The sequence below is a fragment of the Rissa tridactyla genome, chromosome 2 (assembly GCF_028500815.1).
Source record: "Rissa tridactyla isolate bRisTri1 chromosome 2, bRisTri1.patW.cur.20221130, whole genome shotgun sequence".
In the NCBI taxonomy this organism is placed as follows: domain Eukaryota; kingdom Metazoa; phylum Chordata; class Aves; order Charadriiformes; family Laridae; genus Rissa; species Rissa tridactyla.
Genome location: NC_071467.1, coordinates 75884164 through 76005421, shown reverse-complemented (window position 1 = coordinate 76005421; position 121258 = coordinate 75884164). Strand labels below are relative to the sequence as shown.

The 121258-nt window shown below is 41.3% G+C and overlaps 1 protein-coding gene across 16 annotated transcripts; it reads left to right on the top strand.

The window, feature by feature from the left end:
• The first annotated feature begins 51594 nt into the window (after window positions 1-51594).
• On the top strand, window positions 51595-120720 carry IKZF1 (IKAROS family zinc finger 1). Of its 16 annotated transcripts, none has more exons than XM_054191014.1 (9): window positions 51595-51733; window positions 64966-65019; window positions 72218-72337; window positions 99601-99660; window positions 101763-102023; window positions 107742-107909; window positions 109873-109998; window positions 114502-114636; window positions 118880-120720. In XM_054191014.1, exons 2-9 carry the CDS (start codon window positions 64980-64982, stop codon window positions 119584-119586), a joined length of 1617 nt encoding a protein of 538 aa, XP_054046989.1. In that variant the 5' UTR covers window positions 51595-51733; window positions 64966-64979; the 3' UTR covers window positions 119587-120720. The 16 variants fall into 16 exon arrangements, with proteins under 16 accessions (XP_054046989.1, XP_054046990.1, XP_054046986.1 ...); XM_054191015.1 differs by lacking the exon at window positions 51595-51733 and adding an exon at window positions 52058-52076; XM_054191011.1 differs by lacking the exon at window positions 51595-51733 and adding an exon at window positions 52205-52308.
• The last annotated feature ends 538 nt before the right edge of the window (window positions 120721-121258 follow it).

The following is a 121258-nucleotide window of genomic DNA, read 5'->3' as shown; positions in this document are numbered from 1 at the left end:
AATGTAGGAAAAATGTCTTTGTGCAATGCAATGCTGCATCACAGGCTGTATCTTGAACAGAAACTTAAATTCCACTCAAATTAGCAGATGAAAACGGATTACATTTTAAACCAGCAGTGGGCTAAGAACACTGACTGCAAAGACGGATGCCATCGCTTCAGTAAGTTCAGATTGGATGCTTTATGTATAAAAACATGTAACACATGCCATAATTAAAGCACAATGATCTAAGGAAAAGGGAGCTACGTTTAAAGCAGGCCAGGTTCTCAGCTGGATAACAGCATAGTTTTCTCTGACTTTACAGATTGGTGAAGAGCCAGAATCTCTACATCTAATGAGTGAAAGCTGTGTGTTAGAAATCCTCTAAATAAATAAAAATTCTAAAAAACAAATAATTTGAAAGGATGATTTACACTTCTCCATACTGCTAGATCAAATTTATAAAAACATAAACAGCGGGGAGGAAAGGTATTTTTAAAGTCAGTTTGTAGTTACTTTCTGTTTCTCTGAAAACCTGAACAAAGAGCAACAAGCTCTTTGGCTTAAAGAGCAAATAGAAGGGAAGTGCTTGTATCCAAACTATAAAGTGCCTCCTTTCATTTAAAATAAACTAATTAAAACAACAAAAAAGCATGTTTCCAAACTGTTTTTCGCATTAAGAAGTACTTATGTTTTTAACAAATCTATACTGTTATCCTAAAATTATAAGATAGTATTCCTTGAAACCTCAAGGAGGGAAAGTTTTCATGTATTGCAACAGAAGAACTTACAAAAGTAATAATTAAAAAGCAGGTATGTGACACATTCAATACAAGGCCTATTCCTGTTTCTACTGGCTGCAGCAGCATTGCTCTTGGTAGTAGAGGGGACTCTTGCCATCATGTCAATCCTATAAATAGCACCGGTTGATCTAATCTGAACCCTTCTAGATGCATTGTGATTCATGGTATGGTGAACTGGTTATTGCTATTTTAAAATTGTCTGGCTCTTCCACACTGTCCTAAAGAGAAACAGAAAACCCCTAGCATACCCTTTCACTTGGTACTGTGGCATATGTGTGATATGATGTGGCATATGAAGTGTATGATATAAAGTACATGAAACTCAGCTTTGCCTCCAGTTGGAAACCAGTGAACAAATACTTCACTTCATGGGACAACTTCTGCTTTCCATCTGTTAAACGCCTTGCTGAATCATAGATGTTGTTAATCTATGCACGGTGTTCGTCAAGCAGTCAAATTTCAAGTCACTAAAAATCATTTTTGGATCTGTCCCTGTGAGTTATGGCATCGACACCTAGATGAACAGGAACAGAGTTGGCTTCCGGTGTGTAGTAAAACCACTGAAAAACAATGCTGCCGTGAGAGAAATGGTTTCCTGGGTAGAATTTAGCTGGTTTTCCTTCTACAGTCTTCTAAAGGCTTCTGAAAGTGTAGTCTTCTAAAGCAGAGCATTTACACCACGCAAAAAGGCACGACATTTGCAGCTTGTTTCGCGGAATTTCTCTTTATAAGCAGCAGGCTTTGATAGCTAAGTGATTTGAAGTCATTTTGCGTAAAGTAGCTGTTAGCACAGTGGCCGTGCTTTTAATATGATCACTTCAATGTACACAGTAAATAACCATGTCTTAAACAATTATAATTCTTTCTAAATATCTCTAAATAATATATATATATATTTTATATGCATAGCTACTAAACCCCTTCAAATACATTTTTGCATTATGTTGAATGGATTGATCATAAAGAAACATTTTGACATGGAAAAATAGGCTACAATAGAACAATTATCATAACTCTAGCTAAAGTTCATATTTTTTAAACTAGATTCTTTTCCCTCTTGCTCCTTTCAGAAAGACGCAGTTTAAAAAATTGGTTTCCTTTGGTTTGTTTGTTATTTTATTCCTAATGCTTCTCATCTGCCATCTAGTAAAGGTCATAGAAATATTAATGTACTTCCAAAGCAAGAGGACCAAAAAGCTTTGCTTTCAACATAGCTTAGAGTATGGGGATGCAAATTGCAAAAAATCAGTGGCCTGTATCTTCTCACAGAATTATTTAGTAATGAATATACCAAGTGAAAGAGAAATGTCTGTTGGGTAAACAATACACATAAACAACTTCATGGTAGAAAAATAATATGATATAAGAGGCTGTGGTGATCCTAGCCTGAAATCTTGAAAATGACTGGAGAAAATAAGGTACTTATAGAGGAGACAGAAACCAAAAGCATATAATAACTGGAAACTTTGTTTCATTTCACTGTAGATGGAAATATTTTTTAGTTAATAAAATACAATTAAAAATAGAAAAACATCATGACCAAGCAGGCAATTTGTGTTGCTTTCAGATATTATTTGAGAGATAAAGCATGATTTACTTGGAGAAGTTTGGCAGAGCAGAGGAGAAAAAGTTTAAGTGGGGTATTCCCTTCCACTGGTGGCTAAAAGCTCCTTGTTTTGGGTCTCAGCATCTCTCAGCCACTGACATCTTTTCTGTCCCCCCAGCTATGCGGGACTCGAGATCCTTCTCTCGCCCTTTAGGACTCTGTGTTTTCCCCAGTGTGTGGGGAATACAAAGCAGCCCTGCAAAGTGTGTATCGAGCCATCACAGAGGAGATTCCTCCCAAAATACTGACCTATCTTGTGCTGAGGCAGGACGGCTGCTCATCATCTCATCCATGGTCCATTTGTACTTAGAAAATATAATTGCTGGCTTTGTAGTAAGGAGTGAGGACACCCCTTCCCTTGCAAATGCTGTTGCGTGACATTTAATGACGGCAAGAAGTCATGACTGCCACATATCTTCTCTGAAAAACAGCAGCTCTGAGATCAGCCTGAGGAAGGGTGTCTCAGTAACGGTTGAGAAGGAAAATAGAAACCCAAATCATCCCCTCATTTACTAAGTTTGATTTTCATTGGGGGTTTCTCAGAAAAACAGGATTTAGGCCTAAGTGTCATTGTTTATGGGACCTGACAAAGCCGTTGCTGCTCCTGTGTGCTCATTACTTATTCTAGTAATGAGCATAAGTAGTATGTTTATGACATATACATGTTGGCCCTAAAAGTCAAAGGTCTTTAGGCACCCACATTCCATTTACTGGTAGTTTCATTTGCCTGAGCATGCAACTTTGGAACGTCACTAACTCAGCAGCTGGGTAACATTAGAGCACCATAAGTGATGTTCTTTTCACCGTGGCTTATACTGCAAACCTCTGACAGTGTCCTATCTCTGCTACTATTAAAAAGATAATAATCAGGTTCCATCTTTAGTTGAAAAGCATTGTGTCACTCTGTAGGAAACAAATCTGTAGGTGTAAATGATACGGACACTCATTAATTTAGGATTTTGCCACGAATTTCTTCAGCATCCTCACAATTGGAATACAAAAGGAAATTTCCAGGACTTCCTAATAAAGACGTAAACCACACAAGTAGCAGTATGAAGGAATTCAATGGAACTATTCACATGAATAAAATTACATTTGTGCAGCTTCTCTCACCTTTGATGTGGCCCTTTGATTCAAGAAATTACCCCTATATAACAAATTACATAGAGACAAAGCTGCACGCAAGTACATTGATAGCTCTTCCTTTTAGAACAGCATACACCTTGCTAAGTCCTGCGGTGTAAACCTTCTCGTTTGTAACAATGACCACTACAAACCCTATAGGTCACCCACTCAACACCACTGAAACTAGTTAACTGCTTCATTGCTGACAGGAAGTCTAACAGTATGCAAATATTGAAGTTATTCAGTAAAGCAAGGACGTATCTATTATATCCAGACATTTCCTTCGACAAAAACCTTTGAATATTTAGTGAGTTCATTACTTTTAGTTAAAAAAAAAAATTATTAGACTTCCTCCTTAAAAACTGGACTAAGTTTCTTACAGGACCTCTATGCTTTTTTGAAGAAAGAACGTCCAATGTATTCTGCACAGGGTAAAAGTAAAACTCTCAGCTGATAAAATTACTCATAGCTGTCTATCATGTGTAGTTCACCAGTGACTGCCAGTCAGTTCAGGATAAAAAGCCTATCCAAGACCGGAAAGAAGTCCAGTCCAGCTAACCAGGCACAGACCTGAGAGTTAGGCCTTTCCGATTTACCTAGATCGCGCTCTCAGTTCTCTTTACCTTCATCTCCTCCACACACATACTCTTTTAGTATGGGGATGAGAGCGCCTTACTTTGTAAAGAAGTAAGAAAATCAAGGAGGAAAAGGGACAGACAAGTGCTCTTACTATTATTCTCTATTGAAATTAAAATGCGAGCTAATTTGTTTTCCTGCAGGACCCATGTTGCTCTTGCTACTTCTCCATTTGTCTAATTCCAGCCCTAACCTGAAGAGCTGTTAGTGTGAAATCTCACAGAACTTCCTAGGCTCATTTCCATATTCTTTTGCTGGCAGCCTTGCGTGGGACAATTAAATAATTTGGGTAAGCAGTCACCCCAATCAAAATATTTTCCAGTTAATTAGCAGATCAGATATCAGTGAAAAAAGCATATAATTGTATTAGCCACCATCAGTTTGACACAGTAAATATGCTAGTATGTACACATCTCAAATAATGACACAGTCAGCAGGCTGTAAATCAAACTAATTTACACTTAAAATAATTAGAGAATAAAGGAGAAATGACTGGAATGACTGAAGATTTCATAGAAGGCAAGCCACATCACAAATGTAAGTGATTAAAAAGAAAAGTCTTAATGACAGCCTTGATAAAGCTGCCTAAATGCAAGGTAACTCAAACTATTTACTTCATCAGTAAGCTGGACAAGCTCCAAGCAAGAAAAATAAAATAAAAAAAAAAATGCAAAAGCATCCACTGAGTTCAGTGCTATGTAAATCAGGCTGCAGCTTTCTATTGGCTAAGGATTAGGTGCATGGAGGGCAATATGTGCCTAAAGCAGAAGTCAGGTGGGATTTGTTACTCAAACCAAAAACTGAGGTTGATTCTTCTGCCCACAATATACACCAAGCTGCACAACTGCCAACGCATCCTGAAGTTGACCCTTTGGCCTGAAAGTTCCCTAGACACTGAGGCTGTGTCCACACTGGGGAATTAAAACACATCAAGGGCCACTTGGTGGCACTTGGGTCAAGGAATAGCCAATATCCGTACTGTTAACTCGACAAGACTCCAAAACAAGGACACCACCAATAAGAAGAATTGGTAACTCCTGCCAATTTCCGAATTTATGTCTGAGATGGATTTGGGTGGATGGAGAAGAATGCTGTTCAGCGTGAACCAAGAATATGCCAGACGCCATGCTGAAAATCTAATAGTGTAGCTGGTCCAGTTGTACAGCCAGGAACAGTCCCCAGTGGTGTTTAATTTGCTCACACAGACACAGCTGCAGAAATTTGCTTCAGAGCTTGCACAGAATTACCTGACACAGTGCATACATAAGCCAGATCAATTCCAGAAACCAACAATAACAATAAAGAAACTATTTCTCCAAGCAGCCTGTCCCCTGTGAACTAGGATATAGCCTTGGGAAGAAGAGATATGGGTAGCATTCACAACTGCAAAGAGAATAAGATGGCCATAAGCCTCAGAAAAGAATCACGGAGTCATTAAAAAATCTAGTTTGGAATGGAGCTATGGGGGTCGTCTATATATGTCGTCTATTGACATGAGGCCAATGGTGAAGGCAAAGCGTGTTGCTCAGAGTCTTGCTTAGCTGGATTCTGAAAAATCTCCAAGAATGGAGACTCCACAGCCTCTCTGGGCAACACGTTCCAGTGCTTCCCAACTCTCCCTGTGAGCATCTTTTCCTTGTCTTTGCTACAGTTTGGGACCATTGCCTCACGCCACTTGGCTTTGCACCTCACAGAAACTCTGTCTCTTTTGTAACCTTTATTTGGTTAGTTGAAGACCGCAATTACACCCTCCCATCTGACTCCTTTTCTTCAGGCTAAAGTAACCCAGTTCTCTAGTCCTTAGGTGATGTGCTGCAGCCCCATAGCCATCTCTGTGGCCCTACTCTGGAGACACTCTACAATTTCTCAGTATTTATCTCTCCTGTCTCCAGGCAGCTTATGGTTTGTCCAGCCCTGTTGAATCCTTTGAGCCAGGAGACTAACAAACTTCCGTACCACATAAAGGAGATGTGGGAAAGAGGGAGGAAAGAAGGGAAAGTAGCTTCACCAGGTTGTTTTTGATTAGGAAGTCTCTTGTAGGCTTTGTTGTTGTTGCTCTTGTAAATGCTATACTCCTCAGTAAGCAATAGGGTTTTACACAGGCACAGTAAATATGCTAGAATGTGTGTACATGTGTGTGTATATGTGTGTGTGTTTATATATCTGGATACATATGTGTGTATCTCCCACTGGCTGGCTTTAAGTGGCTACACACCAAGCGTTTCAGACAGCCCAGCTGCAGGTTTCCACCTGCTCCTGCAGCTCCTGCCTCTCCTTAGGCACTCTTTCCCACATTCTCTTTGTCTAAATTAGGGATATGGTTTCCCCTAGGAGATGGGGATACCTCAAAATTTGACCCTGCACTACCTATAAGGCACTTGCGCTGTTATTCTGCTTTGGCCCTGAGTGACTGCTCATTATAAGAGAATTTAATTACATATTCATTTTTGCACTGCCCTGGAAGCAATATGTTGCCTTGCAACCCTAAACCCTCTTCCCAAGCGGTAGTTCTGTAGCATGGATGCTATTTTTCAGCCCAGGACAGGGTATCAATTGACTTGCAACAACTAACCTGCTCCTATACACTGCTCACTGGCAGCGTGCTATGAATTTCCTTTATATCAGCTACGCCTCACTCTAATTTACCTTTCAAGTGGGCTAATGAAATGCAGTGCTACAGTCTAGATGTATTTAAAAAAAAAAATACACCCCAATTCTGGAGTAGAGAATAGCAGCAAAAAAGAATCTAATATGACGGAGACAGGCTCCCATCGTATTTGTAAAATTTTCCCAGGAAGGAAATCCTGTCAACTTTCTAAAGTTCCTCATCTATCCAGACATTTCAGTTAGAGCTGTGTTTTTGTGTATAATAAATTGCTTCTAGTTGGCTGAAAATCATTTTTTAGCTCTTATCTCTGTGATCAGTTACCTCTGCTGTTCTTTAATGGCCTTCACCTCATTATGCAACTAGTCATTAAAAGCTTAGTATCCAGTACAATGGTAGCTTATGTAAAGTGATCTATGAGAGCTTTATATAGGCTTACCAGCCGCAGCCTTAATTTTACTCATTCGTCTTAATTTTTTGTAATCATTTTTTGTAAAGAGGGTATAATGTCAGGCATGCTTCCCTGCTACTGACAGATCCAATCTAGCAGATAATTACCATAAGGAAATTGATGCTTTAGTGTGCAGGGGAGAATTTAATTTACTCAGACATCCTACAGTACAATGCATTCCAAAAGATATGAGGATTTAAGTTTTTAAGAAATTAAATTTCACTATTTAACATGATTACTTATGTTGAACATCATTAACTAGCTTTTTTTTTTAACTGTTTGATATAATTACAAGAACAGTTATTTGGTCTAAAATGCAAAGTCGTCTTTAAATAAGGGTTAAGGATCCATGAAGTACAAAAAAGAAGGTTGCATTCTTTCTCTCCCCCTCTCCAACACCAGCCTTCCAGCAACAGCATTAAAAAATCTATAGAGATTAACTGAGCCAATGCATGAACTATAGAGCTTTTTCCAATGATGTTTTAATAGATCCTTTGTTATCAGCCCATTCCACCTCAACTCCATTGGTCAGGAAAGCCTCTTTAGTCCTATTCACAAATATAAATTGCTTATAATGTTTCAAAAATGATAGAATCATGAAGGAGTTGCTGAGATCCCAATTAAGCAAGATGATTAACTTATGTTTAATTTTGGGCTTTTGATTACTTCAAGAGAAATCCATGGGATTTAGAATTAGATTAATTTAATTAATCTCTATAAAACTGGTTACTCTCCATGAGAAAGCATTCTTTCTAACCTACAGCATATACACTTTGCAAGCAGAACACACAGAGAACAACCAGGAAGGCTGAAAAGGTCGGGTCTTTCAAAGAATAAAATTCTTAAATCCTGAACAGCCTTCCTCTACGAAGTCCAGAAGCTTTGCTTAGATCGCTGAACTTGCTTATTCATAATACTTCAACCAGAGAATTAGAGCAACAGAATTTTGTAAGTCTGCTCTTTTTTCTTTGTTTGTTTGAAGTTTTGCTAAATATTTTAAGACAACTTTTCCTTCTTTCCATTTGTCATGAGGTTTTACAGTCAGAGAACAAAAAATACAAAACTGTCAAGAGCGCATGACAAGTATCTGTGAGTTGCAGGATCTATCAACACAATTTGAATAGCATCTGCAGCTACCTCATCCTCGTAACTGTTGCATAAACAGAGCTAATGCTGATTTAAAATATTCTCTTAGGAGACCTTTTTCATTCTGGATTAAAGTGCCATCTCCAAGGATAGGAAGCCCCTATCACATGACACTCTAGAAATGATGCTGGCCAGAACTTTGACTGACACCCCATTAGGAGCACTGTCAGGACAGGGGGGTCTTTGCTTTAGTCTGGGACTGGAGAAAGCCCAGGGACTCCTGACCTGCCACAGCCTGACAAGCATTTCTAGATGGTACAGAGGATTTCTGATCAGACAGTGTTTTCTCTTATTCTTTATTATTTAAATAAAATACATTAAAAATAAAGAAAGAATCATTTCAGCATGAATGAATAAGGCCAGAATGAATAAGGCCAACCATTGGCACCTCAGATAATCTACTCGAAAATAGCTTCTGTCTGTCTTTTCTTAAAACAGCTTTGTCAAAGGCACACTTTCGATATTTGCAGAAGAGAAGCTAAGAAGCTGTAAATAGGAGGAAGGAATTATATGACTCAGTATTATTTCTAAAATAAAAGGTAAAACCATGCCATTTTTAGTTACAGCCATAGATACATGATGTAAAATGGAAAGAGCATAATGTCAGCAATGACATCAGTGCTCACTTCAAAGTAGTTGTTTTTAAGAGCTACACTTGTAAGGGTACCCCAATACGCAGAAAAGGGCCAGTCGATAACAGTGGAAGCACAGAGGATATGAGAATGTGCTCTTACACAGTCTGAAGGGACTGCACGTCACTGGAATCAACATCTCTCCCAGGTCACGGCTTACCTGGGGGGACGGCTGACAAGGATGGAAGAAGCAAGAGGGAGCGTCAGTGGCTATAGCAGATATTGCCTTCTGCAGTGCTCTACTCGGGTTACTTCTCTTCCACGTCAGTAGATACACTTACTCTGGAAAATGTTTTCTCAGTTTTTAATCATGATCAAGCTTCTGTTAGCAAAACTCTTCTACAGAATGTCTAAGGAAATTAAAAAAATAAAAAAATACAGAAAAGCAATAGTTTAAAAGGAACTATTTCACTTTCTGAAGCTTGCCAAAAGTTCACCAGCTTACATAAAAATCCCTTGCTCTGAGAAGAGATCCTGCCCGGTAGATATTTGACTAAAACACTGAGTTTGGCTTGTCTGTGATTCAGAAAGGGGGGTCTTGGCAGCTGAGGAGAGGAGCAGTTGGGGGAGGTACATTTATTATCTGTGCGAACACACCAAGGCCTCTCTCCCACAGATGTCTGCAGTCTTTAAGAAATCACAGTCCTAAAACTTTCAAAATAAAGAGGAAAAACTATAAAATTCAATGGGCCCTCAATCAGTATCCCTAATTGTACTTTCTGAATTATTTTCTAGCTTAGACAGTTTGGATGGGAACTTGGTTACTGCTGGGCACTGCATCGCCTGCTCTCAAACATGTGATTCTCTACAAGCGCTTTTCAAACGTACATATACAGTATCTGTATGGAGCGCAGTGCACACTTATACATACTTATACACATTTTTACTATATGTATATATGTATACACATATATATAAAAGTATACATAGTGTAAAAAATATATACTTTATACACTATACATATAAAAAGGTATATAAACACACACTTCAGCTGTTTACTAAGGCATGCACAGATGCATGTTGCTGTCAAGTCCAACCCAGCAACAGTCAAGCCTAGGAAATATTCTGCTCTTTTACAAGACTCGTCTTACAATGATTTTTTTTTTTTTTTTTATCTTACACCATACACAGAGCTGCGAAAAAGCAGTGAGATTTTTTTAATTCAGTTTTTGGGTTTTTTTGACACAGAGAAGTGTGCTTTCCTTTCCCCTCATACTCAGAAGAGTTTTGTCTCACATTTCCAAAAAGCTGTAGCTTCACACAGAGGCCAGACACGGAAATTTTTAACCTGAAGGGTGAAAGTTTGAGCAAGCGGTTTAGGTGGGTGACTGAGAAGAGTGGGTTACGATGGAAATTATTGCACAACATTAACAGAGACACGTAGGGGGATACCACTCCCTGGACTGGTTTATTAATGAAAATACGTAAAGGGGTATGCTGTACCCTTTCAGCATCTAACAAAGCCCCTAACTTCCACCAAAAGATAATCAGAGACCATATTTTAACTTGGTGGGTGCCCTTCTCTTCTTTCTTACTTTTTTTTTTTTTGGCTAAAAGAACAAGCAGTTCAATGTCACTTTTTTTAGTCAGAGAAGGAAAGATGACATCTCCCCTGAGCAGAGCCAGGACTGGACTCCAAGGCATTTCCCTGGGAGAGCCAAGTCCCACCTCTCTGCCTTTGGGCTTCTGGTGTTCAGAAGACATCAGGTATCATTCATGAAAAAATCCAACAACATAAAAACCTGTGGTCCAGGATACTTTTTGGCTAGACCCACATGAGGCAGAGCCTCTTGCTGCACACTGTGGGCAGCCAGGGCATGTCTGGAGGGAGCATTATTTTGGGTGGAATATGGATTTGAAAGGCACATTTAGAAACTATGAGAAAGAGAGCAGCCTCTTGCTGAGGGGAGAAGGGCAGACAGCTTCTCGTCTTGGAGAAGGAGACAGCAAATATGCTGGCTCTAGGATGAGCTCTCTCCCTCAGTGGAAATGGCAAACCTCTCTCCTGCCTGTTTCCTATGCTGCAGCCGTACAACTCACCCTGCAGGGCCCTTACTCCCGGGGAGGTGTTGGGACAAGCGCACAGCCACGACAGTGGCAGTTCACCGCCACTGCTTCTGGGGCAGTACACCTGCGCTCCCCCACTGCCCCAGGGAGCGGCCGTTTTGCATCAGTTACAAATCCCATGCCGATATTCACCCCTTACAGGAGTCCCTGTAAAATGATGTCAGGGCCCCCCTGAGAGTACTAATCATAGAATCAGAGAGTCATAGAATGTGTCGGGTTGGAAGGGACCTCTAAAGATCATCTAGTCCAACCCCCCTGCAGTAAGCAGGGACATCTTTAACTAGATCAGGTTGCTCAGAGCCTCATCAATCCTGGCCTTGAATGTCTCCAGGGATGGGGCCTCCACCACCTCTCTGGGCAACCTGTTCCCGTGTCTCACCACCCTCATTGTAAATGACTTCTTCCTAATGTCTAATCTAAACCTACCCTGCTCTAGTTTAAAACCATTGCCCCTCATCCTATCGCTACATGCCCTTGCAAACAGCCCCTCCCCAGCTTGCCTCACCTGGGGCATTCACCCGCCCGTATGCCTACAGGCCGGGGCTCCATCGTGGGCCTGGCCCATTGCACCCAGCCTGGCCTCCCTCTCTACCAGGCCCCAGCAGGGCTGCCCCGCTGAGGTCTGTGCCCGGTGGCTGTGTCGGGCATGGCTGCCACCAGGCCCTGGGTGTCCTCATCCTCCGCAGCTGTGCAAAGCCAAGGGGGAGTTTGTGGGGTCAGCAGGTGAGTCCCTGCCCTCCCTCGCTCAGGTGTGGTGGCACTGGAAAGCAGAGGGCGGGGAGGCTTCATCCCAAGCAGCACAGATCTTCGAACTGTCCAAAGGTATGTGCTTTATATTGCGTTAGGTTTTTTTTTTTTAAAGCTGTGAAAAGGTTGCTTAAAAGTTAATATTAAGTTAGTCTTAAAAAAAAATAAAAATAAATTACCCTATAACAGGTTTTTCCTTAAGGCTTTCTCTGAGTTAATTCATTTCAATTCTGGTTATCTTGTCATTAAGTAAATGAGTTTGTGGCTTTTGATTTAATAATTGTGTTTGATTATAGCTCAGGCTGTCTAATATAATAGAGGATGGGTTGGGGTTTTTTCCTTCAGTTGTGAACCCTGTTTTCCCTGGAGCCTCCCTCAGCGGTTGTGCCAGGGAGGCGCAGGGCAGCGCCGCCATTTTCCAAAGAGGATTCTACAAACAATTACACGTCTGCTTACCTTCATCAGCTTAGAGGTTTCTGTTAATTGCAATAATGTTGCTCGTTCCAGTACATATGCACATAAGCAGGCCCAGCAAATCCCCTTTTCTGATATTTTGGCTTTGCTGGAGAGAAGAAGAGGTATGGGAGAGGGGTGGCCCCAGTGGGGCTGTCAGGGTTGCCTGAGGGAAGGGAGCTTTCCCAAGTGAGACTGGGACCTGTTGCTGCTTTCCTCCATGACATTATCAGCACAGCCAGGCTGGCAAGTCTTCCCATGCCATATGGTTTCTCCAGGAAAAAAAATCCCAGACTGGAAAATTCAGTTGTGCCCCACATTTGACATAGGCTTCGTCCCTGAATCATAATTACTTGTCTGCAAGTTCCCTACTCAAGGAAGAAGCAGTAAGGGAAGACCGAGGTTTGGGGAAGGATAGGAAATGAGCACGCTGACAGTGTGGGAAAGATTGCAACCAAAGCGGCAAATCTTGACAACTTTGAGGAGGAGGGAGACGTGGTTGGAAAAGCCAATGACTGGAGGAAGAAGTGGAGATGAGGATAAAACGGCTGGTGATGGCAGGGGAGTGGTAAAGGGAAAGGGTGTAGAGGTGCACATGAGTTAAGGGACAGAGCAGAAATAACTATTTGTCAAAGAAGAAAAGCAAGTGCCTAGCTGTGTAAACAGGTAGGAAAGCATAGTCTTTCCAAGCATAGCTTGAGGGTATTAGGTAAAAGTTTTTTTCTACTAAGGGCAAAGCCAAAATTCCTATGGCTTTATAAATAGATGGTCTTGGGGTTGCAAAAAAAATAAGAAAAGCTATGGAAAAACTTTGCTACTACTGAATTCATTGATAACCATTGAGTGTAGAGTTGGGCAAATACTAACCACCTGAAAACCCTCCACATGTTATCTAGAGACAACTCCACTGAAAAATTTAAGAGTCACTCGCCCCCACCCCCCAAACCAAATCAGAAAAAAAACCAAACCCAAACCCCACCCTCACTAAGCTGTCTGAAATGTCATGAAGCTAGACACAGGAACTGGTTTGGGGTTTTTGTTTTGTTTTCTACTTTGGACCTTAGCCCCAGGAGGTGGAGAAAAAGAACACCATACATCTAGGAACTAAAACTGGAAAACACTCTGCTTCTGTCGCAGTAACCACCACACCGTTTGGTATGAACAGCTGTAGTAACTTGTATGCTTACAGTTCTGAACTCCACTTGCTGGTATGAGCAGTGGGTTGTTTGATCATCACCTTGCTATTTTTAATTATTCTTTTTCATTAATCAAAACAAAGGCTATTAAGGACTGAGTAGTCTTTTCTTCAGGCATGCACTGTAGTTAGGAGCCAGAAAAAGAATTGTTCAGATAAACTGTATGAGTAATACTTGGATGTAAGGTAGACTTACATTGTTGTGGTCTAAAGACTTATCTTCTTCCAAAGACATGACTTTAAAATGATGATAAACAGGCCTTATCAAGGGAGGTCTGTCCTTATTTAACATTCTTATGTCCAGTTAAATATTCTGTTTTATTTGCGTTAGAACTTGCTTTAATTGAGATGTGGCCAACCGGCAAAAAGGTTGTTGCTGATTTCAGTGGGCTTGGAACAGGCCCATTTGCTGGCAGGTAGATCAGATACTTGAACCGTGTCTGCATTGAAATCAGATCCCAAGGTATAATATCACACTATGATACCAATTGATAAAGAAGGCTCCCCAGCCAGTTTCTCACTAAAGTCACAGAATTCAGGCAGTGAAAGCCCTGGCGCGGTCAGTCTGCTGCAAGCTGTGTAAGTGCATGCTGTGGTTTGATATTAAGCAGGTGAAAAAGAATCTAGTGGATTGGTAGCTAGGTACTAGAGAGTAGATAGATAACTGCTTAGGATAGTTCTTCCGTGTAAAACTCAGTTATTTTTAAAGTAAATCCATCTTTGTAGCCAAATAAAGGAAAAGATTTAAAAAAGTACCAACATTCTCCTGCTTTCTGGTTCTCCTACTACTTCCCTTTTATATGGGAATTCACTCACATTCACATTCACTTTCTTCCTCTTCTATAAGCAATTTGATATCCCAGTGATTTGTTCTTAGATGTCTTATTTTCAAAGAAATTTCCTGCGAGGAAATTAAAATGAATCATCATAGTCTTCAGTTTTCAGATACCTAAAAGCACACAGAAATGTTTCTTGTGTGAACTCAGGCCGATAATTTAGAGCTTGATAAGAAAGGATGTAGTAAATAAATGTTTAATTATTTTATATTTAGTAGCCATTGAGATTTCTCCCCAGCTTGGACATGGAGGCTCCAAGTTGGGGAGACATCTTTTGACCCACAAATATTTCCCTAATCCATTGAAAATGGAACATGGGATTAAGACAGTTTTAGATAAAAACTGACTTATGGTCTGATCAATAAGAGACTTTCACCAGAGAAGCAGGTTCAAGTCCTCACAGATGAAGAAAACTTCCACATTCTGAAAGAGTCCTGTAAGTGTTTAGTTACGAGCAAGGTTGCTCACCTTCTGCAGAGATGCTTGGTTTAGACCCCCAATTCACAACTAGGGAGTGTATTCTCTGGGCAGAGGGAGAGATTTCTCCTTGTAGGAAAAATGCCTCATGGTCTCCTAGCTGGGGCTATAGCTGCACTCCCCTCCTTGGCAGTTTTTGTGTGCTCTAGACAGTTCTTGTGGCGTCCCGTGCTTGAGCACTTAACTTCTCTGCATGTATTGCGTAGGGATGTTGAGTGCCCAAATCAGAGCAATAAGCTCTGCTACATTGCAAGGTGTATGTGTCAGTGCCATTGTTCTGCAAATCTAGCCTTTTGTCTATATGACCTAACTCTCCATCGAGGGACAGACGTACTTTCTGGTATTGGGTATTTTTTGGAGGGATCCTGATTCCTTTCTGGGGGCTTTCAAATAAAAACTAGATACAGATGTGGGATGAATGTCCCAGATAGTGACTCATTCCAGTTAGGTACACAATGAGGAGCAGCATGCAGTTTTAAATATCAGTCATTTGTATCTAGTAATGAATATTTCTAGTTTCAGGATGACTAGCATAAGGGCATCTGTGTTTCATTCTAGAGCAAAGAGAATCAAAGGAATATAAAAGAACAAAGAGAAAAAAAAGATGTATTTAGCAATAACTCCTTCGCGTTCATTTGACTATGAAAAAAATTACATATTTATGCAAAGCACAAATGCCCAAGGCCACCCAGCTTCACAACTGACGTAAACTGGCAGGGCTTCCCGTGAAGCTGTTTTGATAAGCACCTTGCCTTCACGTGAGATGCAAGAAGGGATCATATGGGATCGAGCTCGTTTGCATCCCTCTGCACCAGAGTGCCAAAGAAAGCCTGCAACTCAGCAGTTCCCTTCACATCAGAGGAATCCTAGGTTGGAGTGGAGCCAGCGGAGTAGCTCTGTCGTGCTTGTTGTCCGGCAAAAGAGGGGCCATGGCCAGAGAAGTGCTGCATAAAGAAGATTTCTTCCTACTAGCAGAATCAGTCAGGCCCAGAACAAGCTGTACGGACAGCGTGCACTGCACTTGGGACATGCTGTGCGTGATCACAGCGCTAGCTCTTCCTTGAGTCAGTCGAGCTTGAGTACCCAATGCCACTGTAACCAAGTCAGCAAAACATCAATCAACGTGGGCTGTACAGATCTGCTTGGAGTCCCAGGGGCAGCCAGAGCCAGTCCCGCGCTGGCGGCTGTGCTGTTGTTGCAGCACTGCTAGGCTGAAGCTCTCTTGGTCAGATCAGTCCATGCTAGAGGGCTGTATCTCCACCTGCAAATGCAAACATGCCCTGCGAGTTGTTAGACGGGCTGACGAGCTCTCTCATACCAGCAGATCTGGCTTAATGTCAGTTTTTCCTCCCAGCCATACTCTAGTATGATCTGACCAAAGGCCACAGCCTGCACTGGAAAATCTCAGGTGTGCTGGAAAAATATTGCTGTATCAGAATGAACTGTACTCTTTATGTTTTCTTCTATTACCTCAATTTCAGCGTTGAAGAAATCTAAAATGTTAGATTTATCTTTGAGATATGCCTTTCTTCTTCGTCATTGTGTTTGTTCTTGGTAAATCATAGGCATAGAAGCTCTTGATGATGAACTTGTTCTTCCTAGCTTTTAAATACAAGTTTCCTCAAACTGATTCTGTTTTTAAGATTGACTTAACATAAGTTCAGAGCTCATAGCGAACAGTTTAGTGTTTTCTCTCTGTTTATATTGAACAGGAGAGAATTAATGAGGAAAAGCATAGCTAAAAGGCTCGCTGGGACTTTTATCGGAACCCTATCTAAATTTTAATAGTAGAAATCTTTCAAAATCCTGCTACCTACTGGGATTCTCACTGCTTCCTCTTTCAAACAGCTTGATATATTTCCAGAAAAATTTTCACCCTCTTTATTTTTTTACATACACTTCCTACTCCAAACCAAAAAGAATACGGCACAGATTTCTTCTCAATAAGCGTGTGCACAGGCCTTCCATTTCAGGGAAATCTCAACTTTTGTTTAAAAGCACATGTTCTCTAAGCAGATAGTCATTTACATTTTCAGGTTGACATCTGTGCTTTAACTTGTAATTCCAGGAAGGGATGAGGTACACTTAAACGTTTGTGTTAAACTTTCAAAACTTTAACATATAAGAGTGTCAGGCTGTTCTGTCAATGAAAATTTGAGATTTTTCCACTTACAGAAACTGATCAAACTGCATTTTATCCTAGGGGTCTGTAATCAAGTTTGATTTTTTTCATTATGTAGATAAGTATTAATGATAACCAGAAGTAGAACCGAACAAAGAAATAGATTGATATCTCGGCACTGAGAGTACTTGATCTGAATCTAGCAGATTCAAACACTGTGGTCAAGCCTTTTCCGTGTTTAGACTTACATTTCATCCAGAGTTTCTTGGTCCTCTGTATTTATAATAGAAGGATGATAAGAACCTCTGCCTCTGATACTGACTGACCTCTGCAAAACAGCTGTTTAAAATAGTTTCTCTCACAGCACGTGATTTTGGGTGAAAAAAAAAAAACACACCAAAAATGGAATCTTATCAGTTAAGATTTTGATTTCTTCTACTTAAAAAAGGCTTTGCTGTTGTTGTACCTGTATATGCTTACATAAATACAATTTCACAGCACTTCAGACAATGCATTCATTGGCTTTAATGCATTGAAAAAATGTGATTTAATTCAAAAGGTTTTTCTTCTTATGAAATGAAATCATATTTCCCTCTTCTGTGTTTTTTAGCATCCACCCTTTGCAGCACAGACACAGTTTTCAATATTATGATTTTCTTATTGTTAGCTCTCTCACTCAATAAAACTACTGTATGTGAGAACACTTACAGTAAAATAGAGGTTACTGAGCGTCATCATATTCAAGAATTAGGCATGCCTATATAACGAATGTCTTTTAGTGATCTGATGATCATTACTGTTGCAATGGAGGAAATTACTATATTCCTTACTCAAAACATCCCTATGAAGTCAAGCATGACTATCAACCGTACATTTATTTGTGCAAAAGAAGCCTACAAAATGTAGGTGTTCCCCTTACATCAGCTTATATCCTGTTGACAACTCAAATGACACTAGGCCCATTTATTAGTTTCTAGTGGTTTAACTGACAACTTTTGGTCTCATAAAATGTACTATAAATACTATCTGTAGCACAGCTTTACTGTTCAGTGGTACACCAAGTGTTCAGATGGTTGAGAATGCTGTTTCCCAATGGGAAATGTGGCATTTGGCAATCGTTTATTCCAGTTTCCTTTGAGGATATGAAGGAAAGTTTTTATCAAAGTAATTCCTGAGTGAAAAACAAGCAACAAAATGATTAATACAAAAGCACTGGACTATGGAATGGATGCTAAAGTGCAAACTTTATTATACCTTAAAAGTAGATAGGGTGATTGCATACTTCTACCTCTACAGGGAAATACATGTTTGTTCTTTCCACACATGAGGTTGGTGGGAAAATTGCATGGGATTGATTTCATGAGTTTGGAAATGAGCCCTGGTGTTGAGAATGACTTCACAGCCCCAACTCTGAACTTACTTGGCAGCGTGGATGTAGGAACCCCTTGCTCCCAGCGAAGTCAGTCCTGCCAATGGTTTCAACACAAAGAGGGTTTGGCTCAGAAAGGACAAGTTGTGATATAACGAAGTCCCACCATGGGGTGAAAAAACCTGGATTTGTTTTCATCTGGAACAGGACAGTTTGTAGAGAGGGAGGAAAAAACAGCCTATGCACTTATTCCTCTTGGTTCCTCTAGAGCTATGCTGCTCCTATCTTGTCAGGAAAAGCAAAGAAATGAAGAAAAGACTGTAAAGTGCAGGTTTAGCCAATATAAGATTAACACATTTGCTGAACTATAATCTCAATTTTACAGTACCTAAGTTTACCGTGTTCCTCATCTGCAGAGAGTTTATAGTTTATCTTTTCTTCTTCTTTGCCTCCTTCTTAAGGATTGAGGGTTATGGGGCTGTGCTCTTATACCACCTTAGGCAGCAGGCAAACTGGTTGGTGACTTTCAGCTAAATTTGACATGATGTAGGGATCACAAGCATATTAAGTTCCTACCGGCCTTTCTAGAGAATTTGTGTCTGTATGGGGAAAAGAGCCTGGACGGAGAGAAAGCAAAGACAAGTTGCCCCCTGCCCAACCTAACAGCAGAGGGCAGGTGACCAGATGCCTGGTGACCAGGCTGTCGACTCGTGTGTCACCCGGAGGCAGCCACCGAGCACACCGCCTCCCCCTCAGTTAAGTGTGCAAGGGATGTGGGAAGAGGGCAGGGGGAGAGGAGAGTGACAGAGAAGCACGCAGGAAGGTCAAGGAGGCATGGGGAGCGGGGGATGGGGGCTGGGTTTTTTAGGAGCAGGGCATGTGAAGAATGGGGTGTTGCATTCCAGAGGAAACAATGCTTCATACTCAAAGAAGTTTTGGGGTTTTTTTAAAATCTAAACGAAGTATTCTGATTCTTTTTCACAGTTTCTTTTTTACATGACTTTTCCCTGCCCACACTAACCCACATTAACAAAGCCTGTGACAACATGGAGTTAGCAGTTTGGGTGGGCTCTACATTTTCCTCAGGAAGATTTTAACCATCACTTAGAAAAATGAATTAAAACTCTCAAGTGAAGGTGTGGATGCAATGAACTGAAACAGTTAAATGCTGATATCAGAATAAGACATGAGACCACAAAACCATTTTTTTCAGCCTCAGAATAATAGCCTCCCTGCTGAAGCAAACAGAAAATGTGTTGCCTGTGCAGATAAGAGAACCTTAGAGTACCTTGAAACTGTGATTCAGCACACTGAAGTTACTACTGCGCTTTACAAGAAGGTGCTGACTCATTTACTAGCTGCACGGTGATAGCAAAACAATCAAAAAGTGTCACTCTCTTCTCCAGAAAAATTTAGACATTATTATCAATAGTGATCACGAGCAAAGAAGGGCTAGAAAAGGCTTTTCAGAAGGCAAATGATTTTGCGCTCTCCAAAGCTGACCGGCCCATGTTGGGAATTACAGACAACTTTGAGTAACAAATCTGATCACTGGTAACAAGTGAGGTGCTTGTTCTTCTCTGGTTCTAGATGCTTGGTCTCTTGTAATGTGATGAGGAAGGTCTTAATTTGAAGGGGATCGATCAAACTTTGAATATCATCCTGAGGAACCATTAGAGACACAGAGAGAAGGCAGTCAGAGACAGGTTTAACGTTATTTTTTCAGCTGTTTCATGCTTTTTAAGGCAAACTGACAGGTTAGATCAATGACTGGCTTTTTTTTTTCCTTCTTCACAGCAGTGGAGAAATAATGTCTGTCCCTGCAGAGATCTACTGAATTCTGTAAATGTCTATAACAAGGTATTTGATAAGGTTTTATATGTGAGTCTAATACTTATCCATCAAAAATAACATGCTAACTGAGAGTTAATGTTGTTCAGATTTCCTAACAGTAGATGCACTAAAATTCAAGCAAATACCAGTTAAGCAGTCATTAGTATCTGGACAGTCAGTCCCAGTTGATGTAACATACAGCATTGCACTCTGATTTTATCCAGGACAAGTGGTACTGCACTTCCAGCATATGACCACCCATACTGCAAACCTCCAGTCACTTCCACACACGCCCAAATTGACTCCAGCTTCAGTAATGTGAGATGTCGTATGGAAACATGGGCTTAATGCTGCCTGAACACACAGTGTACCTGGAAGTTTTGAGCTCAGTGTTCAAATTGGAAGGCAGTGCTATGGAGTCCTCCATCACATATGCCTTGCTTCTTGATTTCATACCTCCTCACAGGTTAAATACCTGTTCAGTAATTTTGGAGCCCTCCTGTGGCCTCCTTGTCTCTTACTAGAGAATTTAGTGGAATGGATGCCAGAGCAGCACTGTAGAGATATGCTGGCTATACATATCTGGGTTTGTAGGGTTGGTAAGGGCACTTTCTCGAAACTGACATTGTGTCCATGTGAGACATCGATGATTCGGTTTGTGTACAGGGATGTGGCCCTAAATAACTCCAAAAATGCTTTGGAGAGGGATGAGATTGCTTTTATAAATAGCTTATGGGTGAACCGCTTCAGGAATCTGAAAGCAAAGACACAGGTTAAACTAGTATTGATATAACCTTCTCAAATCTCTCGAGATGGGAACAGATGGTGAAACTGCCCCATGCCCCTTCTCCAAGAGTTAAAGATTTACATCAAAACCACTTCTCTTTCTTGTAAATTAAACCAAGGCAGGGCAGGTATGGAAACCGTGAGCAGTGACCAATTTGCAAACATCGCTCTCATTCTTCCTCTAGACCAATGTATGTGCCTCACACCCAGGGAAACTGTCTCCTCAGCAGACCTGGGCAGTAGATTCAAAGTGCTTGCTCTGCATCTCTCAGAGTAGGGCCCAAACTTGCATTTTCTGTATTATATCTGAGCAATTTATTTAATATGTGCAAAATGATCCTACTACTGCCATTTGTTCTTTTGTATAGGACTCACTGTACTAAGACCTGGTGACCTAGAAATAATATAAATCCCACCACGGCTTGGCAGGAAGAAAGTGCTTAGCTGCTCAGAGGAATCAGGACTTCAGCAGTTGTATGGTGTGCCTGGAGATCAGGGATTTGCCTGGAAGAAACAAAAGTACCTGTAGGGTTAGGCAGCTGTTGAGTGGAATGGATACCAGTAATGCATAACGTGCTGGATTCATGTGGCCCAGTACCTCTTATGAATCTAGCCCAAAGCTTTCCTACGTAGCACTGCCAAAGTGCCTCAAGTCTAACCAAATGAGAGATGAGAAGCTAGATCACTTTTTATGCTTTTTGCTTACTGTTCCCTGAAGGGTTAATTAGTATATAGCAATAATAGCTCCTAGGTCTATTTATAGTACTTTTCATCAATAGAGCCCAACATTGGTTTTCGGGAAACTAAGTCAAAAAGCAGATATTTGCCCAAATTCACACATCTAGTAAGGCTTAACACTAAAGACAGCTTTGCTTTGTGTATTGACTTTTCTTTCCACGTGCCCCCAAAGTCTGACTTTGGAACTCAACACTTAAAATTCGCCTGTATTGCACATTCCTGAAGACTTGTACTAGCTAAAAATGCGAAATACCACAAAATATTGCAGAAAAAAATAAATCTCTCAATTGAAATTAGAAGGAACTTGGACAGCAAATTCATTGGAGCAAGATTTTAATAAAAAAAAAATAATTCATACTTTCCCATGAGTATGTATATGACACATAATTGTAGTTATATCATTCATTGTATGGCATTACGCAGCCACATGATACAGTGTATAATCACCTAATCCACTATAGGAAACACATAAGCAGAGGACAGCCTACACTCGAAGTATTTTACACTCAGGTATTTGGTAATACAGACATAGCAGCGCGCACACTCTCCTCTGCGTTTGGTTTTCATGGGGTCTGTTGAGAGACAAGTCAATGGGTAATTGTAGCCCTCCTCCATGTGCTCAGGAGAGTCACAGAAATATGAATCTAGTATTAAATCTGTAGCACAGTGACTTAATTTTTAATTTTTAATTTTATTTTTTTTTGGGGGGGTGAGGTTGATTTGGGGGTGCACCGGTGTCTTCTTGCCATAATTTCTTTTGAGAAAACTTATTACGAATCTGACCTGTAGCTAATTCCTCAGGTGTATGGCTATAATGAAGCTTACTGCATCATGCCCTTGGTCATCTCATCCTATAGCAAATTTCCCTTTTTTATTTTGTTCTTTGCCCATCATGTAGCATTTCAATATTGTCTCTTTAAGTATGTGAGTCTGTTGTGGTTCTTACGATGCTTTTAATTCTGCTACTGCCAGGAACTGCTCTAAGCAGCAGCTAAAGCCTTATATTTTTTTTTGCCTCTGTCTTGAAAACAGTTAGTTACAGCTGTGTGGCTTCTGCACATTGTTTTTGTCATATAAAGACCTAAAGGTACAGGGTATTTTCTCCTCTAGTGATCTGCTACCTTTCCTTTTCATTCTCTCTTCCTTTGAAAAGCTTCTGCCTCTGCTTCTCCCTGAAGATGCTTCCTCCCCACGTCCCTGGCACATAGTTTCCCACTATGTCTTGTAGTATTCGGTCCAGCACAGGAGCAGTAAAGCTCCTGTACAAACAGGAGAAGCTGCTGCCAGCTTCCTGGCTGTGGAGGATCCCTGCGGAGAGGAGGATTCTCTGGGGAGAAAACTCAAGCTCTCATGACTTCCTCTGTGACACACAAGCAGTAGCAAAGCATGTAACTGGATGGAGAACCAAGTTAATTTTTATCTTGTTGGAGGAATATCTGTGTGAAGAATAATGTGGTGGTAATTCAGAACGTACGTCACCCTATTGAGCTGCTTTGGCTGATGTCTTACTGTTGAGTTTTGCTTTCCCTACTGTTTCACATGGTCTCTATGTGACATTTACACAGGCAAAAATGAGGTGTTGCTCACAAAGAGTTTCCAGAGCAAGAGTAATGGGGGATTTTGTTTCCTGGAGATTAGTTTATAGTTGGTGTGACTCAACCCTGATAACATCATCTTATAAGAGGATAGCTGATCATGATTTCTAGTTGTTTTTTTAATTTATTTGTTTTTTAATAAGGTCTATTTGTGACCCAGAGTGCTATTTTATGGCTTGCATTTGTTCCTAGAGAAGCCAGAAAGCTATTGCAGTCAACAGCTGAAGGGTTAGATTTTAAAGGATGAGTCTTCGTAATCTGTGTATTGCCTTTTCTTTGTCACATGGCTCACTGAGGTGATACTGCCAATGTGCTCGTATACGTACTGTATCTATGCTTCAGGGAAAGTTTGTGCCTGAATGTCTTTAGCCTGCAGGTCACTGGATAGGCGTTTGCTTTTTACCTCAAGTAAAAGAGTTGCATTCAGAGACAAGGGTGTAGTCTCAGGCTATGTAGGACCAATAGCCGGGTAATCTCAAAATCTAGGCTAGGGCTCCTTCTTCCTCAGTGTCACTTCACGTAAGGCTGTATGTATGAAGTAGAGGTGTTAAAGGTCCATGTGTAATGCTGAGAGGAGGACTCTCAGACTGAGAAAAGATTCAGTGAAGTTAGTGCAGAACTCTGTTTGTTTTAATGGGAGCGCTTTTGGGCCGAGAGAACCATCATTGCCAAATTTTGCTGGTATTGCTGCATTAGTTAAGGGTGAGAAACTAACCACAGCACTGCCACACATATATGCCAGGGTGCTGCAAACACCTACCACAATCCTTTTTCTGGCAATGTATGTGGTGTATGAGGAAGGCAGTTTAGGAGTGCTAGCATAAGGGCTCTGTCAGCAGAGGCTGTTTCTAGTGCGGCCAGAGGATTTACAAAATGATCAAAAGAATTTTGGAGAAAGTGGTTAAAAAAAGAAAAAATGTGGAGTTCTGTTGCTAGAAGGAAATATTTATGTGCAAAATGTGTATTTCTGGTAAATATTTGGAGCATGGAGTAGGTGAGCGAGAATGGCTGAAAAATGAAAAACACGACATATGAAAATTTCCAAATTTTGAAATATGTTATTAAAAAGCTTTTGGTTTGCGGTGTGTCTTTTTTTGGTTGGTTGGTTTGGGGTTTTTTATTAGTTCCTCAGGAGGAAAATGGTTTTCCCAGCAAGGTCTGTTGTTGAGTGGTCTGTGAGAACTGGCATTAGTTATCTGATAAGTATAGTAAATGATGTTTAAGATTTGCTCCAAAAAGCAGCTTCAAATTTAGAGCAATAGGTAGTTTTTGTTATAACTACCTTTTCCCTTTGGTGATAACAAAACATTGCATTCATAATTAAAAGACCATTCAGAGATGCATAATGGTTCAAGTTTAAGAGTCGCTCAGTAGATGAGAGTATACTCCGAAGTATTTACACTAAAACTGTTGATGCTTATGAAGAGCAACTTTTTCTGAGGCAAGTCTGAGTGTGCTCCCTGCCTAGCAGGGTGCAGTGCTCAATGCTCTCTTCTCCCACCTGCTACCCACCCAGATTCTGTGAGAAATGTTTGAGCACCTTACTATATATAGTCAAGACTTTATTCTCTCCTGCCGAGGTCAGTGGGAGGTGCTGAAACCGAGATGGGGGAGGAAATGAGCCGAGTGGGAGTGAGCTGGTGCATCCTGAATCTGGGAGGCACTGGGAAGAGATGGGTCAGCTTCGACCGTCACATGCAGCAAACCTGTCAGTGGGAGTGCAAGAGTCAGTGGTGGTGCAAAAATAAGTGTCACTAATACTTATGTGGAGGTGGAGTGAGGCGTTTTCTTTAAATGAGAAGCTTGAGCTGTATGAATGAAGCTGCAGAGGAAAGGAGGGACTGAAAGACACGGGTTAGAGGAAATTATGAATATGCTTGCAGCTCCCCTTTGTGAGCTGGCAGAGTGTGTGCTGGGACAATCTCCATATGGGTTGTGCAGGAATGATATAGAGTGTCATATATCCCAGTAGCCATATGTGATAGGAAAGTTCCCGTGTCTGAAAGCTGTGTCATGGCTGGGTTAATCTGTCACTTGTAATAGGCATTATTGTTATACTCTCTGTAGTAGACTAGACAATAATCCTCAACTCTGTGAACTGTCCTCCCCTCAAGTTGAAATTTGATAATGGAGAAAACACAAATTTCAAGTGAATTTTTTTGGGGTTTTTTTAATAGTTTTTTTGTTTGGGGTTTTGTTGATTTTTTTTTAACAAAGTAAGTTTTTTTTTAATTGAAAGTTTCTACATGCACTAATGATTGATTCTTACATGCACTGAAATCTCTTAGCTTGAAGAACTGAGTGCTTCACAAACAGGTGCAAAGAAGGAGTTGATGAGTCCCTGCTCAGAGCATCTCTCAGCATTGGAGTCTCAGAGACAAATGGTGCATCTACTTTGGGAGGAAATGAGTGGTGTGTTGATATCTTTTTAAATAAGGAGTTTAAATTTAAGACATATTAAACAGTGAAATTGCAGGGGAAAGCTAACACGGCTTTGAATGGGAACAGCAATTTTTTCTCCCTGTAGATGGTAAGTTTGATGGCTAACCATTACCACTGAACAAGGATTAAAGCAACTTCTACATAACTTGGCATGTGCTTTTCAAAAATAAATTCTTTTTCTCAGGTAGATGAGATTCCATCTGTGACGAAGGAATGTGCATCATCTTAATTTTACAATGAGAAAATGCTTGTGGTCACAGAAGAAAAGCTAAGTAAGGAATTGGGCATGGGTTTTCTTAGCCGAAACCTTTCTTTGCTGGTTTCTCTTAGAACTCAAGGAATATTTGTGAGTTTATATATGAACCAGGCTCCACTGATAGTACCCACTTCCAGCTGAAGGAATCTTAAGCAGCTTTAGGATGTCAAACAGGCAAAAATTACATATCATTCATATTTCAGAATACCTGTGACTAGTATATTCATTGGGTGAAATTTTTTTTCAAACCCAATGGATGAAAAAAGAGTTGATGTATTGGACAAAACACTATGTTTTGGAATTAGAAAAGAAAAAAGGAAAAGTAGAGTGGAAAAGAGGAACTATTTTATTAGGCTGCAACTTGCATTCTTTATTTGGCATCTGTTTCATTATCTCCTATTTCCTGATGATAGCGTAATGTCCTCTCTTTTCCTGTTACTCAAGCACTTTACAGAACATGTGTTGCATGTCTATTGGCAATCATGGACAATTTAACATTCTCAGCTTCTTTTTACATGACTCGACATCAGTTCTTTTTCAAAATACCCACCACCACCACCAGAAGAATGCATTTTCACCTTTTCATCGCTGCATTACACGCTGAAGAACCGTAGATGTCGTCTGCAACAAATTTTAAGATCCATTTGTGTGCATTTGGACTGAGCTACCATCCTTGACTGTTACCCTTTTGGAAGTCAGGGAGTGCTCTTGGTGGTCCTGGGGCATGGGACAGCCTGCACCTTTCCAGGAATTACGAGGAAATGACCCTGTTCCAACCTCTTTCCAGGGTGGGTTTTAAACAGCAAGTTTAGACAAGCTGTAAGATCTTTTGAAATCGCTGTGGGTGTCTCACAGTGTTTCATGGGCAGTCTGAACAGGTTCTTTGTGTGAGACCAAGAGACATGTTCCCTAGCTCGTGCAAGGCATATTTCCATATGTAAATATAAAGCTGAGCAGACATCTACTATTAAACCTGCTGAGATGTGTTCCTCATCACCCTGGAGACCCGATTATCTCCCAAGCACAGGTCTACCCCAGCTGGGCAGCAGGCAGCTCCCTCCGTTCAGCAGACGAGGATCTTGGAAACATCACCTGCTCTGAACTGCCCTGACTCTTCTCTCCCACCTGGTCCTTGGTCACGCTGTCTATCCTGGGCCCTCAGTGAGAGACAGATATGTTGTTGCAAGGTAATATACCCATTTTCCTTTTCCACAGCCATCTGTTTCTTCACTGGGAAAGCATGGCCTGCTCAGAGCATCTGTCATCACTGCTGGCTTGGCTTGTCTTGGCCTTACACCTGCATGACAGCATTTTTGTTTCAAATGTGTGAATTGTAGCTGCGTGGATTCACACCACAGGGACTTCCTTATGACACTTTCTCATAGGTAGTGACCCAACCGAATCATCACTTCTGAGGTCAAAGGCAGGAATACTGAAACTATTACCTGAATCTGTCCCTTCCCTATCTTTTTTTCGGAGTGTCATCAAGCAAATGTTTAGTATCTCATCTTCTCATCTCGTCATCTCCTTTGATGTAACAGGGAAGATACAAGTATCTTATCATCAGTGATGATCAGTGACTTATCTTTAATAATCGGTGGGTTTGGGTCAATGCAGGTCCACAGTAAATGTCATTTTTTTTCTGACTGATGCAGGTTCTCTGAGTTCAGTGGTGCATTTTCTTGTCAGGTTTGACAGTTCATTCTGTGGGGACTCCAGTACAGGCTGTGAAGTGGTTGGATTTCCTTTGTCATTTCCATTCCTGCCTTATGTCTGGGCATTTTTCTTTCAATTTTTCATTATCTGTTTCACAATGTATATACTGGATTGGGATTGTTGCACATGTGTTCTTTGCTGGTATGTGTTTGCCCTGCTACCAGGGCTTCTTTTCTGGTCTGCACTGAACTAGTAGCTATTAGGGTTTGTTTTGCAACTTCTTCCCTGGCAGAAAAGGACCTGGGGGTTCTAGCGTCTGAATATGAGCCAGCAGTGTGCCCAGGTGGACAAGAAAGCCAATGGCATCCTGGCTTTTATTAGAAATAGTGTGACCAGCAGAAGTAGGGAGGTGATTGTCCCCCTGTACTCAGCACTGGTGAGGCCACACCTTGAGAATTGTGTCCAGTTTTGGGCACCTCAATACAAGAGAGATATCGAGGTGCTGGAGGGAGTGCAGAGGAGGGCAATGAAGCTGGTGAAGGGCCTGGACAATAAATCTTATGAGGAGTGATTGAAGGAGCTGGGACTGTTTAGTTTGAGGAAGAGGAGGCTGAGGGGAGACCTCATCGCTCTCTACAACTACTTGAAAGGACATTGTAGAGAGGTTGGTGCTGGTCTCTTCTCACAGGTAATTAGCAATAGAACAAGAGGGGATGGCTTCAAGCTGCAAAAGGATAGGTTTAGGCTGCACATTAGGAAAAAATTCTTCACAGAAAGAGTGGTCAGACACTGGAATACACTGCCCAGGGAGGTGGTGGAGTCACCATCCCTGAATGTGTTTAAGAGTCGTTTAGATGTAGCGTTAGGGGACATGGCGTAGGGGAGAACTTTGTAGAGTGGGGTTGATGGTTGGACTCAATGATCCCAAGGGTCTTTTCCAACCTAAATGATTCTGATTCTTGATCAGTAAAGATGAACTTGTTACCTGGAGTTTATACAGAGTAAGGCTTGTTTCTTGTATGACTCTTCATTTTGAGTCTTTCTGATGTCTCCAATGATGTGGAGTGGGGATCTGTGAATGCTAGTGTCTTCTGGTACCTAACGTAAGTATCTAGTCTGCTTTTTTTACTTTGGTTTTCAGGTTAAAATAACAAACCCAAAATCCTTTATTTGCCAGATGTCTAATTCTGCCAGTGGTCACTGTAGTGGTCAAAAACAGCTACCAGGATTTCCTGCTTTTCAGGCACCAGTTCACTACAAAACTGCTATGGTGGTTATTTAACTAACTGCCAGTAGGCCCTGAGCTGCTGAAGACCACACTTCCTGTAAAAATGTTTTAAAAAATTAATATATGGCTATCAGATATTGCTACATAGAGCAGGAAGCTGATGTACCCATAGCCAGAGAAAAATGATATTTTATCTGTGATGTATAGAACATCTATTAATCAGCAATGGTTCCTGAATTGCTAGTAGGCAGAATTTAAATATAATTTAACATACAGTGATCTACTAAATCCCCCATATTCTCCTTCTTTTAAGCTTCTTCTGGGAGGAACTGTAGTATGCACTTACTTGGGTAAGTCCATACTTTTATTTCATTTATGTAGATATTAATACATACCTTCTCACTTATGTTTCTTGTTAAAGGAAGTGATTAGAAGTGAGAAACACTTGGCGTGGGAATGTGGAGAATAATTTATGATCTTGACTGTTTTCCAAGCAGAATCCTAGGGAAAAAAATTGTTATATTCCATAGATGGTATCATATTACAGTATCACATTATGTATCAGTTAGTTAAACTAGCAAACCCCTCTTTAAAGTGCCTTACATGCATATGCTTTTTTTATATTAAACACCAACTTGGATATACAAGTTGGAAAGAAATAATTTTTCTGCCTTACGATAGTACAGTTTGTAGGATTCCTCTCATAATCTTGCTACCCATGAAATCTGCAGCATTTCAAGACAGGGGCCCTAGCTGAGGGATATTAATGTCATGACAGTAAGGGTGATAGAAATAGCCCTCTAAGAGTACATCCAGCCCTTGCAGCCAAGGCAGCTTTCATGCGTGAATCCTCCGTTGGTTCCTAAAGCAGCAAGTGGGCGTGAGTTTGGACAATCTGGTCTAAGAATATAGACTGAAGAACAAGAAATTCCAGTTCATCGGAGTTTTCTGTCTCATCTGGAACATCTAGTGCTTCAGAGGGGGGGGAAATACTATGGCAATAAGGGGGTGGAGGAGGAGGGCTCTAGCTGCCTACGCTTTTCCCTGTAAAAGTACACCAGCCGAGTGCAATGATAGGAACGCAGGAGACCTGAATAAAAGAACCTCTCTTGTCCCTTTTGAACTGTGTAAGCATGGATCTTTGGCTAGAGAACCTATTGTATTGAACGGTGAGCAGCTGCTGCTGATATGCAATTGAGACCTGAAGTCTATTTAGAGAAATAATTGCTTTAGTTTCCAAGATGCTCCTGGAAATAAGATCTAAATTTCTCATTATAGTCTTACCTGGCAAAATACAGTATGTTCTGAACAATAATTAAAAATTCTGAAATTAAAAATTCTTAAAGAAGACAAGTTAGTCTTCCAGGTTTGTAAGGGAGAAAAAAATAGGAACAAACAATCCTCTTGTAAAGGGGAGAATACTAATTGTGTCCTGTTCTCTCATCGGAGTGAGAAATGGAACACCTGCGCTCGTCCTCTCCGGAGTAGTGCTTGGGACCGCATTTTTCACCTGGAGTATTTTTCCTTCGAAAGAAAAAAGAAAAAGCTAAAAGCAAAGAGAAAGAATCTGGATATCTTCGTTTTGCCAGCCCATCCCACAGGTTATGATGTAGAGAGCTTTATTTTCTAAATTTATTCCAGACTACCTAGTGCATTTGGGTAATTCTTTTTTAATTTGTCCCTTCATAGACTGCTTTTAAAGGATAGCGCTTTTAAAATGAACCCAAAATTATGAGTAACTTTTAAAAGTGTAGGCAGCTACTGTATTTCTTGCATTTTGCTGTTAAATGCCCTTGTTCCTTTCTTATACTGATGGTCTTCATGATACTTTTTAAGAATGACAGAACTGACAGTGCATGGTGGAGGAACACAGGTAAGGCCCTAAATACACAAAAAATTGTTCATATAAACATCATTTTAGAGTCACTTCCTACATACTATCTAATACTGGGAATCAGGACATTGGTTAAGAGGTTGCTAATTCTGAGAATTCATCTCCTGCATTTTATAGTTAAGAATTTCTTCCCTTTTTTTTGTACTTCACAACAAAGATTGTAAAACTTGCAATCTACCTTCTAAGTGTGGCAGCAGGACTAATAATCTTCTCTAAAGTAGTTCAGTTGAAAAACAAACTTTCCTTGCATGGCACCCAAGTTCTGAACCAAACTTATATTTGGTATCATTTGTATATCAAATAGAAATATGTGGCTTAGCACTTTAGGGCTTCACCTCCTACCTTTTTGTTTTCTTCCCCTACCCCTGGCCCCGTTTCTACCAGCCCAGACGGGTAAGAACTGAGAACTGCAGGATTAAACCATTAACGAAAGAAGACTTGTTTCCAGAATTTTAATTTTGTTTCCACAGCTCTCCTTTAAAAGTTTTCATTTTTAAATGAAAATCCTACAGTGACTTCCTGACAATCCTATCTTACATGGAGTGTTTACCTGACTTTTTCCAGAAGTATGGATCACTCACAGGTCTTATGGTTCTCAGCTGAAATGAAGTCTTATGAATGATTTTTAAAAACTACTGGTTTTGCCGAGTGAGATAATAAATGTTCAGCCTTTATCTCTTAATCCACTGGCTGATGCCATGCAAAGATGTGAATATCGAGGGAGAGAGCCAACTGAGCTTCTGCCTCACGAAGTGCTATCGTTTCCCTTGCTGTTTATCACACAAGAGTAGCAGGAACCACTGTACCATCTTCCTCTATGTGGTGAGCCTCTTGATGTGCTACCAGCTGAACACTGGTGCTGGCAGGGGCTTTTGGGGACTCCTGTACCAAAAAGACTAACTGTGGAGAAAGCGTTAACATCTACTGTCTGAATTCAAACATTGCTCTGAGATTCCTTCAAGTGCAAGAGGACTAATCCTTCAACCTTGTTTCAAATGAACCACAACTTCTGAAGGCAAGAAAAGTGCAGATAATCTCCAAGTAGACTAGGTAAGCTAAATATATGCCCTACTGATGACACTGGAAAAATAGCCTCCCACTACAACACATCTTGTTCCTAGGACACTGTCTTGGGGAAGGACAGTGACCGTTCCTCTTTAGTAATACAGCATCAATGTTGAGTGTCAGTGGAGATGAAGAGTTGTTGCTCACCTGTGTTATATCACAAAGCATAATTAAATTATTGGAAAAATAAGGGGAAACATGGAGAATAATTGATAGCACATTGTTAGGGGCTATCTCTGTTATGAAATCAGTTTTCATGGCTTACGTGGTTTCCACCAATGTACACAGATGAGACGGATGGCTTACAGCCTGTTTTGAAAATTGCTAGGGAAGCACGTCCTTCTGTGAGTGAAATTAGTCTTCTCAATGACTGAGCAAGTCCAAGTCTAGATAGGACAAACAAGGCAGAAAACGGTTTGGAGGCCTGATCAGTTTCCCACTGTAGTAGTACCCAGGTCTCCTTTGCCTGAAAGAGCTGAAAAGGAAAAATGTGCAGACAGTTATGAGGGGCTTGTCCTGAACAGGGAAAATTGAAGGCAAACAGGGTCTTAAACTAGTGACAGGGAGGTAACCTGCCAGCCCCCTGATCTCTGGTTAGGTTGAAAATCTGTTAGTTTACCAGGTGTTAAACCTGCTATGAAATTTTTTATTATTCCCTCCAAGTTTTTCATCTCTCAAACTGTTGGAGTGTAGTGCAGGGGTGCCTGCAGGGATGGTGAGTTACATCAGCTAACAGTGAGAAGGGTGGGCGATCAGCATCTTGTAGGTTTGGGCCCTTTTACCAAGACTTTAGTGACTGGAGGCAGAGAGCAGGCGGAAACAACTTTCACCACAACCTGACTCGGAGTGCTGACTGCTTTGAGTGATGCTGTTAGGGGGCAGAAGGCTATAAATCCACCCTGCACCTCACAACCCTAGTAGCAAAATTGCATCCATTCACCTGTAAGCTAAGGAAGACTCAAGAGCAGTTAATGTATAAGCAAGCCGATCTATAATTGCCCTAAGAACTAGCTTGAGAGCATTATTACTGTTACAAAATGTAATAGCAGTATTACATAAGCACAGTAACAATAGTATATCTCTAAATGATTGCAGACTGCCTCTTTTGACAGCTGTGGTAGAAAATGGATCACTGGATGGTCATGAAATGAATATTTTCCCTAATCAGAATGGAGAGCTTTATTACCCTTGTAATTACTTGTTTAGCAGTCACTTATTAATTTTTTTTTTTTTAGTCCATGAGTAATAAAATGGGCCTGTTTATTAAATAACATTTTAATTAGGAATCATTTTTAACACATGCCAAGTTCTTAATGTTTTCTCCTACGCAATTACTTAGATAAATGCTTGTATTTCTGATAACTCCATTGACATCATCAGGCAAACTAAACCTTCCCTGGTGTACAGCTTATATAAAATAACAGGCTCCAGATGCCTTAGCTTCCCCAAACAGCTAATTTTTAACATATTGCAATAGAATATTGCTTATTTTACTAAATAGCTTTTACAGACTCCTGCTAGATACTGTGTATTTACAGCTCATTTGAATTCAAATGTACTATTTTTGCTCAGCTAAATTTCTTATTGACTGCACTGGAAAGCTTGCATTTAAACATTTTTTAATGAAATTTCACATTTTCGTTAAAACACACCTCAGAAGCAATGTTGACAAATTGTTTTGCAAATGTCTACATACTATTTGGCCACGCATAAAACTTGCTTAAAACATTATGAATGTTGATGTAATGTTGAGTAAATATTTTAAGTGGTGATCTCAAAGTGAAATAGTCATGATCGTTTTGATGAAATGAAAATGTATTATTTCTTTTGTCTCTTTCACAAAAGCTGAACTTATTTTTGCTCTTTGCTTCTATTTTTTGAATGAGGATCAGCATCATCAGAGTCCCTGCTTGTTTACAGATGAGATTTTGGCACAGGTTCTTCTCTTGTCCCGAGACTGAAACTGTTGCTTAGGTCAAGAAGAAAAATGGCTGTCTTTTCGCTAACACAGAGCATAAGTAGATCAAGCACCTTTTGCCCTATTTAGTCAGGTAGTGTGCCTAATTTTGGTATAGGTATTAAGCTAATGAAGTATGCATTCTAGTAATAGCATGGGATCTGCAGATTCCTTGCACAGTGCTAACTGATTTTAGTAAGCCTTTGGTGATTTATGGTTACCAACAATTTTGCTCTCTAAATACATAGTTTCCACATGCTTATCTGTTGCTTCCCTGGCTCTTCTGTACAGGTTTAAGGCTAAAACTGGCCATCATAGATAGCAATACAGACTGTCTTATGAGACTCAATTTCAAACATGGGCTTGTATTTCAGTCCTTTGTCATTTTTAGGAGTTTCAACCTGGTGTCCCAGAGCTATCTGGAATACTAGCCTTGCAAAAGTCAGTGCAATTTCACCAGGACAATTTAGCCACTGTGAGGCATCCCTATATAAGGAATGCCATGTGTTCCCTGCTTTTCCATTAAAACCTTTTCTTTGGAGTTATTCTAGTATGCTACTTACCATTTTTAGTAAACACTGGGTGCATAAATTCTTGTTTATAAGTTTAAACCCAGTTTTGAAGGAGGATTGAAGTGGACTAATGGTTCAAGCTGACTGTAAATAAGAAGCGCATTCTGTTCTGAAATGAACATTTCTATTCATGCACAGAAACAAAGGAAAGAAAAGTAAAAATTGTCCTTTCCTTGGTAAAATTTCTACAGTATTTTTCACCATATGACATTATCAGGGATAAGAACATAAATCTATGAAAGATCTAAATTTTATTTATTTATTTATTTATGGTTTTTGGAGAGAGCAGTCTTAGCTCATATGTGTACCTCAAATTCTACACGTCAGTTACTATGAGAACAGGACTTTACATTTTAAAAAAATGTTTTAAAAAAGAGTCCACGATCACTTCTCCATGTAGCAAAGAGACTTTGGAGAATGAAGGTTCCCAAAAATGTAAGAACTAGGTGAATTTGGCTGAAAACTGGTTTGCAGACCAAACTGATGGCTTGTCTGCACATCAGATAGATGAAGCATTTTGCAAAAATGGAGTGGGTTTCCTTGACTTTGTGATGCAGATCCTTATTCCTGGCTTGTTTCTTCTCTGTTTTTGCTTGGGTTGGGTTCTAGCCAGTCTTAGGTGGTCAGTCTTACCATCCCAAATGATCTTTCTCAAGTTTTCTCTGTTTACAGTTGTACACTGTACCTGGTAATAGAAGCTCTGGATACAATAGAACTATCTTTGATTCTCACAAAAGGATAATCCTTTGACTGGCATCACTTACAAATGAAACCTTGATTATATTGACATTTCTGTGTAGTTTCTCCTAGTTTATCTCATGCTAAAAGATGGTGGAATTGAATGCACAGTTTTCATGTAGTTAGAAATGGGATTTGAGGTCCATATCTGGATCCTGGGCCTTCTTTGGCCTCATTGGAAATTCTTTCCAACACAAAGATGTTGCAGTGTTGAATTAAAATGACAGTTCAGAAGTTCCCTAGACTGCTGTCAGGTAGGGCAAATATTCCTCTCTGCATCATGCTGCCTAATTCCCAAGAGTAAGGAAAACACCATCATGTTCTGGTCCAGGGCTCTCCGAAGGCTAAGTTGACTGAGGTTAATCAACCTTAGCTTTAGGGGAGAGCTGTGGTATCACTTCAGTGCAAAAGTCACAGACAACTTGGGCAGTGTTGCTAAACTTCTCAGAACAGGATCCACCCGGGTCAGTGCACGAGGAGGGAAGCACCTCAGCTCTGTTCGTGTTGACTAGCGTACGGTCCTTCCCTTAATTAATCAAATATATAACTGTAGCCTGCTGCGAAACACAAACTGGTACTTGATAGTCACAGCCCTGAAATTTCCTTTGATAGTTTAGTTTTACCCTACGGTGTCTGCTTTTTTTCTGACAAAACACAGAAGTTCCTCCTCTCACCCTGCTTCCTGCTCTCCCCACGCAAATTTTTATCTGATAGTCCTTGTTACAGATAAAGCAGACCTGGGTTCAAGTTCCCCATCTGCCTGTAGGAAGGAGCCTATATTTGCCATAAGAGAACATTGTCAGTTGATTGAACTGCTGAGGTATTGACCATTCGGGGTAATGCTGTCTCTGTCTTGCCTGTTAAATCCCAACAGCTTTATGCAAGTGGGGAAGAGGCTTGAAACTAGGTCCTGTAGCTGAGTGCTTTTCATGACTCTACAGGAGTGACTGGGAGTTGCAGGGATTCAACCAGCAGGGTGCACAAGTAAATCTGAGTTTGCTCAGGCAGAGGAGAGGTGTCTATGTGAGTGCAGAATCTGTGTGCATGGTCTAACTGCTGGCTTGTGGGGTAAAAGCAGGGTGCTGACTTCACTGGGGAAACACAAACTGAGGGGGTGCCAGATTGAGGTGACAGATGAGTCTTGGTTTGAGTCTGAATTGTTCTACCTAACATAAATGTCCGTTTAAGACCTTTTGTGCATCAGCTTCCTTGACAGTTGGATCTGAGGCTTGGACCCTGCCTGTATCTGAGCTTCTTCTTCCTCTCTGAAAAAGCCTCCTGATGTGAAGATTGCCTTATCATGACAACCTCAACTTGACTGAGTGTTTGGAAACGTTCTTTAGACAAGATAAGTTTCCTTTTTACAAGAAAAAAAAAAAGAAGAAAGAAAAATGAGGAACACTGGTGCACTAACGATTAATTCAAGCTTTTCTACTTAATCAGTTATAAAGTCTAAGAGGCTGCTACCATGTCTACCTATTCTCGTTTCAAGGAGAGAAGCAAACAATGCTTGTCAAACTTGACTCTGAAAAGACACTAGCTTTTTCTGTGGTGGTACCCCTCAGTTTCCATTGCACTGGCTTGTCCTATTTTAAATTTGTAATGAAAGAAAAAATTCTAAAGCTGGTAATCATGCGCCTTCCTTGTATAAAAACACATCTTGTTTTTATCATCAGTAACCTGTACTACACAAGAGCTCTGACACATACATTTCAGGATAGATTAGGAATTGCCTGCTGCATTTACATAACATTAAAATCACTGTCTAGATACACAAAATAAAATGAATACCTTCCTGATTCTCTAGTATGGGCTTGCATGACAACGATTTTACCTTGCTTTTTTTTTTTTTCATGAATTCAAGAGCCCATCTCTTTATTTAGTAGGTTGGAAAAGAAGGATTTGATAGCTGAATGAGGGGACACCTATGTAATTCATTTTTCTGGCAGACTTGGACAGCATGCTTACTGCATTTAAAAAAACTGGGCGGGGGGGGGGGAAAGTGTTGCAAAAAAGCATATGGAGTGTGTGACAGCCTGGCCCTATCTGACTCCCCATCATTCCTTGCAGCTGCCGGAAGCCAACCGCTCGTCTTTCCAAACCACAGGCTCATGTGGGTAATGATATGATTTCCTCTGTCTTGTGTTTTGTGTGTGTGCTTCAAGAAAAGTAACCCCCCCAAAAAAAACTCTACACACCCAGTTAATCAAGACAGTATTGGCTTCTCTCATTCTACTGAAGTGATTCTTGCAATGCTGGGACAAGCAGCTGGAGGCTTCATCTTCTGTCACAAGCAGAGTGTTCATCATCATTCACAGGTTTTTTTGATTGCTTTGGGCTTTATCCTTCATCTCACTACTAAATAATGCCCTCGCCAATTGAAAAAAAGGAAGTGGAGTTCATATAATCTGGTTTCAGACTAGTATAAAATCTCTAGTATTTCACTTTCTTGGGAAAATCATTCACATTTTGCAAGAAAAAAATGCAAAATCACAACTTTTTTCTTTGATTTATCGTCACTGTTCTCTACTGAGGACCTTTAAAATCCTGTCTGTATGTCTGTAAATGTTGGACATAATAGATGTTTTGCCAAGAGAAGTAAGGCTACCCTAAAGTTGGAAGTATCCATATAGCAATTTCTTATGATTGGAATTACCTTACAGTTTGTTCTTCAACCAACCACCTTGTAGTCCACATGAAGCCTTTCCCACTACATTATAACTATAAATTTCAGTGTTTTTATGACTATTAAAAGCAGGCTGTTGGTTTTAAGAAACAGTAATTCTTGTTTCCCACAAGGCCATAGGTGAGAACTTCAAAACAGTGAAGGAAAGCATAGAATCTGGAGCCATTCTCAGTGAGAGGCAGCATGGAAGAGGGAACAAAGGTTCTTGTTTGAAAAATAAATTGCTGGGTGGTGGAGGCAATTTTCAAAGCCCTGAATGTCAGGGCTTACATTTTGATAGGCAATGAGAGATTACAGTCTAGAAAGTACTCAAGAAAAACCCAGATTCCTTCCTTTTCTAAGTGATAGGATGAATAGCGGATGGAGGCATCTAGGAAAAGATTTAATATGGTTAAAAGGGCAGGCAAGCATAAAGATCTCTGTAGCCATATTCTGAATGAACATGACTGCGGGTAGATGATTTTTGTCATGATTACAAGAAAGAATATTGCGGTAATCAAGATATAAGGGGATGAGAACTTGTAGTTAGCTGTTATAATTGTTGGATGTGTAGCGGAAATAATTTTTAGAAATGTTCTAAAATAGTTTTCAAGTATTGGCAATAGTATGAATGTGAAAAACATGAGAGAGTTCTGAGTTCAGGATGAGGTTTTTGGGTGACGGTCTGAGTAAAGAGGCAGGATGCTGATTTGGTGCACTATGATTCAGAGGAGGTCACGGTCAGAACTCAAGGGAGAGAAATGACACCTGTTTTGGCACTGTTGAACTTGGGGTTTAGAGAAATATTCACAAAGACATGTTAGAGAAGGCTGAAATTTCAGTTTGGACAGAAAATAACAGAAACCAGACAGGAAAGTCGGGTTGATAAGTCTGTCAATAATCAACATGGATTGTTAGCTGAAATTGTAATTGCAAAAGCACCTTGCATCTTATTTTGGAGGGGGAGGGGAGAGAGAAGAGGTCCAGCACAGAGCCCAGAAGCCTCCAGAGAAAAAGTGATTAGAGAACAAGAGGGATTTCCAAAATGCATGATGAAGGTAGGAGGAGAACCAAAAATCAGCACTGGTTTTAAAGTCATCAAGAAAATGGAGTCCATGTGAAAACATGCAGACAGGACAAGAAGGAAAAGAGTGCATAAGTTCTGGCTCTGTAACTTGGTTGGAAAGTGATCATTAGAGATTTTGACCAGAGCAGCTGGAGGTAGTGGGGAGAATATCACTATATCTTTGCCCATACTGATAACACTTCACAGGCATCTGGTTTCAGCCACTGCGTAAGACAGAAGATTGGGTTAGGTGGTCCTCTGGTCTGACCAAGTTCAGCTGTTCTTAATTTCACTGGAGTAAAAGGTGCAGAAACTAGATTAGACACTCTAGGGTGGAAATGGGATACAGAAAATCTTATCGTTGCTTGCAGACAGTACACTCAGTGTGTTCAGATATGAAGGGGAAATGTAGGAGGTAACTGGACAGGCGAGGGAAGTCAAGGATGGGAGAGACTGCTGCAGAACTGGCATGGGAACAGGGAGATGGATTATACAAAAAAATAACGGAGGCAGTGAGAATGGGTGTGAGAGACATTGAGGGATGATAGGGTGGATAGGGTTACTGGGGAAACTGGAAGAATTAAAGGAAAATAATTGCAAAATTCCTATGCCTGTGGGAGTGGTGAAGGAAAGTTGCAGGACATGAAGTAGGCAGAGTGGCGCTATTGGGAATGTAGAGGTCATACTGGGCCAATTTGCAATTGTTACCTTTGCAAATTGTGAACAGAAATAGCCCAGTGAAGTCATCTGTTAGGGTTCACCGTTTTTATTAATAACAATGAAATTATGCATGCAACATAAGGAATGTTACAACTTGCAGTGCTTTGGTTGAACAGCCATACACAGAGGTGACCAATTGCTGCAGTGTCCTCAAAATAGGTAAAAAAAGTGTGATTCCCTCAATGCTTTCCCACTCACCCTGGGGGCTGCCGGATGGGTTCCTCTTCCTACACCCCCGCAGCAGCAGGAGCTGCTCACCCTCCACTCAGTCTCCACCTGCCTTGCTGGGTGCGTAGATCGCTTAGTCCTGCGCGCTCTCATTCAGCGCTCATAAATCCGGGGCATTAAAAAGGATTGGCAAGTGCTGGAAGGTGTGTATTATACTTAGCAATTCCAATGGAAACAATGTTTTGGAGCACTATTTCCCCTGAAATGGCCTAAGGGATTTAGGAAGCCTGTGCCACCATACACTAGCCTTGTTTTAGGTGGTCTGAAGATTCCATCCTGGCAAAAAATGGCAGCCTAATGGCAAACTAGTCCTAACAAGAGCACCTTAATTTGCTACATAGCAGTCAATCAAAACCATCAAATCCATTAAGATCTCAACTCACTTGGGGAATACAAATGTCAATATAGTGGCATAAACATATCAGGTGAATTCGGAGGTGGTTTCACCTGGCAGTACTAGAGATTGAAAATCAAGGTTTCCCCTCAAACACCAAACTCAGCAGACAGCTTCTGCCTTTGGTTTTGTATTATTGCAGTAGGAGAGAAATGAGAACCCTAACTGCGGTTCTTTAGAGGGTAAAAGTAGTATTTTGTTACTTTACCTGGTTATGCATTGATAAGATACATTAAAAGGTGTGTATGTTCATGAGTCTTTTTACTTCCCCTAACTTAATGTAGTTAATAATATTAAGTTACTTTATTTTTGTAAAGCATTTCTGTTCTTAAATTTTCAAAAAGTGACAATGCTTCTGATACTTCTTTCTTTTCCAAATTCTTCATGGGGGGAAAACAAAAAAAAAGGAGCTGCCAGAATAACCGTAAAGGGTTTTATTTAGTTTGTTGGTGGGGTTTTGTTGTTTGTTGGGTTTTTATATATATATATTTGAATAGTATTCTTAACTTTATTTCCTTATGCATTTTTCCTTGAAATATTAGTTTTCAGATTGAGATCTACTAGGCCAAATTCTCACTTAGGATAGATCAGACTAGCACTTTTGCAGCTGGCTAGTTTGCCTTACTGAAGTGTGGAATTTATTTATGTGATGGAGTATGGCAGTGGTGAGTTTGGGTTTTGTTTTTGTTTTTTTTTTTACTAATAATAACCTGTAGCAGCAACCACAAGAGCAACAAAGTGGCAGGAAAATCTTTTGTAGTAAAGGATTTCTGCGTGTATTTGGAATAGAGAAGAAAAAAGGTGAACATTTGCAGTTTCTGAAAATGATGATGTTCTGAAATAATGGCCAAATTCTCATCTCCTCTCTTACGTCAAAGTCAGGCTATCAGTTGCAACTGAACTAGAGCTTGAAGATATATAACCACAAAACAGGTCCCAGGGTTCCCTATTGTTCATACCTGTTTAAACATATACACAAAGAAATACTCCAAGAAGTTAAAATAACAAAAAGTAGACAGAGGTATGTGGAATATTGACTGATTCAGCTGAGTTCAGCAAGAACCATTGTTTTCTGATTAGAAAACTGGGTCATATATGTGGATGTTTATTATATTAGCTCAGCAGATGTGAGTGATAGTATTTTCTGAACCTCATATGCAGCATTCTACATGTTCGGTCTGACTGTTTTTTTTAAAACCCTGAGCCCCACAACTATTGGAGGTAAACAAGAAAAATGTTCTCATTTACTATATACCCACTTTTATCCAATTATGGGCCAAACGTTTCCTCTATGTAAGAATAAGTACTTATTGATTTAAGAAGAAACAGGCATATTGATCCAAAGAGAAAATACACTGTACATGTTGATCAATATTTACCTTGCAGGACAAAACATCCTGATATTCACTTCAAGGCATCAATATATACATATTACTGCATGTTTGTGTCATTAAGTCAGGTAACTGGGCTGGATTTCCATCTAGCAGTATAAACTTTCTTAATGATTATTTTTCTAGTCAAATATTAGTCTCTAAAGGGAAGAAGGAGTTAGAGAACCAGAAAAAGAATAATTGTTCACCTCTCTTGAGATAAATAATACTTTTCATTAAACACAGCTGATGCCTATCAAGAGCCGCTAGACTGATTATATAATATAAGCAGTGAGAAGTCCTCCAAATTCCTCCTAAAAGTATTTACCTGTAGCAAGGTAAAATTGGAAATCTAAGCATACTTGTCTGAAGATATTTAGGTGCCTAGCTTGTAATTAGTTCTATGTCAATGAACTTGTACAAGAAGGAGCTGTTTCCTTTTCATTTCCAAAGACGGAACGCGTCTGAGTTCCCCGAATACCTTTAAAAATTCTGCGCAATCCAGGCATCACTGGCTCCTCTCTTTCAGCCTCGCCGCAGGCCAGGGGTTTCTTCTTGCTGGAATTCATTGACATAGAGCTAACCATAAATTATAAAAAGATAAACTAATTATAGCATAATGGGGCAGTCATGGTACACATTTTTTTTCTCTGACATTTCTTTTCTGTCCCATAATAGCTCTAACACTGGGCTAATCATTTTTATTTAAATGTTTTCTTTATGGCTAATTTCACCCTAATATCACCAGTCTCCACCTTGAGTCTCCTGAGGCACTCGCTATGAAGGACACACCCAGGGAAGGGGCAGCCATGGGACAAAGAGAAGCTGTGACAGCTACACAGTTAATATATATTCTTGACATGATCAACTCCATAATAACAATGTATAATACATGTTGCGTCAGGCCAGAATAAATAACATGGTCCTCCCTTCAAACTGCCTGTATTGTCTCTCCTCTAAAGAATATGCCTGAAAGCTGTGGATCGTTTCTGCATGACTTTGCCCAGGTGGGGCCATCCCTAAGCCTGCCCGTAGCTGAAATTCATGTTTAATTTCTCATCACCTTGTGTCTTAGTTACCTCTCGCCTTGTCTCTCACCTTTGTCAGAGACAAGCTTATCCTGTCCTGTCCTGTTCATGTCCATTCAAAATGCTGGAAACATCAGTGCCTTAGCACATGGTTTGGGAGCTCGTGTCTACTCCTGGCCCTCCGTCCTCACTTTAGTCTAAGATTTTCTTTCTATATTTCTGGGAAGCTCTTGTATCACTGACCACTGTCCCCAGGCTGCTCATTCTCTTTTCAAATTGACACTTTCTCTGGTTACTTGTGAGGATAGGAAGGACGTGTCTTTATGTCCCATTCTGGCTACTCCATTTTGTCCCTTGAACCAGCTTGTAGCTGTTGTTCCTACAAAACTTGATAGCAACCACAACGATGTTGTGCTTCAAGCCCCAACCTATTGATTTGCCTGATAATATTTCACCGTTTCCTTGCATTCCCTGAGCTGTGTGTAGGTATTGGTTATTCGTTGTCTGATTAAATATAGGTCATGAGCTGTTTGCACACTGTCACACATGATGGAGTCCTAGTCCCTAAGTGGCATCTGCTTGTTTTCAGGTAATGCAAATAATAAAAACAATCTGAAGTATGGCCTTTTAGAAGCCTAGGTTGTAGAAGTCTGGTAACCTGACAAAGGGGCGTGCTTGCACCCGGATGAAGGGAAGGCCAGTTCCAGCCAGCTCTAAGATGGATCCGCTGCTGGCCAAAGCTGAGTCTATCAGCAATGCTGGTGGCATCTCTGTGATAACATATTTAAGAAGGGGTAGAAATTGCTGTGCAGCAGCTGTGAGCAAACATGAGAGAAACAGCCCTGCAGACACCAAGACTAGTGAAGACAGAGGAGGAGTTGCTCCAGGCTCCAGAGCAGACATGGCCCTGATGCCCATGGAGAAGACCATGGTGAAGCAGGTTGTCCCCTCAAGTCCATGGAGTACCTCAGTGGAGCAGATATGCATGCTGCAGACTGTGGAGGACCCTATGCCACAGCAGGTGGATGTGCCCTGAGGGAAGCTGCACTTCGTGGAAAGCCCATGCTAGAGCAGGCTCCTGGCAGAAACTGCAGACCACGGAGAGAACCCCCTGAAGGAGCAGTTTTTCTGGCAGGACCTGTGTCCCTGTGAGGGACACAAGCTGGAGCAGTCTGTTCCTGAAAGACTGCAGCCCGTGGATAGGACCTATGCTGGAGCAGTTCTTGAAGAACTGCAGTCCATGGGAAGGACCCATGTTGGAGCAGTACATGAAGGACTGCCCCATGGGAGGGCCCCCTCACTGGAGCAAGAGAACACAAGAGAACAAGAGGAAGGAGCAGCAGAGATGAAGTATTAAGAACCAATGACAACCCCCATTCCCCATTATTCTGTGCCACTTAGTGAGGAGGAGGTAGAAGAGTCAGAAGTGAAGCTGAGCCTAGGAAGAAGGGAAATGTAAGAAAGCTGGTTTTAGTATTATTTTTTTATTTCTCACTATCCTATTCTGTTATTAATTGGCAATAAAGTAAATTTATTTCCCCAAGTTGAGTCTATTTTGCACATCATGGTAGCTGGTAAGTGATCTCTGTGTCCTTATCTCAACCCATGAGCTTTTTCATCATATTTTCTCCCCCTGTCCTGCTGAGGAAGGAGAGTAAGGGAGCAGCTTGGTGGGCACCTGGTAGCCAGACAAGGTTAATCCACCACAAGCTCACAGCTGGCGTGTCATCTGACCAGCTCAACGTGAAGGCAGAGAAGCTTGAGTCTGCCCTGTAGACGTGCCCTTATAATGGATTCCTTTATCACACTTCCTGAAATTTTCAAAATGTATATGGTGTCCTCTGAATACTCTTGTGAAATAAAGAAGTATTAACATCGCCATTTTCTCCAGAGAATTATGGTACAAGGACACTAAATGGGTCATCCCAAACTGCACAGTGAATACTGTCTAAGCCTCTTGCTTGTAAACTGCAGCACTAATCTCCAGAGTTGCTTTATTGCTCTGTTTTTTATAGAAGAAAGCTCCACCTTTGATTCCTTAACAGAAAGTTTTAACTGCTATTAAACACCAAAGGTTTACAAGTGATAGAGATCACAACGGCACTCTGACCACAACGGCACTCTGACCACATACCTGTCATCATTAACTACAAATAAGACAATCCAGAAAGGAGATGTACACTCTCGGCTATATTGAAATACATTGGAATAGGAAGGCACAAAAATATGGAATTTAGTTACTTAAAATTGTTTTGTTTGTCCAGACTCAGGATATTTGGCACATGTGTGCGGCAAGTATCAGAAGTATCAGAATCACTAACTATATGCAGGGATCTTAATGGACAGTCTCCTGAGCAAGGTGAGACCTGTAGAAGATGGTAGACCTCATAGACACCAGTGTTGTTTTCTAGGGTGAAATAAGTATACTTGTTGTAAAGCTGAATTGAATTTTATTAGTAGAAATGTTCAGTGAAAGCAAATATCTCACAGAATGAATACTAGGTTCACTAGAATGTGGATATTCATGCCACTTTCTGGCAGTTCAGAAACAACATTATATGATTCACATAACTAAATAAAAGAATTTAATGTCGAACCACGACGCAAAGCAAGTGTTCAGAGATCTTCACTGAATAACTATGAGTAATAAATTAACTGCTCATTGCAGGGGGGTTGGACTAGATGACCTTTAAAGGTCCCTTCCAACCCAAACTATTCTATGATTCTATGAACTTGGAAAAATCAGGATTTGTTTTGAAGATTTCGCAAACAGGGAAGCTGGATCAATCCCTCGGGTATTAGCAGTACTATTAGTAGTTTACTCTTTCTGAAAATCAAGCGTAACACATTTCTGAATTTTTCTAATCTGACTTCATTAGGGCTTTGTGATTTAAAAAAAGACTTTAAGAGATGGATTTAAAAGAAAATGTAAAAGCAAACCTCTATGACACAACTTTCCATTGCTTTATGCTTCTTAGTAGAGAACATTGCAATGACAGCAGACGTGTTTCATTTCACCTTTGCCAGAGGAGCAGACAGATATCTACTTTCAAGTTTTTTAACCTGTCCACATGAAGTTTTAGGGAGTAATTATAACAGTATTTGAGGAAGAGGATGAACTATTCATTTGCCAGTCGAGTATCATTCTGAATTTCTAATGTCATCCTTATCTTATTAAGATTAAGGCCATACAAAAATGGACCTATGTCTTTTTCCTATTTCCAGCTACCTTCTCAGGTAGGATTAATTTTGGCTGCTCTTACACAACTCTGTTAGTGAAGAAATGCCTGATTAACAATGTGGATCTTGGAATAGATCCGGTATCTTACTAGACTCAGGGACATCTTCGTCTCTGCCTGGGTAGATTAGGTCCTATCCACTGTGATCTTCACCCTGTAGACATAAAAACATAGCACCCCCCTGATATAACGTGTGTGCAAAAAAACCCCTCAAAATTTAAATTCTTTGAACTTCAGATGCAATAGTAGCACAAAGGAAATGTGATAATCCCTCTTAGTTCAGCCTCTTTTGTATACATAGAAAAGTTTTACCCCTCTTTTTCAAAAGGAAGATGACTTCAGAAATTTTAACTGAAGTACAGCTATAGCTATACTTTATGAATTCACAAGTTTGGAAGGGATCAGTAACAGGACTAACATGATAGGGCATTTCTCTATTTAAATTCATATATAGATTTAATGATCTCTGAAAAACAGATGATTGCCTTTTTCTAATCACAGGCTCTTGAGATCATCTTGTCCAACCTCCCCCTAGCAGGGTCAGCCAGAGCTAGTTGCCCAGGACCACGTCCAGCTGGGTTTTTAATATCTCCACAACCTCTCTGGTAAACCTGTTCCAGTGTTTGAACATCCTCTCAGTAAAAAAAAAAGTATTTTCTTGTGTTCAGGTGAAGTTTCCTGTGCCTGTTGTCTCTTGCCATACCAGTGAGCACCAGTGAGGAGAGCCTGGCTCCCTCTTCTTAATTCCCTCCCTTCAAATATTTACACACATTGATAAGATCCCCTCGAGCTTTCTCTTCTCCAGGCTGAACAGTCACAGGTCTCCCAGCCTTTCCTCATAGGAAGAATGCTCCCATCCCTTCATCGTCTTCATTGCCCTGTGCTGAACTTGGCATGTTTTCCCTCATGTCTGATCAGAGTTCTGGAAACCTTATGGATATGTATTATTACAGAAATGATTGTGGTCCTGTTCTGAGGCATTTTAAGTAAGAGAAATAACAATTAATTCTAAATTTGTAACTCTGACTAAAGCATTTCTGTTCTGACTTTTAATATTGGAAAACTAGAGTAACTATTGGACTTCAGTAGCTGTCTCTAGATGTAACTGGAGGTTGAATTTTGTGTATATTCTATGTAAAACTAGCTACAGAAAAGAAGCATAAACTAGACCAAACATTTAAAATAGCTGAAGCAGCAAAACTTTTCTTACATAGGCCATAAGGGGCATTTCAGAACAGGGAGCCAGAAGTTTAGTTTCAGTTACATTAGACTAAATCCTTCATGCCGTGGTTTTATATGCAGAGTAATTGCTGGGCGGTCTTTGAAGCAAGAAGTGTGGTTCCTGCAGCTCTTTAGTTGTATCCCAGCTGAGGCTGCTGTTGCTGACAGTAGCGCCTTAGTCTTCTGTAGTGAGAACTTTCTTATTGTAGAAGGAAATCATGTCCTTCCCTCCTCCCCTGACACGCAGATATTACTGTACCAAGTCCCTGACAAGACTGATTAGCCTGTAATCAAGAATGCCCCATTCTGCTAGATAGGCTCAGCAATTCAAGGTGCCTGAGAAGTGAGAAGTTGCAAGTAAAAGCTCCTGGATTTGTCCTAGGTGTGCATTTAGCTTTGGTCCAGATGTGACTATGAGCAGCAAGTTTTAGAAGGGACGCTTTTCAGCCAGTGATACGATACAATGTGTGGGACTGATGATGTCTTTGGTACGCCCCTTCCCAAGTGTTTTGTGCCTGTGCATGTGTGTGCATGCATGTGTACACCCATAACCAGAGTGTTTATATCCACTAACATGGTAAATACATATAAACTTGAGATGTTCCTTGCTGAACAGCAAATGTAATTCAACTTGATGGTTCCACTCTAGTTGGTCAGTCACTGGTCGTACAATATGTACCTGTCCTTGATGCCAAAAAATATCTGCAGTCATATTCAGCCTATTACATCCCCTCACTGTAAAATATTTTTCTACCTTTTTTAAAAAACAAAAACCCTCTCTTTTCATTTACTTTTCCTAAAATGGAAAGAAGTTAACAAAGACACTGATGATAAACTGTTATTTTTTTTCTCCCCTTTCACTGGCAAACAGATTAAAATCTCACATATCTGATCAGCTGTCATCCACATTTCCATGCATTATCACAAAAATTATTTATCTTGTGTTTGTGAGTGTCCGTAAGGCCCTAAGAGTAAGGTAAGAAGCTCACAAAGAAAGAATCGAGAGGCTGAGGTACAGAAAACAACAAGGGAAGCTTTCTGACTGTACACAGGTGATTCAAAAATGGTAGCAGAGTAGAACTCAGTAGTAAATACACAGACTGGAGAGAGCAAGGGACTTGTAGTTGAGTTTAAGGAGGTCAGTAGAGAAAACTTATGTGGGAAAAAAGACTAGAGGCAATTCCCTGAAATGCTTATATGTAAATGAGAAACAAGAATGACAGGAGAGATTGAGTAAAGGACAGCAGGAAGCCAGTGCAAGATAAGTTAGGAGAGAGGTGAGTGATAAATGTGTTGCAACAGTGGCTGAGGAGTCAGCACAGCAATGCAAAGAGCAAAATGACGTGAACAGATTGATAGGAAAGAAAGATGATTTTGGTGGTGATATTTTGTATTTATATGTCAGTATTTCCCATAATGTGTAAGGAGAGGAAACCATGGACCATGGAGAGGTTTTTGAGGTAATAGCATTTGAGCTTTGCTAAAAGGTGATAGAGTTCTTTTCTGAAGTTAAAAATCTGACACTACAGTTCAATGGATCAAAACATATAAACAAAGGAAGATCTATTAAATGTTACACATGTGGAATGGGAACAGTGATCTGTGTTTCCTATGTTATATTCAAATAGCTGCCGGTCAACTGCGTAGTGTGAGGTCCATGACATTTTCTTAAGCACTTCTGGCATTGCCAAGTAGGAAGAGCCATCTGAGAGCAAAATAGCACTGTGAGGGGTTTCTCAGAGCAGAGGAACTAGGTGTGATAAGGATTTGTGAAACAAAGCTGGTCACACAGTATTATAGTAGAAATCATGGTTTGGGAGAGGTTTCTAGCTGTACAAAACAACAACTATTACCGTTTTTTGCTTCTGGAAATTTACCATGCTTCAGTTGATGAATCTTCACCATCCTCATCTTAAACAGAACTTCCATTTTCCAAACTGAATGAGAACTACTCACCCAATAAATTCACAGTCCTGTAAGCAAACCTTCTGGATGCTGTGCCCTGGCCATTCTCTGAAGAATTAGGACTACAGCATAAATCTTGTGGTGGAAAGGCAAGAGGAGCACCTGCCTGCTGCACTCCAGCTGATGTGGAGAATATGCATCCTCTGCACTTAAAACTTTTTTTGTTGATTCTCTATTTGCAAAACTTTTCTGTTGTATTTTTGTATTTTAAGATCATAGAATCATAGAATGGTTCAAATTAGAAGGGACTTTAAAGATCATCTAGTTCCAACCCCCCTGCCATGGGCAGGGACACCTCCCACTAGACCAGGCTGCTCAAAGCCCCATCCAGCCTGGCCTCAAACACTTCCAGGGATGGGGCATCCACAGCTTCCCTGGGCAACCTGTTCCAGTGCCTCACCACCCTCACACTAAAGAATTTCTTCCTAATATCTAATCTAAATCTACCCTCTTTCAGTCCAAAACCATTACCCCTCATCTTATTGCTCCACTCCCTGATAAGGAGTCCCTCCACATCTTTCCTGTAGGCCCCCTTTAGGTACTGGAAGGCCGCTATAAGATCTCCCCAGAGCCTTCTCTTCTCCAGCCCGAACAACCTCAACTCTCTCAGCCTGTCCTCATAGCATAGGTGCTCCAGCCCCCTGATCATCTTGGTGGCCCTCCACTGGACCTGTTCCAACAGGTCCATGTCCTTCTTGTGCTGAGGACTCCAGAGCTGGATGCAGCACTCCAGGTGGGGTCTCACCAGAGTGGAGTAGAGGGGGAGAATCACCTCTCTCGACCTGCTGGCCACACTTCTTTCTTTTTCACCTGCCTGGTAATGGACTAAAGCAGCGTGAATGTGGCATGCTGTCCATTTTGAGGATTCAGGTTGGTAAGACTGCTGTAGAAAACAACAAATGGGAAATGGTAACACACAGCAGTAGAAACATTGTACCTCCTGCGATAACAATTACTATTTGTATTTAAGAATGAACCTGAAAGAAACCATTCATTGTGCAGCCTTGTTAGATGCTTCCCACAATAAAACTGATAGCAATGGAAAAGTTTCTTTAGTAGATTTAGTCTGAGATAAGATTTAGCTAGCAATGAATTAGACAACTGTAAGGCCACTTGGGATTTTTTGCCATACATTGCGCTACCTTATATCCTTTACAACTCACTTTGGCTCATCCAAAATTCCCGGTGATGTCAGCGGAGATACTGCAAGAAAAGGATTCTAGAATCTGGCTCCTCAGGCAAGTGCCTAAGTGTGTATCTGCAGTTATACCTTAACGGATCTGCTCGAACTAGCACTAGCCTTGGTAGGCATCACTGGGACAGTGGACCTTTCTTCAGACCGCCCACTGCTGCTGTCCTGGCAAGACACTTGCCGCACACCAGAGCAGGCTGCCAGCAGTCCAGCAGTGGGTTCAGTGCTGCTGTGACTATACTGCTAGTAATTCTCAAGGGCGTCAGCCATAAAAGGATCTTCACAACATCTTTTAAATCCTAAGAGCTCCTATGAGCTGTTAACAAACCTCAGTGCAGCGACTTGCAGAAGATGCTTAACATCTCACAAGATTTTACTTCAGTGGGCTCAGCTCACACATGTCCAGCAACTTGATTCTGACCTTAAAATTCTCATCAAATGTTTAATGAGAAATCATGGCTTGCACAGTCTGAGTCTTAAATCTGTCTTTAAAAATACGTGCCAAATAAGCTCCCCCCAGTAGGCTGGAACACGCTCAGAGGCACTGGCCTGCGGGTCGTGCAGCAGCGGCAGCACAGGAGAGCAGCAAACAGCTCCTGAAAGCACCGTTCCTCGGTGGAGTGTCGGTCCTTTCACTTCAGAATATCTGGACGCACATATCTGTGGAAGGTTGAGTTCACCAGCTTCTGCTTTTCAAGAGGGTGGTGGGTGAAGCTCTCCCTGCCTGTATTTCCCCATCTTGCTGAGGCACAGCTCTTTGGGGTTATTTGGAAAAAGGTACTAACTGCTAAGCGTATGGTGGCACCTTTTTGTAGATTTTTTTCCCCCCTTTCTTTCTTTTTAAAGCCGGGATGTGATTCTACTGATCAAATGCTCTTGTTTCCCTGTATGCAAACCTGCTGGAAGACATGGGAGTATTCTGGAATAAATAAGAGGAATAAATAAGTCTCTGGCTTTCAACCCTATCAGATCCATAAAGTTTGCTTATAAGTTATAGTAAAAGCAGGGTTCTGCATCTCTGTCAAGATGCAGTGAGGGACATCAGAAAATTGAGAGGCACTGGGTATACGTGGTTCACCTTGAGCATACCCAGGGATTGTCCTAGCTTGTAAAGCACACAGCAATCACATCTGCAGAGCTTCTCCAAGGGAAGCAGTGCCTGAAATAAATCCCCAGGTACAGTCTTACCATTTCTGTTTTAAAAGAAGCCCAGCTTAACATTGGAGACCTCATTTTGTTGTACAGTATAAACTTATAGTAAGTAGTAGACGACTTGTGTCCCAAAGAGCTTGCATTATAAGGCCCTGACCTTTCCAATACTTACATACTTGCTTAACTTTGTGTCTCTGAATTGTCTCTTTTAAGACAATGAGATTACTCACATGCATAAAGTTATGCCTAATTTTTTTTGTAATATGAGAGCACACAGAAAGATAGGATGTGAGAAAGGAAGTATCATTGTCCTCATCTTGCAAATGAGGAACTGAAGCACAGCAAAAATAAGATCCTGATCCTCCACAGCGTGTATGTGGGCTTAATTCTTAAGCATACAACTAATTTCCATCAGGTTCACCGTGCCCTCTGGACTGAAGTGTAAGGTCTGGATTTCAGCACCTGTCTCTGCCACTGATTTTAAGTAAGTTACTTAAGTTCTGATCCTGCGGCGTTAAATTCAAGTGCTTAAAAAGCGTGGGACGCATTTTGCATGGGAGGCGAATGACCAGGTTGAGGTAAAGGGGGATGATCTGACCCCTCCAACCTCAGCTCCGAGGCGTTACAGGTGGATGTCTGCACCCGACGGCGTGTGACACCCAGCCCTACCGCCGTGTCCGGCTGCTGCCTGCCGTGCCGGGAGACCTCGGAGCCCCGCCGCCGCACCAACCCGGGCCCGGCAGCTCCCGGCGGGGCGGGGGCGGCGCCGGAGCCCGGACCCTCTCCCGCCTCCCCCGGCTCGGCGTCCCGGTAAAACACCTCGCCAGGTAAAACCCCTCCGCGGAGGTCGCCCCCCGCCCGCCGCCGTCCCGGGCGGCGGTACCTGCGGGGCGGGGGCGCCGGCGTGCGCGGGTGCGGAGGGCGGGAACGGCGGGGGAGGGACCGGGCGCGGAGCCGCCGCCCGCGGGGCAGCGCCGGCACATGGAGCGGCGCCGAGCCGCGCCGCCACAGCTGCCGCCCGCCCCGGCCCCCACCCCGGTCCCGGTCCCGGCGTAGCAGGTACCGCGGGGCGGGGGGTTCCCGGGCGGGCACCTGCCCCAGCCCCCGGGGGCGGGCGGGGGAGGTCAGCCCTGAGCGGCTGCGGCGCGGGGGTGCGGAGGGGCTGCGCGGAGCCGGCGCTGCCGGGGAGAAGTTGCCGGGAGCTTAAAGTGGGAGACAGCGGGGCCCGTCAAGCAGGTCGTCCTGTCCCTTTCTTCCCCGTCCCACCCGCTTTTTATTTATTTTTTTTTTTTTTAATTGAAAACATTGCGCCGCAGTTGAGATGTGATCCAGGCGTTTTGGAGCGCTTCCTTAGAATTTCAGGGATGAGCAGCCGTAAGGAGCTGGTCGAGAAGGGGTGTTCATTGATTCAGAGGGGAGGGAAGCGGCGGGGCGGTGGGAGCGTTGCCCCCACGCAGGAGCGGGTGCGGACCGGTCTGTTTTCGTCTCCTCGAGTCGGCTACAGCACTTGGGTTCATTCAAAGCCTGACTTCACACTGCTTGCGCCTGTAATTTGCAGAGGGGAGGCAGGTATGGAGGTTGTAGTAGCCATTAGGAACTTGTAAAATTAGCAGCCCCGGTGTGCTTGAGGGGAACGGCGTTAGAGGAAAAGTTGCTGAGTTCCCAATAGCGGTGCCACCAGAAGTTTTTTCTCCTTGCGATACAGCCTGTCACAGCTGGAGGTTTTCTTTCACCCTGCTCCGCGAAGTTACCCTCTCTGGGAAGGGACGGTTTCACTCTGTAGTCGTCATTAAAGAAGATGCATGTAGTTAGAAACTGCGTGTGTGGAGAAACGACTTCCCACTGCATTAGTCGATTCTAAGGAAACTTTTAATTTTGTGCTTCGAGAAACCTGATTGCTGCTTGGATTACTTTTCTACCTTGGTCTAGAAGGTATGGTAATGCTGCCAGATGTTGTGAAAAGCATTCTGCTTCCAAAATTGTTAAAAGTTAATAATACTGCTTCAGAAAAAAATTGTAGGTTAGGATTGCAAATTATCTCCAAAAAGTGATGTTTTATGGAATGCAAGAATTTTTAGACTGGTATGGCCACTGGCTTAAACTATGTAAATCATTGTAGAGGAGTATAATGTTGTTTCTTTTTTCTTTTTCTCTTTTTTCTTTCTTCTCTTTCTTTTTTTTCCCCCCTTGCACTGAGTCTGCTTACGTATAAGTGCAAGTAGTGTTTTTAAGGGACTTTGTGTGATGATCAGAAGTTAGAATGAGAGCTTCCTGATGAGGCATTTTTCTTTTAAATGGCTAAATGATACCAAGGTTACATCCATATGTATTTACTGTCCAAAAAAACCTCAAATGAAATAAACCAGGTGTCTAATCCAGATTATATTTCATGCATTCACCTTAACAACTCATTTGCTAGACTTTAATAGCCTAGTTTTAAAATTGGAAGCTGTAATGCATTGTAAGGGCCAAATCCTTTAAAAGATGCACTCTGTTAGCTTCAGTGGCTGCTCACATCAATTGTGACTCATACACACGCTGGAGTACCCTGTAGTATGACTCTCTATTAAACATTATAAGCGATCATTGAAATGTAAAGAAAAAGTATAGTAATATATTGCATTTAGAAAAAAGTACTAAAATTCCTTCCAAATACTTGGAAAGACTTTATCTGAATCATCTAAGCAGGAGCATGTTCTGAGCAGCTTGGAGCACTGGTGTCTCACCTTGCTAGTGAATCACATAGTTTAAGATGTTCAGAGTCTTAGTGAAATAAAAAAATTAAGGATGGGTTGGCTTTCTTATATGAAAATGTAGTTGCTTCTGAATTTTTCCAAACAAAATTTTTGCCCTTAGATAACTTTGTTCGCTCCTCTTTCTCTTCTCTAATGAGGGACATTGTAAGTCAAAAAACTGCGAATGGATTTGTTCATGTTACCATGCAAATGCACAGTATTTCTCTTCATGGGTTAATATAACAGTAGCATACAGTAGTTCATACTATGTCCCTTTTCCAAAAGGTGTCATTGCTTGCCTGAAGAACCTTCTTTCTAATATTGAAATGCTCTGCTTTGATTTTAACTCATAAAAGTTTGTTTTAAAACAATAAAAAATACAGGATATACTCCTAAGACTGCCACATATTTCCGGCTTCGGCTCCCTCCCCAAAAAGATACCTCAATCCATAGCAAAGCTCTACCGAGTTTAGTTTGATAGCCGTATGCTTTATTGCTTTATCAAACCCTTTGAAATTGCTGTCTATGGACATGAGAAACTAAGTGTAGACCAAGTGCAAGACTAAGAACTCTTAAAATGATAGCTGTGCTTATGATAGCTGTCCTTAGCAGAACTGCGTGGGGGAAGTGTCCAAAATACTGCAGAGCCCTGCACTTTCCTTAGTTCATGTTTCTGTTATCCCAGACTCGCTTCCAACCTTAAAGATTTTCTCACAAATACTAATATTGGTGACTGTCCATGTGCTCCTTTTCTTTCTTCCTTTTTTTTTTTTTTTTTGAGTAAAGTAGCCTAAACTCGGAACTTGATATACTGCAAGTCTAAAAAAAAAAGAAAAATCATACCCCTAACAATAAAATAAATTTAAGATAAAGAATCAAGTAGAAACCAAATTTATCCATTGAGTGAGAAGACTGACCATACTGAAGTCAATGGAAGTCCAATGCTGGACATCCTCAGGAGCCAGGATTTCATACCTAATGCACTGATACCGGCAAGAGTCTCTACCTCCTGGGTACAGCTTCCAGGGAAAGTGACAGGAAGGCAGAGGCATAATGTAGAATTGTACTGACTGTCATAATTCAGTCAGGAAGGACTGCTGGATCCCAGTAATTAAACAGAGATCACTAATCTCTCTGGCCCAATGTGATGGGCAGACAGGGCAGAGGACTCTTCTCTCTTTGCCCTTCATGCTCCCAGTAATGGGAGAAGGTTTGATGCTGACCTTGTGTGCATCATTTATCTCAGCTGAGTATTTCTCAGGGTGCTTACCTACCTCCAAGTGAGCAAAGTGAGTTGATTGTATTTTTAGTAGGTCCTATACTCAGGAGTTGCAGTAGAGAGACAAACTTGTCGTACACCTGTGCCTTTCCACCTCAGCTCCTGGCTGCCACTGCTCACTCTGACAATGGTCTGGTTGCACGTTTTGTTACATGAGCGTGAATGACACCTTTGTCATTTGTGTTACATGCAGTGTACAATAAAAAATGCAATAGTCTCCATCTCAGTGTTACTGTAGCAGTTTTCCTTTCCCTTGTGGACCTTAATACCAAAAACCTGGTTTGCTTGCCACTTCCACTGCATAGCAATGCAGAAATGTAAGCGGAGAATCAATCCACAGAGTTTTACAACAATGCAAAACTTGTTTCTCATCATTAAAATTGGATAACTCCAAAATGAAGCCAAAACCATTTCCAGACATATTTTATTTGAGCTTAGGTACTTCTTACACTAATGCCACAATCTTGCAGAAAACAAGGAAACGTGTCCAGTCTGTATTTCAGCAACAGAAAACAAGGGCATAATGAATCGTATGCTGCTCTGGCAGATCATTTTTGGCAATGTTTTCTTAAAAAGTCCAGAGGATATCAAAAGTCATGGATCACAGCCTGATTGTGTGGCTCTTTGTCAGGAAAAACTTCCACTCAAGACTTGTGGGATTTTTTTTTTCTCCCATTTTATGTGCAAGAAGAGCTGGGTCCATAGTGAATTTTATTGTTTTTCAGTCAAGATTCACATATGTATTTGATTACATTTTGACCAGTCATTACTTTCTACTATTATTAAAAGTAATAGAATTAGACTAAAGAAAACACAGTAAAGTAGTAAAATGTAGTGTAGCAATAATGGGATCTTTGGAAAAAGTTGTCATCCTTATGAGTGTAGTAAGGCAGAATATGCTGCTGGCAGTCTAGTGGGCTCCCCTGGAATTCCCCTCCCAAGCGACATACCCCGCTTTTCTAGTAAGTATAAAATCACACAGAAAGAAAGGTTTGGGAACGATTTTTGCTTCTTAGAATCTTTCCCCAAAAAAAAGAAAGAGGAGGGGAGGAGGCTGTGCTGCTGGACAAGCGCCGTTGGCTTAAATACAGTTGCTAGATACCTTCAGAAGGATATCAGGAATACATTATGTCAGTTGAGGAGCGGAAGGTAAGGACTCTCGTCAGTTTTTCTGGTAGTATGATTCTTTGGGAAGTGTTTTTAAATGCTTGCAACTCAACGCAAGCATCAAAAGAGGAAAGACCTATTCCTTACTGGTATATTTTTCTGTAATCCAAAGATTATTTTTTTTTTTTCCCCTGCTGGAGGGGAACAGCATTTGGAGATGAGTGTGAACTCCATCTGAGGCAAAATAGGCAGCCTCGGTCTTGCCAGCTTTATGGCAATTTCTGAACAGGAGGCTACTTGAAATACCTTCCACTCATCCAAAGTAGCTGCAGGAGTTTTATCTCCCTAGTGGCTATCCAGCAAAACGGACTGACTTCAGCTGGGAAACTCCCTGCTTCCAAGGTCAACTGTGGTTTATTGTCCACGCGTCTGTAATCTGTACATAAACATAACTACAACTTGGAGTCAACAAGAGTTTTGTTTGCTTCCTAAATTTAAACAGAATTATGTTAGCCCCTGAAGGGTATCTTTATTAAAAAGCCCAAGAACCTCTGTCTCACCCTTCTCCTTTAAGACGCACCTTCCTCCATGCTTTAAACAGGTGAACAAGAAGAGATTGCAGATTTTTTTTTTCACTGAGCAGGTCACTACCAACACAGCGTGGTGACTGCAAAGGTAGGTCCTAGTTCTGAAAAAGATACGTGCCTGTTCTTAGCTTTACTCATACCATTGCAAATTCATGGCGATAGGACAGTGCAGGTTTGGGACCTGCATGGCACGCTCATGCTTCTTGTATAAATGCTTCAAAAGACCATTCAGACTGCAGTTTCTGAAGAGTAGTCACACTGAAATTGTCCTTTTTTTTAAGCAATGGGACCTGTCCACTTCTTTAGCTTATTTTGAAGCGTATTTCATGTGAAAGATGTTTCTTCTGATCCCAGTTGCTCTAGCTTTCTCAGTAAAAGAGAAACTTGCTCTGTAAGATACATCTGATTCCCCGCTGCATTGCTTCATTTTTCCGCTTGTGTCAACTCACAGAACAGTGGAGCAATTGCAATATAAAGCTGGAATTGTCCATAGTGGATTGGGTCCAAAATATTTGCAAAAGCAGAGTGAAACATGTAGTGTGGAGAAACTTGCTAATTCATTTCAATTATAGTAATTTTAGGAGTTATTTTTAGGTTTATTTAGGGGAAAAAAAAAAATCACACAGATCTCTAATATGCTTATTCAGGCTGATAATGTCCTTTAATAATCCGTAACAGCTTGAACAGTTTGAAGGGAAATTAGGAAGCAATTCTGTGATCATGAAGCAGAGTTATTGAAACCTCCTATAATTTGGACAAATCGACTACTGATATATTGTTGGGGATACTTGGCAATAACAATTCTAGACATAAAGGGATCCTTTTATGTTTTCTCTATTGCATATTTAAATATGCTGTACTAAGGATATCCTACGCTTTTTAAACCTTATAGATACGTATGGATACAAAAAGTAGAGTTTTGTATTTGCTGCTTGCCTTCTCTTGAGTGAGAGCCCTGGAAGAATATGCAGGAGCTCAATTTGGCCACATGAGAATGTGCTATGTTCTTAGATTGAGTGCCTTAATTTACACACCTCACCTTTTTTCAGTCAGTTTATTTATATGATGGAAATGTGTGCATTTTCTTTGTCATGGCGAATTTATTCCACTTTTCTGCTTGATTTTTAGTGAATAAAGGTGACAGAGTTTAATGAGTTAATAAAATGTGGCCTTAATTAGGAAAATTACCTTCATATTTTTCTCATATTGTGGAAACAATTTATAATGACTCTGGTCGCAATTCAAAAACTTGAAGGAAGAACCGTTTTCATATTTGTAATGATATCAAGTTCAGTAATTTGCACACAAAGTCAATAAAAGAACGGATTTTTTTTATTATCTCCTTCAATGATGAATTGTTACACGAATATAGATCAAACACAGTAGAATGCTAAGAAGAGTGCTTATAGAAAACACATTTGTGCATACAAGATGCACTTTTTATCATTTGTCAGTACTTTGACAAAGAATTCCCAAAGAACTGAGAATTATGTAGGATCTTTGAGACAACTTTTTTTACACCCTCACAATTGTTCACTAACATGGAAATTAATTTTACATGTGCCAGACACATAAATGTTTCATATCTGCACTGTTAGCAGAGTTCTTTTCTTAATCTTGTGTGTTGAATTACAGTGCTTCCTTCATTTTGCAGACAGGAGCTCTCCATTGAAATTTGACTGTATGCTCATAATTGTATTGTCAATTTGTGTAGTTAACCAGAATTTACACTAGGCAGGAATAGAGAAATGACTGAATAAACTAAACATCTGCCTAGACTTTGTAGAAAACGCTGAATGTGAAATTAGTGTAGAGGGAGAGAAATTGATCTGCTTACTTTTAACCTTTTTTCTGTTTTAATGCAGTCCTTTAAAAGACCTGGAGAGTTTTTTTAAAACATAAATGGAAGGACACTGAAGTGCTTATTATGACTCTCAGTTTTTAGTTTTCAGAAAGGACCACCTCTCGTCTTTGTAGTTATTATTTACATTGAGCTGTGTGATGAGGCGGAAATTAAAAATAGAATTAAAATGGTTCTAAAGTAGAGTCATTCACAGAGATTGTGAAGTCTAGCATATTAAATTACAATAATAAAGCTAATTATCAGCTGCTTGCTGAGATATTGGATGCTTTTAATTAAAATTAGTTTGTAGGATTCTAGCAATTTTCTTCAAGTATTTCCACTGGTTGTGCAATACATGCTACCTTTTACCCACATTTAACAGCCTTCCTGTTGTGTATTCAGTCGTATGTAGCACGTTTGCATGTGAAGTTAAAAATCTATTAAAAAAAAAAAATTAGGTCTTTTGTTTTAAAGGAAACTAATGTTAAATACTTTTACAGGAGCATCTTTATTCATCTCCTCCTTCGGTTGTTGGTTCAAACTCAATAACTTCAGTGGATGCAAGAGGCTTGGTTCTGCTAGGTTGAGACCCTCTGGTGCAATTAGAAATGCAGCTGTATTATCATTCTGCAGGTAGATGCAACTCCCAACTTACTTAAAAACAAAAAGACTGAGGACACATACGTGATGATACATATCACTCCTAACCTGTTGTTAGTGTGCAAATTCTCCTGTCAGGTATGGATGTTCAACAGTACTGTGTTTTTCAGGCTGCAGCCTGGTTTTACTTTATTAATTTACATATTAAGCTTCTCTTTATGTGTCGTGGGTGGTTGAATCTAGGACCCATCTTATGAGCTTTGCTTCAGTTTAGGTTGTAAAGTTGGGGTTTTATGCTCTTGGTCATTGGTTTGGATTTTTAGTTTGCTAAAGCTGCGGCCTATGTGATGAGGAGCCAATGAGACATATCAAAGACCACAAAGACGAGTGGCGCGCACACACGAGCGCTCTGTTAGGGCCAGCTGCTCCAATGACCTGTGCGAGCAGTCCCTTTTCCTGCCGTGGGGCTGCTTGCACAGGCGACAGTTGCAAAATCACCCTTTCCCCGCTGTGGCTGTGGAAGCAAGGCTGGGGTTTGCCTCTTCGCTTGTTTGTTTTATCGCAGTTAACCCAGAGCTGCCGCTGCTGAGGAATGCGTGTTCCCCTCTCTTTTCGTATTTGCAAAAGCACCTGCGGAACACCCGGTCCCTTGCAGAAGGTCTCTTCTCCCTCCAGACTTCTCGAGCGCTCATATTTTCTGCTCAGTGACTTCGTGTAAAAGTGTACCTGCCCTGGCAGGGTGCACTCAAGACAGAAGTGTTCCTTCAGGCACCCTTCTGTCTGCTTAGCAAGGCTACACCTACAAATAGTCAGGAAACGTGTCGCTGGACATGGTGTACATTTGTGGACTCCTTGCAGCACCAGAAGTCGAGCTATCTGTAGATGGAAGGCCAGCTCTGGGTTTAGGTGTGTTGGTGCAAGTCCAAAGTGGCTCCACAAATGTCAAAATTTGTGATTTCATTTCCACAGCGTAAGTGAGGTCCCATTGTGCTGAGTGTGAAGTATGTGTTGTCCCAGAGAAGTCAGTAACTGCGTAGCTAGGGAACAAAGAAGAAAACAAAGTAGCTCGTCTTCCACATTGGATTAGGTCATTCCATTGAATTATATCAATGGCCCAATCTTGCAATCTTTTAATATCCTAAGAGAGCAGGGTTTGTAGAAGGACTGACATGCTTACACCTTTGTTTGAATTGATAAAACACTGTATAAATGCTAAGCATTCATTTTCTTGACAAGGAGGTTTACTTTTGAATTTGCATTGTAAAACAGATGAAATAATAAACCAAGATTTGCAAATGATTAATTTGCTGTATTCTGAAAGATTGGAAAATCTTGACCTTGTGATGACTTCTTCCTATTTACACCCAGAATCCTAAAAGGTCCCAAATCCACTTCTGGATGTAACTGCCACCAGGTATAAACGGAGCAGAACCTCAGTGATTCATGGGGTGTATTTTGAAATATTCTTAAGATGTAGCACAAGTTGTATTGTAGACAGCGTTGCAAGGAGGGAAATCGGTTGCATGTGAATTGTCTTTGGGCTCAGGACGGTAACCTGGACAAATGCTAACTAACTTAACTCCAAAATTGTTTTGTGACTGTGGTCAGTTAGGTGCTTTCTTATTTAAAACAAAATCAACGTAGCCTTTCAGGGGGTTTGTGTGTTGATTATTAATTAGCTTGAGACTGTGACATTTGATTCTTTTTCCAAGGCATTATGGTAGCTTCATCTGTGAATCTGGTATTTGGAGTCTGAAGAGGAAAATGTACAGGTTAGAGTTCTGCCTCTGAAAAGACTTGAAGAAACAGTTTTGTCTATTTTGAAGGGAACTTTGTAGCCCTTTCAATAAGAGGACAAAGTTTGAAGCTATTTGGATTCCTAAATAGAAGAAATAGCTATTATCCCCTAGGTGCCGATCCCTTTCCTGTTATAAATGAGGGCTACGCATGTTCAGTATTGGAGAGTAAGATTCCTTCAGTCGGCTACCCACTCAGCTTTTGATTTCTAACTTCAGGCTCCTAAATTAGCACTTCTTATGCTGGTGATAAACTCGATTCTGTAGATAAAATTTACAATGAAAAATTCCAAAACAATTCTTTTTCTTGCCAAAACTGACAGTTATTTAGGGTTTCACGTCACAAATATTTCTAAAACAGTGTTCTTCTATCTAAATCTTTGTAAAGATCTATTAATTTACAAACTGATATCAAATAGCTACTTTGGTGCAAATCTTTATAATCGTACTTAGGGCTCTCTTGCTTTCTGGGAAGTCAGCAGCAATGTTTCTGCTGATTCTAGAGCAGAGGAGGAAAGGGAGGGGAAAAAAAGGGCATAGTTTCCTATTCATAGATTTACCATACCAAAGGAAAAGAGGTAAATTCTACTCTTAGCACTTAAAATTTAGCCAAAGACACATTATGCCCAAGTCCAGTGTGAAAAACCTTTTAACAGTCACAGAACCAAACCCGATGCACTGCTGTCATTGCAGAATTGGGGTGGGTGGGGGTCCTGTCCTGTATTCTTTGCTGATAAAGAGCCTAAACTCAAGTTAGCTGGGATTTCATTAGTATTTACCAGATACCACAGGATACTATAATGTTAGAGTATAATCTAAGTATAATATGTACTGTTAGAGTATAATTTAGAGTATAATAGAGGGATTCAAAATACCCTTTAGGATTTTTTAAAGTTGTTGGTTTGGATTTCTTTGCTTTTATCAATTTGCTTAGTGCTTGTGGATCCTGATCTGCATTTAGGAACCACGTTAATTGTTCTAAGTAATCCTTAGGGGAAAAATATCTTTCCCTCATCGCTTGTCCACCAGCTCTATTTTCTCACTGTGTTTCATCCCCAGGAAATAGATTAACTTTGCCAGATGTCCTAAAATCACCTAATTCAAGGATAAACCTTGAAGTCATCTCTTTGAGAAGTGAGGGCATCTGTTTCAGGACAGGCAGTCATCCAACCTCGCAGAAAGCAAGCCTTAGGAGTATTCTACTAAAAAAGAAATATAAAATAACTTGTACTCCAGTTTATCTCCATTAAAAAAATAATAAAACAATTTGTACTCTAGTTTACCTCTCCATTTAAGAACTGGGAAGTGTTTTCAAACTGAATTCTGCCTGATGCCAGCAAGAGGCTGGAAGGAGTACAGCTGAGAAGTGTGCTGCTTAAGTTATAGAAATGCTGATCGTGAGACTTGTCATGCCAAAGGCAGGTAAATTCAGGAATACAAAAATAGAAGGAACTTTCTCCTTTGCCACCTCCTCCCCTTGTCGCTCCCAGTCCTGCTGAAGCCCTAGCAATAGGGAGAAGGTAGGTGCAGTTGGAATAAAGTGCCCTTCGTGAGAGTGGCTCCCTTCTGCTGGGTATTTTCTTGGGATGTTTTCTTCAGGTGGTTGGGGTTCACTGTGCTCTCTGGAAAAATGTATAGTAATCAACTGATTAATAGTAGCTAGGTGACCCTCAAAGGCAGTAATAGACACACACGCATTTCTTTTTTCTTCCTTTGTGTTCAGTCATGCTTGCAGGAGAAATAAGGGACTATACCGAGCACTTGTACCATACCACCTGCCGTAAATGCGCCATATTTCCAGTAACTGAGCAGGCTCCCGTTATAGGGCTTTCCCTCCTGTAAGAGAAGCTGCATTTCCCACTGACTACTTCATTAAAAATGGACCTATTGAAAGCTCTTCAGTCCCATAGGAACTGATGCAAATTGTTCAGTGGTAGGTGACTTTTTGTGTTTTGCATGGCTATAGTAACTTCTGAGAATTATATATAGACCTTAAACAAATTGCTTGTCTGGAATTAAAGTTTAAGAGCAGAATAAAGCAAGACAGAGCATTATTGGATATTAAGCAGTGCTATGGTATGTGTGCAATGGGCAGAATGCTCTGCAGGAATACCAGACTGCTTTTTGCAAACTGCATAGACAAAAATCTGTTCCCCAACCTACCTGTCTGCAGTTCTGCAGTCTACACGCTCTCTTCTCACAAATCTAGCATGAACCTGGTGAGGGAAGCCAGCTTTTGCAGCGGGGAGGCAGCACTGTACTGGATCTCAGATGTACTGGTGACATTCAGAAGCAAGTGAGGCGACCGTAAAACTTATGAAATGAATAAAGATGACCACAGCTATTACGCTTTCCCACTGCAGCTTATTGATTAGCAGGTTGAAGATTTTTTGGGGAAAAAAATAATATGGAAGTTGGGCTAAAAAAGGTTAGGATAAGCTTTGAACTCTTTCTGTAGGAACTCAAGCCACATCGTCCTCCTCTTCCAACTCTCAAGAAAATGCATCTTCTGTAATTCCAGGAAACGGGGTTGATGAGGCAGGTATCTCAGTTATAAGGAACAGCAAGAAGCCCCCTCCTCTGCTTGGTAGGATGTGAAGCTAGCTACACCAGCTAAAGACGTGACCTAGCATAACATGACTGAACAAAGGGCTTGTAGGCTTTTTGTCCCCTCCCCACCTGAGACTACCTCAGCTGCCCATGCCATACTTCAAGGTGGGGACTGGGTTGTGCTGGGACTACCTGCTCTGGCAGCACATTTATAATCCAAGGGGCCACCAGCTGTCCGCAGCCTGTGCTCGAGCCCTGGGACCTGCAGGGTCCCCTTCTGACTGAAAACCTGAATTTTGTTTCTACCCCACTAACCCTCCACACGCTTCTCCCTGGTGCTTGTGGTCACTGGTCGCTGGCTCCTCGGAAGATGGTGTGTCGCAAGCGGAGGGCAGGAGCTTCCCGGTATCGCTCGCCACGCCGTGGAGCCAGCCATCTGTCAGCAAAACAGGAAGGCACGGGTTCCCTTTCCCTCCTGGGCTCGTTTTGCTATTTTCGGGAGCTGTACTTCTCCCCTGCGCTGGGCTGGTGCGGTCTGAAGGAAGGGCTCCCGGGCGAGCGAGGGGCCAAAGCCTGAAGCTGCTGCTCTGCCCATCTGCTGTGGCTGGAGGTGTATTCATTATTAATGGAGGTAGTGGCGGTTGCTGCTCAGATATGCAGCCCTGCCTGGGTAAATGAGACATTCTTCAGCAAATTGCTTCGTTTTTTGATTGCTGATTGTACGCGTGTCACCAAGCTGACTCAAGGTTCATCGATGCATGCTCAGTAAATTAGAAAGAACATAACTATGGATCAACCAAGAGAATGAATTCTGTGCCTACAATGACCCAGGGCCATTTAATTTTCTGCTTAATTTTGTTGCAGTCAGTTTGCATTTTGGGTTATTATGCAGTAGGAAATTAACAATAAATAACAAATTTGGTCCTCCTGTGCTTGTAATGATATTTTTATAAATCTTTGTAATGCTGTTTTTAAAAGGATCAAGGTCTGTGCCAGTCTGATACTCCAGCAAGTATGCAGGGAGGGAATAAAGAGAAAAATACATTATTCTTCCCAGATAATCTTATAGTTAAATAGCAAAGGTTTTTTTTTTTTTTCCTTTCCCCTTCTTTCTCCTTCTCTGTGTGTGTGGGTTTGGGGTTTTTTTTTTTTTTTCTTTTTCTGTGTGTGTATGTGTGTGTTATTTTGCATTAACAGAAGGTTCTTCCTCTCTTCTCAGATAACTTGAGGAAAATGGAAACAGATGAGGCTCAAGATATGTCCCAGGTTTCAGGTGAGGTCCTTAACGAATACTTCTACAAAGAAAATCCTAAATTCCTGCCCATCTTTCTAGCACAGTACAATGGTTTTCTTGTTGTCAATAAAATTGCTTTGGGTCTTTTTTAAAACCAGAGTGGGAATTGAGATATAATTAATGATATCACTTGATATCAAGCCCAACAGTGCATGGATTTTTTTTTTTTAAAAGGAACTGGGTAAATACAGAAGTCAAGGGAATATAGAAGCATAGATGTAATTTTGCATTAAACCTGTATCCCTGAAGCATGGTCAGCTGCACATTTACACTCTTTCATTTGGGAGCAAAATTCTGATTGTTACAAAATAAATATAGAACAAACAAAGTTCACCAGGTGGGAGGGGGCAAATACTAATTAAAAGCAAAGAAACCGTATTTACCACATAGGGTAGACAGAGCATTCCATTTTACTTATAAACATCTAAAAAAAAGGGGGGGGGGGGAAGTACTGCTTGACATGAGGCTTTACGCTTGTAACTGTTTTTGTCCAAAATGATAATATTTTGAAAAATTCTTAAAAGGTAGAGAAGTTAGGTTTCTAAAATTTGCCCTGTAGTGGCATGGATAGGATTTTGCAATCTTACCCCATATTGATATTCCTATGGGGGTTTTTATTCTTAAGTTCCTTGGAAATTGGTTCCATAAAAAATGGGTCTAGCAAGATAATACATGTTCATACCACTGCACCTCTGCAGTTGAAAAAGGACAAGTTAGTCTCTTTCCTAGTTTCCCTAATACGTTGGCAGCTGTAACGGTTAATGGCTTTCAGTTTTCACTTTTAGTGTTCAGCCTGGAGCTCGACAGCCCCATCACAGAGGCGGCTCCTGGCAGACACCTGGGCGTGGGGCTCCTTCTTGAGAGGCAGCTCTCGGGCACTGCCAGCTCAGGACCTGGAGGCCAGCTATAGGACATCAGGAAGGTCTGGCTACAGTGTGGGTGGCTAGGTCAGTGGGTTTTCCTGAAATATATGAACACAATTTTTTTTCTCTTTTTTTTTTTCTTCTTTTTTTTTTTTTTCTCCCTGCTTTCTAAAACTGTCAAGGAGTTTTGTCAAAAATTGGAAGCCAGAACTTTTAGTGTCATCTGAAAATGGAAAATCAAAGACATTTTCCATCTGAAAGAACAGCAATAGAATAATCCTTCACGCCAACAGAAGATTTTCAGTTATGTTTAGTGTAGGGAAGTCGTATCTAGTCAGCCCTGTGGAGGCATGTTGCACTCCCCTCCTCAGGTAACAATTTTAAAATTGTAACTGGATATACTTACACATCAGTGTTTTGTTGCATGCTGAAACAATTTGTAAATGAAATAAAACCTGTCCTATACATGCTGTGCATGGAGCACGTGTGGCCCTAGCAGAAAAAGCAGCAGGGTTTTAATCCTTTAGGCAGACAAAGCACTGTGGATCTGCTCCGAGTGGTGAGAGGTGCTGTGATTCCAGCCCAGGTCCTTTGCCTGCTGCAGGAGCCCTTTCCTGCTTGCGTGAGCTCCTGGGAGCAGGAGTGCTGACCTCCTCTTCCTCTGCAGCAGTACAGGCTCCCCTGGACACCCACACCTAACCTTTGTAGTATTTTTGACAACGGCATTAATCTGAGCTCCACACCTGCCACCTCTTACCAGGGCATTGCTTTTAATTCTTTCGACATGGGGAGGAGTAGTGTGCGAGGTGCTGCCTTGAGTCAAGGAGTGGGTTAGAAAGTCACACACTTTGCCTTTCTCATGGGCTGCCTATCCCCTTCAGAGGGAAGATTTGCAAGAAACTTTGCTGTTTTGAATGTTTGTGTATATGTAAATATATGTATGTAATATATGTATATGTAGGTATATCATTCGTAGCTCTGAAAGTTTTCCAGGATTTGAACAACTGTAGTACTTTCCTTTAGCTCTTCTAGCAAATCATGTGATGAGAATAGTACTATTCTGTGATAAGAGAGGGTTCTCTTAGAAAAAAAAAAAATATATATATATCAGTGTAAGAAAAATTTTACCTCTGACAAGAGGCAGACCTACATAAACAGAATACAGAAAAAAATAATCTGCTTTGAACTCTTCCTGCTGTTCCTGTCACTGAGCATCTGGTACTTTTTGTGAGCAGAGCCTGTGGATTGTATTGGGTTGTTAGCTGGATTTGTGAACAACCGGCCAACAAAAGAACTTGCTAATTTACTTTCATTTATGATCTGAGTTGTGTGTGAACTCAGCCTTCTGGAAACAGGAGTTTGTCAGATTAGGTTCCACAGATAATTGGCTTTTCATAAACTCTTGCTAGACCTGAAAAGTAGAGGATATGAAAGTACAGGGATGTTACCTACTTCTTTCTCATAGGCTGGCAAATCCAGAAAGGAGTTTTCCCCCTCTTCCCCTCCTTCTGGGGTTCTATGTGCTTCTAGGATGCTTTCTTGCATTATGATGGAGCTCTACTATATACTGGGAGCCAGTTAGACAATTGCACAGTTTCGGGAGCGTGAGATTGTCTTGTCAGCTTAAAAACACTTTTATTTATTTCTCCTGCTTTGTGATTAATGCTTGTCAGGTGTAGCTTATTCTCTGAGCCTATGGAATTAGGTGAGTTGGTTCACTAGCACTTGGCTGTATTTAAAAAAAATAAAAAAAAGAAAAAATAAAATTGGGGGTGTTGTTCCTTGGGTTTTTTTTGTTTTGTTTTTTGACCCAGAAATAAAATAGGTCTCTAGAAACAGTCTTCTCAATTCAAAAGCAGTGTTTAGTGGCCTTGTGCTTTACACAGCTGTGGCTGACTCAGGTGTGGCAGGGCCGAGCCAGGCCAAGAGAGTGTAAAACAAGTGTGAGCGAGCCAAACCCTGCGTGCGCGCAGGCATTCCCGCTTCTGGGAATCCAGGCATGGCTGGCTCCTAGAGGAACTGAAATACCGTGTGACTAGCGCAGAGTTCACACTTTTTATTTTCCTCTTGAAAGTGATATTTCATGAGGCAAGCAGTTGCAGTTCTGAAATGAGGAGAGAGCTGACATACATTTAACCAAACGGTATCCGGCACCCATACAAGAGAGTCAGAAAACACAGATAATATCTCACTTAACAAGCAGTATTTTTCCTGCCTTTTTTTTTCTTTTTTTTTTTTTTTTCTTCTTAGTTCTATGGCCTAACAGTTCAGGAAAGTGAAAAAACAATACAAATGTTTCCACATCTAACATAAAAAGATCCCCCTAGCACCAACCAGGCTGTGCCACGCTCTGCAAAAGCAGGAAGAAGAGTTTTGTATTTGATGTTCTTGCTAGGTCCTGGGAAGGTGGAAATGAGTGTATCCTGGGCTGGTATCTCCTACCTGCGAACCTGGCTCTTGTCCCAGAGCAACTCTGTTCTCATCACTGGAGGTTTGAGCTTCCACTAGTGAATTGGGTTGTAACCGTCATCCAGAAAAATGTGTATGTTGCTTTTCTTGCATAGCTTCTCCACCGGTTCTAGTGTTTCCATAAAAAACAACCCTCAGGTATTAAATACACCCAATATTAGTTTGTGAAAGGGTATAGAATGAGATTTCTGAAAGAAATCCTCCCCGGCTTTCTTTTTAGCAGTTGTAGTTCCAGCGGCACCATCCTGTCATGAACTGAGTTGTTCTCAAAACGCAATGGATATGTTAAAGAAACACCAGGCTTACCAACTTTGGTAGGAATAAAGGATGCATAAAACCTTACTGGGCTAGGCACTTTGTTCCCTTCCGCTCTTTCCTCGTGTCTTTAACTATATTGCTAGGGCAGAGATGAGGAAACTCAAGTAGAGAGAAGTTGAGGGTCTTACCAGGCACTGTTGATAGGTTAGCCATTTCTCTGACAGTTTTCATACAGAAATGGCAGTGTTTGGAAATCTGAGACCATCTTTCAGAGCTTCAGGATGAAATGGGGGAATGTATGATCCAGCCTGCCGTTAAGTTATCTCCGTTTATGACGTAACCAAGGGCACCATGGATCAGCGGCAGTGCCAGAAACAGAACTTCAACTCTACAGCTCCCTTGTCTTTTTCATTTGATACATCAGATGGGTCTTTATAAAAATTTAAAAAAGACACCCCCCCACCGCAAAATTAGATTGCATTGCTTATGCTTTGCTTCTTATTTTTGAGGAAAAATATAAAATAGGAATGGAATAAATCTATGGTACTTTGCTCTGTTATGTGACATTTTAGTAATTTACCCCTGTATTTGCCACTAGATGGATTTTTCTAGCTCCATCCCTTCAACTAGTTATTGTTCTGGACATGCCTGTTAGAAATTAAATGGGAAACTGTTCCCTCCTTTCCTCCACCCGCTTTCCATTTCTAAATTCATTGGCAAAAGGATGTTAGCGAGATTGCATATCTGTAAGATTACTATGCAGTAGTGAACTTATCATGGTGTAACAATTTAGATGTAGTTAAGGCATGAAATACAAATATCATGCTTTAGAATTCAAGACACAGAGCTCAACAAATACATCTAGTTTAAATCCACTATTTTTACCCTGCCTTTTTGCATGCAGGGATTTCTCGATCATGTGCAACAGGAAGAAATCAAATGATATGAAATGAGTCATTAAAGACAAGTTTACTAAGTTTTCTTAACTGCAGTCTCCTGCAAACAGGGAAGTGTACCAGATCTTCAGCTTCTGCTCCACCAAGTCTGTGAGGCTAGTCTGATTCAGGCCGCCTGGGCAAATGGCTATTAATTTAAGAAGTACAAGATTGATATTTGTTTGGTGAACCAAACAGTTCACCATAAACTGTGAAAGTACTGGTCTGCTAGCAGGTTTCTATTCCAAAAGACTGCTTTGACTTATCTTCAGAGCCTCCTACTTAGTCTGCTTACTGCAGGATGCCTAATTACACACTAAGAAAGTTTTGATTTTGTTTGCTATCTGTTATCTCATAGCTCTGATATTACATGTTTATATTGATTTGTAGCCAAAAAAGCCTTCAGGTTTTTAGGGTGTTCTTCTGAATTTAGACTAAGTGAAAGCATCCGTTTCCATTGTTGTAATTAGGAGCACAATTTGAACCTTGGAAGATGCAGGTGGCTTTTGATTACTATTACTTTTTAACAAATTTCCTTAACCTGCATGTAGCATCAAGAGAGCTGATTCTGACGGGGACTGCCTCTTGCCCCCGATTAAACTTCTGGGTTTTTGCTTTTGTTTTTTTTGGGGGGGAGAAGTGTTGAAAAAGCAGAAATATTTCATCTGTGTTTCCTCACCCTTACATTCTATCTGTTAGAGATACCTCAGCTTGGCAGGATGGGACTTGCATTGGAAAGTTGCTGGCAGTTCTTTAAGTTTCTTACATCCCATAAAAATACTGCAGAAAACGACAGGAATAACTAAATAAGGAGCTAAACAGTGAAAGGCAAAAACTGTTTTAATGAACTTCCTGCTTTTACTTTCCTCTGCTGTAAAATTCATAGTCCTTCTTTTCCATTTACGCAATCCACCTTCGCTCTTGCACTTGCATCCAGTGGGTGTGATTTTAAGAATAGCCCGCAGAAGCTGGAGACGGGAGGACCTTATGAAATCATCTAGTCGGTCCCTCTGCCACTGCAGGACTGTTGCTTCCTTACCCTTGAGTCCTCTGGCTGCAGTTTTAGATCGTTCACCTAATGCCACTCCCACCACTCCTGCTCAGAGGCTACTCCACAGGCTGATAGGCGCATCATTAAGAAATGCAATCACCCACTCATTTCGTTCATTTAAACCTAGATTTGTGCAAACAACCCAAGCCAGCTATTTTAGAAGATGACTTAAACCTACCTGTCATTTCCCCCCCTGTCATGATCAGTATAGATTGGGCAGCACAACGCTTTGCTTCATCCAGGAGGTTGGGAGGAAAACCTTTTCTTCTTTCAGGTCAAATCCATAACTGGCATTACCAGACTGTTGTCACTTAAGTAAGGTATATTTGTTTTAATTTTTCATTTTCTGTGAAGTGATTTCAGAGTTACTTAATGTTTGTTTGTTAATGAGGGAATCCTCATTAGAAAAAAAACACTAATTTGCTAGGCCTTTGTGCCATGAAATTACTGCCCCTGCTGGTGTGCTGATTACCACAGGCTGTCTAATAGATTGCATCAATGTAAATCGGTAACATCTCCATTTTGGAGACAAAGGTCTTATGTGAACATTACTGAGTTCAGATCCTGTTCTGGGCCTATTCCATTCTTTGCTATTAATGCAGAGACCAGTCTTTTAGTAATGGTCGATGAAACTAATCACTTAGATAATTCTTTTGGTAGTTGTTTCCAAGACTTGCTTTTGTCACAGAGTGTGAAGTAAACTTAAAAGAAGCCCTGCAAGACAGGGATAGTACTGTGGGCAGGACATGTATCCTGTGACTGAAAGCTAAACGAAGAAACTTCATTTCTGGAAGTGCAGTACTTAGCAAGGGAGTTATTTTCCTTATTGTATTGCATTCAGCACTAAACCAATTCCATAATACTTAAAACACACTAAAGCACCAGAGTGTTTTCTTCTTCAAAACCTTGTGTACACAAGATACTGGGGTTTGTTTCCTCTTTACAAATAAGATGCGATAAAACCCTTGAAGTCATTTTTTGGCTGCTAATTGTCTATGTTTTAGGAAGTCCCAGGTACTTAATTACCTGTAGGCACAAGGACAAGCCAAAGCTTGATCTGTGGGTGTTAGTGAAGCTTGCTGAAGATGTAGTTGAATGTTTTGTTGGAGAGAAAATTTCATTTTTTGGGTAGTACTGTTAGAGACCCAGGATACTTGTGGGTTAGACTTCACTATGTCATTGAAGCAAATCCAGATGTGCTCTGAAGGAGCATTTGTGCAAGAAAGAAGGGTTTTTACAAAAGGTGACCATTTGATAATCTTTGTAATCTGTCAGTCTACATGGACCAAACCTGATCTTCTGAGCATAGCAGCTGAAAAAATGTCCACGTGTGTTACAAATATCCAAAAGGGTAAGACTGATAACTGTGTATCCAGTAAATCTGGAAGAGACATGGGCCATGCATTCTTTCCACAAATATAATTCCCCTGTATTCAAAAGAAGCTTTCTCTGCAGGACGGCAGGTTTTGGTCCGAAGAATGTCGTGCTTTTAGTAGTGTTTAGGTTTTTTGTTAAGTTTTATTTGGTTTGTGGTTCCTCTTATAGTATTATTTGAAAATGAGGCTACCCTGATGACTCAATGATGCTTTCTTCACTACTAGGCAAGGAAAGTCCTCCAATTAGTGACGTCCCAGATGATGCAGATGAACCTATGCCTGTACCAGAGGACCTTTCAACTAGTACTGGAGGACAACAGAATGCTAAGAATGAGAGAGTCTTGGGTAAGATGACTAGTCCACTCTGATAAGAAATATTAGTATATAATATGCCAATAATGTTAAAGTACTATATAGCAAGCTGGTATACAAGCAGGTCCTGTGCCTTTTCATCTTGTTCAACACAGGATTACTCAGGTGCTTAGTGGGTTTTTTTGTACAACCTTCTCCTTTGGAAAGGCATTCTGAAGGACAGCAAGCCTTTTCATCCACAGAGAAGTTATAAAGATCCTACTATTGCTCTTATTTCTAAAGCATGACCAATTGCATGAAATTTTGCCCAAGAAAGATGGTTTTCATTCTGCATAGGAAATGGAATTAAATATGTGGTTCCAGGTCAAAATTATCTGAACTTAAATTTGATAAAGATTCAGTAAACTCTCAGGTATTTTTATTATTCTTTTTACTATTTATTTGAATGCTATCTTGAATGTTATCTGCTATTCAGATTTCTCCAGAAATGCCATATTAGAACACACATAGTATTCATATCTTTCAGATTCCAATATCTGATCTTCATTTATCCTTGATTTTTTTTTTAACTGAGACAACTTTAAAAAACACTTGAATTTTATTCTTCTAGGTAAAAGTCCACAATTGATAAAGTCTGTTGGATTAAAATAAATTATTGTCCAGACATGATTTTGCAAAATGCTGGTTCTTCTTAGGGATCCCAGACTCCGCACCAAGGAGCGGTAATGCTGCTGACCACTGCATGCATCAGCTCACATGTAGTCCCCTAAAAAAGACTAGGTGATATTACTTGAGCATGATGGTTGTTTAGTAGTAGGAAAAAATAAATAAGAAAAAAAATGCACAGAATGCTGTGATCAATGCCCTATATGATAAAAATATCTCAAGAGAGTAGTGACTATCAAAATATGTTTGTTTATCCACAAATAAAAGTATTACTTAGCATTTTTACATTCCTGTTGTAAGAATGAGGGTCAGGGTGGAAGACTGTCACCCTGAGATTGCAAGTGCCTTTAAATGTTATTGTCTAAGGAAGTCAAATAAAGGATGGTAGCTGGACATGAAGGCACAGAAGGCAAAATAATCAAGTCAAGGTAATACAGCAAGATGGCATCAGCATTAGGAACAGAGCCTACTCCCAAACTCCAGCACTAGCTAGTAGGGAATGGAGCATCTTCTGTATCTTCACTATATTTACAACTTGATCCCCTCTTACCAAAAATGTAAGTGTAAAGTTCAGCTCCTACATGCATATTGACCTACCTTATGAACAAATTAATTTTTAAAAATGTTTTTTAATAATCTGATCCCTTACCCTAGTGCTTTTTTTCTCAGTCCAAAGCTCTTTGGATAAAATCTTGCCTTTACTGCTTGTGTATCAACTCTGTAAAAGGAGTTAAGCCTTCTTTCTCCCGCAGTAACTAAACTCTACAAAATATTTAAACCTTGATTTAAAAAATAATAATAATTTTTAAAAATCCCCTGTTCAAACCCAAACAAACACACAGGATTTTTGATTGCATTGAATTTACTTCACCTCACAAATATCACAGAGAACCAGCAAAGATGAAATTTACATTTGCTGATGATATAACGATTCTCCCAATAGTTCAATTATTTATCAGTATAAACACATATTAAAAGTTTCTGTAATCAATGAAGGAGAAAATGTTATCTGTGGTCCCCTAAATATGATAAGTTCCATCTGTTGTTCTCATTAGTTTTACTTTGTGCACTCAGCAATAAATTAGGTGTTCCATGTCCTAACTTCAACGTTTTTTTCTACAGCCACTTTCTCTGCTCATAGCTCTTTGGTTTTGAAGGGTCACATCTTGTAGTGAGACATTTACCATAGTCAACAGAAACAAAGACAATTCACAGTACTTTGTTTTATGGATGATCTTAACTGTAGATATCAACTCCAGCTCTTGCAGTGTTTGTCTTTTCTGTAAAGCTGCATACACTCTTACCTCTTCTGCTGCTCCTTTTTCTAGCCCTAAACTAACTTTTTGAAAACAGTATACTGAAAAAATCAATTCTCCTTTTTTACAAAAAGGGTCTGAACACATGCCCAAACATATCAGGAGCCGTATGATTGCTATGCACATTCTGGATCATAATCAAAAGAAAATAAACTAGGGATAAACCGATGCCTTAGGTGTGGTGTTTGGCCTGTATGATCCCATAGATGAAGGGGACTGTCTTTCTACGTATGCAGTGGCATGGCAGTGTAGACAGGCTTGGTGTTCAGTGCAAGGCTCTCATCTCTAAGTCCTAAGATCTGTTTCTCATCTCTATTTTAATCACCAAAGTCAGGTAGAAAAGGATGTAGTAGCTGAAGTACTTTGAAGAATGATAGGCAGGAGAGTATTGTAGAGATTCACTGATATTATATATATATCTATATATATATCTATCTCATACCTGGGAGACTGTGGCCTATGATAACTGACAGGCGATGCACATGAGCAGATACGACCAGGCAACAATTTTTCTATTTATGACTTTCCTAATGTCCCATCTGCTTCCTTTGTCAAAAGGGAATCCCCTATGCACTTTGCTGCGCGTCAACATATGATTTACAGTGCATTCCACTTAATCTGTAAAACCTGAGAGATCAGCTGTCCATACGGCATGCACTGAAGAAGGATCATTTGAGTCAGACATTTATCGAAGAGGGCCACGAGGCTCTGGAGGACTTTTTTGTACATGTAGTGTTATAGAGGTAACAACAGAAATTGCAGTTTGTTAAATGAAAAGAGTAAGTATTTGCCTCATCTTACTAAAATTAGGTGAGAAATTTTAATCAGCCTGTGAGATAGAAATGTTCAAATGACCGTTTGCTTACTCAGATTTGTAGTAACACTTCATGAAACCTTTAACCCTGAAGTCAAAAGTTTAATTACCTTTTTCATCAATTTAGCATTTTGAAGGTCAAAGATTAGGGGAAATAAGCTATTTTTAGAAAAGAAAGATAGGCTGTAGCTCCTCTGCATATTTTCAAAAGAGGCTTTTCAAAAAAGACTGAGACTTGAACATGGTGCTATAGACCTCATAGAGCGAACCATTTGAAACATCTCTCCCACTCTGAGAATGAAGGTGCATTAGACTTCAGAAGCTAAAGTATGCGATTCACTTGACAGATTTTATTGAGTGCCTTCAGAGTTTGAATGTCTCACTTAAAATTACTAGAGAGGGTGCAAATTTCACAAGGGTGGCATCCAGAGGTTCATGAAATGTGTGCTTTGACTTGTATCCCCAGACAAAGGCACCCAAGACATGTGCTGCTTCTGACCCATGCAAAAACCATAAGCAGGTGTGAAAAGGTCATTTGTGGGAGTAAAGTCATCAACAGTTTCTAGTAATAACTCCAAGCACCACAGAAAAGCAGAAACATGTTAAAAGACGTGTTCTGGTCAATGCTATGTGTCTTAATTTCCTTGATAAGTTTGCTATGTTTTTAATGTTGTAACTCCCAGAATGCCACTATGTGTTGAGCAGCTTCCTCCTGCAAACTTCATTCCTGCTGCTTTGTCCACTAGGTCGTCCTTTGTTGTCCTCTTCTCCACCCTTAGTTTCCTTCTGAGGTTGATCTGGCACCTATAGCCTTTTTTTTTTTTTTTTTTTAACTCTACTCACCCACCTGCTCTACATTTCGTTTTTCTAGAAAACACAGGGGATGTTTTCAGACAACCAAAGAGCTAGTTTTTCATAGCTCCCTAAGGCACTAGAGACTCTGTTTTACCATCTCTGCTAAATATCCTTTTGAAATTTTGATCTAAGTTATTTAGAAATGCACATCCCACTGAAATTCCATTCCATTAAGAATTAGTGCTTTGCAGCCTATTTTGGACAGGCAGCCCTGTTTCCCATGCTAACCTATAACATAGGAGTGGATTTGAAATACCCTCTGCTGATTCTTGCTGTCTCCGTTCAAGTTTCAGGTTAAATGTTGCATGCACCTTTTGTGGATAATCAGTACTGAACATCCTGTATGTGGTAGACAGTTGCAATTTAGGGCTGGGACTGTATCCTAATTCAAGCCACGCGTGGGAAGCTAATGATTCAGTGGGCTGTAGGTCAGACCCTACTTCATGCAGAAAAAGCCATTTGCTGCAGTGGTAGCATTTGCCTAGAAAGGCATGCAGTACCTTCCTTTTTCCGTAACTGCCCATACCGTAGCTGGCCATCAATGGGTAAAAACCGAAAAGCCATCTAACAGTGTTATTGGCCTCAGGAAGAGGCTGTGGGCTCACCATTTCTGTGAAGGCAGCTGTATGATGCTGAAGATGAGCATTAGACTTCCAACGGAAGTCAAGGGTTTCTCACTGAAAGAAGTGATCACCACCGTAGTCACAGATTACAGTCTGGACCTGGAATATATAATGCGTACAGATACTCTTCTTTCTGAGAGAAAGAGGTGGGGAGAACTCATCTCACAAAATTGTGTTGAAACTGTTGGACAACTGACAGAAGGTTCCCAAAGTAACAAATCAAAGTGACCCTAGACATCAATGGGAGACAGATGAGATTTATATGAAGTTATAAACTCTCTATTTGTTTGAAATAAAGGACACTAGTATGGGAAGAGACGTTAAAAGCAAAGAGCTTTTTGACATTTTTCTCCTCCAGTGGGAAATGTCAAGTGACTGTTGTTACCTCCCTCGCACAACCCAGTTACCGAAGCAGAAACCCGTGTAGCTGCAGAGCCTCGGTGCCTGGCATCACTGGGAACCTGGCAGTGCCTTCGCATCTTGGGGTCTTCCCTCCCAGCCACGGGCATTAAGAGGTGGTAACCTGCACAAGTAGCTAGTTACTGGTGCAGGCAAGTGTCCTCCTCCTGAGCTGCTTCAGCGCTTTCTTTCCTTAAAAGGAGCTCAACCATTTGAGAGCACGGACACAAGCATTGCTGAGGGGCCACCAGGCCAACCACAACAGCTTCCCATTACATCAATCTGCTGCAACTCACACATAGCTGGGTGGAGGCAAAGTGTGGAAAGGCTGCAGACGGAGGGGAGAAGGGAGTAAAGCCAAAAGGGGAAGTGCCCCACCCTAGCTTGCAAAATCAGTCCTGTTGCTCGAGACAGGTCCAGCTCGCTGCTGTCCCAGCATTTCTGTAGGGCAGGGAAAGGGATGAGGAAAAAGACTGCCAAAGCTAAACATCTTTGTGTGCTCCTCCTGTAGCAGCTCAGTGGCTATGAAGGCAGTGCATTGTGTATGAGTAATCTAATGCACGTGTGGTATGTGTGCGCATGGACACGTAATCATTCAGAGAACTAAAGTAACCTGGAGGGCTGTGTAATGTGTTTTACTTGCTGGGGTTTCAGATGGACATCTCTGTTGCTCAAAGGTATGAAAGCATGCAGGAATTTTAAATAATTGCTGATGATTGCTGTCTCACCTGATGTAGCTCTACTGTCTCTGAGAGCAGAGAGAAAATTTGTTTCAAGATGGTTTGGGGGGCTTTAAGAATTGTCTTTAACCCTCCACAATGAAACAGGGCTTAAAAGTCCAACTGAGGAGGCATCTGAAGGAATTGAAAAACTTGTAACTAAAATATTTTAGGAACTTTTAAAAATAGGGAAGTTGGGAATCTCCCATCTTGTTTGGTCTGAAGCCCCTATTTCTATTCCCAAAGTATTAGTCCCCAGTATGGCCTGGCACTGCATGCTTGGAGGTCCTGCCAGTATGACTTACCTGTTTTTCCAGGGAACACAGGAGATATTTTTGACAGGATTATTTTCATTCTGTATGGAAAACCCTTCTGGGAATTTGTATAGAGAACGATGGCGGTGATTTAGTGGGAGACAGCATGTAACAAATTTCATGAATGACCTTATATATGCTGTATGGAATATACAGTATATACCAGGCTTCAAAGGTATGTTTTGCACGTGCATAGTGTGAAACAGTGTATACGGTATATACATCTAGCTATATGGGGCTGCTGGGAAGCTGAGGAATTGGCCACACTGCCAGAGGCAAGTTCTGCTCAATGTAATGACCTAGGACTTAGCAAAATATGCATGAATTTTCATAAGGCCAGTGAAAAACAGCCCTCTTACTGAAGGCAAATTCCTTTATCAAATTTAAAAATGCTTGCTGCAAGTGATGGAGGTTGAACGTTTTCAAAACAAACTTGCAAGTAGTTTCTCGAAGGGAGGGCAAGCCAGTTTGGAAAGGAGAGATGGGGCAGAGACACGGGGTAAGCAGGCACATAAAAATTTGTTCTCTCATGCAGACAGAGAGCATGATAAAATCAAATTCTTGAGAGGAGGATCCTAGTTGATCCTAGAAGTGAGCGGTGCTTTTCCAGCGATGTCTTATTCCATCTTGCAAGGAGTTTTAACTCTCCTCGCCCATTTGGTAGAAATATGGTTTCTGTTGCCACTATGTGGCAACACAACATTGCAGTGGGTGGTGAAGCTATGGGTTTTTTTTCCCTTATTTCTCCAGAGCTATGGAGCTGTGGCAAATTTCATGAGCACCTGCTGGGTACTGTTGTGTTTTCAGAGGGGAACATCAGTGCAAAAGCCAGGGAAAGCCTGGGAGCTGTGCAAGTTTTGTTGCTTCATCTCTGAGAAAGCGGCGAGCGTTGTTTGAACTGGAGAGATGCAGTGTGTTTAGCTGTGTGGCTTTTAGGTACGGATATGGAGCCTGCTGATCTAATCTGCAGTTAAAGGAAGTTGTCTTTATCTGAGCAGAAGAGATGTGCCTCAGAGATAAGCCCCATTCTAGCTCGGGAGTTAAAATTATCTAGCAGGATCTCAGCCGTGGCTGCAGCACAACTCAGAAATACAGGGCTCTGGCTGGAAGAGGGGCATATTTTAAACTGGGGAGGACCTCTATAACTGCAGCTTGCTAAACCTCAGATTATTTTAAGGGAATGACTCTGCATCAAAAGGTTGGAAGCACCTCCCAACACCAGCCATCCCTCTATTCTGTATAATTTCTTGCCTGCTCTTTGTTGTAGGCTTGCTTTTTCCCTTCAGCAAGTTCTCGTTCAATCCATGTGCTCTTCAGGAGTGCACCCTGAGTGAAAAGCTTAACCACTGGCCTGAGGCACAGCATAGGGACCACCTACCTCTACAGAGGCGCCTTTTTGGAGCAAGACGCTGTTTTGATTTTGTTCAGCCTCTCCTCGCATTTCTGTAATTTCAGCTCCCGCTATGGTGCTCCTTGGGAGACCATTTCTGGTTGCAGAGGACCCGCAGTGATGATCTCCTCTCAGGTGTGAGCTCCCTAGGCTCTGTCCCACTGCAAAATGTGCAAACACAGCGTCACTGTGGCAGCATCCCTGCATTAGAGATTTGCAGGGAAAGATTTACAGCATAGCCGTGCCACCACAGGTTTCCCCGTTGTAGAAGAAGCCCTTTATGGTAAAGAGCGGGGGATGCAGGGAGCTCCTTTTTGGAGCTGTAGTCCTAAAGCCAGGACCAAACACCACTTATTGCAGCAGGACAGAGATTTGTCCCCGAACCTTTCATATTCAGCTCATTATGCGAGGTTTCTTGAAGCCTACAAAGATGGTCTCTCTGGAAAAAGCTTTGCTCCACGTGCAGGAGGTGGGTATGCCATGGCAGCCAGCACAGGCTCACCCATTTATGGTGAAGAAGTGTGACCACAACAAGATGTTAACTTGATGGTGACGGTGGAACAGCCAGCACCCCAGGATTTTGGCCTCCAGAGAGAGATTGTTGGAAACTCTGTCCTGCCTCATCTAGCTGCCTCCCTGAAAAAGCGAGCTAGCGGAGCAGCAGCCCAAAAGCAGGTTAGACCTGCAGCCTGCAACGTGAGACACTTTCTGCTGCTCCCTCCCTCCCTCCGTCCCCAGCAAGTGAATTCTGCGTTATAGAGGTGCACGTGCAGGGAACATAATTCCTAGTAAAGTAACCCATTTGGGGTGTGCTTCTCTTTCTTTGATTTTCGCACATTTTTAAGTTCGGAATAGCGCCTAGTTCTTGTATCCATTGCAGTTTAGGGAGATGTTTCCCAGAAACATTTAGTTGTCTAAGTTATAGGCATAAGAAGAGATCGCAAGGAGGTACCTAATCTATTGTCAGCCATAGTAACGCTATAGGCACCAAATGGGATTTTTGTAAGTGGGTAACTCCTACTCCTTTGATGTAAATAAGTTTTCAACCCTAACGTGCCAATATCCATACTGAAAAATGGGATTAAGAACCCCATTGAAGGTTTGTAGAGAATTAGTAAATGCAGAGCAAACACAGAATTACTCTCCATTTCCATCAAAAACAAGGCTGATCCAAAAAGAAACACTAAGGTCCATGTTTTGCTTTTTGTTTTTCACCTTCCATTTCCCCGTTTCTCCTCCTCCAAAGATAGTCTAAAATTAAGTCATTTGAGAAGTGTAATAAATGTATCAAAAGTGGAGAAATGTGACAGAATGAATTGACTTCCACTCTTCCAAGCCACATATTGGAGATTAAAGGTGGGGGGGGGGGGGAGGAGGAGGGCGAAGAAAGGAAAAAAAAAAAAAAAAAAAAAAAGAGAAGAGACTGAAGAGTAAGGAGAACTTTCACGTAAGCCATTTTTTTTACCCTGGAAATGTTACTTCTGAGGAAGTGGCTCTTACCAGAGTTTTCAGTAACTTCTAGATTATTTTATGGAACAATGTAAGAACTTGCCTGCTGCCTGACCCCTTTTTTAAAAAAAAATAAAAAATAAAAATTGAGAGCTTTAAAAGGAATTGCTAATTCCTTCATATAACAGAGAGTATCTGCACATGATTTTGCCCTCCCCGACGATTAAGTAATGTAACAGAAAAGTTTAATGCAATGGAAAGGTGGGTTTTAGCTAAAGTTGGTGACACTTTCAGCTTGTGTTGCAATTAATAGAAGAGGAAATATTCATTCTCCATATTTCATCATTTAAAAGCATCCTGTATTTGTAAGAAGCTGTGATCAGCCAACATCCCCACTTATGGATTTGAACTTCCCAAATCTTTGGTGGTTTTTGTCTAAGCTAAGAGCTTTGCATTCTGATTTTTAATGATGGCTTAGGGTTTTTTGGAGGGAGATCGGTCCCTTCTCATTCACAGTACTGTGCACCTCAGCATTCTATGGACTGAATTATTGAGCCTGTTTTTTCCTTCTGTGAATATGTGTTGCAATGCTCGGAAGTGGTGGCAGTGGTTGGTGTTGAAGCAGGATGGTTTCATTAGCACAGAAATGGTGACTGCCAGCTAGGGAACACTGCTGCTTCTGCACCCCTCACGCTGCATCTGGGTTTTGGAGGTATCTTTCCATATGAGAATTTATCTTCAGGGGGGAATAACACACGCACATACAGAATTTACTATGAAAAACTAGTTTGCTTTATTGTAGGGTGGGCTGAGACTGACTGCTCAGGTTTTGTGCCCAAATTTGCAAAGGGAAAGAAATACCTATGTGGAAGTGTCGAATTGTCCATGATCCATCCCTACCCTGACCCTCAGCTGCTTCTATTCACAATTCAGGCTGTGAATGTTGCTGTCTGTCCTGAGCAGAGCACCCTTCCTGGTTTCCTCAGGCTGAAGCCATGAGCGAAGAGGTGAGAACATCCCTTCTGCACTGACATGCCGCCTTCCTTTCTGAGTCGGGGTTTATCCTTTTTCCTCACAGAATCCAAATGGTGTTGTACGCAGCACCTCCCGTGGCTGGACATGGGAGGGGAGGTGGGGAAGCCCTGATAGCCAGCGTGGTTGCTGGGACTTCGTCTGCTGCAGGTGTGGATCTACAACGACTTATCTAGAAGTCAAATGGGAACTATTTTTTCTTTTGGGGGGTAGGGAGGGGGAGTTGAGCTTCCTGCCCATTTGTCCACATAATGGCAAGTAGAAATAAAAACGAGAAACTATAATTGTGCTACCAAGGCTTTGGTGGACTTGAAGCCCGACACATTTAAAAAACAAGGAAGGAATAATGGTAATGAGTCATTACCTATGGTGTAGCCACATATTTGTTTAATCTTACCATCACGTTGCTAGTAGATCCTAGTAAAATTGGTATCCTATCATGGGCTTATTGCGGTGTTAAGTGGAATTTTTTTTCTTCCTTGCAAAACAGATTATTGTTTATTCTGTAATTGCACATTATTGAGTCTGTACATTCACTATGCAGTGTAACCATTGCTAATCTCTTTTGTGTGTGCCATGAAAGAGACTGATTTATAAAATGGTGTTAAGGAGGCAATGCAAAAATATTTTTCATTTCTAAAACTTTTTGTAATTCACTTCTTCTCTTTAATATTCCCTTTGAAGTTTGAAATGGCCGTGTGTTTTCCGGCCAACAGGAGCCATTTATTTCATTTTCTCTCTTTTACATGTGTAAATGCATACACATATACACATCTACGTAAAAATATATGTCTGTCAGCACACATAAAATTATATGCCTGCAAAGTCAAATTCCTCTGTGTGTGTGTATGTCTAGAAAAACTAAAAAACGGCATACATGCAAAAGAGCATTTATCTTGAAGGCTGAGCTTTTCATTCTCTTTAAGAGGGAAATAAAAGACCTATCAAGTATATGCTCTGCAAAATAAATGCATGTCATAAAAATTACTTTTTTTTCAAACCTAAAAGAGGAAAAGGTTAGTTCCTGCTAATTTGTCTGTATCCCTGTAAGAAACCTAAGTGTAAATTCCATTTGGGAAGTGGGCAGCAGCTGAGGAAGACCCACTTGTACCCGTTGTGGCTTTTACAGTCGGTGCAGAGCTGCCAGGCCGAGGCAGCTGTGAAAGCAGACGGGGTCATGGTGCTAAAAGGACCATGAGGGAGTTCATGAAGAACGAGCTGGGGAAAGGAGAGAGAGACCCTTTCAGTCCTTTCCACTGGTGTTCCTCATCCGAGGCGATGCCCTGGAGAGACTCTCCTGCCTGTCGCTGCTGGCTCAACAGTGAAGGGGTACATGGTCTCTCGGGATCTTCCCCCGCAGTTCATAAGTGCTGTTCATTCCTGCTTTCGGATGTTTTATTTGCTTAATTTCTTACAGTGTTATTCAGCTAATGTCTGTAATGGAGAGTGAGAGATACATTGATGAAATGCTTTTTACAGTCCGGTACCAAATTTAGGATTGCACTGTGAAATCTTGGAAGATGTCTGGTCCTCACAGCAGAGGGATAGATGGCTGACGTATTGAAATAATCTAATGGAAAATGCAGATACAATACCTTGTATCTCTCACTTGAGATACAGCTTTCCACTAAAAGCTAACTCGATAACTTTCTTGGAGATGTTTCAGTAGCTAACAGCTAACGAATACAAAAGCATGATTAAAGAAACCACTGTAACAGATGTAGTGATGAACCCTTCTGCTCTCCCATCCCGGAAAGCGACAGTGATATTCAAGGAATCTCCTTATGCAAGCGCCAGGGAGCTGCAGCTGGGTGCAAAATATAACCCTTCACAAAGGCCAGGCTAGTTGAGCAAAATGCAGACCCTGGCTTTCCTGTGTGAGGACTGGTGTTTGCTGTGCAATGATGGTTTTGTTAACCCCTCTTGTTTACCCTCAGTGAGAGAGAGCACAAATAGTTATATTAGTTGCATACTTCCTGAGAACACAGCGATCCACACATTCTGGGCTGTGGGTTGTGTTTTTCACATTCAGGCATAAGATGGGAGTTCATCAGATAGCAATGGGGAGCTCTAGCAAATGGCATATTTGCATCAGCAGAAAAAAATTTTACAAGACTTGCTGGGAAGGTTTGCCACAGCATGCCACGGTCCTGCACTACAAACAGCCACTGCACATTCATTCGATAAAAAAGATGACAACAGAAAATGAAACTTTTAACGTTCTCTTCTACAAACACTTGAGAAGCACGTTACCCTGAAGATGCGAGCCTGTGGCTTACATCAGCTTCACTGGGACTTCGTGGTGCCTTTGAGGTAACAGAATTTGAGGTTGTGGATGAGCCGTGCTTCATTTGCCCTGGTGGCAAGGAGAGCACTTGGCACTGCTCTGATGCAAGTGACAATCCTGAGGTCTGTTTCCAAGGGTAGAAAGGCCTACCAGTAGGATACTGGGATTTGAGTGCCTTATGTGCTCGGAAATATTCAGCCAGCATGACTTTGTCTTTTTGTGTTGGACAAGACAGAAGCAACTTTCCTTGAGATGCTGTCCTCCAAATGAACAAAGCATCATTTGTCAGTCCTATATTTTTGTGTCTGGTTGCTGACCAGTTTACCAGGTAAAGGTTGATTTTTCTGAAGACCAAATCTGCACACTTGCTGCAGCCTCTGACAAACTTGCCTGGCCGTGACCTGTTTCAGCACAGATAACCCAATAGCCCAAACTGTATTTCCAGATTTATGTGTGGTGGAGTGGAGTAGCAGGATTTCTTTTGCTTTCTTGACCTCACACTATACTCCACAGCGCAGCACGGGCATGGCACAGGTATCAAAGTTTGCCTTAGCTAATAAGAAACAGCAACTTCTGTAGAGCTGCTTCGCATTTTAATGGGGGAGATTTTTCACACTTTCCATTTGCTTCACTTTTAGTCCAGCCACACTGTCTGAGTGTTAGTATAAAATTTAGGTGCATTATGAACCCTGGATTGAGTAGTCCTGACACGCTCTCTCTGGCTTGGTAGCTACAAGAAGTTGCGGCTTGGTAGTTCATGGGAAAGAAGAAGGATTCCTAACGTGTAACAGCATATTAGGACACGCACTTGGGTGTTTCTACGCTTAGAGTCCTTTGGGTTTGGTAAAAATGCACACAATGTCTGTTTCTTTGCAATATTTGAAATGCACTTTAAACGTAAACGGGGCAGATGCTTTAGAATGTGACAAAAGGACTCCTCCAAGTAAAAGGCACTCACAGTGTCTAGGACACGCGACTAGAAGAGAGGAAGTTTGACAGAAACTTTGCCTGCTAGACATTTTCAAATATTCCATAAATGCTGAAAGGGCAGGAAATGCCAGGGATGATGGTCTGAACAGATCATCAACGCTTATGGGAAGCCAAGTTTTGATCACTCTCTGAATGCCTGGTGCCAGTTTTCACAGCACAGAACTTGTTCTAGTTGCGTCTAATTGCGTGTCCTTTGTCCATATTAGCTCTTACTGTTTACGTAAGACTGGGAAGGGGATTGATTTAAGCTTTGGGTGTTTCTACTACCATTTCTCTACAATTGTTTTGTTGTTTTTATCTACGAATTTGTGTTGTGGCACAGGGTTCTTGGAAAAGGAACAGAGCTCTGTTGCTCTAGACACTGCACAAACACCAACAGCACACCCCAAAGAGCTTACAATCTAATTAAGGCTATATATACATGATTGATTAATTAAGCCTTACAATTCCTAGCTGAGGTAAGTGTGAGGTAGGGCACAATGAGATGTAATCAATTGCACTGTGGAATCTAAACCATAAATTGTATTCTGGAGACGAGAGAGCAGATTTGGTTTTCTAATAGCGGCAACAAAATCATCGTGTGTGTTCTTCCAGGGTGCGGTGGGATTGGTTTGATTCAAAGTACTCAGCTTTGTTTTAAACGATGTGTATCTTTACCTTGAAAAGTGAGCTCCAAAAATATAGAACAGGTAAACATAAACAAACGAAGGATTTGGTGATGGTACATGAGGAAATAAAATAAATATCGGTAGCAAATGATTACATCATTTTGGGAATCAGGAAATAATGAATTTCCTGACTTACAATTAGTCTATATCTTAGTGCAGAGAGGCAATTCACTGTATTGCTTGGGCTTTTGGAAGAAGGGGAGGGCTGGTTTCCATCTACATGCTGTTTTGTACAGGCAGGAGTCCCAGATCGTGCCATTGCAATGAGTGCAATTACAGCCTGGTGCTGGTGTGACAGTGCAGTGAGTGAGGCTGGTCCCGGGAGGGTGGGCAGCTGAGGATGTAAGCCCAAATTTCAGGGGTCAAATCCATACTTCTGTCCAGGCTTTTTTTTTTTTTTTGCTGAAATGTTTCTGAAGATCTTTTGCATTACAAAAAAAAAAAATACTCTAGCAATTTGGTTTTGGAGTGAGATTTCACACCTCATAACTGAACACGTATGAGAAGCGCTACGAAGATGAACTGGAGATGACACAGTTTTCAGTACTTAGTCATTTCCTACAAAAATGGTACAGGCTGAGCCCCTCTCTTGTTTCCTTTCTCAGGACACTGACAGCTTCTGCCATGCTGCCTGCAGTGTCGTGGGAAATTAAAAACTGGTTTGGATATTTTAAGCAGTTTATGCTTTTTTCTTTTTCTTGAGGTGTTGCCTTTAGGATTTTTACATCTCTCTTGGAACAGCATGGTAGCATGGGAAAAGGCCATCTGAGGAAAAATGTCATTCCTTTCCTACTTCTGCATCATTAGTCTGAGGAAATAAAAGCCTACTTTTTGACCTTGAGCAATCCCAGAAAAGGGAGAGCTGGCTGAGTGGTCCAAGCACTTGATATCCAGTATTTTATGGGTGTAATCAAGTTTTATTATAATAATTTTGTTTATTATTATTTGTATAATTCTGTAGGACACATCACAGATCATGGGTAGCATTTTCACAAATACCGAAGTGGTGCAGCCTCTCGAGCTACAACTGCTGCCTGCACCATGGTCCCCAGTCACCTTCTGTGGGACACATGCCAGGAGGGTGACCATTGCATGGCCAGATTTCAGTCTCATGTGTTATGACACTTGACAGGCATGTACCCAGACGTAGGAATTGTTCTAGACAGCAACATAGCTTTTGAATTTACCCATTTAAAAAAAAAAAAAAAAAGGTCTTAGCCCCATTAAAAAAGAATTGAAAAATGTGCAGATAGGGAAGTAAGGGCACATGATGGATTAAGTGCCTTTCCCATGGCCACACAGGAAGTCTGTGGCTGAGCTAGGAATTAAACCTAGATTTCCTCAGTCTGCATCCAGTGCCCTGTCCCTCTTTGAGGCCATAAACTTGTGTTAGTTATCGAATTCTGTATAGACTGAAGCAGAAGGCTACTGTTTATGAGGAAGAGAATTATTAAAAGATAAGTACTATTTATAATTGGTGAGAAACTGAGAATCGTTCTGGACCACATATTGCCCATTTCTATTGCTATTTAATGTTCTCTTTTTTCCAAGTTTACATCAGCATAAAAATCCCCTTGTGGTATTGCTCCTTAACCAAGCAAGCTACTCATGCCTTTCCTTATGGCTAGGATTGCAGTAGAGGCCAAGGCTTAGCTATTTCCAGCTGTCCTAGTCTAACAGTAAGTAACATTATGACTGGCTTGACAGGAAAATGGTCATACTTCTGCCCCTTTTGCTTGACATTTCTCATCCAAAATCAAGTAGGAAAATTGCATCCATTTGCTCTGGAGACGTCCATAGCTGAGTTCTCTCTTACAATACTCCTTTGAGTGGACATGGCATTGTTTCTTGAACAGCTGCATGTAAGCTAAAAGGCGTCAGGTCATGGCCTTCAAACCCAAAATATACACCAGCCCTTCTCTGTAGTAGGTAGGACATGACAAGCTAGGCAAAACTTTTACAGTGGTCATGGTACCTCTCACGTAGGTGTACGTGGGTATTACACAGCTTGGTCACCCTGCCATCCCCAGAAAAATAATGCAGGGTATAAACTATGCCACTGTGAACTAGAGGTATTGGTGCTATATCAGTAGGGAAGTGGAAGAGCAGTGAGGGCTGCAGGACGGGACACGCAGTGCAGGTCTCCAACAGTCATAACGTCAAAGGGACTGTTTCCATTTGCAACAGAGGAAACTACTAACTCCTCCTTACACAGGTAAAGTCATCTCTCCTCTGTCCCACATGTCCCAAAATACATTAACTTTAGCCAAAAAAACTTCCCCCTGATCGAGTGGCCCAGAAGATATTTGCTAATTCACATAGACAAATGGTAAGGAAAATAGCTGAGCCTGTTGATACTCTCTGTGCAAGAGCGTTTCAAAGAAAGTGAAGCCTCACTAATACCCATTTCTTATCACCTCCTGACAGCCTCCTTTTGTGGGGGAATAGCCACAAATGGTTTTGAACGAGCTCTTCCAACAGGGTAGCTTTTGTGCAGCGATGAACAAATAATTATACCGCAGTACACCTTTGTGTAACACTCCTGTCTTCATTTACATGCAGGATTTCACCACTGTCTTCCTGAGAAACTACAAAATTCAGTTAGCCACCGGATAAGATAAAGACTGGAGCTTGACTCAAAAGGGATACGTAACTATTAGTGTTGTGATATTTATAGAGGGTCATTTCTCAAGTTTTTACTTTCTGCTCAGCCCTTTATCAGACAAATTCTTGCTGAAAAGTCCCTGAGAAATGAGAGACTAAAAAAACTGGGTCCCGCTCTGTTCTTAAAGAGGTTCATGTTCTGCTTTGTATCTCTTTTGCCTGCAAATGGAGAAGAGAAAATTCTTCATGCGAATTTCAAACGCTTTCTGCTCCAGCCAAGTTTCGTTCTGAACGAGCGGGACAGAACGGTACATGATCTCAGTGGAAGGACTTCCTAAGCTGTCTGTTCCATCCGCTGGCAGCCAGGCAGGATCACCCGGTTAAGCAATCCCTACTCTGCTTTAGCCAATTTCCTTCTGTACTCTTCCATCACTCTGTCCTCCGTGGCTGCCTTCAGCAAATAAGACCATTGCCTAATCAAGCCTTCTCACCCGGCGGCTAGGCATTTTGAGGCCTTTTCTTCATGTTTGATTTCCCTCTTTTCTTTCTCAGCGTGATTTGAGGAGTCCCTCCTCTTGGTTGATGTGAAGATAAGGAGGCGGGTGTAGTTGTTTCAGGTTCGATGCAGTCCAGCCGCACATAGAGCAGCACGGTTTGGTAACTGTTTTAAAGTAGGTGGGAAGGGGAATACAGGTCAAGTGGGTGAAAGTCAGAGAGGAATAGTAATCTAGAAGATTGCTGCGGAGGCAGAAAAGGCTAAGCCTATATATTTTTTGTTTGTTTTAATTTTTTTTTCTGCTAAGCCACCAAGTATAATTCCTGGTCTGTGCTTCCCTTTCTGTCACTTCTCCATAATTCTTAGCATTTCAGTTGGGCTGCTGTCTCTCGGCTGCTTCCTCTTTTCCTGCTTTCCTATATTTCATTATTTGCCCTTCTTCCTCTTCGAGCGCTTTTACAACAGAGTGAGGAGGATGTGGAAACCCTGTTACAATATGACACACAAACTGCAGTGTCACAACTGCAGCTCTTTGGTTTCACCTCCGGGAGCGTGCAGAAGCAGGTCAGGGTGGAGAGGCAGGAGTGGGGGGCTGAGGGAAAGAAGGGAGAGATTTATAAATAGGGAAATGACAGAAAGTCACAAGGTTTCCAGCTCGGGAACTTGGGATAATGGCTTTCCATATAGTTTAAGATAATCCTTGAATGCAAAGGAGAGATGGCAGTCTGTGCCAGTCTAAGGGTCTCCCACAATACTGCAACTACAGAGGAGATATCGCCCTGATGTGTTTCTGAACTTGCCTGTAGAGACATGAAAGCTGAGCAGACCTGTAGGCCTGTATTGTGCACAGCTCATAGCATTGCCCTTTCAAGAAAAACAAAAAAACAAACAAACAAACAAAAAGAAAAAAGAAAAAAAAACACAATAGAACCTCAAAGGAAAAAATGTTCTTACTGCCCACACCTGTGTGTGAAGTAAACTTTTGGAAGATGCTGTGGATGAAAATGAGGAGGTGCTGTAGCTTCCTTGAGGTATCAGGCAGCTGGGAAAACTCACTCCCACGGACTTTGCTCCAACTACTTGGAGCAAAGAGGTGCCTCTCCTCTCTCCTCTCCTCTCCTCTCCTCTCCTCTCCTCTCCTCTCCTCTCCTCTCCTCTCCTCTCCTCTCCTCTCCTCTCCTCTCCTCTCCTCTCCTCTCCTCTCCTCTCCTCTCCTCTCCTCTCCTCTCCTTTTTTGTCTGGGGTCTCTTAGAAGCCTTTCAACTCTGTTTTACATTGTAAATTTACGAGTAAATTTACATCATAGCAACTGGTGTAGGACTAGCTCCAAACTTCTAGGCCATGACAGATGCTAAGGAGATAAACAACTGTGGGTTGGGAGGAAATGGGTAATATGTCCAGACTGCTCTGTGTGTTTGTGGAAGGAGTTAGAGGAACAGTAGATAGAGGTTTCCTGTTAAGCCGGACAAGGGGGAAGCTGTGATGTTTCTCAGCTATGGCTGCGATTGGACTCAAGCTCAACAGCATTCTCAGTGTGGGTTTGCTGTTTCTCCATCCCCCATGAGAAGCTCAGGTTGTCTTAAAAACCTGGATATCACTAAAAGTCAGGGAGACTTAACGTCCCAAATCATTTAGATACTTCAAAATTGCTCTCCACTGGGTGCTACAGTGGAAAAAGGGTTTCATAGCCTCCCTCTGCTGCAGATTGGGAAGCAATGCCTGAACCAGCTCTGAGATTTGAAATTAGAATACGCCAATACATGTCCTTTCTGTTAAACACTTCTCCACTGATCAACTTATAGGTTATGGCAAACAGAGTTTGTGAGGAGCTAACAAATGTCTGCCTGCATGTGCATGCTAAACAGAGGGTGGTCCTGATTTTTAGAGGTGCCTGGATGCCCAGAATTCAGATACGGAGCTTGAGACAGTGGTCCGATTTCTCAGTGATCGATGTTTTCCAGGATGATCTGTTTTCTGATAATTTCGTTTCATTAGTGTCTGAAGTTGAAGAGCCCCAAAACATTAGTTGCTTTTGTAAAAAATCTTTTGTTGGTGGACAAATGTTAAAATAATTGGTAGACATATTGAAATGAGTGGAAGAGTTTAGAGAAATTCTAGCAGTATTTGAATTAATTAATTAATTAATTAATTATAGCACATTCTTTTCTATACCTCAGCCAGAAATGAAGGCCTTGATGGAAGAATTTCTGTGGTCTAAGATATGTAGGTTTCTCCTGTTTATAAGTGTCAGTTTTGGGCTATTTATGAAAATTTAGTCTGAAGTGGTGCTATTGGAGACCATTTAATTCAACAACTATTATTTTGAAAGCCTTTTCTCTTGAAGCTCTGCCAGCAACGTGTTGGCTTGGATGCTTTGTTGATCTATCCATGTTAAGAAAACGGTTGCAATTTGATATAAGATAGGGATACGAAGCACGATGATTGTGACTGGCTGAAGATAGTGATCTCGACTGTGTTTCCAGCGAGTTTCAAATGTCAGATTACTTATTCAAGAGAGTGGTAAAATAATTTTAAAACACCCTTTTGCATTCAGCAGCCTTGCTGAAGATTTGTTCAGGGTTTGAGGAAGCTGCACCTGAGTGGATTGCCATATTGGCATTTCTCCTCTGGAGCCATGACGATACCTGCACCAGAAACCCAACTAAACCTCAACTTGGAGTTTCCTTCTGCAGCACAGTTCCTTTCTCATTTTGGAGATAAACTTCAGGACAGGAATAGGGACTCCTAAATTCAGTAGTTTCAAATCACAACTGTGGTGTCCTTGCAGAGCAGAGCTAGGAAGTTCTGCTAGGGTGCCATTCCTGATGTAATGTCTTTTACATATAGAAAATTCTTTAGCCTGAAAGTCTGTCATATTTTTGCCCACATCTTTCTGAGAAACTGGAATTTTTTTAAATAATTGCTCCTTCTTTTTGAGTCAGATGTTGCAGAAAGCTAGTGAAATCTAGGTTTTTCTCTTAGCATTGTGTCCAAAGACCCAAGGAAACAGTATACAACTTTGCAATTGTTGGATGCCTCACAGAAGAGGCATCCAATGTCAGGGATGGCTTGTTGTAGCACTAATATGGTTACGGTTGGACTCTGCTCAGGGAAGGGAAGGAGGGCTTGTTTTTCCTGAGGTAAAAGCAAGGAAACAGCAGGCATTAAAAATGGCCAAGGAAGTGAGGAAAGAAAAGAATTCTTTTAAAAATGTGGACGGAACTGAGTTTGCAGACTTCCAAAATGATTCAGATCTCTGAGTGTTTGAGAGTCTCCCAGCATCATTTGGGGTTTCTTGCCATTTCAGCAGAGGTCTGGTTGGCTGAGGGGGACTCCAGGTTCCTGTAGCAAAGCTTTGGCTGCAATACACGGTAGGAAAGAATTAATTTTGTCCTGATATTTTTCTCTTCAGGAGATACCTGGTATGTCCGCATTCAGAGAGTTTCTTTAGGATTTGTGTAGAACAATTTATGCCTCTTCCCCAGAAGCTGTAGATTATGATTTCCTTTCATTGGACTGTTAAGCACACTGTAATCAGGTAAACATCAGTTTACATTGCAAAACCTTCTGGCAATATTTCTACAACCCAAAAAAAAAAAACTTAATAGCCTTGGTGGATACTTCTGGAAAAATAAACGAGCACTCAGGACTAACATGATCTAAAGCAGACTACATCAGCATTACCTTCTTTGCACAGTCCCAAGAGAGATCATCTACTTTTTATCACTCATAATGCGATGACTACATTTGATCTGCTTTAGTCTAAAATAAACGTTCAGTATCCCGGGGGGGGAGGGGAATCCCCTGTCCAGTGAGGGGGACACAGAGCACTCTGCTCTGCAATTTGCTTTCTGAGTAGGCAAGATAATAAAATCGTCATGAAATATTCCTTCTCAAGTGCTGAAATTGGAAGGTTCCTCTCTATTTCATCCTCTGGCCTCTTCTCAGAAGAGGAGACTAACAGTGCGTAGCCTGGGCACAGCACCCATAGGCACCTCCCCAAACCTAAACACAGCTGCTTGGTCTAATTTTAGACCTACTGACCCTTTGACAGCTGGGGAACTATTGACACTTGCGTAAAATAGCACTCAAGACATCATCATGGTAGCTAAACAGTCCCTGGTAAAAGTCCCCGTGTCTGTCTTGCTGACAGCGAAGGCACAGCACATTAAATGTTCATGTGGGTGGACTTACGGGGGCCTGATCCTGAGCCAGGGTAGCTCTGTGCCGCTCTAGGGACAACGTTAAAGACATGTAAGCAGCTCACTGAGCTGGAGCGTGAAAAGGGGAAGGTTTGCAAGGGGCTAACTTTGCATTCAGGGCAAGGCAAATTTAGGTGCTCTGAAGCAATATACAAAACAGTTCACCTCCTTGCCCGTTCCTGTGCCCCTCCCACCCCCCCGCGCTGTACAGCGAGATTAGGACCTGTGTCCTCCTCTTCCTACCTCAGACCCAAGGACACTTCATTGCTCCCAAGTGGGAGCTTTCTCCGGTGGGGTAACGACTGCTGTCTTCAGCTGGTACAGGTCTGACCGATACCATCTGTATGTGTTCAGGTTTCATATGGTTTTCTCTTGGTCAGTCAGGCTTAAAATTCCCCCTCTAACTGCAGTTCACATCATTTGTATGTTACTGATCACCTTAAGTGTGTATCTGTGCTTTACTCACTGCATTTCTGCATTTGCTAAGCCCTTTGCTTTGGCTAGGGATCCCCACAGTAACCCCCAGGTTTGCAGCAGGGCAAGGACAACTTCCAGCCATGACAGCATGGCTTCATGCAAGAACCTGCCTGTCACTCCCATCTGTCAGGAGCTCCTTTGGTCTCCCTGTTAATTCTCAACATGGTCCCTCCTCTTCTCCAAAACACTAATCTTTGCGGGTGCACACTCTTTTCACGTTTTCCCAGGCTATTGCCTGCCATTAGCTAGAATGTTGTTGCGTTACTCGAGGGCAGGTTAACACCCATGAATTTCACCAAAGCATGCTTTGTGGAAGGATTAGAGAAGGGGGATGCCTTATAAATGTTAGATTATCGTATGTCTGAGACTCTGCTTCTCTTGGGTAACTGTTGCTGTGTGGGAAGCGCATAGGCCACAGCTTGTCCCTATACGCATTTCTGAAGAAGGTGCATTTCTTCACAGGTGCCAGACTCGGCACATAAACGTGTGTATCCACACAGTGGATACCCGCGTGAGCCAGGAATGTTTTCATATATGGTAGTGTTTTTACCTCACTGTTGTGTATTGTTACTTGAGGTTACTTTGCTTTTTAAAACTTTCTTGCTAAATGCCCTTTTGTTACTTCCTCATTCTTTAATGCCCGCATTAAAAAAAAAGTCTGATGGAAGCAGAAGAGACAAAGACATTGAGGATGAGAAGCTCTGTTCTTGCCATCATTTGTCAGCAAACCTTTCCCTCCCGTTTGAAAATCTTCCCAGCTTACTTCTCAAAACAGAAAAGTGTCAATAAAGTCTGTTACCAGCAAGCCTGCAGCAGTTCCCTTAGCTTCTCCATCAAGCAGCCAGCAAAAGACGCAGAGCACTTCATATAGAGGAAGCATGGGTTACATGTACATGTGGAACTTGAGAAATAGGTTTAGCATAGCTTTTCTTGATAATGCTCTTTCTTTTGCCTTTAAAACTTAGTTTTACTGGTAATTCAGATGAAGAATGTCAAGCAGCCAAGTAGTTAACGGTCCTTTGAAAAAACAACGTGAATCCAGTACAAAATGTACCAGTGAGTAGCACAACAAAGACAATAACTATGAACTAGATCAGCCCCTTGGCTTGGTTACAGATCGTTTCCTGCTGAAGCACAAATTCAGAAAGACACATGAAAGGCACCTAGCTTCAAGTGTGTGTGGAGATTTCCAGGGCATTATTTGAATCTGTCTTTAAGCCGTCCATCTTTACTGTTGCACTAGGGGATTCCCATAGGCAACCAGTGGGAGGTTACTGGGAGTCTGCACCGTGGAGCAAGAGCCACTTTTTGTACCCAGAGAGGACATGCTTCATGGGTTGTTTTGTTCACTTGTGTGCATTCCCTACGGTTTGATCTCATTGCAGCCCCCGGAAAACCGTGTTGATGTGTTTTGCAACGCATTGAGCACAGCTCCCTGCTGCTGCAGCCGAGCTGTGCATGCCGGCGGGGGCTGGCACAGGCGCTGGCACGCTGGGGACCTCCCCGTGGGCGGCAGCGGGAGGAAATGGCAGTGGCGGGCGATGACATGGGTGGAGCTCCTCACACTGGTTGTCCCGTGGGAGATAGCTTATCTGGGGACGCCTGTGTTTCTGGAATAATATTCATTTGATTGAAAGCCAAAATTAGAGTAGGGAAGAAATTGGCTGCCAAGGGCTGATTGGCACTTGGAGTCAAAGGAGGGGCCGTACGGACCCCATGGGGGGGATCTCCTTATCCGTCGGCACCAGTCTGCTCTCCCTGCAGGTGTGCCCCAGTGGTTCCTCCTACTACTCTTCTTTCTGTTATTTTTGTTTCCCTTTAAAAAGCCAGCTGAGAGCCTCTCATTAAGAAGCCTTTGTTTTTATCTGTTGCCCCCTCTTCGCCATGTTGCAGCCTGTGGTAGAGCCTTGCTCTCCTGTGGAGAGCCTTCAGCTCTCTTGAGCAAAGCAGTAAGGTGCCAGCACCACGTCGCTGGGCTGCCTTGCTGGCTTCGGACATTTCGCCTCCCACTGTGCTAGTGATGTCTCTGTCCTGTGACACAGAGAATGCTGGGTCCTGTCTTAACAGAAGCCTGTGTAACAGCGTGTGCAACATGGGCTGCATACAGCCCCTTTTATTTATTGATGTATTTCCGTTTGTCCATAGCAATTAAGCTGCATTGTAGGCTCTAACTTTTTAGGCAATGCTGAGCTGCCTCTAACTTTCAGCATTTTAGACATGCAGACACCGCAAATGCTTGATTAACGGGGCAATGCAGTGCAATATGTAAAAAGGAAGGGGCAAAGCAGTCATTTTTAAGAGCATTTGGATGCATCTGCTTTCTCTATAGCTACATAACTAGTTAGTTTGAATCAGTCCCACCTACACTGTGTTGTGTCTTCTGAATTTTACTGAAGAAGGGCAGAGGCCATTGCATAACTAATTATGGTTGCTCTGCCCACACCTTTTGTTGGCCTTTTTTAGACCTACGTGATTCTCCATGTCACTTCAGAGGCTCATAAGGGAAAGACACTATTAATGGAAACATAATTTAAATTAAAGTATTGGTCTTTGTTCTTTTGAAGCCTAACTAGTGAATACAGACTCCTTAAACATTCTGTGGACAAAGAACTTGCTCGCGTGCCTCACATGTCTGGGAACGGCATCCTCCACCCGCAGTGCTCTTAGGTAGTGAGAACAGAACTGATGCTACAGTAAACGACCATGATATAAAAAGAAAAGGGGGAAGGTTTGGATTTCAGCTCATAGCCAAGTGCTAGAATTTGGTGCACTGTAACAAAACAGAATAGCTGTTATGTCTTATACCAGAAATAACAGGTGGAATTGCTGGCAATATTCTTTTCTCTGTTTTTTGCACCTATAAAAACAGGAAGAGATCCTGGCTGCTTTTGTTGACACATGTTAGCATGCTGAAGTGATTTATTTTGGCCTGGTGGGCTTTTTTTCATCTTATTCAGCCTTATTAGCAACATTTACTATAACTTGTTACAAAGGATGGTGTTTAAGGTTTTCTCCTCCTCAGCATAACAGTGCTAATCCACAGTTCATATCAGCCAGGTATTATCGCAGCTTCATCTGTCCACTGCTTGAATAGTTATGGTGCCTTCATGAAAAACTCTTCTTGGGCTTTAAAACCACCATTTAAACATCAACTAACAACAACAAAGTCCTTCTGACTTGTCTTGGAATAACAAATGAGCCATTCAAACAAAAAATTACATGCACTCACATTATTTGAAGCAACTTGAAGAAAGGTCTTCTCTTTGCTGTTGGCTACATAGTACAAGCAAGACATTGCATGGACCAAAAATCAGACTATCATGGTTATTTTCAAAGAAAGGCTAAAGGACAACTTCTTCAAGGCAGGTGTATGCCACAAGATGCAGTTAAGTGCCTACTGGAATACAAGTACTAAAGATGCTCAAATCCCATTAAAAATCAAAGGGAGTTAGGGAACTCGATTGTTAAAGCGCCCCAGAAGCTTCAGTGTGATTTATCTTTCTCTGTTACACTATAAATTCCTTCGATAGTGAGGTCTTTTGCTTTTTTCTTCTTTAAAAATCACACTGGAGAAGACTATGACTTGGAAGGTAAATGTCCCCTTCCAAGTGGGGTTTTGGCCCATGCACTTAAACCTGTGCTGGTGACGAAGTCTCACAAAACTGAAAGGATTTTACATCTGGGAGGGAGTCCCATAGCCATAAGAGAAGATAAATTGGCAATAGACTGAAAACAAATTGCTAATTCTTCACATGCCTTTTTTTTTCCAGCTGCTTATTTCTCTGTCCTTTAAAAGCCCCCTCCACATCCTGTTTCCCAGGAGGTCCATTTGGTTTCTGCTTTCTCCCCACTACCGACTCTTTCACTCTGCAAAACGCCTCCCTTCCCTTGCCACATTGCTCAACTCTTTCCAGGGAAGTGTGACTGTCACCTCGCCCTCCATCCTGCCTTCTCGACTGTCCCAGCCTGAGTCTTGTGCTGAGCCAGCTATGCTGCTCTTCAGTGATAAATCATATCATCACCCCTTTCCCCTTTGAATGTCACTTCTTTTTTTTTTTTTCCAAAGACTTGCATAAACCACCTTTAAGCATAGAATACAGAACAGTCTTTGTAATGTAAATTTCAAATGCTTTTCAGAGAATCCTGAGTGAAGCTCCCAGTAAACATCAGAAAGCACAAGAGACCCACCCAGTGCCCTGCTTTTGAGTAACTTTTCCACACTCTGGGTAGGTGAAAAGGGAGCGGAAGAGAGCTGTCAGTTCAGCGACACTGGTGCACTCCACACTCCTTGCACACAAAAAAAAGGGTTTGGATTAAGTTCCCCTGAATTGCAATAATGTGTACAAAGAGAGTAAAATACAGAGCCTTTTAAGGTCATCTCCAACCAAACTGAAGTGAATTCATTAATGAGTAATATCTTAATGGCGTTAGAAGAGCCAATGAGAAATTCTTACCATGAACTATTGTAGAGCTAATTAATGTCTGCATGTGTGTGTACATAGACATGGATGTACACAGAAATTATTTTTACAAAGACTGTTTTGAGTAACTGGGTGAGAAACCTGTACAAATGCTGAGTGTGTTCTTGATCAGTGCATCTGAAAAGTCTGATTCCCAGGTATTTGTCACATCATCAGTGCCCCAAGAGTGATTTTCCCTTCTACAGCAAGGGAGGGAGAGGTACCTCTCTCACAAAAGAAACAGAAAACACTGTTGATTTTTATTTTCAGTCTAAGTTTCCAGAAAAAAAATAATTGTATAGCCTGCCTTCTCATTTCTCATTCAGATTTAATAAAAATCCCTAGTATTTCTACTGGAGCAATTTCTCACCCCTGTTGTGTCTCCTGCATCAGCGGGTCTTTTTTTTCACCAGTTTTTATTTGGAAAACAGGATTGCAAAAAGTGCTATGTTTGAACATGAAGAGATTTTGTTTGTTAATTAGACCTATAGAATCTCCGTGAGGACCCAGGGTCAGGCAGGTGACCTCACCGTCCATCAGCCGTCACTGGCAAAGTGAGCTCCGCACCCGAACCGAGCCCCTGCCATGAGCTGCGCTGGCGAATGGATGCACTTGTAAGGGCATCCTGGATGCTCAGGCTCATCTGCCTGGGGGCATTCACGCATTCACTGAGATGCACAGCTACAGCAGTCCAGGGGCGTAGCTGTCGAGAGCTTTAGTGAAGACTGACTGGATCGATATCGCTATCATTGCTTAGGTCAAGTGATGAACTCCATCATTACCTGTATCAGTGTGCCCCATGGCATGTTAATTTGCACTTGGCTGCTCATAGTATGCAGGGTATAGTGTGTTTGTGCAGCCACTTTTGTGTAGATACATTGTGAGGACAAGCCTCAGAAATACAAACAAAAAGATGCCAAAAAGTATGCACAATAATAGATATATAAAATTGAACTCCCACTTCTTCCATTGTATAAGACCAGCAGGCATGAAAAGAAAAACAATGCAATTTCACTTTTTATAACTGCAGTGACTAGAAACAAGGACATATAAAGAAGTGATCTCTGGTACACAAAGAGGGCATGTTGGCAAAAAATAAATCCTGATAGGAAGCTTGCACTGTAGGGACCCGCAGTTTCCTTAGGGGCGGGAGAAAGCTGGGTTAGGTGCTCTGCTCCTGTTGACCTTTTGTATACACTTTAGCAAAAGTTCCTCTTGACTTCATCAGGAGTTAACCTGCGAGCAAGAGGAATACCCAAGAGACATTATGCATTTAGAAGACATGTTAAAACTTTTGGGATGCTTTGGAAGAAAAGGGCATTTTTACAAATGGGAATTGTCCTGGGCAGGTCAGGATTCGCCTGCCAACTGTCCTGCTGCTGTTCCTGCTTCATCCTAAACTGCTTGTGTTGCTTCTGTGATGATAGTTCTGTCTTTCTCCTGGGTGTTTCTCTTATAGCAATAATGCCCTCTTCTTTTACATTTACTGCTAGCAGTACCACAAACCAGCATCCTGTTTGCCTTCTTTATTGCAGCTGCATACGGGGCAGAAGGCTTTAGGGACTTTCATGCAATAATTCCCAAATCTTTTTCCCGTAAGTATACTGCAAACTCACTATTTCCATCTAGTTCCTACTTTTATGATTTTTGTTTGTGTCATTTCACTTCTCAGTAATGTGCATTTGTCTGCATACGCTACCAAAAGGCTTAAGTAGTCTGATCTTTTTGCTTTGTTCGCATGTATTTTGCCTTAACTTGACATAAAGCCTACTTCAAAAGCCACCTTCTCCAAATCCCTGGCAGGCAAGGAACCTGTAATTGTTTTGTATAAATATATTTACATTCAAATTATTATTCTTATAATTAAGAGAAAAAATTGGTGTGTGAATTCTGGAAAATCTCTCATATGCTCAAGCCAAATATTTCTACTGCTTCTGTTCACCACAGTGAAAACAGCAGTACAGGGTTGTGGTCCACTAAATTTGCAGAATAGCGTAGATCAATTCTCTTCAGCCAGTCATACCATCTTTGTAAATCACTGTTTGGCCACTGATTTTTTTTTCCATATCTCTAAATTATTCCCCTTTTTAGGGCATAGGTTTTAAAGGAAAAACTACTATTTATGATGTGCACTCATTCTGTCTTGCATATGATTTCTATTAAAAATGCAATATTTGAAAAATCATTAAAACGCCTAGATTGGTAGACTTTGTAACAGGTGCCCAGTCAAGCAGTGTTCAGAAATACAAACACCTTTCCACTCAAGGTGTTTCCCAGTAGGATTTTGAGTCAGATACTCTTGTCAGTCACATCTGTGCAATCCTCCTGGGACACCTGGGAGGTTGCAGGGTGTAGCAGACAAGAGTTTGTCAAACTTTTCAATTTCAAATGAAGGTCAAGGTCTTTCATCTCTTGAGGTAATTATTGCCCATAGCTTCATTATGTCATTGCTACATCACCACTTACAAGTAAGCCTACCGTGAAACTTCTATTCCACAAAAGAAAAAGACCTGGTCTTTATTGGGTGAAACAGACCCCTTGTGTGCTCAGCCACTAAAGCAAATGCTCTCCTTTTTGGGGTGGGGTGGGGTGAAGGAAGGGGTTTTTCACTGAAAGGAAAGTAAGACTTGGGGCAATTAAATAGTCTTTTTCAGCCTAATGAAGAACTATTTTTTCACCAAAATAATCAGATTAGAAAAGAGGGAAATAACTGTAAAGATTATTTATTCAATGGAAAATGTCATACAGTCCTGTGGAGAGAAGAGAAATGAATACTGGCATTAACTAATCTGAATCTTGGCCCTTTTCCATAACGTTTAGATTTGCTGTGTTCGTATCAGATCAAATTTACCAACCTATGTGTTATCACATGTAGCAAGGCTATGCCAAATTTATACCTGAATTATTCTTCTAGCTGCAAGCAATTGTCACCTATGGGATTATAACACAAAGGATTTATTCAGTAAACTCAAAACAATTTTTCCACCCACCTTTGTTGATTTGGCCATTTTTTAATAGTAACTCACGGCTGTAGAGATCCTGTCCTCATACTCAGTGATCCTAATCCTGCTGTCCTGAAAACACAGTTATCCTTCGTAAAGTTCCATGTAGATAGTTCTTGCTCTTAAAATCTTTCTTCCATCCTTCTCCACCCTGGTTTCTTTATCAGTGTTTGTACTCTTTGCATTTCCATTGTCCTTGCTTACCCCATAGAACTGCAAACCAAATATTTGGATTCAGTGCAACCCTCAGGAATCTTCCTGCCAAGTGGAGAATGTTGCATTTTTAATTCACTTTCATCCATTGTCTTTGATGAGTTACTTACTTTCACAATTGTTTTGGTCAAATCCATGTGCAGCGGATTCATTTTAAGTTTCATTCCTATTAGCCTGAACTGCCGAAATTAATGTTACAAATGCAAAAATCTCCAAGCGACCTAGGAACAGACTTGTAATGTTGTTTGGGTTCCCAGCTCCCTGGATGCCTTGTATTTGTCTTACTGATATTTGCTGTTCATTGCTCCATGTGTCGCAAAGTCATCTCACTGCCCATAGAAATGTAGTTGTGTTTATAGCTTTTGTTATTTAGGTATATTTTACATGCTGTTTAGAAGTTATCTCCTTTGATGTGATTGTTTCTTTGCCACCATATTTATTCTGTAACAAAACTGAGTGGCATCCTGTATTGTTTTTTTCAGCCGGTAATATTAAAATAGAGACTCAGAGTGATGAAGAGAATGGGCGTGCCTGTGAAATGAATGGGGAAGAATGTGCGGAGGATTTACGAATGCTTGATACCTCGGGAGAGAAAATGAATGGCTCACACAATGGCCCAGGCAGCAAGGCTATGTCAGGAGTTGGAGGCATTCGACTTCCTAACGGAAAGCTAAAATGTGATATCTGTGGGATAATTTGCATCGGTCCCAATGTGCTCATGGTTCACAAACGAAGCCACACTGGTAAGGCCTGACATAGTTTTTCCTTTAGTTGACAAGAATTGGCCACGTATTAGGAACTAAGACTTATTTTCTGTATCATGCACATGTTCCCTCTTGTAAGATAATGCAGCATCGGTGGGCATTTGGAACTCGGTTATTTTGTTACGCCATTTCAGACAGCACAGGAACTGAGATTTCTTCTTGATGGTAGTCCATCTATTGGGCTAGAAATTGTACAGCTTATTTCGTTTGAAGCTACATGAAAAATTCAAATTGAAAAAAAAAGCAAAGAAGCCTTGTTTAATTTCTAAGACATTTCTAAGAATTGCTGAAGAAAAACTCATTTGTGGCTAACTCTGAAATTGACCCAGTTCTAATGTTTCCAACAATGCAACAAAGCTCATTATGGATCAGTGATTATGAAAGTGATTGATTGGCAAAAGAAATTTTAAGGGAACTGTACTGGCAGTCTTAGTAAAAAAGGGGTTAATTTTATGTCAAATGTTTCATGAAGTAAAAACAAGTATTGTCACTGGTCAAATCTGGACTAACGGGTTTCTACTGGGACACTAAAAGAGACGTGTAAAGATGTTGTGCTCTATAGGGATGGCTTTTAATTATACAGTGCTGTGAATCTTCTTGCCTCGATTTTCTAATTCTAAGTAGCCTCAAAGAGTGCAAAAAAATGAAGAGGCTGAAACAAATGAAGAAGTAAAGACCGGGGTGAGTCTCATCTTACCTGATATAAGCTGTCTAAAAATTGGGCTTCCAATCTAAACTCTAAGGTCATCCATAGTCAAAGGAGAAGAACTGAGCTGTACTGTTGTGTTACACAAGTTACTTTGAAAATAAATAAAGTATTTGGCATTTTTGCATGACTATTCAAATGTGAAGGAATCTTAAAATATTTCTAAGGTAAGAATGACCTCTCCGATGGTTGGATTCCGCTGAAAGTTGTGCTGCTGAACAAAGAGATACTTTCTTCCTCCGCATCCTCCCAATCATGCTTAAATGATTTCCCCAGAATTACTAAGGAGTGTGATTAGCAAAGTGTTTTCAGAGTTTAACAGAGAGGATCCATGAAAATACCCGGAGTGTTATCCATCTCCCCCAGTGCTAATGTCTGTCATTGTGGCTGTGGCTGTTCACGCTCTGGAAGTGTGTGATCTGTTGGTGTGAGGTGGGTTAGCCACGGTCAGATGCAGCGCTGGTGGTAGTTAGCAATGCTGTCACATTGCCTACTTCAAAGTGCTCTTCAATTCAATATGATAAATCCCCCTGTCAGGGAAGAACAGATAATTATCGTTATTGGAAAAGCCACAACTAGTTCTCAGAAGTGAGGCTACAGCCTGCTTCCTAGATATAATAAAGTGCTTGTTGGTCGATTGTTTCCTTTTTTTTTTTAACTAAATGTTAATGTGATCCTTTAAAAGTTGATAAAATGTACATGGAAAATAACTTAGACATGAGGCCTTTTAAACAGACCCATAGGCTTGAAGTGGATGCTGTAGTAGTTGAAATAACATGTTGCAACTTAAAATGCATTTAGAGGCAGAAGTCTTTGTGCCTGTTTAAGGAGGCTGCTGTTTTATCAACAGTACGCTGTTGCTGCTTCAGAGGAGCTGTTTGGGGTCCCTGAGGGTCAGAGGCACCAGGGACACACCTGATTTTAGGGAGGCGGTGGGCAGCGCTGCCTTTGTTTCTGGCGCACCGGCTGGTACCCGGCCAGCTGAGTCTCCGGAGGATGAGCTGGGCTGCCCTTTCCCTCCGGCAGCATCCCTGGGGACTGGTTTCCCTGGCACAAACCTCCAGCTGCCTGAACTCCCTGCCTGGCAGAGGGACTCGTGTGCCTGCCAAGGGTGCTCGAGGTGCTGCCACGCAAGGGCTGGCACTCCGACACTTCTCCGCCCTTTGCAGAGCCCTCCCCTTGCCAACGGGACCCTCTTTTTAATCAGGGAACGTGGTTAAAACCTGCGGTGGAAGCATCCCATAAGCTGCACTTTGCTCAGCAGGAACCCCCTTCTGTTACACTTAATAAAACTAAAGGGTGTGAAGTTGCACCCCTGAGTCCTTCCATGGAAAGACAGCCTTTGCTTTCCCTCCCGCCTCTCTCTCGCCTCCTCTCCTGAGCAGCCACTGCAGGTGAGCTCAGGCGGGTTTTCGGGAGCTGGCAAGGGAGTGGAGGCTCAGAGCTGGGAGTTTAAATTAAAGGGACGTCATGAGGAAACAGCAGTGACTGCTTTTCCTTTCAGCTGCGCTGTGAAAATTAAAGTAGAAATGGAATATACTATTACAGACATTTAACTGACTACACCGAAGCCCATTTCAATACATGCCCGGTGAAGGAATAAGACTCGCAAATGAATTACTTTGCTGCTAATTCATGTAAAACCTGCATATGCAGTGAGGTTTCCTTAAATAAATATTTGATAAGTGAACAAAACTCTAGCACACTGAAGTGCCAAAATAAAATGACTGCCTGACCTGATAAAAGGCATAATTACTTTTAATGAATACACCTGCCAAGTGCAGATATGCAGCGCGGCACCTGATATTTCTGCCGCCTCCTGTCTGCAAGCAGCTGCACAGCACTGGCTGCTTCCTAGCGCCTTACCTGTTGCTCCCGTCTGCGGAGAGAATCCCACTCACAGATGCCCGACTTCTCTCACTCTCCTTCCCCAAGGCTTTCAGTACGTCGGTTTTCTCCAGCTTGCTGCTCCCTTGCTTGGTGTTTAGGAAAAAGGAGATCGAGAAAGGAGAGAGAAACTCCCTCCTGCTCCCTCGTGCTGAGACCTCAGGGTATAGAGTCAGGCTTCGCTTGCTCAGTGTGCACATATGTGTGTGCATGTGTGCCTATGTATATACGTGCCAATATATGTGTGTGTGCATAAGTGTATATATTCCCTCCTTAAATGTACACTCCTTTAACGGAAGTCACCAGTTAGTTCACTTATGTCTTGTTTGTTGGGTCTGAATGTCTCAAATTTATTTAGAAAACTAATGCCCATAGAAAAATGAGCTTAAAAAAAAAAGAGAGGAGAGCTATGCACGCCTCTGAGTATTAGCTGATTTTGTCATTATATTGTTTAAGAAATGAGAAAGATTTCAATTAAGATGATAAATATTCTTCACTGAATAAGTAGTCCAGTGCCCGTGCTCCCACTGTTTGCAAATCACTGCAATGGTGGTTGATTCAGTTGAGGGTCCCATTGCAGTTTTTGCTCCTGGGCCCATATTCATCCATAGCTACACACTGTGCGGTGAAATCTGCCCAGGATAGACAGAACCGGTGAGAAAATAACACACAGAGCCAACTGTTTAAACAAAAGATGCATTACATATTTTTTCTTTCCATCCTGTCCCTTCCCCATTTTGGGGGGGATAGTGCCACAACTCAGTAACCTTCCATCAGCGACTGTCTCCATCCCAGCAGAGCTGGGAGCTTTGCCGGGCTCACAAGGCAGGTGTTCCCCACCCTGGTAGTTGCAGCGTGGACAACCAAGGGCCAGCCAAGCTACATGTAGTTTCAGGGTCTTTCAGTGGTGGTGTCGTTTCCCTTGTACAGCAACGTGAGTGCAAGTTCCCTTACATTTGGTTGTAAGTTTGGTAGAAATGTTTGGTATGCAGCAGGCCCATTTGAAATGCTCCATCCGTCTGTCTTCTCCACCCAGTGCAAGATTTCGCCCTGTCATTGCGAGAGCTGTAGGCTGGAGATACATTTCATTCTTACTTTGCTTTACATTTCATTCCTGGAGTGCTTTTACAATCCTCGTTTTCTCCTCTTACGCTCCTCTGAGCAAAAATAACAGAAATGAGTGCTAGAAAAGCTGTTTAGTAAGAATTAACCATTTCTTCTGAATTTGTTTCCCCCATGACAAACTGACTTCTTCATTACTGTTTCAGTCCATTTCTGAAAAATACCTTCCACGCTGAGTAACTGCCCTAAAGATTAAGAGGTAAAGCGGACAGACTCTTACCCATTTTCTTTTTTCCCCTAACAATTACTGTGCATGGCTTACGAAGTACATTGCAAAATCCTGTAAGGCTAATGCTGGCATTTTTGTGGGCCACCCCAGTTGAACCAGTTGCGGATATAATTAAGATGACTGCAGCTACTTGATGGACAAAGAAAGTGAGCTCGTTTGGCTTGACGGGGACTCTGCTGACCTGCTTGAAGCTGTTTGACCAATGAAAATATCTTGCCATAAAGTAGATTAATTTTACTATTTGCTGAATGCTAAAGCTGCCAGCCCTGATGGTCGAGTTTGCAGATTTTTGGGTTGGGATCGTGCTGCCGTCTCATTGATTTTCAGGTGTTCTACTGCATTACCCAGAAGTCAAAAACGATCATGCTGCACATATGCACACACATATGGACATACACGTTGGCCCTAGATATGCAAAATAATACATGATGGTCAAGTAAGAGAGAAGGAAGAAATTGTTTAACTTGGTTTTATTTTTTTATACATTTTTAACGTCGGCACTGAAATTTCAAATTCAGTATTATTGTTATATAAAGAAAATCAAAACTGAGAACAGAACATCTCTGGGCTGTTTCTAATATTGTAGACGCGTTATAATTACTAGAGAAGATTACATTGATGCCGAAGAGAAACAGAATTCAGCAAATGAGTTTCAAAGGCTGGTTTGACTTAGTTGAGGGCTAGGGAGAAACGGGCACGCGGGAGCGGTTCCTGCTGATGGAGTGCTCTCATGTATAAATTTTCCTCCAGTCCTACCTGGTACAACTGGAAACATATTTTCTTTCCCACTGACTTAAGAAAAGTCCTCACCTATCTTAAATTTTTAAAAAATAGCTAAGCCAATAAATAAGCATATTGATTTTAAACAGCACTAAAAGGCAAACAACAGTCGTATTAATGTTTGCAAAGGCTGGTTGATTCGCTTCCTTGATAACAGGCACCAGTTCAGACAAATCACGGCTGTGTCTCCTCAAGTTTTTCCCCGTGTCCGTCCAAAGTGTAGTCCAGCAGCGCCCATTTGTGCAGCTCCTCTGTTCATACCTTACCTCGAGAAGGGTTGGGACTTTGGCATGGAAGTACAGGGCTTCCTTTGCACTGTCTTAACTTATGTGATTTTAGTCTCTCTCTTTCTCTCTCTTTCTCTGTCTCTTTCCTGATTTGGCTGCTTAGGGACAGACAGGTAATGGAGAAGAAATTGAAAGGGAAAATACAGGGAAAATGTAAATGAAAAGAAGTTATTATAACTGTTATAATGAAGTGCCTTTCATTTAAATATAAGAATGTAACGCTGAAATGAACTTGTGATCCTGAAATGCATTTTTAATGAGTTTCCTTTTTATTTTGCTGCTTCAGTGGCATATTTTAAAGACCCTTTGAAAAAAGCCACATTAAAAACCCCACCAAATGCCACAACATGCAAAATTGGATATTGGTTTATTCCAAAACTGCTGATCAGGAAGAGTGGCTCTTCAACACAAAATGTTGCAGTCACTTTATTTAAATGAGTTTGAATTTGCATTGTGATGTGCCATTCTGATTTAGAAAAAAAAAATTAGATTTTCAGATCAAATTGACCCAGCCAGTGAAGCATTAAGAAACTGGCAGGTTTAGTCTGAAAGCTTCATGTTATATCAAACCTGCAGCCGGTGGAAGTCACAGAGCAGCAGTAAGAAAACAACTTTCTCACTGAAATCTTTCTCTTGTTACCACATAAGATTTTTTGTTCTCACATATTTTCTCCTTCTCCCTGTAGGAGAACGCCCTTTCCAGTGCAATCAGTGCGGAGCCTCCTTTACACAGAAGGGCAACCTTCTGCGCCACATTAAGTTGCACTCGGGTGAAAAGCCCTTCAAGTGTCACCTGTGTAACTACGCCTGCCGTCGCAGGGATGCCCTCACGGGACACCTGAGGACTCACTCGGGTAAGTGAAGATCCGGGACCATCCAGGAGTGCTTGTCACCGCACCCCTTGAGGAGACGGAGGCGTTCACGGCCACCAAGCTTGGGAGGTCATCTCACCCCGGGGAGGCGAGAAGCCCCGTGTTGGGTTTAACCCAGCTGTGAGCTGGCCGCAGTGTTTTAGCAGGAAAGAAATGACTAAACTCATGTCATGCTCATGATCCTACACCAGAAGAACTGGGGTTTTTTCCCATACGTCTTGGCTGATTAAAAGTTTCTGTATTAGGGTTTCATCTTACAAGCCTCATGTGAGTAATCCATTTCATGGAACTTTGAACCTGAATTAAAGCTGATGAATGTTTTAGGGTTTGGATGGCATTTAGCCGCTTATAGAGATAATATAAGTTCTACACACAGCAGGTTTTAAGTCACAAAGTCTCAAAAACCTCCAGTTTGGTAGTCATTCTTGACCTAAGGAGTGAATAGCACCTACAGCATTTAGCAGCAGTTATTTGTTGCACCTTGTTATTACAAGTACTTTGAAAGACAAAGGCTGGGAAGGAGGGAGACGGTGGGAAAGAGAAAGATAATAATCTTCAAAAAAAGAGGATTCTGCTAGAGGTTTTCGGGGTTTTGTCTCAAGAGTAATATGGAGATCTGAATAAATATTCTTGAATAGCTGCGCTTTTCCATTACCACGAACATCTCATTGTTTGACAGAAGCCATGGTCAAATACCTTCTGTGAAGAAAAACCAATTTAGCACCTTTAAAGTGCCTTTAAAAGCAGAGTGTTGTCTCATCTAGTTTCCCAAGCTAAGATGGAAATGCAAATTTTTATTTGGCTAGGAGACCTCCAAAACATGTTGCTGGAACTGACACTGGTAGCTTTACTTGCCAAAGTTGGCTTTGGGACCAAGTTCTGAATAGCAGAAGGGGAGCTCTCAAAGTGACATTTTTGTGTTGCAGAAAACTAAGGAAATTCTTCTTTAGCACACACATTAAATAATAAGATGCCTAGTGTTGGTCCCAGATGTGCAAAATAACTTCTACTTCTCCCGTTCAGTCCTGGCCTAATTCAGGAAAGCACATATTTAGAATACTATTTACCTCCCTCTCCCTTACTGTTGCTGATATTCATGGATGCACGATTTTAAACGTAATTTTTTGTATACACATGAATTATACCTAGACACTTTTGGCAAACTCTGAGGATTGCGTAGCTAAAGAAACAATACACAAACTGTAGATTTTCATTAGTTCCTGCCATTGGCAAATTGACATCAGTGCATTACAAAACAAGTTGGATGCCTGAGTCTGATTTTCACCTGAGAATTTGTAAATAAAATTCAAAAGTTAAGCTGTGTAACCATCTAAAATTGTAAAATGACATACGAGGTGACAGCCTTGTCATGCTAATACAGAAAATTCAGGTCCAGAAGTCCATGAAACCATATTGTTACTGCAAAATCCCTGGAACTACCTACATCTGGATTGGTGTAATACAGACAAAAAATTTGTCATGCCATTTCTCTTGAATTTCCACAAGCAGAAAACATGTGAAATCTAACATTGTCCTAAAAGGGTTACGCTGGTTCCGGTTACATCAGAACTGACATCCAGCCGTGGGTTGGCAGTCTCCGCGGGAGCCAGGCACTAAAGCAACTACGATCAGACCTCTGAAGGTGTCTCAGTTTCTAACTTCTGTAGATGCTGGTTTTGAAGATTCAATGTCGCAGTCCTTATCTGATATGAATAATCTGAAACCAGCTTGCAGCACCCACAGAACTGGCCTGTTGATGTAAAGATATAAAACTAGTTTTCCATTAGTTTGTTTTGTTTTGTTTTTAAAATCAACAAAATATTTCTTCCGTTCACCACAGCGTGAGTTTATTTTGGGGGTGGACTTTTTTCCTGTTGTTCTTACCATTATTAATATGCTGTTGAATACCTCATCTGAATCTCTCAATTAATTGTGTTTTCTCCAGTTGGCAAACCGCATAAGTGTGGATACTGTGGTCGCAGCTACAAGCAGCGCAGCTCTTTGGAAGAACATAAAGAACGCTGTCATAACTACCTGCAAACCATGAATATCTCAAGCAGCCTTTATTCAGGTAATAAACATGTCCATTTGGGGATTAACACTGCCACGTACAGAGACAAAGGAGTGCAAAAGGAACAGTAGTACCATTTGTGGCATCTTTTGCATTGGGGAGGCACACACATACCCCATATGTATGATATTGCATCTGGACTTATTCTATATTTGATAAATATGTGGCTGTTACCTCGTTTTGTTTAGCTCAAACAAAAAGCCGAAGTAAAACACACGCATGTAGCAAAACACTTGCAAGACCTGGAAAATTTCAGTTCACCATCTCAAGACAGTATGAATGCATCATCTCACCACCTTTCCCTTTTGCTTGGAGTCCTATATCACAGTACTCTTGTGGATGTCTTCTTAAAAAAGACACTTAACATCAGTGTTCTAGGTAGGGCTGCAGAATCTTCTGCATTGCACATCTCCTGCCCTTCCCAGGCACAGTTTAAGGGCCTTACTTGACCACTAGGACCAACTCCTCTAACAAGGATGAGCCACCTGGCTTTGATCTCACTCTTCCAAGCAAGAGGACGTAAAGCCAGAGGCATTTAATTTAACCAGTTTGATTGAGGCAGTCCAGAAAGAACTTTGTTGCCAGCCTTCTTCCCAACCTCCCCTTTAAAAGAAAACTGGGGGGAGGTGAGGAGCTGTTGTGCTTCTCTGAGAGACTGGTCTTATGATGAAGGTAAAATCCATTTCTTGGAGAATATCAAATCTGAAGCTATGCCTAGAAATAAAGCAGGCGGATATTGGGGTTTGGACTTTTTTTAACAAGATCCTAAAGTTCTATATGGGATTGATCGCAGTAAATAGCCATCCAAAATCCCCTTGCATGTGCAGATTTAGATAGAGAATATAAGGTCCAGCTTCTGTGGTGGAGTTTAAGCCCATCCAGTGAGTTAAATTTCTGGCATACCTTTTTGATCCTGTCAGTGTATGTTATTTGGTTTGTCAAATGACAAAAATGGAAGGTTCTCTCTGACTTATTTGCAATGATGCCTAATGTAATATTTTATATCTGGACAGAACCTGAATATGTTTTTACATGCTATCAAATAATGTAAAGTATATGCACATAATGATAGCTGTGAATACAGCTGAGATGCTTCTGGGCAGACAGCATGTTAGAGCAGCGCCCCTTATAATTTTATTGAGGGGCTGGAGAATGCATAAATAGAAAAGCTCGACGTAATATACAGTAGGCAGCAATACCTATTCCTCAAAGAGCTGATGGGATTGAGAAGCAAATATTCTGGTTTTGGATTTGAATTTTCAGTGTCTGGCACATGGATTTGAATGCGTGCACGCAGAACATGAAAATCTGCATGAATGAGTAGCTGAACTACTACTAAAGTTTTAGTAAGCAAAAATGTCCAGATGAAACTGGATATAAGGAATCGTAAACTTTAATAAGAAATAATACAATTTTAGAGATGGACTTCTGTTTATAGAAAATCATGACAGAAGAGTTTACACTAGCTTAGGACTGAATAGCTAATACCTCAGTGGGAGGGAAACTTGAGGAATTTGTGAATGTTTGGAAGAATGAATTCTTCCTTGCATATGCTGAAAGTATCATATATATCCATATTTGATATAATAGGAGTGCTTTTGCAAATTAGAAAAAAGAATTAAAGGAATAGCTTCTGGCTTTAGACCTTGTATCCTGCCAAAAAATTCACTCTTAAAATAAAACATTTTAGTACTCAGTTAATAAATCAATTCCTTATGTTTCTAAAAATAAACCTTTCCTGCCTTTTTCCTGGTTTCTTGCATTCTAAACAATCTATTTTACTTCATTGCAAACATATCATTTTGCCATGTTTACATTATTTATTTCCCTCATAAACTCAGAGATGAAAATGTGCAATGAAATAGTTGAGAGCGAGTGAGTGTCCTTCTCGGATTTTTAGTGCATTCTACATTATAGCTAGAAAAATAACACTGTTCTTCTAATATTTCATAGTGTGATATGGAGCTGTTAGAGTCATAATTCAGGCCCTTTTTTTCCCCCAGACTCAAAAAATTTGGTACAAAATTCTGCCAGGACATCCGATTTGACATTCTGCTACAGTGGGATTGGTTTTTACAGCAGTTTTAAAATACTTCGTTCTGTGTACATACAAAAAATGTCAGTATAAAGGACCTAAACTGGTAAAAGCTTTCCATCAGCTTGTAAATCTAACAAATATAATTGGGAAAGTACTTAAATAAGGGAAAGATCCAGCATAGAGGAGTAAGGAGGGGAACAAGAGGTTGTATTTATGTTTTAGCTTTTGTTTGCTTTCTTTAAAAGAAGGAGATTCAGCATGAAATTAGGAACCTACTGAATCTAATGGCCAAATTCTGATTTTAAAGGACTAGAATCTCACCATTCATGTGAAGTTCTTATTTTAGAGGTATTAATTGGAGTTTTGCATTTGAGTTGAGTGGAAGTGTGCTGAAGTCTTATCAGCCAGGCCTCTATAAAATAACAATAGGAATAGTTTCTGAAGTTTAGAAAGCGTCAATTATAATTTCTTCTGTCACTTGTGGATTTTCATTTGGAAAGATAAATAATTTTTTTTTTCGGTTCACAGACAGCAAATTATAGAAAAATAGTTATCAGGTTGGTGGCAAATGGCAGGGGGTGTCATTTGCCAAGGCTGGAAATCAGTACATAATTCAATTTGGCCAGTTTGGGTTTTTTTTTTTGTAGCTGTTTTAAAAGTTGCCATATTAAAAGTTTGGCAGTTGAATACATAGCTTACCCTCTCTTGAACTGACCAGAAACAGAATGTTGTTATATCCTAAACAGATATTTCTTGATCATTTCAACTTTTAATTAAAAATTCAGTCTTTGTTTCCCTGTCGATGAACAGGCTGCTTTAAAACATTCCCTGTAAGTCTCTTCCCAACGTGGTACCTGGAAGCCTTAGCCAGCACATGACGTTTGCTAGTGTGTGCTGGTTCGATGGTGACTAGATACCATCAATGCCCTTTACTATCCTGCATCTTCATGACCAAATTCTGCCCCTATCTTGCATTGCTGACAATCTTTAGCATCTTATGGGACTGGGGCATAATTCCAGGAGACTCCTTGTCACTGTCACGGTCACTGTCACTGCAGTATGTGCTGCTGCAGCAGGGGCTCAAGAACCGGTTGTTTGCTTTTCCCCTTGGTATTGCAGGTTGTTGCTGTCTAGGACACTTCACCTGTTCTTTCCAGTTGTCCACCAGACCCTGATTTCACATCTTTCAGGAGCAATGAAACTTTCACAGTCATCCTTTTATAATAGCTGTATGTTGCAAAAATAACATTCCATAGGAACAGCATGTTCTCAACTATTGAGAAACACCCAGGTATCAGACTAAGGGGTTCTGTGAACCCATCTCATAGCTAAAAGGAGTAAATCCAGCGATAAAACAAATTCTCAGCAGGCAGAGAAGGCAAAACGTAGTGGAGTGGCGCACCTAATTGAAATAGCTTGCAGAACCAAAGTCTAAAAAAATCATCTTTTCTTTCTCCCTTTAATAGCAACTCACAAGTTCAGGAAAAATATCCATAGCCTAGTAGCAGGTAAAAGTCAAATTAACCTCTTTCTCTCCTGTCTCTGACCCACCTTGCAAAAAAAAAAAAAAAAAAAAAAAAAAGAAAAATACAAAAACCAATTGTGCTGTGATCTCACTGTGTATCACCTTTGCTTTAGATGCTAGAAGTCAGAAATACCTTTCCATACATTTTTTCATAGTCATTGCTTTGACAGTGCATTTTCATACATCCTTTCTGTTTCTGCAGGAAAATACTGAAGTGAAATGTGGTGAAAGTGAAATAGCCTCCCTTTCCTAGAGCCTCATAGTTAAGCTCCTTTCTAATCCTACAGTGTTTCAGCAGCAGCAGGAAGTTGGGAAGCATGTCTGAGTGTTGGAAGTCAGCGCTCCACTATAAATGTGACTTTAGCAACTAGGTTAAATTGCCGTTTAAAGTCTAAATTAGCGTCAAGGACGTATAGCAATATTTACTAAGGGAGAAGGGGAGAAGGGTTGGTGTGCCTTGCAAACGCGTCTTCCGCTGCTGGAGTTAAGAAGTTTGGCCGTTGTTCCTGCTAAAGAAGCGATGGTCGTTCAGGTGGTTCCACTGGGAGAGGTGCAGAGGGACGGGTGGGGTGACAGCGGGAGGGTGGAAAGATGAACTGCTGCATGTCCAGTGTAATGTTAGGATGTAATTTATTCAAGGCAAAGCAGAGTGGCTGTAGAACATGGGTGGAGTGATTACGTTACATACAGGCAGGCGCCTTCCAGTTGCAATCTCGTTTTGGTATCCTAAACGAGGGAAACATGAACAAGTGCATGGATTAGTTGGCGCGAGGGATTTTGTTACCAGGAGTCAGAATCCTCCTGTGCCTGCAGTGGTGAGCTCCTCCTTCCGGCTGGTTGGGAGCTAAAAGACATTAGCTGAGAAACAATAACCTGAAGACAATAGTTCCATTAAAATGGAACGAGCATGCCTAACCCTTCTGATGTCATTTGATTTCAGTCATAAAAGAGGAAACTAACCAGAGTGAAATGGCTGAAGACCTGTGCAAGATAGGGTCAGAAAGATCCCTCGTGCTGGATAGACTAGCAAGTAACGTCGCCAAACGTAAGAGCTCTATGCCTCAGAAATTTGTTGGTAAGAGTTAAACGTTTGCTGTCTCCTAAAAAATAAAACAAAACAAAGACCAAAAAAAAGGTCTCACAGGATTTTTACGTTTGCTTCATGATTTTACTTGTTTAACTAAATTACCAATATCTGTCTCTGTAGAAGCAGATACAGCGATATGTTGGGGGAAAAAAAAAACAACCAAACTTCTCCAGCATACATTTCTGCATGTTTAATTTTCCACATCTGGAGACTGAGTTTAAGCCTTCTTCCTGTCTTTTTCTAATGCTTATGAACCAGATCGTTACAAGATCTGGATAGGCTCTTGAAGTTGCCCTAAGAACCTAAAGATAAGAATAAAAGTTTCCTATTGGAAAAGCATTTGACCACACTTTCAGGGTTATTTTATTAATATCTTGGATGACATCCAGATCTGGGCATATCGGTGTTTGTGAAAGCATTTGTGAATAGTTGAGCATGGGCTGGATAATATTCTTCACCCCTTTAGAAAGTCTGTATACTTTTACAGCCCAGAATGGTCACGGAAATAAATGTACAAAGGTCTGAGAACAATACCTAAATGAAAACATCTTTGGGTACATTCTATAAATGATGCAAAAACTTCATGCCCGTTGCACCTAGTAGGCATGTTTTTGTTTTAACAGTGAAAAAATGGAGGCTATATTGTTCTGTTTGGTGAGCCTGTACCAAGTAGGGGTTAGATCAGTTCTGTAACAGTGAGACCCACAGACAATGTTTTTTCAGCTATGTAGAGTTAGTCTTAAATGAATAAAAACATGGGAGATCAGAGGACAGCATATACTCGTAGGTAGTTAGGTTCTTTTATAATTCTCTGCACATTCATTTATAATATTAGTCTGTAGGAGACAAGCAGAGAAAACCGAAGTCTTTGAAAAAAAACCCACACACTAAGAAGGTCTTCAGTTAAAAGTTAAGGCAAAAAATACCAGTTTACAGGACAGAAATTCCAAATATACATTCTTCAATGAGGACACAAAGGTGAAAGGAAAGTTAGTATTTCTGAGACAAGGAAAGGGGAGTCTCAGGCTACGTCAGGAGGTGCAACAAAAGGTTTGAAATGAAAGTCCAAGATTGTCTTCAAGTCCAAAGGCAACAATTCCAGGAGGTAGTCAAGGATAAGAAATGCTTATGCTTATAAAGGGACAAAAGTTGTATTAGAGGTAGTTACTAAGAAAATATCAACTATGTGAGGTGAACCTGGTTCGTTTAGAAATTCTAGCAACTGATTGCATTAGGCAAAATACTAATTCTGTGAAAGCTCCAGCAAGACCAGAAGCATTAAAATTTTAAAAGTACTAGCAAGTATCCTATATGCGATGTATCCATGGGTGCGAACTGGCTTTTTCGTTCTCCTTTTCTCTCTTCACCCTGAGAATAACTATGAGTTTTAGGAGGGCAGAGTTTCCTGTCAGTTAGTTATTCAGGGTGAGATGTAGGAAGACAATTTACCGACAGCAGATATTTATGGAAATTTGCTAATCTTCAAAAGGATGAACTTTTCTGACAAGAAAATGCCCCCAAATCCTTTCCTTTCCAGTCCTCACCTGCTGCTTCATGTAATAGGTAAATTCCTGATTAACACAAGCTTGGGCCAGCTGGTCAGGAGAGCTTTTGGGTAATAAAACATATTTATTGCTCCTGTAGATTACCGTGTCATCCCAATCCCCGTGCTGAATTCCAGGGAGAAGGAGCAAATGGCATCCTTCGCATAAGGGGGAGACTCTCTGCTGTTTCACTCGTCGTTCTCAAGGCTAAATTCATTACCTTTCAAAAGTGAGATTGTTCACCAAATTAAGCCAGTTATCTGTAAAATTCTCTGTTTTTTTCCAAACTGGAATAGCTCCCAGACCCGAGAGCAGAACTGGGCCATCCAAACTAGAGAGTGAGAACTTCAAGCGAGGTTGACACATGTTTATCATGTTAAAACAATAGGCAGCAAAGAAAAGAGAGGGGTTTAAAAAAAAAAAAAAGGAAAAGAAAAAGATGGCCACCTGCACGAAGTGCATTTTTACTATTTAGGTACCTGCTGCAGAACCCTGGGCAGTGCGAAGCCTGAAGTGCATCAAACCATTAGCAGTTTAATTTACTTATGCTTTAATAACCACAGAAATGAGCTATTATTTTTAATGAGTGCAAATATTATCTGCATTGGCCAGATACAGGAATGATACCTTCCTACCTTAACTTTGTGTCTGTTTCAGACAGTTCTGCTTGGAACCAAATTTTTCTTATGAGCACTTGATCCTCTCAGTCCACCTACCAGCTGGCTATGCTACATAAAGCAAATATTACCCAAGAAACAGCTATTAAAATTGTGCTTTTTTTTTGTGTATAATGAAGACCAGTCCAACTTTTTGGTGATATACAGTGCGCATGGAATACAAACTATTGGGACCTAATTTTTTCCTTCTTGGGTTAAGGGTATACATTTATATTAGGACAGTTTTTCTATATGTCGTTCAAGAGTCTTTCACAGCGCCTATTTGGAATCTTAAGCCTCAAACTCTGCCTGAAAACTCTATGGCATTAGAATGGGCAAATCTGAAAAAAAAATAAAATGCACCCCAGCAGAGGGGAGCTCAAATTGGCAGAATAACGGGGAAAGGAAAGAAGAGGAAGTCGAAGCTTGTGCAGCGCAGCGAGAAGGTGTCTGTGCCCTACATCCCTTATAGGAACTTACGCAACGCTCGGAGTGTTTCTTCGCTTGCAGAGCACGGACGAACTGGTGTGAAACCAGATCTTGTGGGAAATGTAGACAGCACGGCTTTCTACACTTCAGCCCCATCATTGCAATAGTGTCATGCTAGAAGTTTTCTGGGCTCTTCGCTGACTCGGAGTAGTCAATTTGAGTAGAAACGGGGTGGGAAATTGTTGATAAATCAATGTGCAGATCTTCTGGTAAATTTTCCATGCTCCTATTAGCCTTTCTTTTAGTCAGATTAGGACTTTCCAAGGCCTACCAGCAAATGTCACGTTGATTAGAAAAGTGTGACAGCACCTCACAGAGATGTTTGTGGCTTTCAATGAATTTCCCAAGATGTGCAGAGCTACAAAATCCATCCGGACTGCAAACAATGTGTTATTGGTAGTCCCTAAGACTCTGTGGGAATTTTTTACCCTTTTGCCTTTGAACAAATTTATTAGGAGCCTGATAATATCAGTGATGCTTTACACTGTTTGAGGAGGCTGTTCAGGTTCATAAAATCAGTGTCTGTGCTTTTAAATAGTTTATCCCCCTCCTATCTTTTACCTTCTATGTTTTGCTTAGACATATCTGTCCAGGAATTTTGAGAAACTGTAGTGAAACTCAGCATTCAATACTAGGGTATCCAGATAGAGATACATTACTGCAGCCTGATTTTTAAAAAATTAAGAGTCCCCCCTTTACTTCTGGCATCCCAAATCAGAGTGGAAGTTACAAGTAAAAAGTAATCTTGCTCTATATAGGGCTTTTTACCTCACAGGAAAAATATATTCCAGCTACAAATACAGTTAAATTTTTTCCATGGTTCTTAACTGCTCCTGTAGATGATAACTTTTTGACACAAAATTTCTAGGAACGTGAGTAGCTTCTGGTAATGTGCCTAACAGGGCTTAATTTAAAAAACAAGGTGTAGGGGGGAGGTGGCAGTATGAAAAGTTAAGTTTTTGTTGATTTTTCTTCAAAATGACAAATAACCACGTTGCTGGTGTGGGTTATTTGTAAGGAATTGAAGGTCTAAAACGAAAAGATACGATTTCCAGTCTAAAATTGTAATACTTTAGGGAAAAATATTGATAATATGCTTCATGCTGTGAAACATGAAGGCCAGGCTCACGGTAACCGTGCTGGAACACCGTCTTCACTAACCACAAAGACGTGCCTCAGGTCACTGTAGGAGGCTGTTGAGGGAGCCCGGTTAGAAAGGAGAAAGAGAGGAGGAAGCACTTGATCTGTAGCTCCCATGAGGCCCCATATAATTATTTCCAGAATCTGTTTTCATCCATTTGCTTTTCCAAAGACCTCAAATTATTTTGCAGGTTAAAAAAAAAAAAACAAAAAACAAACCACCAACCAACCAACCATTTTTCTGACCAGCTGTATTAAAGAACTATGAATACCTCGGGTGAATTTCAGAGGTGGATTTGATCAACTCTTTTCTTCCATGTTGCTGTTTTATTAATCCATGATGTTTGGTTCCTTAATTATGTAGAAATCAGCCCTCTAACTCCTGACTGTTTTTCACTGCAGGTGAGAAATGTCTGCCCGATCTTCCATACGACGCCACCACCAACTATGAGAAGGAGAATGAGATAATGCAGACGCACGTTATAGACCAGGCCATTAATAACGCCATCAGTTACCTGGGGGCAGAGTCCTTGCGTCCCCTTGTCCAGACACCACCAGGTGGTTCTGAGGTGGTGCCCGTCATCAGCCCCATGTATCAGCTCCACAAATCTCTCGGGGACAATCAGGCTCGCTCCAACCACGCAGCTCAGGACAGCGCAGTGGAAAACTTGTTGCTGCTTTCCAAAGCCAAATCCGTCTCCTCCGAACGAGATGCCTCTCCCAGCAACAGCTGCCAAGACTCAACAGATACAGAGAGCAATAACGAGGAACGCAGTGGTTTAATTTACCTGACAAACCACATAGGTCCCCACGCAAGAAATGGCATCTCGATAAAAGAAGAAAACAGGCAATACGATGTCTTGAGGGCAGGTACTGACAATTCCCAGGATGCTTTCAAAGTCATCAGCAGCAATGGGGAGCAAGTGAAAGTTTACAAGTGCGAACACTGTCGAGTCCTTTTCTTGGATCACGTGATGTACACGATCCATATGGGCTGCCATGGGTTCCGCGATCCTTTTGAATGCAACATGTGCGGCTACCACAGCCAGGACAGGTACGAATTCTCTTCCCACATAACTCGAGGGGAGCACCGTTTCCACATGAGTTAAAACTCCTCCGGCACAGCCCTAGCCTCCACAGCTGCGTTACTGGAGCTGCACGAGCCACGACAGCAGCAAAGCACAAGTCAGCTGGACAGTAAAAGTAACAAGAGAATCAAAAGTTCAGCGATCTTCTCCCACAAGAAAAGATTTTTTTTTTCCTATTGGTAGCATGCATTGCAACTCAGTTTTCTAAAATGAGTACTGAAGTTTTTACTGAAAAAGTTTGATCACCAAAAACCTTTAGTAATGTAAGTAGGAGCTTTTGTAGTCACATAGCTGAAAGCCCTTCCCTTAACTGTTGCTTCTTGCAAACCTCCCTTGCCAAAACTGTTAACCATGCACAGGATGCACCACGCGGACGAGGACGGGACAGGCAGGAGTGGCCAAGTTTTCCCTCTTAACAGCCCGAGCGCAGGGCTCTTACAACAGGTGTGTGTTTTTTGACTTCCTGGTATTATCTGACTCTTTTGGGAAGATTAAACTCAACTAAAGATGGAGGGGCCCATCCCAGACGACTTTGCAGGCAGCTGGGGTGGGACGGGACCCCCAGCCAGAGGGTCCTGAGTTGCTTTGGTGGTAAAGAGTAGAACGTTTCCACCTGCGAGGGTGCTGCTGGTATTGACGTCGCAGCATGCCTTGTTTGTGTCACTAGGCGGGCGAGCAGGTATGTGAACGAGATAAGAAACACCCTTGTAATATACTCTGTGAAGTATGAATTGCGTTTAATGTATAGAAAAAGGGTATTGTTGGCTCTTCTTTGAATAAATGTTTTCTCACCCTGTCCAATAAAACCCCACTTTTCATTACGAAACCCCTCTTCTCTCTGCATAAACAAGTTACGATGTATTTAATTTTTCTTTCCTTCTTTTTAAAGCTCTAGTTATTTAAAAAAGTATGACGTACAGTCGAGAAAAGCACCAGCTAGAAACACATGTGAGGAAGGGCTCTCTGTGCACATTTTTCATCTTTTTAAACTGCCTGGAAAATATCCAAGTGTCCCCCTCTCTTACATGTGAAAAAACGATCCCATTTTGCTTGCACAGAAGATGTCCTCTTGTCGATTTTGTGGCTCTACCTGTTAAGTGTTGCACTTTTAATTATTTTTAAAGCACGGAGCTGAATTAAACCAACCAGTCGAAATCTGTGGCCTTCCTCCTTTTTCCTGGCACTTGCTATTTGGGTGGACCAAGCCCGGCAAAGGTGCTGAGAACCCTGGCTTCCTATTCAACAAATCATTTCACCATGTGCTTTAAGTTGCTTTTACTTCAGCGGAACTGATCTTCAGGTTAAAAAAAAACGGCATTTTGCTGGATGGAGATCAGAGACTGCAGCACTTCGCAGAGCGCAGCAAAATCCACGAGGAGCTTACTCCGTGGCAGGTTCCGCTGCAGATGCTGTAACTTCGGTTGGAATAAAAACTTCTATGAAGAATAGATTTTAACCCCAAACACAGCTGATGTTAAAAACGTATTTTTTAAAAAAAATCTTCTCCTTAACTTCCTCTTCCAAATAGTTCATTCCTCTCCCTGAACACCCTCGTACTTTTAAGACTGGGCAAAAAAGACACTCTTGCAGCTGCATAAAAATCTGTCGTCGGTGCTGCAATACTTCCTGGGCAACATTCATAAAAATAACCCATCTTATTGAGTTAATGTATAAATGCTTCCACTCTGCATAA

Coding starts and splice junctions, on each gene's coding strand:
- IKZF1 (XM_054191014.1), top strand. CDS start 64,980: ATGGAAACAGATGAGGCTCAAGATATGTCCCAGGTTTCAG. Junction 65,020..72,217: donor AGATATGTCCCAGGTTTCAG/GTGAGGTCCTTA, acceptor CTTCACTACTAG/GCAAGGAAAGTCCTCCAATT. Junction 72,338..99,600: donor TAAGAATGAGAGAGTCTTGG/GTAAGATGACTA, acceptor TCTTTATTGCAG/CTGCATACGGGGCAGAAGGC.